Source organism: Cherax quadricarinatus, chromosome 87 (assembly GCF_038502225.1).
Source record: "Cherax quadricarinatus isolate ZL_2023a chromosome 87, ASM3850222v1, whole genome shotgun sequence".
Lineage (NCBI taxonomy): Eukaryota > Metazoa > Arthropoda > Malacostraca > Decapoda > Parastacidae > Cherax > Cherax quadricarinatus.
Genome location: NC_091378.1, coordinates 11149152 through 11293330, shown reverse-complemented (window position 1 = coordinate 11293330; position 144179 = coordinate 11149152). Strand labels below are relative to the sequence as shown.

The following is a 144179-nucleotide window of genomic DNA, read 5'->3' as shown; positions in this document are numbered from 1 at the left end:
TGTAGAAGCTGCCAGCAGTCACCAGCTGTAGAAGCTGCCAGCAGTCACCAGCTGTAGAAGCTGCCAGCAGTCACCAGCTGTAGAAGCTGCCAGCAGTCACCAGCTGTAGAAGCTGCCAGCAGTCACCAGCTGTAGAAGCTGCCAGCAGTCACCAGCTGTAGAAGCTGCCAGCAGTCACCAGCTGTAGAAGCTGCCAGCAGTCACCAGCTGTAGAAGCTGCCAGCAGTCACCAGCTGTAGAAGCTGCCAGCAGTCACCAGCTGTAGAAGCTGCCAGCAGTCACCAGCTGTAGAAGCTGTCAGCAGTCACCAGCTGTAGAAGCTGCCAGCAGTCACCAGCTGTAGAAGCTGCCAGCAGTCACCAGCTGTAGAAGCTGCCAGCAGTCACCAGCTGTAGAAGCTGCCAGCAGTCGCCAGCTGTAGAAGCTGCCAGCAGTCGCCAGCTGTAGAAGCTGCCAGCAGTCGCCAGCTGTAGAAGCTGCCAGCAGTCGCCAGCTGTAGAAGCTGCCAGCAGTCGCCAGCTGTAGAAGCTGCCAGCAGTCACCAGCTGTAGAAGCTGCCAGCAGTCACCAGCTGTAGAAGCTGCCAGCAGTCACCAGCTGTAGAAGCTGCCAGCAGTCACCAGCTGTAGAAGCTGCCAGCAGTCACCAGCTGTAGAAGCTGCCAGCAGTCACCAGCTGTAGAAGCTGCCAGCAGTCACCAGCTGTAGAAGCTGCCAGCAGTCACCAGCTGTAGAAGCTGCCAGCAGTCACCAGCTGTAGAAGCTGCCAGCAGTCACCAGCTGTAGAAGCTGCCAGCAGTCACCAGCTGTAGAAGCTGCCAGCAGTCACCAGCTGTAGAAGCTGCCAGCAGTCACCAGCTGTAGAAGCTGCCAGCAGTCACCAGCTGTAGAAGCTGCCAGCAGTCACCAGCTGTAGAAGCTGCCAGCAGTCACCAGCTGTAGAAGCTGCCAGCAGTCACCAGCTGTAGAAGCTGCCAGCAGTCACCAGCTGTAGAAGCTGCCAGCAGTCACCAGCTGTAGAAGCTGCCAGCAGTCACCAGCTGTAGAAGCTGCCAGCAGTCACCAGCTGTAGAAGCTGCCAGCAGTCACCAGCTGTAGAAGCTGCCAGCAATCACCAGCTGTAGAAGCTGCCAGCAGTCACCAGCTGTAGAAGCTGCCAGCAGTCACCAGCTGTAGAGGCTGCCAGCAGTCACCAGCTGTAGAGGCTGCCAGCAGTCACCAGCTGTAGAGGCTGCCAGCAGTCACCAGCTGTAGAGGCTGCCAGCAGTCACCAGCTGTAGAGGCTGCCAGCAGTCGCCAGCTGTAGAAGCTGCCAGCAGTCGCCAGCTGTAGAAGCTGCCAGCAGTCGCCAGCTGTAGAAGCTGCCAGCAGTCGCCAGCTGTAGAAGCTGCCAGCAGTCACCAGCTGTAGAAGCTGCCAGCAATCGCCAGCTGTAGAAGCTGCCAGCAGTCGCCAGCTGTAGAAGCTGCCAGCAGTCGCCAGCTATAGAAGCTGCCAGCAGTCACCAGCTGTAGAAGCTGCCAGCAGTCACCAGCTGTAGAAGCTGCCAGCAGTCACCAGCTGTAGAAGCTGCCAGCAGTCACCAGCTGTAGAAGCTGCCAGTAGTCACCAGCTGTAGAAGCTGCCAGCAGTCACCAGCTGTAGAAGCTGCCAGCAGTCACCAGCTGTAGAAGCTGCCAGCAGTCACCAGCTGTAGAAGCTGCCAGCAGTCACCAGCTGTAGAAGCTGCCAGCAGTCACCAGCTGTAGAAGCTGCCAGCAGTCACCAGCTGTAGAAGCTGCCAGCAGTCACCAGCTGTAGAAGCTGCCAGCAGTCACCAGCTGTAGAAGCTGCCAGCAGTCACCAGCTGTAGAAGCTGCCAGCAGTCACCAGCTGTAGAAGCTGCCAGCAGTCACCAGCTGTAGAAGCTGCCAGCAGTCACCAGCTGTAGAAGCTGCCAGCAGTCACCAGCTGTAGAAGCTGCCAGCAGTCACCAGCTGTAGAAGCTGCCAGCAGTCACCAGCTGTAGAAGCTGCCAGCAGTCACCAGCTGTAGAAGCTGCCAGCAGTCACCAGCTGTAGAAGCTGCCAGCAGTCACCAGCTGTAGAAGCTGCCAGCAGTCACCAGCTGTAGAAGCTGCCAGCAGTCACCAGCTGTAGAAGCTGCCAGCAGTCACCAGCTGTAGAAGCTGCCAGCAGTCACCAGCTGTAGAAGCTGCCAGCAGTCACCAGCTGTAGAAGCTGCCAGCAGTCACCAGCTGTAGAAGCTGCCAGCAGTCACCAGCTGTAGAAGCTGCCAGCAGTCACCAGCTGTAGAAGCTGCCAGCAGTCACCAGCTGTAGAAGCTGCCAGCAGTCACCAGCTGTAGAAGCTGCCAGCAGTCACCAGCTGTAGAAGCTGCCAGCAGTCACCAGCTGTAGAAGCTGCCAGCAGTCACCAGCTGTAGAAGCTGCCAGCAGTCACCAGCTGTAGAAGCTGCCAGCAGTCACCAGCTGTAGAAGCTGCCAGCAGTCACCAGCTGTAGAAGCTGCCAGCAGTCACCAGCTGTAGAAGCTGCCAGCAGTCACCAGCTGTAGAAGCTGCCAGCAGTCACCAGCTGTAGAAGATGCCAGCAGTCACCAGCTGTAGAAGCTGCCAGCAGTCACCAGCTGTAGAAGCTGCCAGCAGTCACCAGCTGTAGAAGCTGCCAGCAGTCACCAGCTGTAGAAGCTGCCAGCAGTCACCAGCTGTAGAAGCTGCCAGCAGTCACCAGCTGTAGAAGCTGCCAGCAGTCACCAGCTGTAGAAGCTGCTAGCAGTCACCAGCTGTAGAAGCTGCCAGCAGTCACCAGCTGTAGAAGCTGCCAGCAGTCACCAGCTGTAGAAGCTGCCAGCAGTCACCAGCTGTAGAAGCTGCCAGCAGTCACCAGCTGTAGAAGTTGCCAGCAGTCACCAGCTGTAGAAGCTGCCAGTAGTCACCAGCTGTAGAAGCTGCCAGCAGTCACCAGCTGTAGAAGCTGCCAGCAGTCACCAGCTGTAGAAGCTGCCAGCAGTCACCAGCTGTAGAAGCTGCCAGCAGTCACCAGCTGTAGAAGCTGCCAGCAGTCACCAGCTGTAGAAGCTGCCAGCAGTCACCAGCTGTAGAAGCTGCCAGCAGTCACCAGCTGTAGAAGCTGCCAGCAGTCACCAGCTGTAGAAGCTGCCAGCAGTCACCAGCTGTAGAAGCTGCCAGCAGTCACCAGCTGTAGAAGCTGCCAGCAGTCACCAGCTGTAGAAGCTGCCAGCAGTCACCAGCTGTAGAAGCTGCCAGCAGTCACCAGCTGTAGAAGCTGCCAGCAGTCACCAGCTGTAGAAGCTGCCAGCAGTCACCAGCTGTAGAAGCTGCCAGCAGTCACCAGCTGTAGAAGCTGCCAGCAGTCACCAGCTGTAGAAGCTGCCAGCAGTCACCAGCTGTAGAAGCTGCCAGCAGTCACCAGCTGTAGAGGCTGCCAGCAGTCACCAGCTGTAGAAGCTGCCAGCAGTCACCAGCTGTAGAAGCTGCCAGCAGTCACCAGCTGTAGAAGCTGCCAGCAGTCACCAGCTGTAGAAGCTGCCAGCAGTCACCAGCTGTAGAAGCTGCCAGCAGTCACCAGCTGTAGAAGCTGCCAGCAGTCACCAGCTGTAGAAGCTGCCAGCAGTCACCAGCTGTAGAAGCTGCCAGCAGTCACCAGCTGTAGAAGCTGTCAGCAGTCACCAGCTGTAGAAGCTGCCAGCAGTCACCAGCTGTAGAAGCTGCCAGCAGTCACCAGCTGTAGAAGCTGCCAGCAGTCACCAGCTGTAGAAGCTGCCAGCAGTCACCAGCTGTAGAAGCTGCCAGCAGTCACCAGCTGTAGAAGCTGCCAGCAGTCACCAGCTGTAGAAGCTGCCAGCAGTCACCAGCTGTAGAAGCTGCCAGCAGTCACCAGCTGTAGAAGCTGCCAGCAGTCACCAGCTCACCAAACACGCAAGTTGAACAATAATAATAAACAAATAACAATAATGATAATATATTATAGGTATAAACTGTATTATTACTAACATATACAAATAATACATAACTACAAAAAACTATACAGGTCACAGCAAAGTATTTATACCATCATCTAAAACAAAACAGTTATATAGCAAGAGAACTGTTAAGTGTGCCAGGAGCAAAGATTGTGATGGGATTGAAACTATAAATAATAAAAATCCATATATATCAAAGTAAAGTATATATAGCGTATATATCATACAGTGTATATACCAACATATTAAACACAATACTTTTATAATAGGCTTACTAACCAGCCTACTCAGAAGAACTGTTAATGAATTGTTAAACACTAACAACTAAATATTTTTAGTAGTCCTGTAGACTAGCTTGTTAGGAGAGTTGTAATGTGTCAGGAGTTGTAAATGACCACAACCATGAAAATTTGTGTAATCAACAGAAAGGGTAACAGATAAAGTCATGCCTGGATTGCATGCAATCTCTGTGGTAAATGGTCCCATGGGTTGTGCAGGAACTTGAAACCAGCGACCACCTTTGATATAAAATCAAAGAAATGTTTTTGGGCCTGGGAGAAAATTACATCTATATTAAAAGACAGAAACACCAATAAAATATGCTTGTTGAAAGATATGTCAGCCTGGTATGACAGCTGGAGAAATAAAATGGGTGGGTTGGATGGGGCCGTGTTGGAAGACAGTGCTCCAGAGGATGCTAGTGTTGTCCTAGAGGACAATGCACCAAATGGAGATAGTGGCCCTGATGAAACAGGTTAATCAAGGTTATACAATTTACATGGGTACAAAGTAGCAATACTGTTGGAGATGAAACAAAAGGGGGATGATGCCCCAGGGAATAGTGTTGACACATTACCAGTAAAAACTGGTGGGAGCATTTATGTCCATACAGGGGCAGAAGTTAGTGGGCAAACAGAAAAAAAAAATACACCAGAAGGGTATGCAGCCACAAAAATTCCTAGCAAACAAAATTCCAATCTATGCAAATTCTATGCCTTGGGTATCTGCAGGCATGGAAAAACAGGTGGACATGCACCTCTGACCATCCCAAAAAATGCTGCACCCACATGACAACAGTAGGGTGCGACTCCCCTTTCAGTAACTTATTTCACCCCGAAATGTGTCACTCGTCAGTCAGTCCACGAAAGAAAATGCTACAACAGATACTGCCAGGCACATCATCTAAAAGGGACAAGAAGACACAGACCAGCCGGACTATGGGAAACAAAAGAGGGAAGCCATAACCTCTCCAAAGAATGAGATTTTTAGTGCCAGGAAGGTAAAAAGACTGGCAAGAAATGACAGAAATTTTACTCCAACTGAAAACACTTCTGGAGCAGAGGCACAGCCATTTGCCTCCACTCCAGAACATATATTAATGCCAGCAAATAAAACCCCCTTAAATTCCATGAATATAATGACATTTATCTTTACAAACAACAAATAAACAACAAAATTCCTTACATCAAGGGACTGCTCACGTAGTCAAATGCAATGTTTGCAGCATTCACAGAGACCCACATAAAGGATCATTTTGACAACGAAATATGGATCCCAGGTTGTAACTTATTCAGATGAGACAAAATAGGCAACAATGGGGGGGAAGGGGGAATTGTGTTGTACGTCACTGAGTCCCTCATTTGCTCAGAACTACTAGTTAAGATTGAAAACCAAAACTTTGTCATTGTGGTAGTATACAAGCCTCCGGATGCAATTTCCCAGCAATTCCAGAAACAGCTTTTAAAAATTGACAACTGTCTGGATAATCTCCCAACTCCTGCCCCAAACATCTTGCTACTGGGAGACTGCAACTTGAGATCTAAAATGGAAGAGTGTAGCAAATACTATTTTAGCAAAGATCACCCCAGGAGGCAGCTTAGATGAAAATTCGCACACATACGAGCTATTAAATCTCTGCACTAAATTCACCCTTAAACCAGCAAATATTAGAGCCAACAAGACTAGAAAATACGCTGGATCTCATCTTCACTAACAACGACGATCTGATACGTGATATAATCATATCAAAGACAATTTACTCAGATCACAACATAATAGAGGTACAGACATGTATGCACAAGGCACCTGACCAGCAAAATGTGATTAGTTATGAGGGTGCCTTCACAAAATTCAACTTCAGTAACAAAAATATGCAATGGGAACAAGTCAACCATGTACTATATGAAACAGGCTGGGAAGATATCCTAAACAACACAGGTCTGCTCAAGGCATATACCATTATGAAAAAGGGATGATGTAAACTAGAAAGAGACGCTGTCTATGCAGGTGAAGGCGAAGAAGCACAGAGCTGCTGAGAGGGGCCAGTATATCACAAATACGAAAGGAGTCACTGGTCAGAGAAATAGCAAATATCGAACTTATGCTTTAGGAATCTTACGGGAGACAAGAATCTCTGGAAGAACTATAAGCCATAAAGGAAACTGAAAAAAAAATACTTCTCTTATGCCAAATCTAAGGGTAAAACAACATTCAGTATTGGGCCCCTGCTTAGGCGAGATGGGACCTACACAGATGACATCAAAGAAATGAGTAAGACACTGAAGTGTCAATACAACTCACTTTTCAGTGAGCTGTTAACCAGATTAAAGGTCGACAATCTAAATGACTTCTTTATGACTGAGACCCAAAATTGATTAATCTCAAAAATCTCTGATATTATCCTAATACCACATGACTCTGAAAAGGCAATATTTGACATGTCCATGAACTCTGCCCCAGGCCCGGAATCACGGAACTCCGTATTCATCAAGAATTGCAAGAAGCCCCTGTCACGTGCCTTCAGCATTCTATGGAGAGGAAGCATGGATACAGGGGTCATCCCACACGTTAAAGACAACAGACATAACCCCACTCTACAAAAGAGGCAATAAAACAAATGCAAAGAACTACAGACCCATAGCACCAACATCCCATATCATAAAAGTCTTTGAAAGGGTTCCAAGAAGCAAGATAGCCAACCACCTAGATACCCATCAGTTATATAACCCAGGGCAACACGGGTTTAGAGCAGGTCGCTCCTGCCTGTCCCAGCTACTAGACCACTATGACAAGGTTCTGGATGCTACAGAGGGTAAACGAAATGCACATGTAGTATACACAGATTTTGTGAAAGCCTTCTACAAATGCGACCATGGTGTAATAGCACACAAAATATGTGATAAAGGAATAACAGGAAATGTTGGTAAATGGATCTATAACTTCCTAACAAATTGAACACAAAGCATAATAGTAAACAGAGTAAAGTCTGAGGTAGCTACGGTGAAAAGTTCTGTTCCACAAGGCACAGTACTCGCTTCCATCCTATTCCTCATCCTCGTATCTGACATAGACAGAGATATAAGCCATAACTCTGTGTCTTTCTTTACAGATGACACCCGAATTGCCATAACAGTGTCTTCCGTCGAAGACACTGCAAGACTCCAAGCAGACATCAACCAAATCTTCAAATGGGCCTCTCAAAACAATATAAAGTTCAGTGAAGGGAAATTTCAACTACTCAGATATGCAAAACTTGAGGAAATTAAAACTATCAGGTTATACAACAAATTCTAATCATGCAATAGAGCGAAAAAGTAATGTGAAGGACCTGGGAGTGATAATGTCAGAGGATCTCATCTTCAAAGATCACAACAATACATCTACCCCATGTGCTAGAAAAATGATAGAATGGGTAATGACAACCTTCAAAACTCGGAACGCCAAGCCCATGATGATTCTCTTCAAATAGCTTGTTCTCTCTGTGCTGGAATACTGCTGTACACTAACTGCCCGCTTCAAAGCAGGAGAAATTGCTGACCTGGAGAGTGTACAAAGAACTTTCACGGCACATAAGTACGATATAGCACCTAAATTACTGGGAACGGTTGAAATACCTTGAGCTGTATTCCCTGGAACGCAGACGAGAAACATACATGATAATACACACTTGGAAAATCCTAGAGGGTTTGGTACCAAACATGCAAATAAAAACCACTCCATGTGAAAGGAAAAGACTCGGGAGGTGATGCAACATTCCCCCAGTGAATAGCAGGGGAGTCATGAGTACACTGTGAGACAACACAATAAGTGTCAGGGGCCCAAGACTGTTCAACTGCCCCCCATCATACATAAGGGGGATTATCAATAGACCCCTGGTTGTCTTCAAGAAGGCACTGGACAGGCGCCTAAAGTCAGTACCTGACTAGCCGGGCTGTGGTTTATACCTCAATTTGTGTGTGGCCAGCAGTAGCAGCCTGGTTGATCAGACCCTGATCCACCACGAGGCCTAGTCTCAGACCGGGCAGCGGGGGTGTTGGCCCTTGAAACCCTCTCCAGGTATACTCCAGATAAAGCAGCAGAAGAGAGGTTTATACCCAAGGGCAACATAAATACTGAGAAGACCAGAACAAGCCCTTGGTTCACCCAGAGGTGTAGTGAGGCCAAAACTATATGAGCTACAGAAGTGAAGAAGTATAGGACGCAAAGGACCCAGGAGAATGAGAGTAGGCGAAGAATCAGACGTGAATATGCAGAGGTAAAGAGTCCCAACAATTCGAAAATGACAAAGCAGCAAAAACCAAGGCCGACCCAAAGCTGTTGTAAAGTCACATCGGGAGAAAAACAACAGTCAATGACCAGGTTATCAGGCTGAGGAAGGAAGGAGGCGAGATCACAAGAAATGACCGAGAAGTATGTGAGGAGCTCAATGTGAGATTTAAAGAAGTATTCACAGTGGAGACAGAAAGGACTCCTGAAGTATGGAGTGGTGGGGTACACCACCATGTGCTAGATACAATACATACAACCAAGGAAGAGGTGAGGAGGCTGCTGAGTGAACTAGATAGCTCAAAGGCGATAACATCTCTCCATGGGTCCTAAAAGAGGGAGCAGAGGCACTCTGTGAATGTACCATTAACAACAATCTTCAACACATGTATCGAAACAGGGCAGCTCCCTGTGGTATGGACGACAGCAAATGTAGTCCCAATTTTTAAAAAAAGGAGACAGACACACAGCACTAAACTACAGGCCAGTATCACTGACATGACTAGTATGCAAAGTCATTAAGAAGATAATCAGGAGAAGAGTGGTAGAGCACCTAGAAAGGAAAGAGCTTATCAACAACCAGCACAGATTCAGGGATGGGAAACCCTGTGTCACACGCCTACTGGAGTTCTATGACAAGGTGACAGCAGGAAGACAAGAGAGGTGGGAAGATTGCATTTTCTTGGAGAGTAAGAAGGCTTTTTGACACAGTTCCACACAAGAGATTAGTGCAAAAGCTGGAGGGCCAGGCAGATGTAACCAGGAAAGCACTGCAATGGACCAGAGAATACCTGACAGGAAAGCAGCAGCGAGTCATGGTATGCAACGAGGTGTCGGAGTGGGCGCCTGTGATGAGCGGGGTTCCACAGGTGTCAGTCCTAGGGCTGGTGCTTTTTCTAGTATATATGAATGACATGACAGAAGGAATAGACTCACAAGTGTCCCTGTTTGCAGACTATGTCAAGTTAATGAGGAGAATTCGATTGGAGGAGGACCTGGCAGGACTAGAAAGGAATCTGGACAGGCTACAGGCCTGGTTCAGTAAATGGCTCCTAGAGTTCAACCCCGCCAAGCGCATAGTCATGAAGATTGGGGAAAGGCAAAGAAGACCACAGACAGAATACAGTCTAGGGGGCCAGAAACTATAAACCTCACCCAAGGAATAGGATATTGGGGTGAGTATAACACTGAACACATCTCCTGAGGCGCACATCAACCAAATAACTGCTGCAGCATATGGATGACTAACCTAAGAATATCATTCCGACATCTCAGTAAGGAGTCTGTACATCGTGTACATAAGGCTCATATTGGAGTACGAAGCAATAGTTTGGAACACACACTTGGCCAAGCAGGTCAAGAAATTAGAGAAAGTGCAAAGGTTTGCAACGAGGCTAGTCCCGGAGTTAATTGATATATCTTATGAGGAGAGGTTAAGGGAAATCGACCTGAGGAGATTAGAGGACATGAGTGACAGGGGGAACATGATAACAGCATATAAAATACTGAGAGGAATCGACAAGGTGGATAGGGACAGGATGTTTCAGAGAAGTGACACAACAAGGGGTCACAATTGGAATCTGAAGACTCAGAAGAGTCGCAGGGATGTCAGGAAGTATTTCTTCAGTCACAGAGTTGTCAGGAAGTGGAATAGTCTGGAAAGTGAGGTGGAGGCAGGATCCATACATAGATTTAAGAAAAGGTATGATAAAGCTCATGGAGCAGGGAGAGAGTGACCTAGTAGCGACCAGTGAAAAGGCGGGGCCAGGATCTGTGAGTCGACCCCTGCAACCACAATTACGTGAGTACACACACCATGCATCTTCTAGGACTGTAATATGGCTTTTGACTCAGCACCACACAAAAGACTTTATCAAAGGCCATGTATGTAGGTTGGAATAGCAGTGAGTCAGGAAATACATGCCAGGAAGGAAACAACGAGTGATGGTACGTGACAGTGTTAGTGGGCGCATGTGTCCAGTGGGGTTCTACATAGGTCAGTCCTAGGTCCGGTGCTGTTTCTTGTATATGTGAAAGACATGACGAAAGGAATAGATTCACAGGTATTCATATTTGTATATAATGATAAACCTAATGAGGAGAATACAAGTGGACTAGGATCAGGTAAGTCTACGATGGTACCTGGGTAGGCTGCAAGCCTGGTAAGAGAAATGGCTCCATCAGTTTAACACCAAGTGCAATGCCATAAAACTAGGAAAAGACAAAGAAGGCCGCAAACGGAGAACAAGTTAAAGGGTCAAAGTTTACAAACCTCTGTCAAAGAAAATGATCTCGGGGTGAGTATCATACCGAGTACATCTCTCAGGGCGCACATCAACCAAGTAACTGCTGCAGCATATGGAAGCCTGGCAAACCTAAGAATATCATTTCGACATCTAAGAAGTCATTTTCGTCACTGAACACCGGTACGTCAGGCCCGTATAGGAGAATGAAGTACCAGTATGAAACCTCGCACCTACTTAAACACGTCAAGAAATTAGAGAATGTGTGAAAGATTGCAACAAAACCAGTCCCAGAGCTAGTAGGTATGTTCTATAAGGAGAGGTTAAGGGAAGTCAAGCTGATGACACTGGATGACATGAGGGATATGAAGAACATGATAACGATGTATAAAATACTGAGAGCCCCGTGGCCTGGTGGCTAAAGCTCTCGCGTCACACGGTGAGGGTCCGGTTCGATTCACGTCGAAGGTAGAAACATTGGACGTGTTTCCTTACACCGGTTGATTATGTTCACCCATCAGTAAAATGGGTACCTAGGTGTTAGTGGACTGGTGTGGGTCGCATCTTGGGACAAAACTCACCTAATTTGCCTGAAATGCTCTGTATAACAAGCGGCTTTCTATATAGTAGTATGTCATTGATGTCAGCTATGGTCTGTATACCTTATACATGTACTTGTAGAAAAAAAATATATTATATAGAGAAATTGGCAATGTGGACTGGGTCAGAATGTTAGAGATGGGGATGGGACACAGGAACAAGGGGACTTAACTTCAAGTTTGAAACACAGATGAGTTATAGGGATGTTAGGAAGCATTTCTTCAGCCTTAGAGTTGTTAGGAAGTGGAACACTTCGGACAGACTCTTCCTAATCACAAACAAAATTCAGTGAAGCCGAGGATGATGAAACACTTTATAATTTCACCTCTAAGACAGAAAAGATGTTTTTGTTAAATATCGCAGTGACTGAAAAAAGGCATAAATGTTAAAATTAACAATGTGAATAACTTTTTCAATAACAGAACTTTGTTAATATTTTGTAGAATAAACAGGAATTTTAAGGAAAATGAAATTCTAAGTTTAGTGTTGTATTCCTTAAAATACATACCTGGAGTTTACCTTCAGAGAGTTCCGGGGGGTCAACGCCCCCGCGGCCCGGTTTGTGACCAGGCCTCATGGTGGAACAGGGCCTGATCAACCAGGCTGTTACTGCTTGCTTCACGCAATCCAACGTACGAGCCACAGCCCGGCTGGTCAGGTACCGACTTTAGGTGCTGTCCAGTGCCAGCTTGAAGACTGCCAGGGGTCTATCGGTACACTCGTTTAAAATACAAATTAAGACATAAACTACAATCATCAAATACATTAAGCCTGAAAAAGTTTTATCTTGTCTTTCTCATAGAAATTGATGAAACGTTTAAGGGTTTAAGTTTTAGGTGCAAATTTCTCAGATGACAAAGATACGAGAGTTAATAAGTCTATAATTATTGTTTTCTGAGTAATAACTAGAGAATATATCTTTTGGTCGTTTTTAAACATTAATTGTTGCCTGGAGTACATCTGGAGAGTGTTCTGCGGCTCTGTCCATGACCAAGCTTTGCTGCGTTGATCAGGGCCTGATCAACCAGCCTGTTACTGCCGGCCGTACTTAAACCGACTACGAACCACAGACCGGCTGGTCAACTACTGACTTCACCAGGTGCCTGTCTATCTCCTTCTCGAAGACAGCCAGGGGTCTATTGGTAATCCCTTTTATGTATGCTGAGAGGCAGTTGAACAGTCTTGGACTCCTGATACTTAATGTGTCGTCTCTTGGCATACTCATGGCGCCCCTGCTTTTCATTGGGGGGATGTTCCATCGCTTGCTGAGTGTTTTGCTTTCATAGGGAGTGATTTCAGTGGGCAGATTTTTGAGTAATCCCTCAAGGATGTCCCCAAGTGTATATTATCATGTATCTTTCTCGCTTGAGTTCTAAGGAGTACAGTTCAATGGATTTCAGCCATTCCCAGTAATTTAGGTGCCTTATCGTACTTATTTGTGCCGTGAAAGTTCTTTGCACACTCTCCAGGTCTGCAATGTCTCCAGCCTTGAAGAGGGCAGTTAGTATATAGCAGTATTCCAGCCTAGAGAGAACAAGCGATTTGAAGAGAATCATCATGGGCTTAGCATCCCTTGTTGAGAAGGTTCTCATTATCCATCCCATCATTTTCCTAGATGTGGTAAAGTAAGTTAATTCACGTACAGGCACACTACATACAGTACACACTAAATAGTTACATACACTATCATACATAGCAACATATGTGTAGATTATCTAGGATGACCCAAAAAGTCAAAGTGACTTATTTCCATTGGGGTCCTTTGTTGTGATCTTTGACAGTCAAATTCTCTAACATTGCCACTCCCAGGTCCTTCACATTAACTTTTCTCTCTATTGTGTGGCTGGAATTTATTTTATACTCGGATCCAGTTTTTATTTCATTGAGTTTTCCATAGAGGAAGAATTGAAATATGTCTTCATTGAACTTAATAATAATAATAATAATAATAATAATAATAATAATAATACCTAATATCTTTATTTCTACAAGTACATATACAAGGTATACAGTCCTAGGTGACATCAATGACATACTACTATACAGAAACCCTCTTGTTATGCTGAGCATTTCGGGCAAATTAGGTCTGTTTTTGTCCCAGGATGCGACTTACATCAGTCGACTAACACCCAGATACCCATTTTACTGATGTGTGAACATAGACAACCGGTGTAAAGAAATACGCCCAATGTTTCTACCTTCGCATCGTTTTCTAATGTCCATATAGACTTGGCTAATCCGCTTTGAGATTGCATTGTCCTACGTGGATGACACTGTCATGCAAATTCTGGTAGGTATCAGAAGACACCATTCCCACGAGTCCTCCTAGGGCGGGGAAGGTGCCAGAGCCAGACCTTGCTACCACCTGCAACTCACCAGACTGCCCTTGCCACGAGCCCCCCGTGGGTGGGGACGGTGGCAGACAAGAGGCCTATCCTCTCCCTACGAGCCCCGTGAGGGAGGGGAATGTGGATAGGCCTGGGGACCGCTGGTCCCAGAAGACGAAGAGGCACTTTTACCTCTTCCCATGGCAGACATAGGTCCCAGACACTCCCAAGCCAGGGAGCAAAGGCCGGGTCAGTATCTGGAAAAAAGCCAGCGAATCAAGAATAATAATTCTGGTATCATCACCAAAGGAAGACACTGTGGTGTAACTTTCATCTGTCTATGTCTGATATGATGAATAAAAGGATGAGAGCGAGTACAGTCTTTGTGGAACAGTTTTTCACTGTAGCCGCCACTGTTTTTACTCTGTTTACTATTACTTTGTGTTCTATTTGTTAGGAAATTATAGATCCACCTACTAACTTTTACTGTTATTCCTTTATCACTCAGTTTCTTTGCTATTGCAGATTGTTCTCATTTGTTGGAGGCTTTTTGCGAAGTCCGTGTATACTACATCCCAGACCATGTCATAGTGATCCAGTAGTTGTGAGAGGCAAGAGCGACCTACTCTAATTATATATAAAAAAAAGAGCTAAACCTACAAGGGTCATACAGCGACCTGCTCTAAACCTGGTTTGTGCAAATGATGGGTATCCAAGTGGTGATTTTGTTTCTTAGCTAAGAACCCTTTAAAAGATTTTTATGATGTGGGACGTTCGTGCTATTGCTTTACTGCCATCTTTGTGGAGGGGATTGTCTGTTGTTTTAAATGACTGTGGGATGACCCCTGTGTCCATGCTCCCTATACATAGAAAATTTAAGCCACGTGAAATGAGCTTCATGTAATTTCTGATAAACACGGAGTACCACGAATCTGGGCCTGGGACAAAGTGTGTGGGCATGTTATTGATTGATTTCTCATAGTCCCGTATGTTAGGATTGTATCAGAAATTCTTGAATTAACCAAATTTTGAATCTTGGTCATAAATAATAATTAGAGTGTCGACCCTTAGTCTGATTAACGGCTTACGTTGATTCCTGTTCCTGGATTCAGGGGTTGTGTTAATTATAATTTTCCGATAATTTCTGTGTTATTTATTTAATTTTTCTTCTCGTCCAATTTTCTTTATTTTTTGTTTGTTTGAATAAGCATAGATGTCTGATCATACAGGTATCATTAAGATCGGCCAATACACAACTACTGGTACTGCCAAAAGTGAGTTTGGCTCACATATTGGCACTGTTTGGCTCACATATTGGCACTGTTTGGCTCACATACTGGCAATGTTTGGCTCACATACTGACACTGGCTCACATACTGGCACTGTTTGACTCACATACTGGCACTGTTTGGCTCACATACCGGCACTGGCTCACATACTGGCACTGTTTGGCTCACATACTGGCACTGTTTGGCTAACATACTGGCACTGTTTGGCTCTCATACTGGCACTGTTTGGCTCACATACTGGCACTGTTTGGCTCGCATACTGGCACGGTTTGGCTCACATACTGGCACTGTTTGGCTCACATTCTGGCACTGTTTGGCTCACATACTGGCACTGTTTGGGTCACATACCGGCACTGTTTGGCTCACATACTGGCACTGTTTGGCTAACATACTGGCATTGTTCGGCTCTCATACTGGCACTGTTTGGCTCACATACTGGCACTGTTTGGCTAACACACTGGCACTGTTTGGCTCTCATACTGGCACTGTTTGGCTCACATACTAGCACTGTTTGGCTCGCATACTGGCACTGTTTGGCTCACATACTGGCACTGTTTGGCTCACATTCTGGCACTGTTTGGCTCACATACTGGCACTGTTTGGGTCACATACCGGCACTGTTTGGCTCACATACTGGCACTGTTTGGCTAACATACTGGCATTGTTCGGCTCTCATACTGGCACTGTTTGGCTCACATACTGGCACTGTTTGGCTCGCATACTGGCACTGGCTCACATACTGGCACTGTTTGGCTCACATTCTGGCACTGTTTGGCTCACATACTGGCACTGTTTGGGTCACATACCGGCACTGTTTGGCTCACATACTGGCACTGTTTGGCTAACATACTGGCACTGTTTGGCTCACATACTGGCACTGTTTGGCTCGCATACTGGCACTGTTTGGCTCACATACTGGCACTGTTTGGCTAACATACTGGCACTGTTCGGCTCACATACTGGCACTGTTTGGCTCACATACTGGCACTGTTTGGCTCACATACTGGCACTGTTTGGCTCACATACTGGCACTGTTTGGCTCACATTCTGGCACTGTTTGGCTCGCATACTGGCACTGTTTGGCTCACATACTGGCACTGTTTGGCTAACATACTGGCACTGTTCGGCTCTCATACTGGCACTGTTTGGCTAACATACTGGCACTGTTCGGCTCTCATACTGGCACTGTTTGGCTCACATACTGGCACTGTTTGGCTAACATACTGGCACTGTTCGGCTCTCATACTGGCACTGTTTGGCTCGCATACTGGCACTGTTTGGCTCATATACTGGCACTGTTTGGCTCACATACTGGCACTGTTTGGCTCACATACTGGCACTGTTTGGCTAACATACTGGCACTGTTTGGCTCATATACTGGCACTGTTTGGCTAACATACTGGCACTGTTCGGCTCTCATACTGGCACTGTTTGGCTCACATACTGGCACTGTTCGGCTCTCATACTGGCACTGTTTGGCTCGCATACTGGCACTGTTTAGCTCACATACTGGCACTGTTTGGCTCATATACTGGCACTGTTTGGCTAACATACTGGCACTGTTCGGCTCTCATACTGGCACTGTTTGGCTCACATACTGGCACTGTTTGGCTCACATACTGGCACTGTTTGGCTCACATACTGGCACTGTTTGGCTCATATACTGGCACTGTTTGGCTAACATACTGGCACTGTTTGGCTCACATACTGGCACTGTTTGGCTCACATACTGGCACTGTTTGGCTCACATACTGGCACTGTTTGGCTCACATACTGGCACTGTTTGGCTCACATTCTGGCACTGTTTGGCTCACATTCTGGCACTGTTTGGCTCACATACTGGCACTGTTTGGCTCACATACTGGCACTGTTTGGCTCACATTCTGGCACTGTTTGGCTCACATTCTGGCACTGTTTGGCTCACATACTGGCACTGTTTGGCTCACATACCGGCACTGTTTGGCTCACATTCTGGCACTGTTTGGCTCACATTCTGGCACTGTTTGGCTCACATACTGGCACTCACATACTGACACTGCCAAAACTGTTTCTCTCACCACTGAAAAAGCTAAACCGATTTTATCATGAAAATAATTATAGTAATAAACCCTATTGTCAAAATCCCAAAAAATAAAGTTAGTTTTTGAAATCAGCAAAATATCTGCCCTTTACCCACCTCCTCAGAAAAAAAATAATATAAAAATATGTGTTATTCCGAAAATATTTACACCAGTTTGTAAAACATCATTGTTGATGATAATAATAATAATAATAATAATAATAATAATAATAATAATAATAATAATAATGATATAAAATCTTTATTTCAGCAAGTACATTGTCGTAAATTTTGATGTAATTTTTCCAAATTTATATTGTATAAATTTTATAATGTAAATGCACATAATTGTATTGCTGTTGGTTTTAAAATTTAATTGGGATTAAAAAGGAGAACCAAGTGATAATATCTGCGTTTGTGTTTGGGTGGAGAGGGAGATGTGGGAGTGGAATTGAATGGTGTTTATCTGGACACCTGGAGTTTACCTGGACACCTGGAGTTTATCTGGACACCTGGAGTTTATCTGGACACCTGGAGTTTATCTGGACACCTGGAGTTTACCTGGACACCTGGAGTTTACCTGGACACCTGGAGTTTATCTGGACACCTGGAGTTTACCTGGACACCTGGTGTTTACCTGGACACCTGGTGTTTACCTGGACACCTGGAGTTTACCTGGACACCTGGAGTTTACCTGGACACCTGGAGTTTACCTGGACACCTGGAGTTTACCTGGACACCTGGAGTTTACCTGGACACCTGGAGTTTATCTGGACACCTGGAGTTTATCTGGAGAGAGTTCCGGGGGTGAACGCCCCCGCGGCCAGGTCTGTGACCAGGCCTCATTTGGCGACTGTTCAAAAATGGGACCAGGACTTTGGCATTCCCAGAGGCCTAATGGGTAATATTGGCCTCACTTCATAATAGGAAGTATTGTAACTGTCTCCGGTGTGGAATACGGGACAGGAAATTAACGAAACCTCCATATTAGAGTGATGAGAATAGAAAAGTGGAGAAAAGGTGACGCCACCGTGGAGTGTGTGCATCTGGGGGACAAGAACCCGTCGAATTAAATCAAATTTCATTGAGGACAAATTACAGTGAATCGACTTGAGATGAGCAGATAATATTGTGTTAACGTACTACACTGTAAGCTGTGAAGAAAATAGTGAAAATAACACTAAACTTCAATGATATTTGGTGAAATAAGGAGTTGGCAATGTTGAAATCCAAGTGTGCAACCACATGGTAATGTGGCGTCAAATTTCCGACGGTTCAGGAGGCTGAATGGGCACAACCTCCCAAGTGGAACAAAAAATGGAAATCACGTCCTGCTGAAGGTATCTACATTAACTTGGCAGGACTTTGAGATCGGATGGTGAAATAGGGAAGGAATGCTGTTGTCTTCGTACCCACATCTAAGTAACCCTTCTTGTTATTTCAAGTTATCTGGCCAGTTTAGTTTTGTTATAATGAGACAGGTATCGTGGGTGTTTCAGCTACATCAAGTGACCATCACAGAAAATTTGGTAAGTGGTATCATATACATGTATTTTTTTCATATGATTATATATATATATATATATATATATATATATATATATATATATATATATATATATAATTTATATAATATACATGTATATATAAATTATATATATGTATATATAATATTTATATATATACATGTATATTATATAAATTATATATATATATATATATATATATATATATATATATATATATATATATATATATATATATATATATATATATATATATATATATATGTACTCACCTAATTGTGGTTGCAGGGGTCGAGACCCCGCCTCTTCACCGACGGTTACTAGGTCCTCTCTCCCTCTGCTCCATGAGCTTTATCATACCTCGTCTTAAAACTATGTATAGTTCCTGCCTCCACTACATCGCTTGCCAGATAATTCCACTTCCTAACTACTCTATGACTGAAGAAATACTTCCTAACATCCCTTTGACTCATCTGAGTCTTCAGCTTCCAATTGTGATCCGTTGTTTCTGTGCCCCATCTCTGGAACATCCCGTCTCTGTCCACCTTGTCTATTCCACAGTATTTTGTATGTCGTTATCATGTCCCCCCTGACCCTCCTGTCCTCCAATGTTGTCAGACCGATTTCCCTTAACCTTTCTTCATAGGACATTCCCCTTAGCTCTGGAGCTAGCCTTGTTGCAAACCTTTTCACTTTCTCTAATTTCTTGACGAGTTTGACCAGATGTGGGTTCCAAACTGCGTACTCCAGTATGGGCCTGACGTACACAGTGTATAAAGTCTTGAACGATTCCTTACTGAGGTACTGGAACGCTATTCTCAGGTTTGCCAAGCGCCCATATGCCGTAGCAGTTATCTGGTTAATGTGTGCTTCTGACGATGTACTCGGTATTATACTCACTCCTAGGTCTTTCTCCTTGAGTGAGGTTTGCAGCCTTTGGCCTCCTGGCCTATACTCTGTCTGTGGTCTTCTTTGCCCTCCTCCGATCTTCATGACTTTGCATTTGGCGGGCTTAAATTCTAGGAGCCTGTTTCTGGACCACACATCCAGCCTGTCCAGGTCTCTTTGTAGACCTGTCTGGTCCGCGTCTGATTTAATTCTCCTCATTAACTTCACGTCATCTGCAAACAGGGACACTTCTGAGTCTATTCCTTCCGTCATGTCCTTCACATATATCAAGAAGAGCAATGGTCCCAGGACTGACCCCTGTGGGACCCCGCTCGTCACTGGCGCCCACCGTGATACTTCATCACGGACCATGACTCGCTGTTGCCTCCCTGTTAGGTATTCTCTGATCCACTGCAATGCCCTTCCTGTTATACGTGCTTCTGTACTAATCTCTTGTGAAGAACTCTGTTCAAGGCCTTCTTGCAGTCCAAGAAAATGCAATCAACCCACCATTTCTTACTTCAGTTACCTTGTCATAAAACTTTAATAGGTCTGTGACACAGGATTTGCCTTCCATGAATCCGTGCTGGCTGTCGTTTATAATCTTGTTCCGCTCCAGGTGCTCCACCACTCTCCTCCTGATAATCTTTTCCAAGACTTTGCATACTATAAATGTCATGACACTGGTCTATAATTTAGTGCTTCATTTCTGTCTCCCTTCTTAAAGATGGGGACTACATTTGCCTTCTTCCATACTTCAGGTAGTTGCCCAGTTTCAATGGAAGTGTTGAAGATTTTGGTTAATGGCATATGTAGTGTCCCTTCTCCCTCTCTAAGGACCCATGGAGAGATGTCCGGTCCCACTCCCTTTGAAGTATCAAGGTCACTTAGGAGCTTCTCCACCTCCTCCTCAGTTGTGTGTAATTCATCCAACACTTGTTGGTATAGTCATTGTTGCTGTACACCACTGTTTTGTCTTCCCGTTGTCCCTTCAGCCTCCATTGTAAATACTTCCTGAAATCTCATGTTGAGCTCCTCATATACCTCCTGGTCGTTTCTTGTGAGCTCCCCACCTTCCTTCCTCAGCCTGATTACCTGGTCCTTGACTGTTGTTTTCCTCCTGTTGTGGCTGTAGAGTTGTTTCGGATCAGACTTGACTTTCGATGCTATGTCATTTTCACACTGCCGCTGCACCTCCCTCCTTATATGTGCATACTCGTTTCTGGCTTGTCGACTAATCTCTTTATTCTCCTGAGTCCTTTGCCTTCTGTACTTTTTTCCATTCTCTAGAACATTTAGTTTTTGCCTCCCTGCACCAAGGGCTTGATAAATTAGACACATCCATCTACGCACCAAGGGCTTGTTCTGTCCTTCCCATTATTTATGTTACCCTTGGAAACAAACCTTTCCTCTGCCTCCTTGCATTTTGTTGTTACAAAGTCCATCATTTCGTTTACTGATTTTCCTACCAACTCCTGTTCCCACTGAACCTCCTGCAGGAAGATCCTTTTATAGTCTAGCTTTTCCCTTTCTACTCCTATTACCCTCTCCATTTTTAGTTCCACGATGTATTCAAAGCTCATAACTACTTGGTCACTAGCTCCAAGGGGCCTTTCATATGTGATGTGTTCAATGTCTGAGCTACTCAGGGTGAATATGAGATCCAGTCTTGCTGGCTCATCCTCCCCTCTCTCTCTGGTAGTATCCCTAATATGTTTGTGCATGAGATTTGCCAGCACCACATCCATCATCTTAACTCTCCATGTTTCGGGACCCACATGTGGTTCCAGGTTTTGCCAATCAATCTTCCTGTGATTGAAGTCGCCCATAACCTGTAACTTCGCTCTACTCGAGTGAGCCCTTCTTGCCACCTCAGCTAGAGTGTCCACCATTGCTCTGTTGCACTCATCATATTCCTCTCTTGGCCTCCTGCAGTTTTGTGGTGGGTTATACATCACTGTAATGACTTCCTTGTGTTCCCCTGACTGAACTGTACCTATGTAATCCATTTCTCCAATCTCGTCCATACCTTCCATTTCTTGATAACCCCATAGGTTTTTTATTAGTAGTGCAACCCCTCCTCCCCCCCTGCTCCTTCTATCCTTCCTCAGGATCTGATATCTGGGTGGGAAGATTTCATCTGTTATTATCCCAGTGAGTTTTGTTTCTGTAACCACTACGATGTCTGGGGACATCTCCTTGATTCTTTCATGCCACTCCTCACATTTATTCGTTATTCCATCTGCGTTCGTGTACCAAACCTTCAACTTCTTTTCAGTAACTGTGGTCTGGGGAGAGAGGTGGGTTAGGGGGAGCAGGCGCCCTGGCACGGGCCTTTAGGGGGTTGGTGTGGGGGTGAGGTCTGTGGTGTGGGGAGTGGGGGCAGAGGGCCTACCTGGGGTTTCAGTGGGGGTGGGGGTGAATGTGAGGGGGATGGGGAAGAGGGCCTATGGGGGGTTACAGTGGGGGAGGGGGTTGTGGTGAGGGGGATGGGGATAGAGGGTACAGTGTGTGAGTTGTTGTGGGTTACTGTGAGGGTGGGGTTTGAGCTGAGGGGGATGTGTGGGTTACTGTGGGTTTCTGTGGAGGTGGGGTTTGTGCTGAAGGGGACGGGGGCAGAGGGTACAGTGAGTGGGTTTTGGGTTAGGTCATTTGATTGCTTTGGGACTGCCATGGTTGTGTTCCTTCTGTGGGTGGTACTGGAGGGGGTTGTGTTTGTTCTTCCACATGGCCCTGATTTCTCCTGCTCTCCACCTTTCTTGACTCCCATTCCTTCTTGCGACATTGAACCCTCTCTTTCAGAGTCATCCTTTCTTCTTGTGTTCTGTCTCGGTCGAGGTACACACTCCGGAATGCCTAATTGTCCCTTAGGCATGCTTTCTCTTGCAGGATCCGGTTTCGAGCTGACTCTGCCTTGAAAATCACTTTGACTGGACGCTTTTTTCCCCTCACAAATCACCCAATTCTTCAAAAATTTGTCAGCTGGGTCATGTCGTCCTCTCCTATTGATTTCATGATGCTTTCAATCATTTTTTTCTCCTGTTTCCTTGCCTTGTAAGGTTCCCCATCTACTTCTTGGAGCCCAAAGACAAAAATGGCCCTCTCCCTTTCAACCTCCTACTGTGCTTCCCTGAGCATCCTCTGATTCAAATTATTTCTTGCCATTGAACCATTGCTTCTTTCTGTCTCTTCCCTATTCGGTGTCCCTCTGCTTATTTGTTCCTGAACATGGCAGTTGTCTGTTAGAGCCTCTGTGTATAGCTTAGCTCCTTCATTGACTTCAGTCCCCTCATTAGTTCTTGCTGTTCTCTCTGCCTTTTCCCAGGCCCCCCTTGGGTTGGATAAGTCATTGCGTACAGTATATCTCCTTTGTCCCCTACTGTCCCCTCATCGGTAACTGATGTAGTAGCTCTTGGTGTCATGGCTGTACTGTTCTTTGGTTCTTTAGGCTGTTTCAGACTCTTTAGTTCTTCTATTAAGCTCTGTATCTTAGCTTTAGCTGCTGGGATTTGTAATTCCGATTTCCTGCTCTCCTTAGCTATTTTCTCTTCTATTTTCTTGCTGATCTCTTCCAGCCTCCTCCTCCACTCTTCTCTCTTCACGTGAGCTCTGCCTCCCAGTCCTCTCTCCCATGTCCACCACTCACTTCATCCATCATTCCTCTGGTTCTCCATCCTGGTTTTTGGTGTCCCATGTTTCTTTTTCACAGAAGGAAGAGCTTATGCCAAGAGTGCTGTGGAGAGGGGTGTTTGTTGTGGGGAGGGAGGGGGTGTTTGTTATGGGGAGGGAAAGGGGTGTTTGTTGTGGGGAGAAGGGAGGAGGAGACAGGGAGGGGAAAAGGATAGTGAGCTGCAGGTGGGACAGCAGCAGGGGGAAGAGAGATGGGGGGAAGATTAAGGGGGACAGGGGGAAGAGCAATAGGGGAAGGGGAGTAGAAGGAGTAGGGAGGATGAGAAGGAAGATGAAGAGGGAGAGAAAGTGGGATAAAGAGAGACGGAGTGTGAGTTAGAGAGAGAGGGGAAAAGGGAGAGTCAGAGTGTGTGGAGAATGTGATTTGTGGAAGATCAGCCTTTAGTGTGCTTGCAGGCCTCGGAGGAGATGGGAGAGGGAGGAGGAGAGGGGAGAGGGAGGAGGAGAGGGGAGAGGGAGGAGGTGAGGGGAGAGATGGAGGAGGTATAGGAGGAGGATGATAAAGACAGAGGGTATGTCTGAGTGTGAGCTAGAGGGTTAGAGAAAGAGGAGGAGGATAGAGACAGTGTGGTTGAGTGTGAGTTAGAGAGAGAGGGAGAGAGAGAGGAAGGAGGGGAGTGTTAGAGTGTGTGGGGCATGTGGGTTGGGTAGTGTGCTTGCAGGCCTAGGAGGCGAGGGGAGAAGGAGAGGGGAGAGTGGAGGGTAGGTGGGGGGAAGATGGAGGAGGTATTGGAGGAGGGAGAGAGAGAGATAGGTAGGGGAGGTTGGTAGGGAGGAAGAGGGGGAGGTGGGGGGAAGATGGAGGAGGTATAGGAGGAGGAGGAGCAGGGGGAGGAATGGAGGGAAAGAGAGAGGGAGGGAGGGAATGGGGGAGGTAGGTAGGGAGTGGAGGTGGGGGAAGATGGAGGAGGTAGTGGAAGAGGAGGAGCAGGGAGGGAGGGAGGGAAAGAGAGGGGTAGGGGAGGTAGGGAGGGGAGGTGGGGGAAGATGGAGGAGGTATGGAAAATTTTATAGGGGGTTACCTGTATGTACAATATATGCATACAAGTAATCTCATTGGGAGACAACAGCCATATTGTTTACCGTAGTCACCCCGTGTAGACATGTGAGAAAACTTAACCACCCCTGGTCCCTGCAGGTGGTCCCTTCGACCTCACAATCTTATCCATATCTATCCAAGACTAGTATAAATTGGATAGCACCCACAAGTACGGCGCTACTAAATTGTGGGCTGTACAGATTATATTAGTTTAACTGAATGAAGGGTGGGGTAGGTTGTACATATATCCATCAAGGAAAAAACACTTGTATATAATACCAACACTTACCAGATATTCTCTGGTGGTCACTTGATGTAGCTGGATCACCCCCAACCTATCCAATTACAACATACCTAACTGGTCAGTATCAGTCTGCTAGAAGGGTTACTTAACTGTGGGTGATTGATGCTCCTTATTTCCTCCATTCACTCTCATTTCAATGTCCTGCTACACCGACACGGTTCTTATTCCAGCAGGACGAGGTGTCCATTGGTTTGTCCCAGTTTAGAAGTCGGGACTCCATAAAAACTTCACTATCCTCGGGACAGGAACCACGAGGTCTGTGTTCACTCGGAGCAGGGCAACTTATTTCACTTCAAGCATTCTCTTAACTTAGTGTTATCATCACTGATTACCCTACAATTCACAAGACGATTTAATGTCTCATAATTATTAAACACATTAGAGGTCACTCCATTAAGATCTGAGACCGATGAATGAGGATTAAATCATGGGTATTTTCCACTGGACACACTCCATGGTGGCACACCAGTCACCACCGGTCCCACCATTATTCACTAATTTTACCACTTTATTACGGTGGTCACGTAAATCACGTTCCCTCACTCTTCACCAGGAACAGTTACGACACTTCCTATTATGAAGTGAAGCCTATATTAATCCTTAGGCCGCCGTGAACGCCAATTTCCTGGTCCCATGCTTTCCCAGTTCTTTGTGGAGACAAAGAACTTTGTCCTTGGAGGCAAAGAGGGGAATGTATGAGAGTATAGTTTTACCAACGCTCTTATATGGGTGTGAAGCGTGGGTGATGAATGTTGCAGCGAGGAGAAGGCTGGAGGCAGTGGAGATGTCATGTCTGAGGGCAATGTGTGGTGTGAATATAATGCAGAGAATTCGTAGTTTGGAAGTTAGGAGGAGGTGCGGGATTACCAAAACTGTTGTCCAGAGGGCTGAGGAAGGGTTGTTGAGGTGGTTCGGACATGTAGAGAGAATGGAGCGAAACAGAATGACTTCAAGAGTGTATCAGTCTGTAGTGGAAGGAAGGCGGGGTAGGGGTCGGCCTAGGAAGGGTTGGAGGGAGGGGGTAAAGGAGGTTTTGTGTGCGAGGGGCTTGGACTTCCAGCAGGCATGCGTGAGCGTGTTTGATAGGAGTGAATGGAGACAAATGGTTTTTAATACTTGACGTGCTGTTGGAGTGTGAGCAAAGTAACATTTATGAAGGGATTCAGGGAAACCGGCAGGCCGGACTTGAGTCCTGGAGATGGGAAGTACAGTGCCTGCACTCTGAAGGAGGGGTGTTAATGTTGCAGTTTAAAAACTGTAGTGTAAAGCACCCTTCTGGCAAGACAGTGATGGAGTGAATGATGGTGAAAGTTTTTCTTTTTCGGGCCACCCTGCCTTGGTGGGAATCGGCCGGTGTGATAATAAAAAAAAAAAAATGCTTTCCCAGCCTCTTAACTCCATTCAAAACACTCCCGCTCCTGATGCCCCGTCTCGACCTCTCTCCCCGCACATCCGCGCAGGCGCAGAAGGAACCCTGTTGGTTCTATTCCATTTTCAAATACATTTTTTGACCCAAATCAACACATTAAACACCTATTAGGCACTATAGCTTTGGAAAATTAAAATATTTTCCACAGGAGGTATAGGAGCAGGAGGAGCAGGGGAAGGAATGGAGGGAAAGAGAAAGGGAGGGAATGGGAGAGGTAGGGGAGGTATGGAGGAAGGGAGGAGAGGTGGGGGAATATGGAGGTATAGGAGGAGGAGGAGCAGGAGGAGAAAGGGAGGGAAAGATAGAGGGAAAGAGAGAGGTATGGGAGGCAGGTAGGGAGGAAGGGAGGGGAGGTGGGGTAATGATGGAGGAGGTATAGGAGGATGAGGAGCAGGAGGAGGAAGGGGGGGAAAGAGAGAGGGAGGGAGGTAAAGAGAGAGGTAGGGGAGGTATGAGGAGAGTGTGAACTGTGGGTATGTGTGGGTATGAGAGACATGTCCGTTATGGTATGGTATGGTATGGTGTGTGTGTGTGTGTGTGTGTGTGTGTGTGTGTGTGTGTGTGTGTGTGTGTGTGTGTGTGTGTGTGTGTGTGTGCGCGCGCGCGCGTTACTGTCCTGCCACCTGAGTCAAGCGAGGGGAGAGGGAGGAGAGGGAGGGATAATCTCGCTGCCAGGCTTATGGGCCTATCCTAGACTCTCCACGTGCATGCTGCTATGTAGCGAGACAGCCTGTACCGGGAGCACCCTGCCTATGCCTTTGCACCTACTCGTGCATACCTGGATCTATACTTAATGAGTAAACACCTGTGCACCTACTCGTGCATACCTGGAGCTGTACTTACTGAGTAAACACCTGTGCACCTACTCGTGTATACCTGGAGCTGTACTTACTGAGTAAACACCTGTGCAACTACACATGTATACCTGGAGCTATACTTACTGAGTAAACACCTGTGCACCTACTCGTGTATACCTGGAGCTATACTTGCTGAATAAACGCCTGTGTACCTACACGTGTATACCTGGAGTTATACTTAATGAATAAACAATGTTAGTGTTAATTGTCCAACCTTACTGCCTGCACGTGCACTACAGTGCCTCTGGTCCCCACCTTTGTTCACCTTCCCCAGTTCTACTCCTTTGTCAGTGATTAGTGCCCTAAGTATGATATTCAGCTCTCCGGAGCAGGGTTTGTGACCCTCAGCTATCAGTAATATACAGGGCCAATACCCCAGCAACCACAAAAAGACTACGTTACGTCTGGCAGGTCTGCACTGCTTCACTCATGCGCTGTACGATGCTTCCCGTTCTGGCTCCTCTTCTATTTCCTCTTCGCTGTATTCACTAAACACTGTATTCACTAACTCCTCTATCACTGTATGCACTATACACTGGAGCCACTAACTCTACTACCCTTGTCTTTTATCTCCCTGGCTTGGGTCACACTTATTCTGTTTGAATTTGTATTGGGACGTGGCAATACCAACTACACCAACACTAGGCCTATGGCCATTCCACTCTCTCTTGGCACTGATTCAAATTTTCATGTGTCTATCCTTCACCTCCTTTTTCTGTGTGTGTGTGTGTGTGTGTGTGTGTGTGTGTGTGTGTGTGTGTGTGTGTGTGTGTGTGTGTACTCACCTATTTGTGGTTGCATGGGTCGAGTCATAGCTCCTGGCTCCGCCTCTTCACTGATTGCTACTAGGTCCTCTCTCTGCTCCATGAGCTTTATCAAACCTCATCTTAAAACTATGTATGGTTCCTGCCTCCACTACGTTGTAGGCTATTCCACTGCCTGACAACTCTATGACTGAAGAAATACTTCCTAACATCCCTTTGGTTCATCTGAGTCTTCAACTTCCAATTGTGACCTCTTGTTTCTGTGTCCCATCTCTGGAACATCCCATCTTTGTCCAACTTGTCTATTCTGCACAGTATTTTATATGTCGTTATCATGTCTCCCCTGACCCTCCTGCCCTCCAGTGTCGTCAGGCCGATTTCCCTTAACCTTTCTTCGCAGGACAATCCCCTTAGCTCTGGGACTAGTCTTGTTGCAAACCTTTGCACTTTCTCTAATTTCTTGACGTGCTTGACCAGGTGTGGATTCCAAACAGGTGCTGCATACTCCAGTATGGGCCTGACGTAAATGGTGTACAGAGTTTTGAACGATTCCTTACTGAGGTATTGGAACCCTATCCTTAGGTTTGCCAGACGCCCATACGCTGCAGCAGTTATCTGATTGATGTGCACCTCAAGAGATGTGCTCGGTGTTATACTCGCCCCAAGATCTTTTTCCTTGAGTGAGGTTTGCAGTCTTTGGCCACCTAGACTATATTGTGTCTGCGGTCTTCTTTGCCCTTCCCCAATCTTCATGACTTTGCATTTGGAAGGGTTAAATTCAAGGAGCCAGTTGCTGGAGCAGGCTTGTAGCCTGTCCAGGTCTCTTTGTAGTCCTGCCTGATCCTCGACCGATTTGATTCTCCTCATTAACTTCACATCATCTGCAAACAAGGACACTTCTGAGTCTATCCCTCCGTTATGTCATTCACATATGCTAAAAACAGCACAGGTCCTATGATTGACTCCTGTGGAACCCTGCTTGTCACAGGCACCCACTCTGACACTTCACATGCCAAGACTCGTTGCCTCCCTGCCAGGTATTCTCTGATCCATTGCAGTGCCTTTCCTGTTATGTGTGCCTGATCCTCTAGCTTTTGCAGTAACCTCTTTTGAGGAACTGTGTCAAAGGCCTTCTTGCAGTCCAAGAAAATGCAGTCTATCCACCCCTCTCTCTCTCTTGCCTTACTTCTGTCACCTTGTCATAAAAGTCCAGTAGGTTTGTGACACAGGATTTTCCTTCCCTGAAACCGTGCTGGTTGTCGATTATACACTTGTTTCTTTCCAGGTGCTCCACCACTCTCCTCCTGATGATCTTCTCCATGACCTTGCATACTATACACGTTAGTGATGCAGGTCTGTAATTTAATGCCTAATGCCTGTCTCCTTTTTAAAAAACTTGGGATTACATTTGCCATCTTCCATAACTAAGGGAGTTGCCCAGTTTCAATGGATGTGTTGAAGATTTTTATTAGTGGCACACACAGCATCTCTGCTCCCTCTCTAAGGACCCTTGGAGAGATGTTGTCTGGTCCCACTGCCTTTCAGGTGTCAAGTTCACATAGAAGCTTCTTCGCCTCCTCCTTGGTTATGTGTACCTCATCCAGCACTTGTTGGTGTACCTCCCTGTTCTGATTTCCTGGAGTCCTACCGGTTTCCACTGTAAATACTTCTTTAAATCTAGTGTTGAGCTCCTCACATACCTCTCGGTCGTTTCTTGTGAACTCCCCATGATCCCTCCTCAGTCTGATTACCTGGTCCTTGACTGTTATTTTCCTCCTGATGTGGCTATACAACAGCTTCGGGTCAGACTTGACTTTCGATGCTATGTCATTTTCATATTGTCGCTGAGCCTCCTTTCTGATCTGTGCATATCTGTTTCTGGCTCTTCGGCTAATCTCTCTATTTTCCTGAGTGCTTTGTCTTCTGTACCTTTTCCATTCTCTAGTACACCTAGTTTTTGCCTCCCTACACCTTTGGATGAACCAAAGACTCGTTTTGGTCTTTCCATTATTTCTGTTTCACTTGGGAACAAACCTCTCCTCTGCCTACTTGCATTTTGTCACATACCCCATCATTTCTTGTATTGGTTTTCTTGTCAGTTTTCTCTCCCACTGAATGTCGTGCAGGAAGTTCCTCATGCCTGAGTAGTCCCATCTTTTGTAGTTCATTTTTTCCCATACTATTCCTGTTGCTCTCTCCATTTGTAGCTCAGCTATGTAGTCAGAGCACAGAACCATATGATCACTAGCTCCTAGGGACCTTTCATACATGATATCCTCGATGTCTGAACTACTCAAGGTGAATGCAAGGTCCAGTCTTGCTGGATCATCCTCACCTCTCTCTCTGGTAGTGTCTCTAACATGTTGATGCATGAGGATTTCCAGTACCACATCCATCATCTTGGCTCTCCATGTTTCGAGACCCCCATGGAGCTCCAGGTTTTCCCAGTCAATCTCCTTGTGATTGAAATCACCCATAACTAGTAGCTTTGTTTCCCCCATGTGAGCCCTTCTGGCCACCTCGGCTAGTGTGTCGACCAATGCTCTGTTGCTCTTCTTGACCTCCTGCAGTTCTGTGGTGGGTTGTACATTACTTCAATTATCACCTTATGGCTCTCAGACTGGATTGTTCCTACTAAGTAGTCCCTTTCGCCCATGCCATCCATTCCTTCCATTTTCTCAAAACCCCACTGGTTTTTAATGAGCAGTGCAACTCCTACTCCCCTTATCCTCCCTCTGTCTTTCCTGTGGATTTGATATCTGGGTGGATAGATTGCATCTGTTATCCTGGTGAGTTTTGTTTCTTCGAGTGCTATTGTGTCAGGCGATGTCTCCTTAATTCTTTCATGCCACTGCTCACACTTATTTGTTATTCCATCTGCATTTGTATACTACATTTTCAACTTTTCCAAGACTGTGGTCTGGGGAGTACATTGGGGTTGGGGAAGTGGGAGACCTGATAAGGAACTATGGGTGGTTGCTGTGGGGGTGGAGTTTGTAATGAGGTGGGTGGGGGCATTGGATATAGCATGGGTGTTTTGGGTTAGAATGTTTGGTTGCATTGGGGTTGTCCTGGTTGGGGGCCTTCTGAGCCTGGGTTCTCCTGTCCGTCTCCATCTTCTTCTCTCTTCCTTTTTGCCTTTGTACCATCTCTCTCAGTTTCTGCCTTTCTTCTTGTGTTCTCTCATGGTCGAGATACACCTTCTGGTATGCCAGCATGTCCCTTAGTCTTGCTTTCTCCTGCAGGATCCTGGTCCGAGTCGATTCTGCCTTGAAAGTCACTTTCACTGGCCAGGTTCTTCTTCTTGCAAACCCCCCTATTCTCCGAAAAATTTTCCAGGGGTCATGTCATTTTCTCCTATTCCTTTTATGATGCTTTCGATTGCATTTTTTCCCCTTTTCTTACTTCACAAGTTTCCCCTTCAACTTCCTGGAGACCATACACAAAGACTGACCTCTTCCTTTCATTCTCCCACTGCATATCCTTATGTATCCACTGATTCGATTTAATTTCATCCATTGCAGTTTTCCTTTCTTCAGTTTCACTATCTGTTGTACTTGGGCTCAGTGGCATGTCATTTTCCCTTCTCAGCTTTCCTTGGGCTCTGCTGTACTCACCTAATTCTGGTTACAGGGGTCGAGACTCAGCTCCTGGCCCCGCCTCTTCACTGATCGCTACTAGGTCCTCTCTCTCTGCTTCCAGAGTTTTGTCATACATCGTCTTAAAGCTATGTATGGTTCCTGCTTCCGCTACATCACTTGTTAGGTTGTTCCACTTCCTGACGACTCTATCACTGAAGAAATACTTCCTAACATCCCTCTGACTCGTCTGAGTCTTCAGCTTCCAATTGTGAGCCCTTGTTTCTGTGTCCCCTCTCTGGAACAACCTGTCTCTATCTACCTTATCTATTCCACCCAGTATTTTGTATGTCGTTATCATGTCTTCCCTAACCCACCTGTCCTCCAGTGTCGTCAGTCTAATTTCCCTAAACCTTTCTTTGTAGGACATACCCCTGAGCTCCAGAACTAGCCTTGTTGCAAACCTTTGCACTTTCTCTAATTTCTTGATGTGTTTGACAAGGTGTGGCTTCCAAACTGGTGCTGCATGCTCCAGTTTGGTCCTGATGTACACAGGGTACAGTGTCTTGAACGATTCCTTAATAAGGTATTGGAACGCTATTCTCTGGTTTGCCAGGCGCCCGTATGCTGCAGCAGTTAGCTGGTTGATGTGTGCCTCCGGAGACATGTTTGGCATTATGGTCAACCCAAGATCTTTCTCCATGAGTGAGGTTTGCAGTTCTTGGCCACCTAGTCTATACTCTGTCTGCAGTCTTCTTTGCCCTTTTCCGATCTTCATGACTTTGCATTTGGCAGGGTTGAATTCAAGAACTAAGTTGCTGGACCACGTGTCCAGCCTGTCCAGGTCTCTCTGAAGTCCTGCCTGGTCCTCATCTGATTTAATTCTCCTCATTAACTTCACATCATCTGCAAACAGGGACACCTCTGATTCTATCCCTTCCATCATGTCATTCATATATGCCAGAAATAGCACTGGTCCTAGGACCGACCTTTGTGGGACCCTGCTCATCACAGGTGCCCACTGTGATACCTCATCCCATACCATGACTCGTTGTTGCTTCCCTGTCAGATATTCTCTGATCCATTGCAGTGCCCTTCCTGTTATACGCACCTGATTCTCTAGTTTCTGCACTATTCTCTTGTGAGGAACTGTGTCGAAGGCCTTCTTGCAGTCCAAGGAAATGCAATCAACCCACCTCTCTCTCTCGTGTCGCACTTCTGTAACTTTGTCATATAACTCCAGAAGTTTTGTGACACAGGATTTGCCTTCCATGAATCCGTGCTGGCTATCGTTTATAATCTTGTTCCGTTCCAGGTGCTCCACCACTTTCCTCCTGATAATCTTCTCCATAACTTTGCATACTATACAGGTCAGTGACACTGGTCTGTAATTTAGTGCCTCTTTTTTGTCTCCTTTTTTTAAAAATGGGAACTACATTTGTGGTCTTCCATACCTCAGGTAGTTGCCCAGTTTCAAGGGATGTGTTGAAGATTGTGGTTAATGGCACACACAGTATATCTGCTCCCTCCCTGAGGACCCACAGGGAGATGTCCGGTCCCATTGCCTTTGAGGTAACAAGGTCACTTAGCAGCTTCTTCACCTGTTAGGGCCTCCACATACAGCTTAGCTTTTTCATTTACTACAGTCCCCTCTGACAGGGCTTCTACATGTAGTTTCGCTCCTTCGTTCCCTACAGTCCCCTTGATTGTGACTGAGGTAGCGGTCTCTGGTGTCATTCTCAAATTTTTAGTTCTTTAGGCTGTTTCAGATTTTTCAGTTCCTCTTCTACTCTCTGTATCCTAGCCTCTGCTGCTATGACTTGCATCTCCCAATTCTTGCTTTCCATATCTATTCTCTCTTACATTCTCATGCTAAGTTCTTCTAGTTTCTTTCCCCATTTATGTCAGTGGTCATACCTGTCCTAAGCTCTGGGAGTTAGCATGGGGTGTTACCAAGCACCATGGCTTGTTGTAGTGTTTTAGAATCTCAGGTTTAAGTGTTGAAGAATGAGGTTCTACTTCTTCAGGAGGAAAATAGGAGGCTGAAGATTCGCCTAGATGAGTTTGGGAGCGAGTGGGAGAAGGATTTAGCTGGTAAGGATGAAATGGTCACTAGCAGTGATAGTGGCAGCCGCTTTAAGTGGCAAGTGGTACACAGTTCAGGAAGCTAAGAAGGGTTATCAGAGACTATTGTGAAGGTAGGAAATCGATTCTCTGTTCTCCAGGACGATTGCACTTCAGTGGTTAGTGAGGTTGAAGGTACCACTGATTCCCCTGCTAATCAAGGTAAGAATATTTTAATAGTAGGAGATTCTCAGGTATGATATATGAAATGTGCTTTTTGTAACAGAGACAGAAAGGTCAGACAAAGAATATGTGTTTGTGTTGGTAACATAGTCAGCAGGTTGGATAACATTATGTCAGGTAATTGGAACAAGCCCATTATCTGTCTTAGTGCTTGGGGCAATGACTTTGGGAAGGACAGGAGACAGGAGCTGCTAGATAAGTACAGGTCTGCCATAGAAGCAGTTAGGTCTAAGGGAGGCATCCCGGTCATATGTAGCATCTTGCCTAGAAAGGGAGTGGGCAATGAATGGATGTCTAGGGCAATTGGTATAAATTGCTGGCTAGACAGGTACTGCAAGGAATTTGCAATCCCATTCATTGATAACTGGGACCTATTCTTTGGCAAACTTAATATGTATGCAAGGGATGGGGTTCATCTCTCTGGGGATGCAGTGGTAGCATTAGCCAATTCGATTGAGAGGATAATTGATGACTTGTCTAAGAATTTAAACTGATAGATTATAGAGGTATGGGTGTTTGTGGGAAACAATCAGGCTGCAGCATTAGGGTTAAAAACAGCAGTTATTACTAGGATACCTCAGGGATATGTTTAAAAGACAATATTCAAAATAAAGTTGCTAGTAATGGCAAATCAATTGATCAACAAACAGAGGTAGCAGAGGGCAACGAGTGACTAGCTCCCTTAAGGTTTACTATACAAATAGTAGGAGTCTAAGAAATAAGATAGATGAGCTAAGATTACTTGAAAGTCTAGGTAATAGATATTATTGGTATAACAAGACCTGGTTCAACCTGAAAGATAGAGAAATGCCTTCTGAATGCAACATACAGGATTATAAACTATTCCACACTGATAGGGTCAACAGGAAGGGTGGTGGAGTGGCGATGTATGTCAGAGAAAATTTAAATTGTCATAGACATGATATAAGATTAGAAACATCGAACACAGAATCTGTTTGGCTACAGTTTCTCGAGGGTCGTGACAAATTAATTTTGGGTGTGATTTATAGGCCCCCAAACCTTGACAGGGAGTGCAGTAAGCTGTTATGGGACGAAATTCATAAGGCATCTAGATATAAAAATGTTGTGAAAATGGGAGATTTTAACTTTAGACAAATTGATTGGAACAATATGACAGGAAATCTTGAGTCTAGTGACTTTCTTGATACGGTTCAGGATTGTTTTTTAGAACAGGTTGTGACAGAATCAACTAGAGGGAACAATCTGCTTGACTTGGTTCTTGCCAACAAAGATTCACTAATTAATAATCTTGAGGTTAATGGTGAGCCTGGGGAAAGTGACCACAAATCACTTAGTTTCTATATATCATGGAATTACCCAGATAACTGCAATCAAATCTCTGTCCCAGATTTTCGCTTGGCCGACTTCATGGGACTGAAAAATTACCTGGGTGGGCTAAATTGGGATGTCCTGACTATGGGTCAGGTAGGTGATCTTGGTTGCCAATATGACGTTTTTCAGAGCATAGTTCTAGCTGCTCAGACAACTTTTGTTCCGAGTAGGGAAATTAGATCTAACAAAAATGATCTCAAATGGATGAACAAAAGATTAAAACATCTCGTTGGTCAAAAGAGAGGCATATATAGGCGTATCAAAAGAGGGGATGGGAAGTTAAGAAATCAATTTCAGTTAGAGAGAGAAATAAAGAAAGGAATAAGAAAAGCTAAAAGAGATTATGAGGCTAAGGTCGCAAGGGATTCAAAGACTAACCCAAAGGGGTCCTTTCAGGTATACAGAAGTAAGATTAGGGACAAGATTGACTCACTTAAGAATAACTCTGGTCAGATCACTGACAGTGATAAGGATATGTGTAAAATTCTCAATACCTACTTCCTCTCAGTTTTCACCCAGGAAAATACTAGCGATATTCCTGAATAGATTATGTAGAACAGGATGATAATAAACTATGTACAATTGCGGTAACTAGTGACATGGTCCTCAGACAAACAGAGAAACTAAAACCTAACAAATTCCCAGGTCCTGATGAACTGTTTGCAAGGGTGTTAAAGGAATGTAAAGAGGAACTTAGCATACTTTGGCTAATCTTTTTAACATATCACTACAAACTGGCATAGTGCCTGATAAGTGGAAAATGGCAAATGTAATACCTATTTACAAGGCAGGTGACAGGTCCTTGGCTTCCAACTATAGACCAATAAGCCTTACCTCCATAGTGCGAAAATTTATGGAATCAATAATTGCCGAAGCAATTCGTAGCCATCTTGACAGGCACAGATTGATTAATGAATCTCAACACGGTTTTACAAAGGGGCGTTCCTGTCTTACGAATTTACTAACTTTTTTCACTAAGGTGTTTGAGGAGGTAGATCATGTTAATGAATATGATATTGTGTATATAGACTTAAGTAAGGCTTTCGATAGTTCCACACCAGAGGCAATTGAGGAAACTTAAGGAACACGGAATAGGAGGAGAAATTTTTTCCTGGGTAGAGGCATGGCTGACAAATAGACAGCAGAGAGTTTGCATAAATAGGGAGAAATCAGAATGGGGGCACGTCACAAGCGGTGTTCCTCAGGGGTCAGTGTTGGGCCTGTTGTTCACAATTTACATAAACGACATAGATTAGGGAATAAATAGAGACATAAGCAAATTTGCTGATGACACCAAAATAGACCGTCCAATTCATTCTAATGAGGACACTAGAGCACTCTAGGATGATTTGAATAGACTGATGCAATGGTCGGAGAAGTGGCAGATGCACTTTATATTGACAAATGCAAAGTTCTAAATGTTGGACAGTTAAATAACCATGCCACATATAAACTAAATAATGTAGATCTTAATACTACTGATTGCGAAAAGGATTTAGGAGTTCTGGACATTAGTGTATTAGTGTTCGCAATAAAGCTAACAGAATTCTTGGCTTCATATCTAGAAGTATAAATAATAGAAGTCCTCAGGTTGTTCTTCAACTCTATATACCCTTGGTTAGGCCTCATTTAGACTATGCTGCTCAGTTCTGGTCACCGTATTACAGAATGGATATAAATGCTCTGTAAAACGTACAGAGGAGGATGACAAAGATGATCCCATGTATCAGAAATCTTCCCTATGAGGATAGACTGAGGGCCCTGAATCTGCACTCTCTCGAAAGGCCTAGAATTAGGGAAGATATGATCGAGGTGTATAAATGGAAAACAGGAATAAATAAAGGGGATGTAAATAGCGTGCTGAAAATTTCCAGCCAAGACAGGACTCGCAGCAATGGTTTCAAGTTAGAAAAATTCAGATTCAGGAAAGATATAGGAAAGCACTGGTTTGGTAATAGAGTTGTGGATGAATGGAACAAACTCCCAAGTACAGTTACAGAGGCTAAAACGTTGTGTAGTTTTAAAAATAGGTTAGATAAATATATGAGTGGGTGTGGGTGGGTGTGAGTTGAACCTGACTAGCTTGTGCTGCTGGGTCTGGTGCAGTTCTCCATCCTAAAGTGGAGGTGACCAGACTGGGTGGGTCATTGGGCTAATCCGGAGGGGGTTGGTCATTGGTCTTATCCGGGGGGGGGGGTACATGGACCTGCTCCGCATGGACCAGTAGGCCTGTTGCTGTGTTCCTTCTTTCTTATGTTCTTATGTACAAGGTAAACAGGCCTAGCTGACGTCAATGACATTTCTGAGAAATTAGGTCAGTTTTGTCCCAGGATGCGACCCACACCAGTAGACTAACACCCAGGTACCCATTATACTAATGGGTGAACATGGACAACCGATGTAAAGAAACACGCCCAATGCTTCTTCCCTCGCATTGAATCGAACCCAAACCCTCGCCGTGTGAAGCGAGAGCTTTAGTCACTAGGCCACGGGTCACCAGGACAAGAATTTATTACATTTCTTTACGAAAACAGAGTTGTTTACAATGTGCATCTGAGTGTTAATTTATCCATGGTTTTACTTGGTTAGTTTGATAAAAGTAGCAAAAACGAGACACTTATGCATCATTTGATGCACAGGTGTCTCAGCCAGTGGCTTCTTCAGTCCAGTACAGAGAAGAACGGTGTAAGATGAAGAGTTTGAGGTAAATCAGTCCCTCAGCCTGGAGTAGATTTTTTTTTCTCTCAAGATTGATGGACTGAACACATCGACTCCAGCCTGAAAGACTGACGGCCTCAAACTCCTTATCTCTCACCGTTCTTATCTGTGCTGGACTGAAGAAACCACTGCTGGCGAGAAGTTTCCACATAAAGATTCCCAAACATTACTCAAGTGTCTCATTCTTCAACCAGTCGGTTTTCTGGACCATTTACATTATAGCAAAAATTAGCTTCTTAATTCGTTTTCCTTAATCTATTCATTCCTCACATTTCACGACCAGCTCTTAAAACATCCAGTTTACATTCTGTCTCCCTGTTACACTGGTATTATTGTACAAGAATGATATACAATACCGTAGTCGTGTAGATTCTGGAATCTACACGACCAGTGCTCTTCACACCAACTCCAAGGGATTGATCATCTCATCTTTTGCATGTAGTTCTGTCTTCAAATTATGTCCTAGAATTTATATCGATAAAGCCACTGATGGCGAAACGTCTATAATAAACTACCCAGATGTTGCATGTGTGTCTAAATCTTCAGTGGTAGTGTTGCTTACTATGTACATGTCTGTGATTTTTGTACTTGTGACAGAACACGGAGGTGCAAACTGACCAACCTCCCGGGACTTCCTTCTCGCAGACCGTCAGCTTCAGCAGTGTTTATGATGCCTACGAGAAAGATCACAGTCTGACGCTGCTTGAAAAACAGAAGGAAGTGGATAAGGAACAAGGTCACGACATCATGGTGGGAATCATACAAAGACGTATTGTAAGTATACTGGTACACTGATGTTGGTGAAGGATTCTTGGGAGAAGGAACTGGAGCCTACCTTCCTCTTTCTCATATCAAAATGAATTACCTTCCATTTTCCCGGTGTTGCATGACATTGATGAGTAAAAGTAATAAATCTCTGGCTGATACAAATCACAAAGAACAACCGCAATTTGGAGAGCAAAGTTCAACGACGTTTGCGTCCGTTCTTGACCATTATCAACGACGTTTGCGTCCGTTCCTGTCCATTATCAAACTCAGGTTTTTTTTTCAGGCTGGAAGCCTGGAGCTATACCACTGAGTTAAATGTGTTGAGGCTAAACGATCATGATTTTGTAAATACCTCAGTGAGTTCTACAAAACAGAAGATAGTTAAAATGTAATACGAATAAAATAATGATAATTGGATCCATACGGCATAACACCATCAATAGTGAGATCATATTTTATTTGGGACTTTGTTACTCTTTGTATAATGTTATGACTTGGTAAAAACGTAATTTGGTAAAATCTCGACCCGAAAAAAGCTGAGCACAGCAAAACTCAGCTCCTACAAAGGTTCTATACGTCTTTCTTCACTTGATTGTCTATGATGCATATGTCCTTCAACTGAGGGGCCTTGATGCTGGAGGGCTCTTGATCCAAACAACATAATTTTATCTTATACTTCTGGAGCTGCACAACTCTTACAGGTTTTGTACTTCCCAATGAACGTCATAGTAACGTAATATTTTTTCTATATTTTATTTAAAACTATGTACAAAAAATATATATAGGTATGAACGTATAGAAATATGGTATAATAATAGCGGTTGTGAATAAGAATCTTCACTGGTACAACTCCAGTCCATTAAATAAATACAATACACATAATGGCGCTATTACACCTCACAACAAACGTGCTACACAAGAAAGGTGCTACACAACAGTACTACACAACAAAGGTGCTACACAACAGTGCTACACAACATAGGTGCTACACAACTGTGCTACACAACAAAGGTGCTACACAATGTTTAATGAGATTATTTGGTGAACTGAAAGCGGGTGTGTGAATGATAGACGTCTTCGGAGGCTCCTTTACTTTATTTATTTATGGCTCAGGAGGGCCATCCCACGAGAGGAGAGAGCTAGTAGGCCTTGTGTCTTCCTGCTAGGCCGCTGTTTGAGTGTGGGACCAGCTTCCCACAGACCTGGACAGGCCCAGAGGGCAGCACTTTAGTGGCGCGAAATATGAACTGAGCTGGCAGACAGCATAGGCTGTCTGTGCAGACAGTACAGGCTGTCTACATATGCTCGGCCACCTACCGCGGGTCGTCCCGACGCGACAATACTGGTGGTAAAAAAAATATCGGTCTCTCGTAGGAACAGGGCACAGAACACAAAATAAAACATGTATATACATATGGACATGGAAAAAAAAACTTCCTACAGCGAGGGAAGAAAAAAAAATGTGGGTGTGCTAAACATCGTGGTCATAGGCAGTGAGTGCCGAAGGGCATCACTGCACGCCTTCCTGCGTCTGGACAGATACTGCAACACAGGAGACATCGCTGCGGCTGAGCTGTGACGTAACAGGTTACAGTCTCCTCTGGAATGGTGAGTCATCGTAGGAGTAGCTGCAGGTTTTCACTCAACCTGGGGCACAACCTGCTGGTGCCCTCGAGTGAGGCGTCGCAAAACTCGGCAACTGGGCAGGACTTCTGGCAAGCAACTCAGGAGGACACTTCTCGACTGGTACTGTCGCTGGGCTGTCACTGCCGGCGAGTGAGGAGCGAGTTGTGGAGCAAGTCCTGGCAGAGACGACTGGGCAAAACATCTGGGAGTCGTAACATCATACACCAGACTGCAGTTAAAGTGACATCTTCGTGCAGGCTGCTCACTGAAGCTTGTGACACGAGGCTGACACAGTGCCTGCTGACAGGGCTAACTGTGGCTTGACGAGTGCCATTCTCTCAGCAGTTGGAGTTATAGCAGAGGTTAGTCTAAGCATCCCCAGACTTGTTTGTCTACATATAACTGCATTCTGAAGGTGAAGTGAAACAAATCTCGATGGGAATCATAGCAGGTACGATTCTGCAGAACATCACGAGCGACGAGTATAAGAGCTTTCTGTACAAGTGGGCTGGGGCTCAGAGCTGACTGATATCAGCTGTCAAACGCACTGATCACACCAGGTGACTTAGCACAGTGGTGCTACTCAGGTCTGGCCGCAGACCTCACTGGACACACGGAAACTACACACACCCGCAGTACATGTGGTACAACATGGCTTAAACTTGCAAATGATGCTTTTCTGTGCACAAAACTGACACTAAGCCATACACTAACATGTGAGAACACTGACTGAGAGGAATTAACACACGACATATCTTCTCTCAATTTTCTTGACAATACTGAAATTACTAGAAACACTCGATGTGACATGTGTGATGTCAGGCGTGATGTTGCGAGGTGACATCAGCAGCACTGACGTCAGCAGACATCTCGAGGTGACGTCAGGTAGACATCGTGACATCATGAAGTCAGGCAGCATCGTCGGTGACGTCTATGTGATGCGGGCAGCAGACCACAGCATGTGGCCTGGGACATCTGGCTTGGTAACCCACGTGGCTTGTAGATCCACGTGACATCGCCCACACCCCACGTGGCGTCGGGATCCACGTGGTGTCGTGATCTACGTGGCATGCTGATCCGCATGGCTTGCTGATCCATGTGGCTTGCTGATCTACGTGGCATGCTGATCCACGTAGCTTCGAGTGGCCTCGGGCACTCGGATACACAGCTCTGGCAATGAATTCCCACGGAAAACAGCATAAAACACAGCAGAGGGAGTGAGTAGTGGCGAGTGTATTGTAGAGTGGTGGCAAGGAGCATGGGTGAGTGTATGGCGAGGAAGGATCTGGCCACTTCCTCCTCTCAAACCCACAACACGGCGAAACGCACACTGGACGCAGAAATCACCACAAAACTCACCTCTGGCTTGCTGAAACAGCTGTGCTGAGCTGAACAACAACAGCAACATACAAGTGATGCTGAACACGTGACTTGAGAAACAGCGTGGGACGCTGTAAATTTCGGTAAATTTCGGCTGGATCCTGCTTGTACCTGTGTCTGGATGCTGAAACATGCACACACAACATCAGGATAACTCGTTGAGAGACGGATGCTTCTTGCATGGGGTGATGAAGTGAAGATGACTTCATCCCTTCCTCTCTCTCCAGGCAAACAACTGCTGCGACCACTGCTTCCCACCAATTATATCGAAATTATTTGGTAGAGCTGAAAGCGGGTGGTTAATGATAGACATCTTCGGAGGCTTCTTACTTTATTGTTAAGTAGTGGTGGGTACACAGGCTTGTGAGTTATGCCCATGGCCCGGGAGGGCCATCCCACGAGAGAGAGCTACTAGTAGGCCTTGTGTCTTCCTGCTAGGCCGCTGTGTGAGTGAGTGTGGGACCAGCTTCCCACAGACCTGGACAGGCCCATAGGGCAGCACTTTAGTGGCGCAAAATGTGAACTGAGCTGGCAGACAGCATAGGCTGTCTGTGCAGACAGTACAGGCTGTCTACAAGAACAGTGCTACACAACAAAGGTGCTACACAACAGTGCTACACAACAAAGGTGCTACACAACAAAGGTGCTACACAACAGTGCTACACTAAGGTGCTACATAACAAAGGTGCTACACAACAGAGGTGCTACACAACAGTGCTACACTAAGGTGCTACATAACAAAGGTGCTACACAACAGAGGTGCTACACAACAAAGGTACTACACAACAAAGGCGCTACACAACAAAGGCGCTACACAACAAAGATACTACACAACAAAGGCGCTACACAACAAAGGCGCTACACAACAAAGGTGCTACACAACAGTGCTACACAAAGGTGCTACACAACAAAGGTGCTACACAACAGAGGTGCTACACAACAAAGGTACTACACAACAAAGGCGCTACACAACAAAGGCGCTACACAACAAAGGCGCTACACAACAAAGGTGCTGACACTCCCCCCCCCACCACCACACAAGGGAAAAGTCTGGCAACTTCCACCAGCCTGAACACACAATCAAAACAATAATTAAACATTATTCCAGAAGCGTATCCTGAATACCTTAGTAATTTAAGTTATTAATATAAACAAACACGGGTATTATATAAACACTATAGTCACAAGTATACATAATGTAGATATTTCATACATATACACATCTACACCTGTATCAGGTAAATTAATATACACCTGTAAGTTATAAACTACATCAATAATAACTTTACCAGGTAAGTGAAGGTTATATAACAATATTGTTAAAGTTCAGTTAATAAACAGGTTTTTATTTTATTTAAGACTTTGTATACAAAATTTATAAGTAGTTCAAACGTACCTAAAACCTCGAAGATATTATCCATAAACAAAACATATACACCTCAACACCTCAAAAATTAAATATATGCACCCAAATTAACTCAATATATACAGAGGATATTCATTACAAACATGAGAGAGGAACGTATATTCGTATATTCCTTATCGCGGGTCTAGCTCAGTGGTAAAGTACTGTGGACTCTGATACAGAGTTAGCAGGTTCGAGTCCTGCTGTGGACGTAGAGACAATGTTTGTAAATAATTTCGCCTGTTTGCGAATTGTTAAGCAATACAACACTTTGTAATGAAGCATTGAATATATAATAACCATGTACACTCACGTGCGGTTGTGGCTAGTTGGTCCAGTGGCTAACTCGACGGTCTGGAGTTTTGAGACTCATCGATCGCGGGTTCTAACCCCACCCATGGTATGGTTTGTTTGTAATCATGTCATTACGATTTCTTGAGTCATACTCAACAATAACATTCGCTGCAGTATCAGTAACCCCACTCACGTCCACACTCAACACTCTCAATATTAAAACATTCCTAATATCTAGGAACAGAAATGGTTATAACTATGATCATAACTTTTAAAGGGGGTGGACCGGTAAGCCAGCTAAAGGTCTCTGTCAGATAACCAAAAGCAGGAAGCTTTTGGTTATCTGCCAATCTGCCAATCAGTCTTACTATCTGTAACCAAAATTAACACACGAACGAGCCATTCCCACGACCCTTCAAAACACCTCATCTTCCCCACATACTCCACATGATCCATCCCCCACCATCTTCCGATACAATAACACTAGCAGGGAGAATTCCATGTAAAACCTTAGACATAACCACAGGTTACCTCGGAGGGATACATAATTTCGCAAACCTACTCCAAATGTTCCACCAATCATACATAAGATACAATGATATTACAGGAGCCCTTATATCTGCCATCAACACGTTGTACAACACCTCAATCTTAAGCTGTCCCGGCTCCCTCACCGACATCATCACCCTCACCAGCCGCAAAATTATCTCTAAGATCAGTGCCTCTAAAAGTATTAATTAACACACCATACACTCGCTCAAGACATCTCTTTATAAAGAACCCTACATGCAGCACTTCCCTTTGAGCATAAACACACAAAACACGTTTCCGGAGATCGAATAACGTCAATCCTCCTCTTCTCAGTGTTAACGTGATCACTTCCCTCCTCAACCACAAGAACCGAAAAATTCTCCCTTGAATCCTTCGTATCATAACACTAGTTAAAGGGTAAACTTTGGCGGCATGATATGCCTTACTATACATGAGGGAATTTACAGTAATGGCTCTCTGCAATAGTGTTAAGTGATAAGGTTGGATTCCCTGTAATCGATTAAAAATACTTTTCTCCACTTCGATTTACTGTTTTCGCCTTCTCTGTATCATCTGCACACACAATCCCACATATCTTTAAAGACCTTACCACATTCGTTATTATTGAGCATTCCCAATCCCTACGGTGAATCCACTCACCAAAACCTAAGATTTTTAGATTTATCTAAATTCACGTTCATACCCATATGCAACATATGGGAATCTTTATTCAGGAAACGTTTCGCCACACAGTGGCTTCATCAGTCCAATACAAAGCAGAAGGTGTAAGGAGGAGGAGGAGTTTGAGATAATCAGTCCCTCAGCCATATGTTGCATAAGTGTCTCAGTCTTCAACTTGTCGGTTTTTCAAACCATTCATCACAACGTTCATGCCCGACGCCTTCCCCAACGTCCCAACTACCCTTTCTAGAGCTTGAAGTGTATGCTCGTTCACTAATAACGTCGTTTCATCAACATATCCCACAGTTACTTGCATAACTCTCCTACCCACACTCATTATCCTACCATCCTTCACCATCCTATAGAACGGGTCCTGCAGATATGCGAAGAGCATATGAGACGGTGGACAACACTGCCTTAAACCTCTAGAGTTTACCTGGGGTAAACCAGAGGTCAAAGCCCCCGCGGCCCGGTCTGTGACCAGGGCTCATGGTGGATCAGGGCCTGATCAACCAGGCTGTTACTGTTGGCCGCACACAAACCGACGTACGAACTGCAGCCCGGCTGGTCAGGTACTGACTTTAGGTGAATGTTCGGTGCCTGCTTGAAGACAACCAGGGAACAATTGGTAATCCCCCTTATGTATGCTGGAAGACAGTTGAACAGTCTTGGGCCTCTGACACAATAAGTGTCAGGGGCCCGGTAGTATCTTCTAAGTGTATATAATCATGCATCTCTCCCGCCTGCGTTCTAGCGAGTACAGGTTGAGGAACTTCAAGCGTTCCCAGTAATTCAGGCGTTTTATCGCAGTTATGAATGCCGTGAAGGTTCTCTCTACATTTTCTAGGACAGCAATCTCGCCTGCCTTGAAAAGTGCTATTAGTGTGCAGCAATATTCCAAACTAAATAGAACAAGCGACCTGAAAAGTGTCATCATGGGCTTGGTATCCCTAGTTTTTAAAGTTCTCATTATCCATCCTGTCATTTTTCTGTCAGATGCGATTGATACAATGTTATGGCCTTTGAAGGTGAGATCTTCTGACATGATCACTCCCAGGTCTTTTACATTAGTTTTTCGCTCTACTGTATGGTTGGAATTTGTTTTATACTCCGACGTAGTTTTGATTTCCTCACATTTTCCATATCGGAGTAATTGAAATTTCTCATCATTGAACTTCACATTGTTTTCTGCAGCCCATTTAAAGATTTGGTTGATGTCCGCCTGGAGTCTTGCAGTGTCTTCAATGGAAGACACTGTCATGCAAATTCGGGTGTCATCTGCAAAGGAAGACACGACGCTGTGGCTAATATTCCTGTCTATGTCCGATATGAGGATGAGGAACGAGATGGGAGCGAGCACTGTGCCTTGTGGAACAGAGCTTTTCACCGTAGCTGCCTCAGACTTTACTCTGTTTACTACTATCCTTTGTGTTCTACCTTCGGGTGCATCCCACATAATCTACCGTTTACTTGAACTCTAGCAATTGGTCTACAATACTAAGTATACACCCACCTTACTATTTCCTCCTTAAACTTCTACTTACGTAGGATATGATGCCTCGTTTCCCTTTCCACCGAAACATGCACTCCTCTCTAGTCAAGGGCAAATAATGCCTCTTTCCTTCCCTTCTCTTGTAGTGCACTCACAAAATCAACAAGAATTGAAGTCCCGCTAACATGGACCAACCTGGAATACCATTCTGTCCGGGTGTAACGACACGACCCACTACACACTTTATGCGATTACCCAACACCTTGCTAAAGAGTTTATAATCCACGCATAAAAATGAACTACCACGATAATCACAAATACCTACCTGCTTCTTGCCCTTTGTGACCACCACCACGACCACCGTCGACTGCACAGATCCCAATCTTCCCCCGTCTTTTATTGCATTAATCATACACACCAAAAACCCTCGCAATAATTCCCAATTCTTGACATAAAATTCAACCAGAATACCATCAGTTCCCTGGGGTTTACCCGATGCCATTGCATACAGAGCCCTAAAAATTTCCTTCTCTTCAATATCTGCCCCCAACGCGATATTCACTATATTCTCTCATGAACGTCGATGTTTTTTCTTAATCACACAATTCCAGTCCAACCCCATAAATGATTAGTCGGGCAATGACGTAAAGAAAAATACTAAATCAGCCCTAATAAAAGTATTTTTAATGCTCATATTCCCATCCACTGGCACATACACACATGTAAGAGCCAGGGAATGTCTGCCAAGCTCCATCCACACGTATAACATGACCAGCTCCTCCATTTTCACTACGATGATACACATACGGGCATGATTTACTAAGACGGCCACATCCCCTTTCAAACGAACAGTAGGCAACACATGACTGCATAACTTGGATGACTGTGATCTCTGACATGACAAAAAAGCATTGTTAGTGTCGGCAAGCCTAACACTACTTTTGTGCTCCCTAAGTCTGTCAGAAAGAGATCGGTCAGTTTCTCCAAAGTATTGAAGAGGACAGGAGGAACAAGAAATAAAGTAGACACCAGGAGCATCTGTAGAGGGAAGAGAGGTATGAACGAGATTAGCGTGAAGAGTGTTAGTCTGGCAGAAAGTAAGTTTGATGTCTAAGGAGCGGTAGAGTTGTTGAGATTAGAAAGACCGGAAATGTAGGGAAGACAGAGGACAGAAGAGTTCCCAGGAGTAGAGAACTCTTACTTTCTGCCAGACTAACACTCTTCGCACTAATCTCGTTCGTACCACTTTTCCCTCTATTGAGGCTCCTGGTGTCTTCTCTATTTCTTGTTCCTCCTGTCCTTCTCAGTACTTTGGAGAAACTGGCCGATCAATTTCTGACAGACTTAGGGAGCACAAAAGTAGTGTTAGGCTGGCCGACACTAACAACGCTCTTTCCTGTCATGTCAGAGATCACAGTCATCCTGTTGACTGGTCTTCTGCTAAAACGATCTTCCCTACTTCCAACTTTAACAGTCGCCGTCTGGTTGAATCCTCCCTAATACACAACTTTCCATGTATGAATCTTAGCCCTGGCTTCGTCTCTGTAGATGCCTTCTTTTCCCACTACATTGTAAAATACTCCAGACTTCAGAACACCCGAGACTTAACCTGATTCATTTTTCTTCTTCTCCCTCTTCCCTTACCTCTTTCTCCTTTGGGGTGTCTTTCTTCTGCCTTGGGTATTTGTTCCTTCATTATCTATTCCCCTCCCTTCCCTATGTGCTCTTGCTCTTACCCTCTGTTGGCCCCTAGCTTCCTTGCAGTGCTCCTCTTTTTTAGCATTTGACTGGCTCCACCTCCACCATACTACCTTCCCCACTGCTACCTTCTACCTCCACTACTACTACTACTACCACCTCCTGGCCTATATATACTTCCTCCTATCCTATCCAAGGCGAACCGAAACGTCGTCGTAAGCTCCTCTCTTCTATGTGCAGGTTGTGTGTGTATCGTTCCAGTCACGGTATTGTGCCTTTTTTTGTTAACAAATAGCCGCATGGGAAATGCAGTATTTTCCACATGAAGTAACAGCCTTGATACGAAGGGATATTAACTCCATTTATTTGGATCAAGAGCCCTCAGCATCATTATGAATACCTACTATTAGGTGAGTCGATGTGAATAATAATTTCAGATGATAAGAATCATTCACGAAATATATGTTAAGGTAATAGGTTGGTAGACAGCAACCACCCAGGGAGGTACTACCGTCCTGCCAATTGAGTGTAAAATGGAAACCTGTAATCGTTTTACATGATGGTAGGATTGCTGGTGTCTTTTTTCTGTCTCATAAACATGCAAGATTTCAGGTACGTCTTGCTTCTTCTACTTACACTTAGGTCACACTACACATACATGTACAAGCATATATATACACACCCCTCTGGGTTTTCTATTTTCTTTCTAGTTCTTGTTCTTGTTTATTTCCTCTTATCTCCATGGGTAAGTGGAACAGAATTCTTCCTCCGTAAGCCATGCGCGTCGTAAGAGGCGACTAAAATGCCGGGAGCAAGGGGCTAGTAACCCCTTCTCCGGTATAAATTACTAAATTTAAAAAGAAAACTTTCGTTTTTCTTTTTGGGCCACCCTGCCTTGGTGGGATACGGCCGGTGTGTTGAAAGAAAGAAAAGTAACAATTTAATTTATCCCAATAGTGAATGTACTTTAATATTCATGTTAAGATGAGGATTATCTTGCAGAGTCTCACTCTTGCAACAACAATGACACCGCCACTTGCCGAAGACCCAGACAAACCTTCCTTCAACCTGCCAGGGCTTCATCAGGCTGCCATGATACTGGAGAGGATGGTCAACCAAAATATCTACGATGATATAATCCAAGGTAGAATATGACTGGGTAAGAATTATATGGATGTGAAGAATTGACCATCTGGACTTGGAACAGTGAAACTGTCTGTAGAGCACTGACATTAAAGGAATTAACATAGAACTGTACATAATCTCTCAGTCCACAGCAGAATTCGAACTTGCACACACTGTATCAAAGAAAACCGAGTGGCGAAATTACTGTGTACTTTGATACAGTGTCGAGGTTCGAATCCTGCTGTGGAATGAGAGATAATGTTTGTTAAAAGTTCGCCCGTTTGCGAATTCTTAAACAGAACTGTACATGTAATAGCAAGTAGGAAGGTTCGGTCTCTAGTGTTCCTTACACAACTTTTCGGATACAGTTAGACCTTTTTTTTTCATATTAATTCCAATGTAGCTGCAGGTCATGTGGGGTCTATCACATTCCTGTGGATTCAGAATGAATTCTCAGTTAAAATTTACTATTTTTTGGTCTAGGGATAATATTTTTTAGTCTAGGGGTAATATTTTTTAATCTAGGGGTAATATTTTTTAGTCTAGGGGTAATATTTTTCAATCTAGGGATAATATTTTTTTCACGTCCAGTAGTTTTCCAGTCGAATCCAACAACATGTGAACTTTTTCATAATGTTATTTTAACTATACTAAAAGAACATTTAAATTTTACTTAATGACGGGATCAAAAATAATACCAAACGCTAACTAGTTTTTAATTACCATGTAGTCAGAAACTGTAAGGTTGGAGGTGATGTCCTAGTAGACAGTAATGGTGAAGCTGGAGGTGATGTCCTAGTAGACAGTAATGGTGAAGCTGGAGGTGATGTCCTAGTAGACAGTAATGGTGAAGCTGGAGGTGCTGTCCTGGTAGACAGTAATGGTGAAGCTGGAGGTGCTGTCCTGGGAGACAGTAATGGTGAAGCTGGAGGTGCTGTCCTGGTAGACAGTAATGGTGAAGCAGGAGGTGCTCTCCTGGGAGACAGTAATGGTGAAGCTGGAGGTGCTCTCCTGGGAGACAGTAATGGTGAAGCTGGAGGTGCTGTCCTGGGAGACAGTAATGGTGAAGCTGGAGGTGCTGTCCTGGGAGACAGTAATGGTGAAGCTGGAGGTGCTGTCCTGGGAGACAGTAATGGTGAAGCTGGAGGTGCTGTCCTGGGAGACAGTAATGGTGAAGCTGGAGGTGATGTCCTGGGAGACAGTAATGGTGAAGCTGGAGGTGCTGTCCTGGGAGACAGTAATGGTGAAGCTGGAGGTGCTGTCCTGGTAGACAGTAATGGTGAAGCTGGAGGTGATGTCCTGGGAGACAGTGATAGTGAAGCTGGAGGTGATGTCCTGGGAGACAGTAATGGTGAAGCTGGAGGTGATGTCCTGGGAGACAGTAATGGTGAAGCTGGAGGTGATGTCCTGGGAGACAGTAATGGTGAAGCTGGAGGTGCTGTCCTGGTAGACAGTAATGGTGAAGCTGGAGGTGATGTCCTGGTAGACAGTAATGGTGAAGCTGGAGGTGTTGTCCTGGGAGACAGTAATGGTGAAGCTGGAGGTGCTGTCCTGGGAGACAGTAATGGTGAAGCTGGAGGTGCTGTCCTGGTAGACAGTAATGGTGAAGCTGGAGGTGCTGTCCTGGTAGACAGTAATGGTGAAGCTGGAGGTGATGTCCTGGTAGACAGTAATGGTGAAGCTGGAGGTGCTGTCCTGGGAGACAGTAATGAAGCTGGAGGTGCTGTCCTGGTAGACAGTAATGGTGAAGCTGGAGGTGCTGTCCTGGGAGACAGTAATGGTGAAGCTGGAGGTGATGTCCTGGTAGACAGTAATGGTGAAGCTGGAGGTGCTGTCCTGGTAGAAAGTAATGGTGAAGCTGGAGGTGCTGTCCTGGTAGACAGTAATGGTGAAGCTGGAGGTGATGTCCTGGGAGACAGTAATGGTGAGGATGGAGGTGCTGTCCTGAGAGACAGTAATGGTGAAGCTGGAGGTGCTGTCCTGGGAGACAGTAATGGTGAAGCTGGAGGTGCTGTTCTGAGAGACAGTAATGGTGAGGATGGAGGTGCTGTCCTGAGAGACAGTAATGGTGAGGATGGAGGTGCTGTCCTGGGAGACAGTAATGGTGAAGCTGGAGGTGCTGTCCTGGGAGACAGTAATGGTGAAGCTGGAGGTGCTGTCCTGGGAGACAGTAATGGTGAAGCTGGAGGTGCTGTCCTGGGAGACAGTAATGGTGAAGCTGGAGGTGCTGTCCTGGGAGACAGTAATGGTGAGGATGGAGGTGCTGTCCTGGGAGACAGTAATGGTGAAGCTGGAGGTGCTGTCCTGGTAGTCAGTAAATGTACGCATGAGGGAAGGCATATTAATGGCCTCGAGGGAGACAGGAGCTGTAGTGGGGAAACAAGTGTAGTCAAGGACAAGATAAAACCAATATTACAAACTAGTAATACCACAGGAGACAGCAAACAAGGGGAATCCACTAGCAATAGTGAGGATATATTACCAGAAACAACTGGTGAGAGCTCCATTGTTAGTACTAGTGAGGACAGGAATGAGACAGGTAAACATGCACCAACAGGGAATACATCTGAGTTCTTACCTCTCCTAGTGGCCTACGTCTCACCTCTTGGCGCTATAAAAAGCTCCATCCTGTCACTTCATCTCCATACTGTTTCATACTATGGAACAATGCTCTTCTCCAGACTGAGGGACTGACCACCTCAAAACTTTAAGGGTGATGGACTGATTACATCGTCTTCAAGTATCTTCTGCTTCTATCAACTTTTCTGTACTTGACTGAAGAAGCCTACTGTGTAGGCGAAACGTTTCATAATAATGATACCTAACTGTTGCATATGTGTCTTACCTAACAACCTGTCGGTATTTTATACCATTTTAATGTTCAATCTGTCAGACACTGCAACACAAGGGTATCTTGGTACAGACCTGCAATCAACTTCGACAACTTCCACTAGTGAGAGCGGCTGGATTTGAGAGGGACCTGACCTCTCAGCATCTGAGTTCTTACCTCTCCTAGTGGCCTACGTCTCACCTCTTGGCGCTATAAAAAGCTCCATCCTGTCACTTCATCTCCATATTGTTTCATACTATGGAACAATGCTCTTCTCCAGACTGAGGGACTGACCACCTCAAAACTTTAAGGGTGATGGACTGATTACATCGTCTTCAAGTATCTTCTGCTTCTATCAACTTTTTTGTACTTGACTGAAGAAGCCTACTGTGTAGGCGAAACGTTTCATAATAAAGATACCTAACTGTTGCATATGTGTCTTACCTCACAACATCTCGTATTGGGCCCCTACTTAAACAAGATGGGTCCTACACAGATGACAGCAAGGAAATGAGTGAGCTACTCAAGTCCCAATATGACTCAGTTTTTAGCAAGCCGCTAACCAGACTGAGAGTCGAGGATCAAAATGAATTTTTAATGAGACAGCCACAGAATTTGGTTAACACAAGCCTATTTGATATTATCCCGATGCCAAATGACTTCGAACAGGCGATAAATGACATGCCCATGCACTCTGCCCCAGGGCCAGACTCATGGAACTCCGTGTTCATCAAGAACTGCAAGAAGGGGACCCATATCACGAGTTTTTACCATCCTATGGATTGGGAGCATGGACACAGGGGTCGTCCCACAGTTACTAAAAACAACAGACATAGCCCCACTCCACAAAGGGGGCAGTAAAGCAATAGCAAAGAACTGCAGACCAATAGCACTAACATCCCATATCATAAATTTTTTTTAAAGGGTCCTAAGAAGCAAGATGGCGACCCATCTAGATACCCATCAATTACACATCCCAGGGCAACATGGGTTTAAAGCAGGTCGCTCCTGTCTGTCTCAGCTACTGGATCAATACGACAAGGTCCTAGATGCACTAGAAGACAAAAAGAATGCAGATGTAATATATACAGACTTTGCAAAAGCCTTCGACAAGTGTAACCATGGTGTAATAACGCACAAAATGCGTGCTAAAGGAATAACAGGAAAAGTTGATAGATGGATCTATAATTTCCTCACAAACAGAACACAAAGAGTAGTAGTCAACAGAGAAAAGTCTGAGGTGGCTACGGTGAAAATCTCTGTTCCACAAGGCACAGTACTCGCTTCCATCTTGTTTCTCATCCTCATATCCGACATAAACAAGGATGTCAGCCACAGCACCGTGTCTTCCTTTGCAGATGACACCCGAATCTGCATGACAGTGTCTTCCATTGCAGACACTGCAAGGCTCCAGGCGGACATCAACCAAATCTTTCAGTGGGCAGCAGAAAACAATATGAAGTTCAATGATGAGAAATTTCAATTACTCAGATATGGTAAACATGAGGAAATTAAAACTTCATCAGAGTACAAAACAAATTCCTTCCACAAAATAGAGCGAAACACCAACGTCAAAGACCTGGGAGTGATCATGTTGGAGGATCTCACCTTCAAGGACCATAACATTGTATCAACCGCATCTGCTAGAAAAATGACAGGATGGATAATGAGAACCTTCAAAACTAGGGAGGCCAAGCCCATGATGACACTCTTCAGGTCACTTGTTCTATCTAGGCTGGAATATTGCTGCACACTAACAGCACCTTTCAAGGCAGGTGAAATTGCTGACCTAGAAAATGTACAGAGAACCTTCACGGCGCGCATAACGGAGATAAAACACCTCAATTACTGGGAGCGCTTGAAGTTCCTGAACCTGTATTCCCTGGAACGCAGGCGGGAGAGATACATGATTATATACACCTGGAAAATCCTAGAGGGACTAGTACCGAACTTGCACACGAAACTCAATCAAAACGAAAGCAAAAGACTTGGCAGACGATGCAACATATCCCCAATGAAAAGCAGGGGTGTCACTAGCACGTTAAGAGACCATGCAATAAGTGTCAGGGGCCCGAGACTGTTCAACTGCCTCCCAGCACACATAAGGGGGATTACCAATAGACCCCCGGCAGTCTTCAAGCTGGCACTGGACAAGCACCTAAAGTCGGTACCTGACCAGCCGGGCTGTGGCTCGTACGTTGGATTGCGTGCAGCCAGCAGTAACAGCCTGGTTGATCAGGCTCTGATCCACCAGGAGGCCTGGTCACAGACCGGGCCGCGGGGGCGTTGACCCCCGGAACTCTCTCCAGGTAAACTCCAGGTAAGTGAATCAGATATAGATTGTTTTAGCCACGTTACTGTGACTTTTATTATTTAAAGAATAATTATACTGGTCTGCATGATTTTTTTTGACTTTATGGTATCTTTTTCTGTACATATATGGAAAATATTGATTCATTGTGTTTTTTATTTATCCCGGTCACATCAGGTTGTCAAGTTATACGGAAAGTGGTATATTACCAATTAAAATACCTTAGACTTAGATGTTAAATTTAATATATTTTTCTTTATTTTCAGATTATTAATATTTCTAGAGGCTGAATAAATTCACCAGACATATTTTGTTATGTCTGTGGGCAATTCACACCTTCAGATTCCCGGAGCAACATTACTCCTTTATTGAAGCGCTGCTGCTTTGCTTATTTTGGCTGCAAACTTGGAGACCAGGACAAACCATCTGCACCACACAAAGCTTGCAAGAGTTGCACCAGTAAGCTCCAAATGTGGTCAGTTGGAAACCTTAAATGTAAGCCCTTTGGAGTACCAATGGTATGGCGGGAGCAGATGTACCACCATGATGACTGCTACTTTTGTATGACTAAAGTAGCTGTATTCAACAAGAAGACTAAAGATCGCATATATCCAAATATTCCTTCAGCAATAAGGCGTGTTCCACACTCTGAAGATAATCCTGTACCTGTGCCACCTGAGACATGGCAAATTTCATCAAAGTCTGATACCAATGATTCTAACGAGATGGAAGTAGACTATGAACCACCAACAAATGACGATCCCAAACCCTTCAACCAAGTCAAGCTCAATGACTTGGTGAGAGACCTTAACCTTTCAAAAGAAAGAGCAGAGTTACTTGGCTCTAGACTGAAGGAACACATGCTTCTAGCTACTGGAACAACATTCGCTTGGTACCGTCATCGTCAAGTGGAATTCACTCAGTTCTTTGACAAAGAGGAATCTATAGCTTTCTGTTCAAATATTTCTGGCCTTATTGAACACATGGGGATGTTATACAAAGCAGATGAATGGAGACTCTTCATTGATTCTTCTAAAAGAAGTTTTAAGGCTGTACTTGTCTACAATGGCAACACAGCTGCATCTATGTCAGTTGGCCATAGTGTCCAAATGTTAGAAACTTACCCAAATATGAAGACACTAATATCTGCAATCAAATACCAGAATTACAATTTTCTCATTTGTGGTGACTTCAAAGTTGTTGCTCTCCTACTTGGTCTTCAAGGCGGACACACCAAGTCTCCTTATTTTCTCTGTCTTTTGGATAGTAGGACAGACAACCAGCACTATGAACAAAAACACTGGCCACCAAGAACCAGCTTCTTACCCGGAAATCACAACGTGAAAATTGTGCCACTAGTTGACCCTAAGAAAATTCTGCTGCCACAACTCCACATCAAATTAGGGCAGATGAAAACTTTTGAGAAGGCCTTGAACAAGAATGGAACGGCTTTCATGTACCTGAAGTCAAAGTTTCCTCAGATTAGGGAATTGATGAAGGACAAACATTTTGATGAAGCATTAGCAGGTGTCGCGGTGAATGTCTGGTTTTCATTCAAGTAGATTGTCAACAACATCCTGGGAAACAAGCACTCTCCTGTATATGAAAAAATTGATCCAAGACCAACAATGATCCAAGAACAAATGATCCAATTCCAACAACTTGGGTCTAGAATGACTGAAGATGCACTTTTTGCACTCACATCTTGACTATTTTCCCAATAATTGTGAGGACTACAGTGAGGAACAAGGAGAGCGGTTCCACCAGGATATTTGCACCATGGAAACATGGAAACTCGATACCAGAGCAAATGGAATGTCAGCATGATGGCGGATTACTGCTGGTCATTGAAATGTAATGGTCTCGATGCACAGCACAAGCAAAACTCAAAGCGGTCGTCCTTCCTTTGATTCAACATGCAGGCTAACCATTAGGATCACATTTTTTTAATGAAATCTTTTGATTTGATTCATGTAGATTTGAAATTCATAAGTTCTTAAAACAGAATGTGCCTTTCCATGATTACGTGCCTAATTTTAATAAATTAACAATTTATTAGAAATTCACATTTTTTATCATTAATTTGTATTTTATTCAAAATCCTTTTGCAACAGAGCAAAATGGTTTAGATATTTACAATAAGCAGCCCAAGAATATGTAAGATCGCAACCATGAAGAAAAATAAAAATTAAAAACATTCCAAATGCAGACCATAATTATTTAATGAAAAGAAAAAATGAAATTCCCAGAACAAGATGTAAACATGAATCCAAATACGTGAAGCACTTGGAAGCTTGGAGACTCCACCGAAAATTATACGTTATAGATTACTGCATAATAAGTATAACTAACCATAGGAATAGTTCATCACACATCTCTTTCAATGTGGCGCCATGATGCTGCTGAAGGAGTGTTGATCCAAGGAAATAAACCTGAAATAAATCATACTTGAATAAATGTTTGATTTAAACTAGTTTATACATTATTCATCTTTATTATTATTACATATTATTAATTTTATTTATTATAATTGCTCCTATTATAATTATGTATCATTATTTTATTAGTAGTAGTAGTAGTGGTAGAAGTAGTGGTAGTGGTAGTAGTGGTAGTAGCAGTAGTGGTAGTAGTGGTGGTAGTAGTAGTAGTGGTAGTAGTAGTAGTAGTGGTGGTAGTAGTAGTGGTGGTAGTAGTAGTAGTAGTGGTGGTAGTAGTAGTGGTGGTGGTAGTAGTGGTAGTAGTAGTAGTAGTGGTAGTAGTAGTGGTAGTAGTAGTGGTAGTAGTAGTAGTGGTGGTAGTGGTAGTAGTGGTAGTGGTAGTAGTAGTGGTAGTGGTAGTAGTGGTAGTAGAAGTGGTGGTAGTGGTAGTAGTAGTGGTAGTAGTAGTGGTAGTAGTAGTGGTAGTAGTAGTAGTGGTGGTAGTGGTGGTAGTGGTGGTAGTAGTGGTAGTAGTGGTAGTAGTGGTAGTGGTAGCAGTGGTAGAAGTGGTAGCAGTGGTAGTAGTAGTAGTAGTGGTAGTAGTAGTGGTGGTAGTGGTGGTAGTGGTAGTAGTGGTGGTAGTGGTAGTGGTAGTGGTAGTAATAGTCGTAGTAGTGGTAGTAGTGGTGGTAGTAGTAGTGGTAGTAGTAGTAGTAGTGGTAGTAATAGTAGTGGTAGTAGTAGTAGTGTTAGTAGTGTTAGTAGTAGTGGTAGTAATAGTAGTGGTAGTAGTAGTGGTAGTAATAGTAGTGGTAGTAATAGTAGTGGTGGTAGTGGTAGTAGTAGTGGTGGTAGGTAGTATAGTAGTAGTGGTAGTAATAGTAGTAGTGGTAGTAATAGTAGTGGTAGTAATAGTAGTAGCAGTAGTGGTAGTAATAGTGTAGTAGTAGTAATAGTAGTGTAGTAGTAGTAATAGTAGTGTAGTAGTAGTAATAGTAGTGTAGTAATAGTAATAGTAGTGTAGTAGTAGTAATAGTAGTGTAGTAGTAATAGTGTAGTAATAGTAATAGTAGTGTAGTAGTAGTAATAGTAGTGTAGTAGTAGTAATAGTAGTGTAGTAGTAGTAATAGTAGTGTAGTAGTAGTAATAGTAGTGTAGTAGTAGTAATAGTAGTGTAGTAGTAATAGTAGTGTAGTAGTAGTAATAGTAGTGTAGTAGTAGTAGTAATAGTGTAGTAGTAGTAGTAATAGTAGTGTAGTAGTAGTAATAGTAGTGTAGTAGTAGTAATAGTAGTGTAGTAGTAGTAATAGTATAGTAGTAGTAATAGTATAGTAGTAGTAATAGTATAGTAGTAGTAATAGTATAGTAGTAGTAATAGTATAGTAGTAGTAATAGTATAGTAGTAGTAATAGTATAGTAGTAGTAATAGTGTAGTAGTAGTAATAGTAGTGTAGTAGTAGTAATAGTGTTGTTTTCTTGATTGATATTTTTTAATACAACTAAATCACAGACCTTCAAGACGTGACATGTTAATTATTATTTCAGTTACTTTGAATTATTTTGTATTTATTTAGATGCTGATTCCAAATATAATATTTGGTTTAATCAGTCACGTAAAGTTTTTTCACAACATATTATAGAACTTTACTTAAACTGTCTGCATAATATAGTATATTATCAAATAAAAAAATAATTTTTGTGGTGTGTGTGTGTGTGTGTGTGTGTGTGTGTGTGTGTGTGTGTGTGTGTGTGTGTGTGTATGTGTGTGTGTGTGTGTGTGTAACATTCAGCAGTAGTCAGCCATCAAGTTGACACTCCATTTGCCTTAGTATCTTCTCTTCGTCTTCTTTCTGTCCTGGTAAATCCTTCTACCTTCTTCGTTACTCAAAATCCTCTAGATTTTTCGGAAAGCAGTCCAGATGAGCATCCAGGAAATGTACTTTTAGTCTCATATTACATCCTAAGACCTTGAACTTACCCAGCTTCCAGTTTATGATTTCTTTGTAGCTTGGATCATATGAACTGTTTGTGACATCTTTGAAGGTAGTCTGTCTCTCTTTTTCAACATCATGGAGAGAGAGTTTTGAAAATTTTCATCCTGATGGAGTTTCTTTAATTCTGGGCCTGTAATATTTTTTTTGAGTTTGTCATGCCACAGACTGGATGCTTTTTTCCCCTTCAGATCAGTGAACACCAAAACGAAATAATTCCTACGTACCTTTTGTCCACTTCATTAATTCTATGACACAAGCTGAGCAGACATTACGGAGAGTCCATGATTTGTCCTGGTTTCCAGCTTTCTCTACATAATATCCGTAGTAAGCTTCTCTTTTTTTGACAAATTGTGTAATATTTGTCTGTTTCTTAATTATAAATTTACCACAACGAAAATAAGTCACTTAGACTTTTTTGGGTTATCCCAGGTTCTCTACACATATGCTGCTCTGTATGATAATCTACCTAACTGTATTTGTGTGTACCCGAATAAACTTACTTATTCCTAGAGTTAACACAGCCTTGTGTAGCCATCGTCGTAAGTATCACAGCTCCACTCAGAAACTAAAGTACAGTATATACATGTACTAAACCAAATCACAAATACAATACACGTTCACACACTGCAGACACTTAGTCTACAGACAGCTCTCAGCCTCGTCGAGTGCCCTTCACCCTCTCTCCCTCATAACCTCTCTCCCTCAACCCACATTCATGTTAACACCTCTTACTGATAAGTAACAGTGGTAACACTACACTGTCTGCTTCTGGACAACAACTGTACGCGATACATAATTCTGAGCATTGTTTATTGAAGTGAGAGCATCGAAACTAGCAATAAATCTTATGTAGAGATATTTCATTTATTTAATTTAATCATGGAGGAAGCCATCAACACGTAGGTGTCATATGGTGCCTGGGGAATGGAAGTACTCATATTCCATCCAAAGAACAGGAGCGGAACCCCAGTTCCTTGGATCAAGAGCACCTCACCAGCATTAAGGCATCAATCTCTCCTGAGAGGAAGCAAATAAAATTGTCGTAGGCTTCTGTTATCAACATTATCCTCTTGATCTGCCTCATTATCGGTATTATTGCTATCATTTTTTCCGTTATTCATATTTTTATAATTGGAATTGATAAACCCCTAAGTGACGTGGGGAATGGAGGACAGTGTGGGTAGCTTCAATTTTGTGGATCAAGAGCCCGTCATTAGATACAGCATCCCTCGTCTCCTTACAAGGATATTATTCATTAGTGTGAGTCTTGTCTGCTGTGGGTCTTTGAGCATTCAGTTACTGGTACAAGGCTGATGTTGCAGACTTGTAATGTTATCTTATGTTGTAGTTATATGTTGTATTAGGATGCTACATCCTAAGATAAGATAAGATAAGATTTCGTTCGGATTTTTAACCCCGGAGGGTTAGCCACCCAGGATAACCCAAGAAAGTCAGTGCGTCATCGAGGACTGTCTAACTTATTTCCATTGGGGTCCTTAATCTTGTCCCCCAGGATGCGACCCACACCAGTCGACTAACACCCAGGTACCTATTTGCTGCTAGGTGAACAGGACAACAGGTGTAAGGAAACGTGTCGAAATGTTTCCACCCGCCGGGAATCGAACCCGGGACCTCCGTGTGTGAAGCGGGAGCTTTAGCCACCAGGCCACCGGTGTTCAAGAACTATGTATTAGTCTTAGGGTGTAGTCGTATTTTGAAGCTTTATGTTATAGGCTTATTGTTATATATTGTAGCCTGATGTCGTAGATTTGTTTTCTACTTATATTGCTAACGTCTGTATTGACTTATGGTTTTGTCGTATACTGCAGTCTTGTGTTGTAAACTTATGTTGTAGCCTTAGCCTGAGGACTTGCACTCTATAATTATGTTGTAATTTAAAAATGTTAAAAATATCTTATAAATTTACGTTGTATTCTTAAGCTGTAGAATTGCGTTAAAAACATAATGTTGAGGTTTTATATTGTAGATATAAGAATGCAATTGAATTTTTCCTGGAGGCCTTATATTCTGCTCTTTTGATGCAGACTTCATGTACTGGGAAGACGGAGGTGATGACTACCATCCCCTGGAAGGTTCACTGCTGCCACTCTGGAAGTTTGCCACAGACACCAGCAGATCTCTGGTCGTCTCTGATGTCTGCTGGAGCCCTGTTTACCGTGACCTCTTTGCTGCCTCTTACACTACTGGTAGGTAGCTGTCCTGTACAACATTGAATGTATGGATATTAAGAAGCTTGTTCATAACTACTTTCTCTTCCGGCTACACATGCCAGTGAGAGGCTGGCAAAGCAGCCTCTGTTGTGACAATAGCACCGTCTTGCTTCTTTGATGGAGCTTCCCCCGGTCTCATGGCTTCTTCCTTGTCGAGGGCTATTTTTCTTAAGGAACGGTGACTCAAAAAAGGATAGCATTAGTCATTCACATATTGTCTTGCCAGTTTTTAAAAGCTTTTAAATTCATAAGTAGAAAAAGTATATCAATAAAGTTTTCACGGTAGGGGAAAACAAAGATATTCTTGGTTGAATATGATTATCCTTTATTGGATTGTAAAATGCATTTCAATGTATTATCAATTAAATATTTTGAGTATTTTAGATCATTAGATATTTCATAAATATTTCTAATGATCTAAAATACCCAATATACTTAATTGATAAATCCTTTAAAAATGCTAGAAATATATTTTACAATTCAATAAATGACAATCCTATTTAACCCAGAATATGTTGGTTCTCCCTTACCAAGAAAACTTTCCTGATATACCGTCTCTACTTATGAATTTGATTTCCCAGCCCTGTTTACCAAAGTCCTTGTCCCTGACTTGTTTACGTACCTTGAAGAGGAAATGGAAAACTGTTTGAACTACCCCATTTGATTATTGAACCGATTAAAGTGTGTTCCTGATTTCAAGTTGGTGTTTGAAGATAAGCATTATGCTCAAAAACAAGGCATGGCCATGGGAAATCCCCTCAGCACGTTACTCAGCGACCTGTATGTGGAATTCAATGAGACTAGACTCTTGAAAGATATTTTAATAAATATTGCTAGGTGATTTAGATGTGTAGATAATGTTCTTTGTCTTTGGTCTAGTGATCACAACACAGACGAGTTCCTGCCTAGACTCAGTGGTCTGGTACCTTCCATTAAGTTCACAACACAGCATGAAATAGACAACACTACCATTCCTAGATGTTTTAATCTATCGTATCGACAGAAAAATCAAATTTACTGGTCAAATTAGCAAGAACTCATTTAAAATTAAGTCCTTTCTAAAATTTTCTCATATACATTTAAAAATATATTTTTCATGTTAATATAAAAAAAATGATTTTGTACCAAAAGAATCTTAGGAAACTTACCCAACCTAAATATATTTTACAATAATTTAATAATAAACGAACACATCTTGTTCCTCATCCTCATATCTGATATAGACAAGGATGTCAGCCACAGCACGGTGTCTTTCTTTCCAGATGACACCCGAATCTGCATGAGAGTGTCTTCCATTGCAGACACTGCAAGGCTCCAGGCGGACATAAACCAAATCTTTCAGTGGGCTGCAGAAAACAATATGAAATTCAACGATGAGAAATTTCAATTACTCAGATATGGTAAACACGAGGAAATTAAATCTTCATCAGAGTACAAAACAAATTCTGGCCACAAAATAGAGCGAAACACCAACGTCAAAGACCTGGGAGTGATCATGTCGGAGGATCTCACCTTCAGGACCATAACATTGTATCAATCACATCTGCTAGAAAAATGACAGGATGGATATTGAGAACCTTCAAAACTAGGGATGCCAAGCCCCTGATGACACTCTTCATGTCACTTGTTTTATCTAGGCTGGAATATTGCTGCACACTAACAGCACCTTTCAAGGCAGGTGAAATTGCTGACCTAGAAAATGTACAGAGAACCTTCATGGCGCGCATAACGGAGATAAAACACCTCAATTATTGGGAGCGCTTGAGGTTCCTAAACCTGTATTCCCTGGAACGCAGGCGGGAGAGATACATGATTATATACACCTGGAAAATCCTAGAGGGACTAGTACCGAACTCGCACACGAAAATCACTCACTACGAAAGCAAAAGACTTGGCAGACGATGCAACATGAAAAGCAGGGGTGTCACTAACACGTTAAGAGGCCATACAATAAGTGTCAGGGGCCCGAGACTGTTCAACTGCCTCCCAGCATACATAAGGGGGATTACCAACAGACCCCTGGCAGTCTTCAAGCTGGCACTGGACAAGCACCTAAAGTCAGTTCCTGACCAGCCGGGCTGTGGCTCGTACGTTGGTTTGCGTGCAGCCAGCAGTAACAGGCTGGTTGATCAGGCTCTGATCCACCAGGAGGCCTGGTCACAGACCGGGCCGCGGGGGCGTTGACCCCCGGAACTCTCTCCAGGTAAACTTCAGGTAAACACAATGAAATATATTTTTCTTGTAAGATTCAGAATGATTTTTACAAAATTATTGCATACACAAATTTTCGCCTACCCTATCAGGCATAAAGAGTGTTGCTATTTAAGCGAAAATCGAAAGTTTTGCCTATTCAGCACAACGCGCGCGCGCACACACACACACACACACACACACACACACACACTAGTCCCAGACCAGTCCCAGAGCTAAGAGGCATGTCCTACGAGGAGAGGTTAAGGGAAATCAACCTGACGACACTGGAGGACAGGAGAGATAGGGAGGACATGATAGCAACATACATATTACAACCCAGGATTCCAAATGGCCTGTTATCCTGGGTGTAAAGGGAGCAAAATAAACACAGCAGAAAAAGTTTAGACTTATATTATCCTTCACCAATTTAGAACAGCAATATGTACACTATGTACAGTGATAAGTATAGTGCACTCCACGGTAAGCAAGGCAGAAATAGAAGCCAAAAGATAGCAGACCGTGCTTCAACCAGCTCTAGAATGGAAATGACAAGGGCAGACAGGCGAGTGGTACCCACATAACCTCTGCGATTGCCAAAACCATCATCTTATTGGCTGGAACCTGGTCACTAGTTGAACGACGGGGCCCCATCAACTCTCAGCAACCTGGTTCGCTGGTTGGGGGAGATAGCCTGTAAATGAGGGTGTGTACATGCGCCGAATAAACATTACGTACTTTTTGCATGCCACAATACAAAATACTGAGAGGAATTGACAAGGTGGACAAAGACAGGAGGTTCCAGAGACTGGACACAGTAACAAGGGGACACAGTTGGAAGTTGAAGACACAGATGAATCACAGGGATGTTAGGAAGTATTTCTTCAGCCACAGAGTAGTCAGTAAGTGGAATAGTTTGGGAAACGATGTAGTGGAGGCAGGATCCATACATAGCTTTAAGCAGAGGTATGATAAAGCTCACGGTTCAGGGAGAGTGACCTAGTAGCGATCAGTGAAGAGGCGGGGCCAGGAGCTCGGACTCGACCCCTGCAACCTCAACTAGGTGGCAGGCCAAGATACGATCCCACGACACATTGTCCCCCCTCAAAAAGTCGCACGATGTACATGTCACCTTAACAACTAAGCCTTCAACCATACAAACACGAGCCTAGCCAACTAGGCTTGTTTCATGTTGTGAGGATTCTCGTGGCAGGGGTCGTCCTATGAAAGGTTGATAAATTAGACATGTGTAACTCTTAGGTATCTTTATTGAGGAAACGTTTCGCCACACAGTGGCTTCATCAGTCCATACAAAGGAGAATCTTGAAGAACAGGAGGAGAATGAGGTAATCAGTCCCTCAACCTTGAGTCGATGTGGTCAGTCCAATTTTGAATAGAATACGGCATACGTGCGGAGAACGAGCTTATAAACCGTTGGCAGGAGAGGTGCAGCTGTCATAGGTGGTGTCACATTTGTTCAATGTTGACGTAGGTCGTGCTCAAGAATTAGGCAAGCGAAGAATTCCCAAGTATTAAGATCCCAAGAAGTTGCAGTCTGACAGGTTTGTAGATGAATGGTTCAGAGAACCGGCATGTTGATAAATTAGACATGTGCAACTCTTGGGTATCTTTATTGAGGAAACGTTTCGCCACACAGTGGCTTCATCAGTCCATACAAAGGAGAATCTTGAAGAACTTCCACATTGAACAAATGTGACACCACCTATGACTGCTGCACCTCTCCTGCCAACGGTTTATAAGCTCGTTCTCCGCACGTATGCCGTATTCTATTCAAGATTGATGGACTGACCACATAAGAACATAAGGAGGAACACTGCAGCAGGCCTGTTGGCCCATACTAGGCAGGTCCTTTACAATTCATCCCACTAACAAACATTTGACCAACCCAATTTTCAATGCTACCCAAGAAATAAGCTCTGATGTGCAAGTCCCACTCAAATCCAACCCCTCCCACTCATGTACTTATCCAACCTAAATTTGAAACTACCCAAAGTCCTAGCCTCAATAACCCAACTAGGTGGAAATAAATGGTATAAAATACCGACACAATGGAAATATAAACACAAATGCAGTATAATGTGATCCTTTATTGACTACGTTTCGCCCACACAGTGGGCTTTTTCAAGTCACAAAACGGAACTGAGGAAATGGTATGGTGATACCGACAAGATGTGGAAAAAGACACTTATGTACAGTTCAGGACATTTATTAAAGGAAACGTTTCGCCACGAGTGGCTTCTTCAGTCACTCGTGGCGAAACGTGTCTTTTTCCACACAAAACGGAACTACCTGGGGTGGAAGGAACGCGAGTATTTATAGTCAGGTTCAGAGTGCTGAGGTCAGGTGGAGAATGCTGCATCTGATGATGTACCGAGTGGGGTTCTAGAGTCTAAAATCATGGGTAGCATGGAAAGGAGATTGGACAAGTTTGTGAGCAGACCTTCTACAGTGTTCTTATGTGGGATAGCGATGAAGAAGCTTCTTGGCAAGTGGTTCAACTATTCTGGTTGAAGTTGTCGGATATAGAAATAAGTGATGATTCCAGGATTCTTCGGTATTGAGTGTTGCCTTCTGTGGCGATAAGTCTTGAGTTTCTGTAGTTTATCAAGTGGTTGTGTGAATTACGGTGTTGTACGCAGGCATTCCTTGTGTCGTCAGACCTGCTTGCGTATTGGTGTTCTGAAATACGTGTTTGGAGGTCCCTTGATGTTTCGCCAACGTATAACTTGTTGCAGTCATTACAAGGGATTATGTATACCCCTGCAGAGGGTGGAAGCTTGTCCTGTCTATCATAAGAACATAAGAATGTAGGAACACTGCAGAAGGCCTACTGGCCCATACGAGGCAGGTCCTTATCAAAACGACATCTACCTAAAGCTACTCAAGAAACAACTCCCGCACCCCCCAACACCAATCAAACCCAGCCCCTCCCACTCATATATTTGTCCAGTCTCTTCTTAAAGCTACCCAAGGTCCTAGCCTCTATCACCCCACTGGGAAGACTGTTCCACGCATCTACAACTCTGTTAGAAAACCAGTACTTACCTATGTCCTTTCTAAATCTAAATTTATCCAACTTAAATCCATTATTCCTGGTTCTTACCTGGTTCGACACCCTCAGTACTTTATTAATGTCTCCCTTGTTTATGCCCGTCATCCACTTATACACTTCAATGATATCACCCCTCATTCTACGCCTCTCCAGAGAGTGGAGATTTAAGGCTTTAAGTCTATCTTCATACGGGAGGTTCCTTACACAGTAAATCATTCTAGTCATTCTTCTCTGTATGTTCTCTAATGAGTCTATGTCCATCCTGTAGTAAGGGGACCAAAACTGAGCAGCATAATCTAAATGAGGCCTCACTAGTGATGTATAGAGCTGTAAAATAACTTTTGGACTTCTGTTACTTCTGGACTCAAGTACACGTGGTGACGTGTACTTGAGTGGTGACGTGTACTTAGCTTTGTGAAGACCTGTTTGTGTGCTCTCTGTGAATCTGAACCAGGATGCCCTCTCTTGAGCAGCTTTACCAGCAGCTGAGAGAAGAACTCAGAGTTGCTAAACTGGAGATACGGCGATTAACGGAGGAGAACAAGAGGATTCGTAGTAATCCTCCTGTTGTGAGTCCCCAGGTTAAGAGGGGAGCTTGGTCAGTGGTCGGGCAACATGGAACCAAGCTGAAGATTAAGAAAACGGTTGGAGAGGCAGAAACAACGAGAAACCAGCCAGAAGACTGCCGTGGAAACTTCCAACTCATTCTCGGTGCTACCAGACGAATGTGAGTGTTCTACTGGGAATGCCACAACGAGCACCAAGGAAGCATTGGCAGACGTGAGTGAGACATCCCTAGAAACCCCAACGAAGACCATAGAGAACGTCATGACGAATTCTACAAGTGGTGTAATGCTACCTGGCGAATGTGAGTCGACTACTCGGAGCATCACTACGGACGACGCCAAGGAAGGTAAAAACATTGTTGTTGTTGGGGATAGTCAGATTAGGTACATGGATAGGGCATTCTGTTTGAAGGATAGGAGTAGGAGGCAGAGAGTGTGTTTTCCTGGGGCTGGGATGAAGGATATTGTTAGCCGTCTGGATGACATCATGAGAGGTAATGGGAGCAATCCTATTATCTGTCTCAGTGCTGGAGGCAACGATGTTGGCAGACGTAGGAGTGAGGACCTGATTAGCAGGTATAGGTCAGCAATAGAGATAATTAGGAAGAAGGGTGGGAAACCTGTCATATGTGGCATTTTGCCAAGGAGAGGAGTTGGAAATGAATGGTTGTCCAGAGCAATTGGTGTCAATTGCTGGCTGGACAAATACTGTAAGGAAAATGCGGTAACATTCATTGACAACTGGGACCTCTTCTATGGCAGAAATGACATGTATGCCAGGGATGGGGTTCACTTGTCTAGGTGTGGGGTGGGAGCACTGGCCAACGCAGTGGAGGGAGCTGTTAGGTCTTTAAACTAGGAATAGTTAGTGGTATGGGTTTCTGCGGGAAAACTGTGAAGTCTCAGGGTAGTAATATGAGTACTAGGAGAACTAGTAATAGGCAAAATGAGGTGGATATCGGAAGGCCAGTGGCACTAATTGACAAGGACAGTAATAGGTTTAGTGGAATAACAGAAAGGAGCAGGAATGATAAAGAGAAAGGAGGGTCCTTAAGTATATATTACACAAATAGTCGCAGTGCTAGGAATAAGATGGACGAGTTGAGACTGGTTGCTAGTGCAGGTAACATAGATGTATTTGCCATTACTGAGACGTGGTTTAATTCAAAAAGTCGGGACATGCCTGCAGAATGTCACATTCAGGGTTTCAAATTGTTCCAAGTAGATAGAAGTATCGGGAAGGGGGGTGGGGTGGCATTGTATGTCCGAGATCGCTTGAACTGTTGCATTAAAACGGGTATTAAGTCTGAAGTAACACATACAGAGTCTGTTTGGATAGAATTTTCAGAGGGGCATGAAAAATTAACTTTAGGTGTGATATACCGTCCCCCAAATTTAGATAGGGACCAGGGAAGACTACTATGGGAGGAAATTGTTAGGGCCACAAGGCACGATAATGTAGTAATTCTAGGAGACTTTAACTTTAGTCATATTGATTGGAATTTCTTGACTGGGAATTTAGAATCATACGACTTCTTAGAAGTAGTTCAGGATTGTTTTCTGAAGCAGTTTGTGACAGAACCTACAAGGGGTAATAACCTGCTTGACTTAGTTCTGGCAAACAATGAATCCCTTGTTAATAATTTAGAAGTCTCAGAGGAACTGGGTGCTAGCGACCACAAATCAATTACATTTAGAATTGAATGGAAGTATGATAGTAGGGATAACTCAGTAACAGTCCCAGATTTTCGCTTAGCAGATTACGATGGGCTTAGAGAACACTTATCATCTGTTGACTGGGGTAACGAAGAGAGCTATCAATATGACAGTTTTCTGAACACAATACATGCTGCTCAAACAACGTTTATCCCTTATAAGGAAATTAGATCAAATAGAAATGACCCAAAATGGATGAACAATAGGCTGAAATATCTACTAGGGCATAAGAAAGGAATTTATAGGCGTATCAAAAGAGGCGAGGGTCATCTTATGAATCAGTATATTGACACTAAGAGGGACATTAAAAACGGGATAAGAAAAGCTAAAAGGGACTATGAAATTAAAGTTGCTAGGGATTCTAAAACTAACCCAAAAAGTTTTTTCCAGGTATATAGAACAAAAGTCAGAGATAAGATAGGTCCCCTTAAAAATAACTATGGGCATCTTACTGACAAAGAGAATGAAATGTGCTCGATTTTAAATAATTATTTTCTCTCGGTTTTTACACAGGAAGACACTAGTAGTGTTCCGGTAATTAATTTTTATAGTGGGCCAGAAGAAGATAAATTATGTAACATCATAGTCACTAGTGAAATGGTTGTGAAGCAGATAGACCGACTGAAGCAAAATAAGTCACCGGGTCCTGATGAGGTTTTTTCAAGGGTTCTAAAGGAATGCAAAATGGAAGTCTGTGAACCATTAACTAATATTTTTAATTTATCTCTTCAAACAGGTGTAGTGTCTGATATGTGGAAGATGGCTAATGTAATTCCTATTTTTAAAACAGGGGACAAGTCGTTACCGTCAAATTACCGCCCAATAAGCCTGACCTCAATTGTAGGCAAATTACTAGAGTCAATTATAGCTCAAATTATAAGAAGCCATCTCGATAAGCATAGCTTGATTAATGATACTCAGCATGGATTCACAAGAGGCTGGTCTTGTCTAACTAATTTATTAACTTTTTTCAGTAAAGCTTTTGAGGCTGTTGACCACGATAAAGAATTTGATATTATTTACTTAGATTTTAGTAAGGCATTTGATAGAGTTCCGCACCAAAGACTGTTGAAGAAAGTAGCAGCTCATGGCATTGGGGGACGGGTGCTCTCGTGGATCGAATCATGGCTCACAGACAGGAAGCAGAGAGTGTCCATAAATGGGATTAAATCCGAGTGGGGATCAGTAACAAGTGGCGTTCCACAGGGATCAGTCTTGGGCCCGTTGTTGTTTATAATATATATCAATGATCTTGATGAAGGAATTACTAGTGATATGAGCAAATTCGCCGATGACACGAAGATAGGTAGGATAATTGATTCAAACGTAGATGTTAGGGAACTTCAGGAGGATTTAGACAAACTCTACTCTTGGTCAGAAAAGTGGCAGATGCAGTTCAATGTAGATAAATGCAAGGTTCTGAAGCTCGGAAGTGTCCATAACCCTAGCACTTATAAGTTAAATAATGTAGAACTTAGCCATACAGATTGCGAAAAGGACTTGGGGGTTATGGTGAGCAGCAACCTTAAACCAAGACAGCAATGCCTAAGCGTACGTAATAAGGCAAATAGATTACTGGGATTTATATCAAGAAGTGTAAGCAACAGAAGTCCAGAGGTCATACTGCAGCTTTATACATCATTAGTAAGGCCTCACCTAGATTATGCAGCTCAATTCTGGTCTCCATATTACAGAATGGACATAAATTCGTTAGAAAACATTCAGCGTAGGATGACTAAATTAATACATAGCATTAGAAATCTTCCTTATGAAGAAAGATTGAAGACTCTTAAGTTACATTCACTTGTTAGACGAAGAATGAGGGGAGACCTGATCGAAGTGTATAAGTGGAAGATGAGTACTAATAAAGGGGGGATATTAACAAGGTCTTGAGGATATCTCTCAGAGAAACCCGCAGTAATGGATTTAAATTAGATAAGTTTAGATTTAGAAAGGACATAGGGAAAGTATTGGTTTGGAAATAGGGTAGTTGATGAGTGGAACAGTCTACCTAGTTGGGTTATTGAGGCTAGGACTTTGGGTAGTTTCAAATTTAGAGTTGGATAAGTACATGAGTGGGAGGGTTGGATTTGGTGGGACTTGCATCAGGCTTATTTCTTGGGTAGCATTGAAAATTGGGTTGGTCAAATGTTTGTTAGTGGGATGAATTGCCAAGGACCTTGCCTGGTATGGGCCAACAGACCTGCTCAGTGTTCCTCCTTTCTTGTATTCTTATGTTCTGTGTATTAATTTAGTCATGGTACGCTGAATGTTTCTAACGAATTTATGTCCATTCTGTAATATGTGACCAGAGGTGAGCTGCATAATCTGGGTGAGGCCTTTACTAATGATATGTCACTTTGCAAATATGTTTCTCTGAACACTCTGTTAACTTACACTAACTGATATAAATCAGTAATCTATTTGCATGTGCAGCTGCGCTTGGGCGTACTGTACCCAGTTTAACATTGCTTACCACTAACCCCAATCTCACTACTGTCATAACATGGTCAAGTTCTACATTATTAACTTATAAGTGCTGAGATTGGACACTCCCAGCTTCAGAGGCTGCGACTATCTGATGAAACTGCATCTCCTAAACCAAGCTAGAGACTGTCTAAATCTCTGAGATTCCAACATCGTTTGAATCAATTATCTGCCTATCTTTCGTGTCATCGGCAGCGTGCTCGTCACTAGTAGAAATTCGCTCATCCAGATCATTGATATATTATAAACAACAACGGGCCCAAGACGTCCCCTGTGAGCACCACTTGTTACTGAATACACTCGAATTTAACCCATTTGTAGACGCTTTCTTTGCTTCCTGATACCGTGATGAATTCGATCGCAGTACCGGTCTGGCTGCGTATTCGCGGCAGTCTTTGATCTTGGTACTCAAATGCTTTTTAAATACAAGTAAACAATATCAGAATTATTCTTCATCGTGGTCAACGGCTCGCTTTACTGAAGTTCAACCAAATTAGTTGAACAAGACAAACCTCTTGTGAATCATGTAGTATCGTGTCAAGCTTTATGCTTAGCTCGATGACTCTTACTAATCTCGTATAATTGACTCTGGCTCAATTTGCCTACGGTAGTCAGGCTGACAGACGACAATTGACTTGGCCTTGTTTTGTCCCCCTGTTTAAAAATAGGAATTGCGATGGCCATGCTGCATATCGACGCTGCACCTGGGCTGAAGAGATAAATTAAAAATGATGGTGTCTTCACGAACTAAATTTTTGCCGCTGAACGCGAAAAACTCATCAGACTTCCCATTATTCTTTTGCTTTCGGTTTAATCTGTCGCTGCCTTTCATTTCACTAGTGACAACAGATATTGCATAATTTGTAACTAAATCCATATAAAAATTAATTACCGAATATTATGGTGTAACATAATGTAAAAACCGAGGAAAATAATTATTTAAAATGGAGACACATTTCATTCTCTTTTGTCGGTAAAGATGCCCATGAATTATTTTAAAGGACATATCTTGTCTCTGACTGTTCTGAACCTGGAAAAGGCCACGGGGTGAACTGAATGCCTGCAGCTGTTCATAGTCACCCCCTTTTCTTATCCTTTGTGTCTCTTATAATAATATGCTGATTCATAGATGACCTGCTCTTTTGTGCACTATAATTACTTTTCTTGCCCTAATGGGCTCAGCTCGCTATGTCTTCATTTTTGGGTCGGCTACAGTCTGAGCCTCATATGAGAGATAAGCTTGATTGTTTTGAAACTTTGGCATGCCATTGTGTTCAGAAAACTTTAATGTAATGATAGCTCTCTTCGTGCCCCGTCAACAGATGATAAGTGTTGCTAAGCAGTAACTCTGCTGGGCAAAATCTGGGGACTGTTCTGAGTTGTCCCCTACATCATGCTTCCATTCAGTCTACATGTGTTTAATGATGCATGCACCAATTCTCTGGTACTAGGTATTAACAAGGATCGTGTTTGCCAGAACTAATCAGCAGGCTAATGCCCAGCAGCCAAATTCTGTCTGCTCTTTCAATAGGCAATCCCCTGAGACTGCTTCTGAAAATCATTAGCAATTCTAAAATTCCCAGTCAGAAAATTCCAATCATGTGACTTCGTGAAGTCTCCTAGAATTACCATTATCGTGCTTGTAATAAACTAACATTTACTCATATCCCTGGTCCTATCTAGAACTTGAGACGACTTATGTCACACCTGAAATAATTTTCATGTGCATCTGAATTCTATCAGCACGAGCTCTGTATGTGTTACTTCGAATACCCGTTTTTACTCTGAAGTTCAACGATCTCAGCATGCAATGCCACGCTACTGCCTCTGCTCTGCTGAACAATTTAAGGTAACAGATGTGGGCAATTCTGCTCTGACTTTGAGAATAAACCGTCTCAATAACAAATCATCTATGTTACCTGCACTAACTAGTCTCAACTCGTCCCATCTTATTCTAGCACTCAAATGCTATATAAATAAATATTTAATGACCTCCTGTCTCTTACTTTCTGCTCTTTCTGTTCATATTCTGTACTATCATTGTCAGTGACTGCTGGCTCAATATCTCACTGTTTTGCCTATTACTAGTTCTCCTAATATTTACCTAGACTCACAGTTTTCATGCTGTACTAACTATTCTAGTTTAAAAAAATTCTTCAGCCCACTACTGACAGCTTGGCTCTTTCCCACCTCCTAGGCTGAAGTGAACATCCCCTGACGCCCATGTCATTTCTGCCATGAAAGGTCCCCCGGTGTCAATAAATGTTACGCATTTTCGCTGCAATGTTGTCGGCCGACAATTGACACCAGTGTACTGGTTAATAGTGTTTGACCTCTGCAGAAATGCCACATGTTTACCTTCTTCTGGGCCTTACTAATGATGTATAAAGCTGCAGTATGACCTCTGGACTTCTGTTGCTTACAATTCTTGATATAAATCCCAGTAATCTATTTGCCTTATTACGTACGTTTAGGCATTGCTGTCTTGGTTTAAGGTTGCTGCTTACCATAACCCCCAAGTCCTTTTCGCAATCTGTATGGCTAAGTTCTACATTATTTAACTTATAAGTGCTAGGGTTATGGACACTCCCGAGCTTCAGAACCTTGCATTTATCTACATTGAACTGCATCTGCCACTTTTCTGACCAGGAGTAGAGTTTGTCTAAATCCTCCTGAAGTTCCCTAACATCTACGTTTGAATCAATTATCCTACCTATCTTCGTTTCATCGGCGAATTTGCTCATATCACTAGCAATTCCTTCATCAAGATCATTGATATATATTATAAACAACAACGGGCCCAAGACTGATCCCTGTGGAACGCCACTTGTTACTGATCCCCACTCGGACTTAACCCCATTTATGGACACTGCTTCCTGTCTGTGAGCCATGATTCGATCCACGAGAGCACCCTTCCCCCAATGCCATGAGCTGCTACTTTCTTCAACAGTCTTTGGTGCGGAACTCTATCAAATGCCTTACTAAAATCTAAGTAAACAATATCAAATTCTTTATCGTGGTCAACAGCCTCAAAAGCTTTACTGAAGAAAGTTAATAAATTAGTTAGACAAGACCGGCCTCTTGTGAATCCATGCTGAGTATCATTAATCAAGCTATGCTTATCGAGATGGCTTCTTATAATCTCAGCTATAATTGACTCTAGCAACTTGCCTACAATTGAGGTCAGGCTTGCCTACAATTGAGGTCAGGCTTGCCTACAATTGAGGTCTTAACAACCATCCTGTCGGTATTGCATACCATTTGATATTCACTCTGTCAGACACTGCAAACACAATGGCATCTTGGTACAGAACAGAAAACACCTTGGACAACTTCTTCAAGTGAGAACCGTTTGTTCTGAGAGGGACATGACCTCTCAATGGCTGCAATCTCACTACTACTACTCTGCACCTCTCTTTCCGACAGTATTTAAGTCTCAACAGTGTCGCTTGATCTTCAGTTAGTTCCAGACTTTGGAACAGAACTTCTCCAGGCTGAGGGACTGACAACCTCAAATCTACGACTTTAAGGGTGATGGACTGATTACATCGTCTTCACATCTCTACTGCTCCTGCCTACTTTCTGTACTCGACTGAGGAAGCCTACTGTGTAGGCGAAACGTTTCGGAATAAAGTTGACTAAATGTTGCCTATGTGTCTTATCTACCAACCAGATGATAAGTGTTCTCTAAGCCCATTGTAATCTGCTAAGCGAAAATCTGGGACTGTTACTGAGTTATCCCTACTATCAAACTTCCATTCAATGCTAAAGGTAATTGATTTGTGGTCACTTATGCCAAGTTCCTCTGAAATTTCTAAATTAACAAGTGATTCCTTGTTTGCCAGAACCAAGTCAAGCAGGTTATTACCCCTTGTAGGTTCTGTCACAAACTGCTTCAAAAAACAATCGTGCACTACTTCTAAAAAATTTTTAGATTATAAATTCCCTGTCAAAAAATTCCAGTCAATCTGAGTAAAGTTAAAGGCTCCTAGAATTACCTTGTCGTGCCTTGTGGCCTTAACAATTTCCTCCCACAGTAGTCTTCCTTGGTCTCTATCCAAGTTTGGGGGACGGTATATCACACCTAAAATAATTTTTTTATGCCCCTTTGAAAATTCTACCCAAACAGACTCAGTATGTGTTTCGGACTTTATACCAGTTTTTATGCAACAATTTAAATGATCTCGGATATAGAGTGCTACCCCACCCCCCTTTCCGATATTTCTGTCTACTTGGAACAATTTAAAACCCTGAATGTGACATTCAGCAGGCATGTACCTATTTTTCATATTAAACCACGTCTCAGTTATGGCAAAAACATCAATGTTACCCGCACTTGCAACTAATCTCAATTCGTGTAATAAAGTTGGTAGAATTACCGACAATATGTAAAGTAAAAGGACACAAGTGCAACTAATGTGACATTTATTGTGGCAACGTTTCGCTCTCCAGGAGCTTTATCAAGCCATTACAAACAATACATGGACACAGAGGGTATATAAAGGCTCAGAGTGAGGTGAATACTAGTGAGGTACCATTCCGATGTTCACTAGTGGTAGTGGTAGTAGTAGTAGTAGTAGTAGTAGTGGTAGTGACAAAAGCAATTAATTCGTACATGAGTAAAAGGATATAAAAGCTATTACTTGGGTAACATAAAAATAGGTTGGACAAATATAAACTGGAATGAGGCAGGTTGTTTCAGTGTTCACTCTCTGTGCTTTGTGTAGTATAACAGGAGAGACTATGTGATGGCAGGGTTTACTGTTTTCAGGAGGATTCTTGCTAAGACTTCGGAGATGGTGAAGCTGCCGTTGTTTTGTTTAATTGTATTCGAAACAGCGATCAGTGCTGATTCAAGGCATTTGCGTGTGCGGAAATTAGTTTCTTTTATCACTAATTGGGCGTCTCTGAATTTCATAAGATGATTGGTGGAATTTCGGTGTTGTACACAGGCGTTGTTTAAGTTGTCGTTCCTACATGCGTATATGTGTTCATTGAGGCGGGTGTCGAGGTTTCTTGCTGTTTCACCTACGTAGATCTTGTCACAGCCTCCACAGGGTATAGTGTAAACTCCTGCATTGACTGGTTCGTGGTGCTTGGGTTTTGTCCTGGTTAGATCCTTTATTGAAGTGGTAGAAGCGATGGCGACTCTGGTGTTAGCTTGTGAAAGTACTTTTGAGACGTTTAGTGCAACCTGGCTGTTGGGAAGAATTATAACTTTGTTGGGAGCGGTGTTGATGCGTGGAGAATTGATGATCTGAAGAGCTCTTTTCTTGCAGTCTTTGATGAAAAAAGAAGGAAATTGTAACTCAGTGAATGTTTGGTGAATGTAAGTACATTCCTCGTCAAGAAACTCAGGACTACAAATTCGGTATGCTCTTAGGAAAAACCCGATGATGATGCCTCTTTTGGTCTTGGTATCTTGACTGGAATAGAAGTGTTTCGAATACAATTAAACAAAAAAACGGCAGCTTCACCATCTCCGAAGTCTTAGCAAGAATCCTCCTGAAAACAGTAAACCCTGCCATCACATAGTCTCTCCTGTTATACTACACAAAGCACAGAGAGTGAACACTGAAACAACCTGCCTCATTCCAGTTTATATTTGTCCAACCTATTTTTATGTTACCCAAGTAATAGCTTTTATATCCTTTTACTCATGTACGAATTAATTGCTTTTGTCACTACCACTACTACTACTACTACTACCACTAGTGAACATCGGAATGGTACCTCACTAGTATTCACCTCACTCTGAGCCTTTATATACCCTCTGTGTCCATGTATTGTTTGTAATGGCTTGATAAAGCTCCTGGAGAGCGAAACGTTGCCACAATAAATGTCACATTAGTTGCACTTGTGTCCTTTTACTTTACATAATCTCAATTCGTCCATCTTATTTCTCGCAATACGACTGTTAGTATAATACATTTTCAGAAACCCTCCCTTCTCTTTTTTCTTCCTGCTGATTGCTGTTCCTCCACTTTGCCTGTTACTCTCCTTACCACCTAATGCCACTGGCTTTCCTATGTTCACCAATAATTCTTCATTCTTCCTATAACTGGTATCCTTAAAACTCACACTGTCGGTACACTCAGAATACCTTGATTTTCCACAAATACCCATACCACTATCTATTTCTGATTAAAAGACCTAACAGCTCCCTCCACTGCGTTGGCCAGTGCTCCTACCCCAGACCTAGATAAGTGAACCCCATCCCTGGCATACATGTCATTTCTGCCATAGAAGAGGTCCCAGTTGTCTATGAATGTCACTGTATTTTCCTTACAGTGTTTGTCCAGCCAGCAGTTGACACCAATTTCCCTGGAGAACCATTCATTTCCAGCTCCTCTCCTGGGCAAAATGCCACAGATCACAGGGTTCCCACCTTTCTTCCTAATTATCTCTATTGCTGTCCTATACCTGCTAATCAGGTCTTCACTCCTACGTCCGGCAACATCGTTGCCTCCCGAACTGAGGCAGATAATAGGATTGCTCCCATTACCTTTCTTGATGTCGTCCAGACGGCTAACAATATCCCTCATCCCAGCCTCAGGAAAACATACCCTCTGCCTCCTCTTCCTGTCTCTAAGACAAAATGCCCCAAAATGACTGTCCCCAACTAAAACAATGTTCGTAGAGACGTTTTCGATGGTCTTCGTTGGTGTTTTAAGGGATGTCGACTCACTCTCCTCTACCAATGATTCCTAGGTACTCATAGCGACGTTTCCAGTAGACAACACACATTCGTCTGGTAACACCGAAAATGGGTTGGAAGTCTCCACAGCAGTCTTCTGGATCTTCGTTGTTTCCGCCACTCTAACAGTCTTCTTGATTTTGAGCTTCGTTCCATGTTGGCCGGCCACTGACCAGGTTCCTCTCTTGACCTGAGGACTCACAACAGGAGGACTAGTTCGAATCCTCTTGTTTTCCTCCGTCAGTCGCCGTATTTCAAGCTTAGCAATCCTAAGCTCCTCTTTTAGCTGCTGGCAGAGTTGCTCAAGAGAGGACATCTTGTGCAGATTCACGGAGAACACACTGGACAGATCTTCACAGAGCTAAGTACAGGTCATCACTGAGTGAGTGAGAGAGAGAGAGAGAGAGAGAGAGAGAGAGAGAGAGAGAGAGAGAGAGAGAGAGAGAGAGAGAGAGAGAGAGAGAGAGAGATATTTTCGGAGATGTCAAGTGAGAGAGTAATTGTGGTAGTGGACCTAAATGATAAGTGGGAGAAACCGTTGTCAGCGGTGTAGTATTCAAGTTTATTCTCTATAAGGGTTATACTGTGGGGTTTACAGGTTTTGGGTTTTGTGTGGTTTACATGTTATAAAATACTAATTACAGAGGGGGCCACTAGGACACCTAGCATGGCTAGGCATTTCGAGCAGACTTAGATTAATTCTTAACATTAAATCCTTACAGATTATGGTATTAAGGCTAACTGACTACAACATAATTTGTGAGTTTAGCAATGTGAATGCTTTTGTTTTGGCACAATACAAAGTGTCTGTATTGGAGTATCATAGGCAAACTTATGACTAGTTAGGATTTATTATTTTAAGATTAAGATTAGTATTTCTGGGTTTATAGTCAGTGGGTGAGTGAGTGTAATTGTCAACCACCAGGTGGTTATCGTGTAGTTAGTTGTCGGGGTGTATCAGGGAGTTAAGATGTTTTCTAATTGTAGTTTTGAAAGTGATGAATGAGTCTGCAGTTCTAGAGTTTTCAGGTAGGGTGTTCCAGATTTTAGGTCCTTTGAAATACATTGAATTTTTGTAAAGGTTTAATCTAACACAGGGAATACCATAGAGATGTTTTTGTCTGGTGTTATGCCTGTGGATCCTGTCACAACTATCAAGAAAGCGTTTTGGGTCAAGGTTAATATTGAAATTTAAGGTCCTGTAGATATAGATTGCACAGTAGTAAGTGTGGATGTACTGAACAGGGAGTAAGTTTAGATCTTTGAAGAGTGGGGGGGGGGTGTTGCCAGGGATGGGATTTAGTGATTATTCTTACTGCAGCTTTTTGTTGGGTTATTATTGGCTTTAGGTGTGTTGCTGCAGTTGAACCCCAAGCACAGATAGCATAGGTGAGGTATGGATATACAAGTGAATGATATAGTGTGAGAAGTGCAGTTTGCAGCACGTCGTATCGTATCTTGGAGAGGATCCCCACCGTTTTGGATACTTTTTTTTTGTTATGTGTTGGATATGGGTGCTGAAATTTAGGTTGTTGTCGAGGTATAGGCCAAGGAATTTGCCCTCATTATGTCTGGCAATTAGAGTGTTGTCGATCTTAATGTTAAGTTGCGCAACACCTGCTCTGCTACCAAACATAATATAGTAGGTTTTGCCAGTGTTAAGTGTAAGTTTATTGGCTGTCATCCAAGTCGATATTTTGAGCAGCTCCTCGTTAACAATGGTGTTGAGGGTGGCAAGATTAGGGTGGGAGATGACATAAGCCGTGTCGTCAGCAAAGAGAATGGGTTTTAGGTGTTGGGATATGTTTGGAAGATCATTGATGTAAATGAGGAAGAGCAGGGGTCCAAGGACACTTCCCTGCGGAACTCCAGTATCAAGTGGCCGTATTGATGAGGCTGTGTCTTTAATGGTGACATACTGATACCTATTAGAAAGGTAGGATTTAAAATATGCAAGCGCATGGCCTCTTATACCATAGTGGTCAAGTTTGTGAAGTAGGATGCCGTGGTCTGTGTCAAACGCTTTTCTTAGGTAAATAAAAATTCCTAGCGGATATTCCTTATTTTCCAATGCTGTGTAAAGCAGGTCTAGCATTTTTATAATTGCATCATCAGTGCTTTTATTTTTCCTGAATCCAAATTGGCAAGGGTTGAGTATGTTTTGTGACGTTATAAATGAATATAGTCTCCTGTGCACGAGTTTCTCGAAGATATTGGATAGCAATGGTAAGTTTGATATTGGCCTATAGTTGTTTACGTCTGTAGGGTCACCACCTTTATGTATTGGTGTAACCCTTGCTGTCTTGAGTAGTGTCGGGAAAGTGCTAGTTTCTAGTGACTTGTTAAAAAGTAATGTAATAGCATGCGAAAGGACATGGGCCGCTCGCTTGTACAATAATGGTGGGACGTGAGACAGATTCCCCCGAGTTATTTTTAAGTGACTTTATGATCGCTGTGACTTCCGTGGACTCAGTTGGTACAAGATAGAAGGAATTTGGGAAATTCCCATCAAGGTAGTCCCCAGCACGGGCATTGGTATGTGGGATTTTACTGGCGGGATTAGATCCTATGTTTGAGAAGTCGTCGTTTATCTTGTTAGCTGTATCAGTGAGATTCAGTGGCGTTTCATGAGGTTCAGTTAGAACAATATTCTTGTTTTTTTCAGTTTGTGGGTCCCCAGAATCTGGTAAAGTGTTTTTCAGGTCTTTTTTATATCTCCTCTTGTGTCAGTGAATCTGCTGGAGTAGTACAGTTGTTTGGCTTTCTTTATTAATTTGGTGAGAACTGATGAATATTGTTTAAGAATATCTTTGTGTATTAAGCCCTGTCTATATTGCTTCTCATATTGGTGTTTCTTATCAATGGATTTCAGAATGCTGCTGGTTAGCAATGGGCAACCGAGCCGTTTAATCGTGAAATGTTTCGTTTTTATAGGACAATGTTTGTTGTGTAGTCCAAGTATTTTGTTAAGAAAAATGTCTGTCCAATCGTCAATACCATTGGCATTGGAGAATTCTGTAGGCCAGTCAACAGTCTCTAGGTCTGCTGTGAAATTCCTTATTGAGGCCTCGTCATGGGTGCCTGGGGTAGATGATAAAAGGGAAGCCTGTAAGTTTAGTCAGGTATACATAAATACAGTTACATAGATTCTCATACATTGCAGCATGTGTGTAGAGAACCTGGGATAACCCAAAAAAGTCAGAGTGACTTATTTCCATTGGGGGTCCTATGACTGACATACGTATGGAAAGAGGTTTGGTAATAGGTAATGCACATTTTTAAGTAAAAGAGGATAAATAAGTATATGCGATATGACACAGGGCGTAGTGACGCTAGTTTGTTGGATTATGTAGTAGTTTATGAACAATTGACGGATAGACTTACGGATATGAATGTTTATGGAGGGGCAAGAGATGTATCAAAAGAATGCCATCAATGATTAAGAGACCGGTGAAAATTTAGTAACTAAAGGAGGTGGCGGCTAAGGTAAGATATGAGAGTGGGTGCGGAGGAGGGGGGGGGGAAGAGTGAGTTTTGGAATAATGAAGTAAAAAGTGATAAAAAGAAAGTGATATAAGGAGGTAGGAGTATATGGAGAGAGAAAGCAGTAGTAACAGAATATAAAGATAGAGCAAATGAGAGAGTGGGTGAAGTGTTGTCAACAAATTTTGCTGAGAATAAGAAAATGTTTGGAGTGCAATTAATAAGCTGAGAGAGCCTAGGGAACAAATATATCTGACAACTAAAAACAGAAGAGGAGAGTTTTGAGATGGGCAGTTGGAGGTATTGGGAAGATGGAGGGAATATTTTGAGGAACTGTTGAATGTTAATGAAGAAGGAGAAGCTGTGATTTCGAGCATTGGGTAGGGAGGTATAACATCCTTTAGGAGCGAGGAAGAGCTAGATGTGAGTGTGCGGGAAGTGAGTGAGGCTGTGGGTAAGATGAAATGGAATGAAACAGTTGGGATTGATGGGATCAAAACAAAAATGTTAAAAGCAGGTGGGGGGGAGATATACTTTTGGAGTGGTTGGTGCTTTTATTCAATAATTTGGCAGAGAGCATGTATAGTTCCTTTATATAAAGGCAAGGGGACATAAGATAGTGTAATAATTATAAGGTAATAAGCCTTTTGAGTATGCCTGGTGAGGTGTATAGGTGTAGAGTTGTGTAGGGTAGGTGATGTGTAAACATTGAAGCATTAAAGTAAACAGTATTTAGATAAACATCAAAATAGTATACAATACCGACAGGTTGGTAGGTAAGACACATAGGCAACAGTTAGGCAACTTTATTCCGAAACGTTTCGCCTACAGAGTAGGCTTCTTCAGTCGAATACAGAAAGTAGGCAGGAACAGTAGAGATGTGAAGACGATGTAATCAGTCCATCACCCTTGAAGTCGTAGAATTTGAGGTTGTCAGTCCCTCAGCCTGGAGAAGTTCAGTTCCATAGTCAGGAACTATCTGAAGATCAAGCGACAGTGCGGAGACTTAAATACTGTCGGAAGGAGAGGTGCAGAGTAGTAGTAGTAGTGAGAATGTAGCCACTGAGAGGTCAGGTCCCTCTCAGATCCAACAGTTCTCACTTGAAAGGGTTGTCTAAGGCGTTTTCTGTACCAAGAGGCCATGTGTTGCAGTGTCTGACAAGATGAACATCAAAATGGTATACAATACCGACAGGTTGTTAGGTATGACACATATGCAACAGTTAGACATCTTTATTCCGAAACGTTTCGCCTACACAGTAGGCTTCTTCAGTCGAATACAGAAAGTAGGCAGGAACAGTAGAGATGTGAAGACGATGTAATCAGTCCATCACCCTTGAAGTCGTAGAATTTGAGGTTGTCAGTCCCTCGGCCTGGAGAAGTTCAGTTCCATAGTCATAGAAGTCATAGTCATAGTCATAGAAGTTAGTTCCTGACTATGGAACTGAACTTCTCCAGGCCGAGGGACTGACAACCTCAAATTCTACGACTTCAAGGGTGATGGACTGATTACATCGTCTTCACATCTCTACTGTTCCTGCCTACTTTCTGTATTCGACTGAAGAAGCCTACTGTGTAGGCGAAACGTTTCGGAATAAAGTATTTAGATAAGGGTAAAGAAGTCTTTGTTACATTTATGGATTTGGAAAAGTCATATGATAGGGTGGATAGGGAAGTAATGTGGTAGATGTTGCAAGTGTGTGGAATAGATGGTAGGTTAATGAAAGCAGTTAAGAGTTTTAACTTAGTGAGGCTCAGGTTAGAGTATGTAGGCGAGAGGGAGAGTATTTCTCAGGAAAAGTAGACCTTAGACAAGGATGTGTGATGTCACCATGGTTGTTTAATGTATTTATAGGAGTGTTGGGCAGAGGTGTGGGATTGGAAGATAAAGAATCCAACACAAAGTGAGAGTTGTCACAAATGGTTTTTTGCTGATGACAGTGCTTTTGGGAATTTCTGAAAAGAAATTGCAAATCTTGGTGGACGAATCTGAAAGGGTGTGTAAGAGGAGGAAAGGAAAAGTGAATACAAGAGGAAAGTGATTAGGGTAACAAAAAAAATAGGCAATGAAAGATTGGGTATCAGATTGCAAATGCAAGTAATGTTTCCAAATATTCCTTCTTTCCTTAAAATTTTGGAGATTTTATTAAAAACATTACATAACTGTTTGTTAGAATACACTCGATGCCTGACGCGCCTGGCCAGTCCTTGTTAGTATTCAGCCATGTTACTTGCCTGGAGTTTACCTGGAGAGAGTTCCGGGGGTCAACGCCCCCACGGCCCGGTCTGTGACCAGGCCTCCTGGTGGATCAGAGCCTGATCAACCAGGCTGTTACTGCTGGCTGCACGCAAACCAACGTACAAGCCACAGCCCGGCTGGTCAGGTACCGACTTTAGGTGCTTGTCCAGTGATAGCTTGAAGACTGCCAGGGGTCTATTGGTAATCTCCCTTATGTATGCTGGGAGGCAGTCGAACAGTCTCGGGCCCCTTACACTTATTTTATGGTCTCTTAACGTGCTAGTGACACCCCTGCTTTTCATTGGGGGGATGTTGCATCGTCTGCCGAGTCTTTTGCTTTCGTTGTGAGTGATTTTCCTGTGCAAGTTTGGTACTAGTCCCTCTAGGATTTTCCAGGTGTATATAATCATGTATCTCCCTCCTGCGTTCCAGGAAGTACAGGTTCAGGAACTTCAAGCGCTCCCAGTAATTGAGGTGTTTTATCTCCGTTATGCGCGCCATGAAGGTTCTCTGTACATTTTCTAGGTCAGCAATTTCACCTGCCTTGAAAGGTGCTGTTAGTGTGCAGCAATATTCCAGCCTAGATAGAACAAGTGACCTGAAGAGTGTCATCATGGGCTTGGCATCCCTAGTTTTGAAGGTTCTCATTATCCATCCTGTCATTTTTCTAGCAGCTGCGATTGATACAATGTTATGGTCCTTGAAGGTGAGATCCTCCGACATGATCACTCCCAGGTCTTTGACGTTGGTGTTTCGCTCTATTTTGTGGCCAGAATTTGTTTTGTACTCTGATGAAGATTTAATTTCCTCGTGTTTACCATATCAGAGTAATTGAAATTTCTCATCGTTGAACTTCATATTGTTTTCTGCAGCCCACTCAAAGATTTGGTTGATGTCCGCCTGGAGCCTTGCAGTGTCTGCAATGGAAGACACTGTCATGCAGATTCGGGTGTCATCTGCAAAGGAAGACACGGTGCTGTGGCTGACATCCTTGTCTATGTCAGATATGAGGATGAGAAACAAGATGGGAGCGAGTACTGTGCCTTGTGGAACAGAGCTTTTCACCGTAGCTGCCTCGGACTTGATTCTGCTGACTACTACTCTTTGTGTTCTGTTTGTGAGGAAATTATAGATCCATCTACCAACTTTTCCTGTTATTCCTTTAGCACGCATTTTGTGCGCTATTACGCCATGGTCACTTGTCGAAGGCTTTTGCAAAGTCTGTATATATTACATCTGCATTCTTTTTGTCTTTAGTGCATCTAGGACCTTGTCGTAGTGATCCAATAGTTGAGACAGACAGGAGCGACCTGTTCTAAACCCATGTTGCCTGGGTTGTGTAACTGATGGGTTTCTAGATGGGTTGCTATCTTGCTTCTTAGGATCCTTTCAAAGATTTTTATGATATGGGATGTTAGTGCTATCGGTCTGTAGTTCTTTGCTGTTGCTTTACTGCCCCCTTTGTGGAGTGGGGATATGTCTGTTGTTTTTAATAACTGTGGGACGACTCCCGTGTCCATGGTCCCTCTCCATAGGATGGTAAAAGCTCGTGATAGGGGCTTCTTGCAGTTCTTGATGAACACGGAGTTCCACGAGTCTGGCACTGGGGCAGAGTGCATGGGCATGTCATTTATCGCCTTTTCAAAGTCATTTGGCGTCAAACTACAGCATCGCTAATACATTTCATAAACAAACTTACCATAAGTAATGTTTTCCCAGTTTATTTCAAGAGCTTTATTTTCTTTGAGATAATTCGAAAATTTAGTTGACGAAAACCTGAGAAACATCAGTAGCACTGTTGGATAAATTGAAGCACCAGGTTAGGTAACGTTGGATTAGATGGGATAGGAAAAATTTCCGCTCATTTGCACTAAATAAAGTTTTTTTTCTTTATAGAAATAACTTACTATTTGACGTGTTTAATCATTAATTAATTCCAAACTTACACGAGGGTGTAATGGTAAATATTTACCAAGGATATTTTTGTGTTTATCAGGTGAGGTGGATGGGGCTGAGGAGGGAGGAATGGTTTGTTTATTTACACTGAAGAATCCCAGCACCCCTGAGAGAACGTTTCGCTCTCAGTGTGGAGTGACTTGTGTCCACTTTCATCCTAAGGTAATTTTATGAGAATGTCGTTCATATAATGTCACTGTTTTATGCAAAATTTAATAATTTAAAAATTCGTAGGTGAGCATGATGTTAAAATAAAGGTTTGATGTTTCCTCAATGTATACTGATATATTGTTATATTTTGTGATGGTGGAGTCAGTACGGCAGCATGGTTGGTGCTGGGTGGAGTGATGGTACTGTGGTTGTCTATGATGTTAGTTCTCTACAGTCTCCTCTTACCATCTACTCCTCTCCCGTCAACGGCAAGCATCTCCTTCCTGTTACTCGGGTAAGTGATGACTTTTAGGGTAGACAACCTCATTCTCATTTTTGGAAATTATAGTTAATGAAGAATCAATGAAAGCAAACATCTCTGATCCAAGATTGATCCGGAGGGAAGGAGGAAGGGTTTAACTTTTCTTGGGATCTTCCACACCAACACCCTCAAAAGTCACACCAACGTTATTAACAACTTGCAAGGATCCTCATTAAGTATGTTATTCAGAGCATTCAGGATCTGTTGCAATTACATTATAGAAGTTATATCCCCGTAAGACCTCTCCTATATTGGGACACCTCCCTTGATTAGCCCCCATGAGAATTGTCTTTAATATTTGCATGAGTTCCAGGTGGAGTTTATGGGTGGTAAACGCACTTACAAAGCAACATGTGGGATGGTTGATGTGAATGCATGTGGTTTTGGCTACTACAGTGATCCGTGAATGATTTGTTTTCTATTCTTATCGTAATGTTACCACACTATAGTGTGTTTTGATAAAACAGATCATTTTAGAAGTTTGGAAGTAAAAATTAATGCTCGTAGTCTGGTAAACATAACGTTTCTTAGGAACAACTAAAAAGCGAGATCCATTCCTTATATAAACTAGGAGGAGAATAACGCCTGAAGACGCCAGAACCCTAAGAATGTGACATCATTCGTTATGTACTGCATATCAGAGTCTATGGATTATCTCACTTATTTTACTGTAATGACTATTGATTTTTTTTGTGTTCTTAGCTAGTCAGGTTTTCTTTGACTTTATTTTCATGACAAATAATTAATCTTAGGATTCTATCAAATATGACTGAAAATGAAGCTAGCGTATCGAGATCCTTTTAAATGACAAATATGACATCCTCAGCTCATAAAATGACAAATATGACATCCTCAGCTCATAAAATGACAAATATGACATCCTCAACTCATAAAAATCATAATATCATTAGTCGGAGATGTCTGTCATCACCCTATCAATAATAGACACATAATAATTTAAGGTCTAAGTTCGTAAAGTATTTCTTGAGTTTCTGGTGTAAGTTTCTTAAAGTCTATATCTAAAGTCTATATCTTCCAAGTGAATTAACTTATTTAGAGTTCACAAACTAGTGTTTCCGGTTGTTTATCAATTTGGCTGTTCGAATTACTCATTACCACTCAGGTCCAACTTACAATATATTGACGAACTGCCACTGTGTTGGGAGACATTGGTTATCAATTGAAACAATGTCGTCAGGGGATATTATTTATCTTTTACAAAGTTTACACATGCCATAACACAACCTGTCTCCTAAGTGGGGGTTGTTTGTATATTGTTCGAGTCCTTGTACTGTGTCTGTTATTCTTCAAACTTCATAATGTCTTTCACAAAGAGAGACCAGATGCTCGTCATGCCTGTTTTTGACCCAACGATCAATAACTTTGTTAACTCATTTCAAAATTTCTCTAATGATATTTCTGTCATTATATTCTGGTCATACTGATCAGGTGCCACTCTATACATAGGGACTGGTTCAAGGTTTCTGGTCATACTGATCAGATGGCACTCTATAAATAGGGACTGGTTCTAGGCTTCTGGTCATACTGATCAGGTGCCACTCTATATATAGGGACTGGTTCTAGGCTTCTGGTCATACTGATCAGGTGCCACTCTATATATAGGGACTGGTTCTAGGTTTCTGGTCATACTGATCAGATGCCACTCTATAAACAGGGACTGGTTCTAGCCTTTCGATCATACTGATCAGGTGCCACACTATACATAGGGACTGGTTCTAGCCTTCTGGTCATACTGATCAGGTGCCACTCTATACATAGGGACTGGTTCTAGCCTTCTGGTCATACTGATCAGGTGCCACTCTATATATAGGGACTGGTTCTAGGTTTCTGGTCATACTGATCAGATGCCACTCTATAAACAGGGACTGGTTCTAGCCTTCCGATCATACTGATCAGGTGCCACTCTATACATAGGGACTGGTTCTAGCCTTCTGGTCATACTGATCAGGTGCCACTCTATACATAGGGACTGGTTCTAGCCTTCTGGTCATACTGATCAGGTGCCACTTCATACATAGGGACTGGTTCTAGCCTTCTGGTCATACTGATCAGGTGCCTCTCTATACATGGGGACTGGTTCTAACCTTAATCCTCTCAGTAAATGTGATGGTGTGAGGACTTTCAGGTTCGCTGTTTACCTTATGTAGATTAGAGATCGGTTGCTGATTCTCATTCCAATCTCGAGACCGATTTTTTTTGTCGGTGTTCCGTTTTCCCGACGCAGCGTTTAACCATACCTATAATCCAACCCCAAGTGGTAAGGAGATTCTGCACCTGTTGATGGTGGCGTAACTCCGTGATGCAGTTAGAGCTTGCCACGAAGATGGTCCCATGGTCCGAGATTAACATCTGTGGACAGATATAACCGTCGAAAATCTTCGGAATATCCTCATGAAGTTCCACCCGTTTTTATGGTAATGGTGGTGTTTCCTTCTGTCAAGTTTTCCCTGATGCAAGAACATACGTAACCGTGGAGCCTTAGAAACTAATTTGAGCCTCATCCCTCATTAGCGGTCTATATATTAATGAAATCACGAAATAAGTGATTTTAAATCATTAACAGAACTATGGCTAGCCAGGATTCGATCCTGCGTCACCCTGTCCAGCCCCGTGAGAACAGGACAATGTACACATCACTCTATTCACTGAGCCAACAATTCTCAAACACCATGCGCCCAGTGGAACTGGGCGTGTTTACTCTGATATGAGAACATACGTGGCCGTGGAGCCTCGCAGATTAATTTCAACCTTATCCTGTTTAGGTACCAGCCTTCAGTCTATATGTTAATGAAATCACGAAACAAGTGATTTTAAATCATAAACAGAACTGCAGCTGACCAGGATTCGATCCTACATCACCATGTTTAGTTTTTTAGCAAACAATATTCCGTTTCATTATTCTCAACCCGAAGTTCTATTAACCTGTCGAGTGTTGAACTTACCCGTGACCAACAGACCTAGGATATGAGTTAAATTTCACGCCTACTAGTGGTGACACTAATTATATTGACCATGCCAAATCTTTTTGCAGTCTGGAGAAACAAGGGGATCTGTCCCCTGAAACGTTCACCATTTGTAAAGGCATGGTATATGTGACTTTGCTCGCACCTGTGGAACCGACATGCTCTCGTAGATTTGTTAAGTCATACCATGAATGAAAGATCCTAGATTTTACCTTGCAAAAGCAGACATAGCAAATGCGATAATAATTATGTAAATTATTTAGCATATGTGATAATTATGGTAGATTGTAACAAATAATTAACATTTTATTAGAAGACAAGGAAGCTTATGTGCCCCTTAATAATAACCCATTGGACCAGGTTATTAGTAAGTTTGATAAACAGTTTAGGACCTTACTGAGTGGTAATGAACAATTAATTAATCAGGTTATCGGCTAGGTAGGCGACACTTCCTTATATGTACGGTTTAAGACCCACAAGCCCGGTTTCCATGGAGACCTATTATTAGCCTTGTACGATCGGTGACATATGCCCTGTCAGAATTATTGGTAAAAGTATTAACTCCAATGCTGGGCAACATTTCTGAATCCCACATAAAGAACAATGTTGATCTCATTGACAATTTGCATAATGTTAACATGTCTAATGATTTTGCACCAGTAAGTTTTGATGTCAAGGCGCTGTTCACCCGAGTGACTTTTTCCTATTTGCTCTCTATTTGGAAGAAGAATTAGATATGTTCTCCATACCTTTCATGACGAAAACCATTACTAAGCTGATTAAGGTGTGTGTAGCTGACTGCAGGCTCGAGTTTGAGGGAAAATACTGCGAGCAAAGGCAGGGAATAGCTATGGGAAATCTATTATTATTATTATAATCAAAAAGAAGCGCTAAGCCACAAGGGCTATACAGCGCTGCAGGGTAGGGAAGGAAGCGAGGGTATTGGATGGCAGAAGGGAGGTGGGATGATCAGTAGGTTACAGAAAACAGCAGGGCAGGGGATAGTACGGGGGTAGAGGGTAGCAAGAGATTGAAGTAGAAAGGGCTGAAGGTATCAGAATTTGTGAAGTCAGTTGTTGTCAAAAAGTCAATGAGAGAGTCTGGATGAAAGGCGAGTCCATCAGCAAGAAGGGAAGGTAAAGAGAGAGCAGCAGAGCAAAGCCGACGACGGAGGTAAATTCTGCGTGCTCGTTGATAAAGTGGGCAGTCCAACAGAATGTGACTGACTGATAATGGAGCTTGGCAATTCTCACAGAGAGGAGCAGGGCGCCTCTCCATGAGATACCCATGAGTGAGACGAGTATGGCCAATGCGAAGACGGGAGAGAGTAGTCTCCCAACCTCGACACTGGTGATAAGACGGCCAGTAACCTATACTCGGTTTAATAGATTGAAGTTTGTTGCCGAGCATAGTAGACCAACGTTGTTGCCAACGGGTGTGAAGGTGGGAAGATATTGCAGCAAAATAGTCCGTAAATGGAATACCTCTATATGAAACTGGTAGGTCATGTACTGCTGACCGCGCAGCACTGTCTGCCTGTTCATTGCCCTGTATGTCAACATGACCAAGGACCCAACAAAAAACAATATCTTTATGCTTGGTGAAGATGCGGCATAGCCAAAGTTGGATATGGAGGACTAAGGGGTGAGGTGTATCAAATTTCTGTATAGCCTGTAAAGCACTAAGGGAGTCTGAGACAACCACAAATGATGACACTGGCATAGATGCAATACGGATAAGTGCTGTAAGGATGGCATACATTTCAGCAGTAAAAATACTAGCCAAACATAGTAAATGCCCTTGTACGACGCTGTCCGGTAACACTGCTGCGAATCCTACGCCTTCAGAAGACTTAGAGCCATCTGTGTACACAGCAATGGCATGAGAATGAGAGTGAAAGTGGTCAAGAAAAAGAGAGCGGGAAGCGACCATAGACAGTTGGGCTTTCGAGCAAGGGAGGGAGAAAGAACAGACTCGAACAGCTGGAACTTCCCAGGGGGGTAGGGAAAAGTGAGATGCTACATGTACATAGAAAGGTGGTAATTGAAGAGAAGACAAGAGCGCATGAAGGCGAAGAGAGAAGGGACGGAGTAAACAGGGGCGGCGAACAAATAAAGAATGTCTACTAATATCAGTTACCATTCTATATATGGAAGGATTGCAGAGATCATGAGAGCGTACATAGTAGTGAAGGCAATGGGCATCACGGCGATCGGATAAGGATGGAACGTTCGCCTCTGCATAGAGGCTCTCGACAGGGAAAGAGCGAAAAGCACCAAGGCATAAACGTAATCCTTGGTGATGAATGGGGTTAAGGCTAGAGAGAGTAGCAGGAGATGCTGCTGAATAGATCTGGTCGCCATAATCAAGTTTCGATAAAATGAGGGTGGAATGTAGGCGAAGGAGGGTTCGACGATCAGCTCACCATGAAAAATGAGCAAGGGTTCTAAGAAGGTTCAGCCGGCTGTGACAAGTTGTCTTCAGAGAGGTAATGTGAGGTTTCCAGGATAACCTACGGTCAAAGAGGAGGCCCAGAAACTTGACTGTATCACGTTCAGGGATACGGGAGCCATAGAGGTACAAAGGATGATCGGAGATGACAGAGCGTCTAGTGAAAGTAATTTGGTGGGTTTTGGTGCTGGAAAATTTAAACCCATGTGTGGTGGCCCAATTGGAAACACGGTCGACTGCATGCTGGAGAGAAACTGTAATGAGGTGACAGTCAGCGCCTGCACAGGCAATAGCGAAGTCATCAACATAGAGTGATGACCAAATATTTGATGGAAGAGTAGAGGCCAAATTAATAGCAAGGAGAAAAAGTGTTGTGCTCAGAACACCTTCAGCTTGGATAAAGTCCGGGGAGAGCACATTATTAACCCGAACACGGAAATGCTTGTCAGTTAAAAAGTTCTTAAGGAAGGATGGTAGATTGCCTCGAAGGCCTAAGGAGTGGGCTTGGGCTAAAATATTATACCTCCAAGTTGTGTCATATGCCTTCTCAAGGTCAAAAAATATGGCAATAACTGAGTGGTTATTCGCAAAGGCATTACGAACATACGTATCCAAGCGTAGTAAAGGGTCTATGGTAGAACATCCCTTACGAAAGCCATATTGACAAGTGGAGAGACTGTTATGTGTCTCTAAATACCACACTAAACGTCTATTTACTAGTCGTTCCATCACTTTGCAAACTGCACTGGTAAGTGCAATGGGACGATAGTGGAAGGCTTCATGTCCCGTAGTGCCTGGTTTGCAGAAAGGGAGAACAATGGCGGATTTCCACAGCTGTGGAACAACTCCTTGTGACCAAATAAGATTGTAAAGGCATAATAGGACTGCAAGGGCTGACTGATGTAAATGTTGTAGCATACGAATATGAATGTCGTCAGGCCCAGCTGCCAATGATTGGCAAGCTGAGAGTGTTGCCTCCAGTTCTTGAAGTGTAAAAGGCACATTATACTGTTCTTCTCTGAGAGAAGAAAAGTCCAAGGGTGCTAACTCTCTGGCAGACTTTGAGGAAAGAAATGAGGGGCATAGATGGAGTCCCTGAGAAATACGGACCAGATGATTGCCAATTTCATTGGCAACATCTAGTGGGTTTGCTATATCAACACCGGCAACCCGCAGAACAGGAGCCGGGTCAGGAGAATATTTACCACTCAGTTTTCGGACTTTTTTTCCAGACTGCACTCATAGAGGAAGCAGAGGTGATGGTGGAGACAATCTCACCAGCAAGTGCGTTTAGCGTCACGGATGACACAGCGAGTGATCGCACGCTTCTGCTTAAAATCAATAAGTCTCTCCGTGGTTCTATTGTACCGGTACCTGCCCCATGCAGTGTGTTTCAAACGTACTGCACGAGCACAAGCAGGAGACCACCAAGGCACGCATTTCTGAGAATGCCTGCCCGAAGTTTGGGGTATACAATTAGAAGCTGCAGTTAAAACGGAGATGAGAAGAGGTGTAAAAGCTCATTGATGGAGGACGACGAAGGAACCTCTCTAAAAACAGTTAGGTGTGAGTAAAGGTTCCAATTTGCCTGATCAAATTGCCAGCGTGGGAAGCGAAGAGGTGGTGAAAATGAAGGGGAAGTAAGAATGATTGGAAAATGATCGCTGTCATGTAAGTCCGGGAGAACAGACCAAGTGAAGTCTAATGTGGCGGAGGAAGAGCAGACTGAGAGATCGATGCAAAAGAGAGTGAGAGTCCGAGGATCAAAATGGGTGTGAGTACCCGTATTTAAAACATGGAGGGGGTGAGAGGCGAGAAAAGCCTCCAACTGGATGCCACGAGAATCACAGTGAGACCCCCCCCCAGAGGAAGTGGTGGGCATTAAAATCACCAAGTAACAGAATCGGTGGTGGTAATGACGAAACAAGAAAGGCAATATCTGGAAAAGATAATGCCCCAAGAAGGAGAGAGATATAAAGAACAGAGCGTATACCACCTATGCAAGTTGATACGGACTGCTGCGTAATGTAGCGAAGTACGAACAAATAGCTGATGGTACGGAATATCAGTGCGTAGAAGAAGGGCACTTTCATTAAAGATCCCATCAGGAAAAGGATCTGAAGAATACAATAAATTATAGCCTGAGATGGGAGAGATAACAGCAGAGTGTAATTCTGGTTCCTGTAAGCAAACACCGACAGGAGAAAACTGGGAGAGTAACATCTGAAGCTCACCCCAATTACCCGAGGCCGCGTATATTCCACTGTAAATAGGCCATGATTGGCAATGATAAAGATACCTGAAATCCGTAGGTAAGGGTTCCTACGGACTAGAGGGGTTAGAAAAGTCCACATGTGGAGGCAGTGGAAAACGTTCAAGCAGCGAAGGAACAGTGTGCTGTGAAGAAAGGAGTTGCGCAGATGGAGTAGAGGAGAGAGAAGGAGTGGAGGGTGGATCAGTGTCCATTGATGGTTTGGTCTCTGCAATATATTCAGAGATTGCTTCAAGTGTTTCAGAATTCAGAGACGTCGTATGGGAGACAATATTGGAAATGGTAGGGGGGGGGATGAGTAAAGATTGGAACTGTAATGGACTGTACCAAGGTAGGGGGGGGGCAAAAGGTGGAAGGAAGTGGAGAAGAGTGGAAGGGGACAGAAGAGGTAGAAACCTGGGAGATGCCAGAAGAGGAAGAAACTTGGGAGGGAACAGGGGATGAAGGTACAGTATGAGGAGGAGGGTGAACCTCTACACTTGCAACAGAGCCAGTGAGAGGGAAAGAACCAGGTACAGAGACAGGAAAGGTAAAATGAGGAGGTGGATGATGGGTAGGAGGTGTTAACGGACCTTTTTTTAACTTTTGAGAAGTAGAGGGACGATTGGGAGGAGGTGTTATACGAGATCTCGTCACTACTGAGGCTTGTGAGGGAGAACACGAAGAAGCGAGATAAGACTGAGGCATTGAAGTAGGGATGTCTGAGCCTAGGACAGCAAAAGCATTAGATACAGGAGTGACTTTGGGAGAGGTAACTACAGAGGTGGTTGTAGAAGATGGGATCCCAGAAGTGGGGGGACGTTTTGAAACACGGGAATAAGAAACACGAGGTAGTCTCCCTTGGAGGCGGAGATGAGAAACTGCCATGGCATAAGGGAGACCTTCTGCCATTTGAGGTAACGGATTTCCCGCTCGTTTAAATAGACTTGACAATGGCGAGAGTACGAAGGGTGAGCCTCATGACAATTAAGGCAAGAGGGAGGTCGATTGCAAGATGGATTAGAATGGTCATCGGCACCACAGACTGGGCATTCGGCGATAGATCTGCAATATTTCGCTGGATGGCCAAATCGCCAGCAATTTCTACATTGTTGCGGTGTAGGGATCACCTTTCGAACTTGTAACAAATGTCCTGCTACATAGACTGAGGATGGGAGTTCACGGCAGTCAAAAGTTAAACGAGCCACATTGCTAGGGTATCGTCTCTGTTCGCGGGCAGGAAGAACATAAGCGTCTACCTTGAGGATTGGGAGATCTTGGAGTTCCAGCTGTTCAAGAATGTCAGTGCCACATGTCTGGAAATTTTGTTGAACTATGGTATGGGGCAGAATGACGGTACCACTACAAGAATTGAGGGAATGATGTTTTTCAATAGTGACAGGAACAGTATCGATATGGGAAAGACGAGAAAGCTCATGAGCCTGGGTAGCATTCTGTACAGTGATGATGCGTGTACCGCTCTTAAGAGCATGAAAAGAAATATCTTTACCAACATGGCATAGGAGTGCCTTGCCAATACTGTGGTCAGAAAGATAGGTAGTAGAGGAAGTTGGTCGTAAAGTGAAGAATTTAGTCCATTGTGCAGTCTGAAATTGAGCGTGGAAAGGTAGGGAAGGACGTGTCGATCCTTTCTGAGAAGAATGAGAAGGTGGAGAAGTATCATCAGCAGGTAATTGTCATTGGCGTTTAGGCGTAGGACCAGAGTTGGTCCGACGTGGAACGGGCCGGCGATTCGAAAATTGCTGCACCGTAGAGGGAGAGGCCGGAAGCATAGTCAGAGGAGAGCAAAGGTCAGTTAAATCAAAGGAGTCAGTTGAGGCCTCAGTACCTGAAGCGGGGGAGGAAACAGCACCGGCAAGAAGTACAGAGGCATGAGGAGTGTCTGAAGAGTGGTCCAAAGATGAGGTGGGGTCAGAACGGGGTGCGGTATCAAGAAGGGGCCCGGGGGGTAGCAGGTTCATGGACTAGGGCTGCCATGGTTAGGTTACTTCTTTCTTTTTGTTTTTAAGAAAAAAAAGAAAGAAGAAAAGGAAATAAAATTAAAAAAAAAGAATAAAAAAAGGGGGGACCGGGGAGGGATAGTACCTAGGAGGAATGAAAGGGGCAGAAATCTCCCTCTGCACCCAAGAGGACCTCAGCACCGCAAGTAGCGCAGATGCAGCATGGAACCCGTGCCATACCCTACCCATCATGCCAGTAAATCGGAAATCCGGGATAGCAACCTCACATCTGCCGAGCTACCTCGGTGGACAAAAGAGAGGGCAGCCAGAAATCCGCCACAAAGCATACCTCCTTCGGCCACCACCCCTGGAATCCAAAAGGTGGCTTCCAGAGATACACCCATCGCCCGAGAGACACCCAAAGCCACCCACCGGGATACCAGAGAGGGATCAGGACATCCCCAGGCAATCCAGATTCCACGGCAAATTACGCCACTGCCAAGAACCTCAACGGAATGGGATGGACCCCGGTACCCTTTCCCCTACCTAGGAACTAGCGTGCTTGTGGGGGGAAAAAAAAAAAAACAAAGGTCAAAAAGGAAGGGCAAAAGGGAGGGGTAGGGAGGAGGAGGAGGAAAGGAAAAAGGGGAGGATGGGGAGGATGGGATAGGGAATGGGGGATTGGGGGGTAATTAGGTTCAGTCTGAGGAAGGAGACCGACAGGTCTAATTCCTCAGACCAAGAGCCTCTTCATCACGCCAAGGAGCCCCCCTTGAAGAGGGGGAAATCCATTGTCTTCCCTATTGAGCAATCTTTATATGGAGTTTTTCGAGGTTAGGCTGTTGAAAAACTTAATACCTTGTAAAGCTAACTGGTTCAGACATGTGGATGTCATCTTGTATTTTTGGCCATATGATGTGACCCTGGATATATTTCTACCTTAACTCTCGGGACCCGTCTTTAAAATCACTCTGGATAAAGAAGTGGAATCTAACCTTCAAATCTTAGATGTGTTGATACATTGGGTTGAAAGAAAGTTCAAGTTCACAGTATATAGGAAGGCCACTAATATGTGATCATACATTTATTCCAACCATGAGGCAAGAGTAAAAAGGAGTGTCTTTCTCACTATGTTTATGAGAGGTTATCCAGTGTGCAGCCCAGAGTTTCTCGATGAAAAAATTAGGAAAATATTTCATATTGTCATGAAACTGTAGTACCCTAAGGAGTTTGTGGAATCAGCATTGCTGACTGCTAGGAAAACTTATTATAGGGCTGAATCTAGAATGAGAAACTATCTGTCCTGCCGAATGTCCTTAAAATATTTAACATAAAAGTAGTTTTTAAAAATTCATGGACTGTTAAAAGCATTTTGATGAGGAATTCTCCTCAACATTGTGTTGGGGCGTTCACAGAATTGGATGCAATGGTTGCAACTTATTTTATGTGGGACAGACTGGAAAACCTGTAAATGTCAGGATATCACAACACCAATATTCAATATGAACTGTGCAGGAGTTAAATGCAATTTTCAGGCATATTAGAGTATGCAATAACTCTGCAAATTAGTCAGAAACCAGAGTCATTGTTCCTTGCTTCACTTGTCTTCAATGAAATATTCTGGAATTGGCAATTATAAAACATGATAAATGTTCATTATACATTAACATTGGCATCTTATTCAAACTTGATTTATTTATAATTGAGCCTAGAACCAGACTCCTATAAGAATGCTTAGGAATGTCTTAAGTGTTGTAGTTCTACACTAATGAATTAGAGTCCAATTTCCTGCTTGTTTTTGATGGTTAAACTTGAATCTGCCACGAGTCTTGTGGGACTGATAAATTATGGCCTTCTCCCTGTGGATAAATTACAGATGTTTTAGCTTATTTTAAGTTAGTTGGTCATAGACCTGCTTTATAATTGAACTGAAATTCCTAAGACAGTTGCCGGATTGATCTATATTCAGAATATAAAGTCTTTTACATCATATCGAAGTCTAACAGAATTTTTGATTACTGTTATGTCACTAATGTTATGTTCATTAAGTCCTTTCTATAGTAGGCTGACTGTCTTCTAATGCTTTAATATTCAGTTGTTCTGGTACTGGGCACTGGTGTACTTGGGTCAATTACCATATCCTGCCACCTTACTTCACTGGAGCAAAATACGTTCCCCCTGAACAAATTTCCTCTGAATTCTTCCTCTTTTCTGCAGCATTGCAAGCTCCTGATGATGTATTGATTGCAACACGAAAGGCCTAGAACTATCATTCAACTCCCCTGTGGAGGTAAATGATAGATCTAGCTTGTTCACGATTATTGCACAATATATATATATATATATATATATATATATATATATATCTTCTTTCAACAAACTGGCCATATCCCATCAAGGCAGGGTGGCCCAAAAAGAAAACGAAAGTTTCTCTTTTTAAATTTAGTAATATATGCAGGAGAAGGGGTTAGTAACCCCTTCCTCCCGGGATTTTAGTCGCCTCTTACGACACACATGGCATACCGAGGAAAAATTGTTCCAGTTCCCCATGGAGATAAGAGGAAATAAACAAGAACAAGAGCTAGTAAGAAAATAGAAGAAAACCTGGTGGGGTGTGTATATATATGTCTGCACATGCATGTGTAGTGTGACCTAAGTGTAAGTAGAAGTAGCAAGACACACTTATAATCTCGCATGTTTGTGATACAAAAAAAAGACACCAGCAATCCTGCCATCACGTAAAACAATTACAGATTTCTGTTTCACACTCACATGGCAGGATGGTAGTATGTCTCTGGGTGGTTCCTGTCTACCAACCTACTACCAAAGCACCACCTCTATAGCTGGACTGGGGACCCTCATCCTCAGAGAAGACAATAAACGTACCTCAGGAAAAACTCAAGGTTCTCCCCGGAGCTGTTTGAATATTTTCTTCTCCTACCACCCCTTATATTTTATATTCTACGTGAACATTTATTAATAAACAGAATGCATTTACAGAGAACACAAACATGAATACAATTGTACAATGTATTAAAGATCATGAATTTCCTCCAGTTCCTCCGAAGCCAGATGTGAGCCAAGTATGCATCAAGCATTTCCCCTCTTGATGGCCATGCTGAGGTGCTGGAACATGAAAGTGACTGCCCTTGGGTCCCTGGTGGTGTCGATGAGTCTGGAACCCAATTCTTGAAGGAAACGAGTGGCATTTTTTCCCCATGATCCTAAGGTCTCTGATCCCACTGGGACAAATTGATACTGTTGGCTTAGGTCCCTGTACTTGCCAATCTTGTACTCCTCCCTGTGGTCAGCAGCTCCTCCCTGTCGCCCGACACTGTGATGGATATAGGTGTCAGCCAGTGTGGACACACAGGTATAGTCCCATGCTAAAAGCTTGCCATTCTTCTGAGGATAGATGATCCCGTCGGGGCAGTTTGCTGGGTTGTGGGTATTGTTGGCTGCTAGTGATCGGGGCTCCCTCTTGGCTGGGTATCCAGCTGTAGCAAGGGTTCTCTTCATGATGTCGTTGACCTCATTGTGTCTTGTATGCCAGCCCTTGGTTTTGGAACAGTTAAGACCATGTAGACCATATTGGTCTGCTTGCGCTTCGCTGCAAATACACATATATTCTGTATGAATTGGGGAAGCAAGGCGCAGAGCCACTGCAATATGGAGGGTCTTAGGGTCGAGTCGTGTTCCCATTGCAAATATGGAAACTGGAGGAAATCCCTGGAGTGAGATGCGCTCACAGCCTGGAGACAGGCAGTCTCCCTATCTGATGTTGCAGACATGAGCATGTTGGCAAGCACCTTTTCAGCGATCAAGACATCCCAACTTGACTGTTTGTGAGCCATTGCTGCACTAGGGTTTGGTGCTGGAGCAGCAAGCGTCTCCTATTCGGTGATGGCACTGGCATAGCTAGGGTTCTGCATTCCTGCTGAGTCACTGAGGTTGTTAGGAAGAATTTGTCTTATCAGCTCGTTTGATGCTATGGAAGAGGATAGGAAAGCTGGTAGAGCAATCTGGAAGGATCTGCATACTCCCAGCCCCCCAAGCCTGACCGTAAGTGAGGCTTGCAACCACTGTCCATCTTCAAGAGAAAGATTCAATGCACTCTCTAGCATGGTCTTAAGGAGAGTCATATTCCTTGAGGGGCCCATAATCTTTAGCACCTGAACTTCTTTATTTTTTCTTCTTTTTCGTTCATTTTTTTGTACATAAAGAAGCACCTTTCTATTTTAATGTGACCAAGTTTCAATAAGACAGCTCAAAAAACAACTGAGAAAAAAATTATTTACTTATTTTTCATACATATTGCAAGTTATTGCACGGTACTGTCGAGGTGGGACTTGGAGAAGCTGTTTTGACATTATCTACGCATAAAACAATGCTAAACTGTAATTATCCGGGTTAACTTTACTGTAATTTATCCCGTCTTCATTCTTAAAAAAAAATAAAGTTTGTATGGTTTTGACATTCAGCCAAATATCTGACTTTTGCCCTCATAAAAATAAAAAACAAATTATATCTCAAAATAATAATCTGCAGTTTGTAAAACAATCTTTCCTTTATTTTGTTTGCGAATTTCATTGCATTCCTGCTATTATTAACGACAGTATGGCAATATATATGTGAATAACTTACTTCCGAGATAATCCGTGAAACAGCCGGACAACCGAATTTTTTTGTTTTTCGAGAAAATAGCATTTTTCTCAGGTTTATACTATATTACGAGTGTATATCATAGTTACCCATGTCCGTTTTCTTTAATATGAGGACCATGGAGGTGAAAGAAGGAGAATGGAAGCCATCCCTATCTATTGGAATCTTATATTCCCGAAGGAACGCTCTAGGAATATGCCATATATTATTCATTCTGGAGAATTTACCATATTTCTTTGTTATTTATATTGTTTATTATGTCATATTAGATCAATTGTGATAGATAAATAAGCCCTAGAAGCGATTATAGCGTTTATATTGAAGCATATTCCCCGGCCATCCCGAGACTGGAATTTTCAATGACGTCAGCAATATGTTCCAAGAAGGTTCCTGATTGGCTGTAAGTCTACGTATAACTCCCACCCACTTTATTACGATGCCAAATCGTCAATTATTATCTTAGAAAGAATAATACAATAAATACACCAAAGAAAATAGGAGAAAAACATGAAAATTGAGGACATGTGAGCAGACCTCCCGCGGGTGGTGAGGTCACCCTAGGTGTTTTAAATGACTAATTCCTTGTAGGAATGTCGTAGAACAATGATTCTTGTACCAGTGCTCTAGTGGCCTGGTGGTTAACGCTCTCGCTTCACACGGCGAGGGCCTGGGTTCGATTCCCAGCCAGAGTAGAAACATTGGACGTGTTTCTTTCCACCTGTTGTCTATGTTACCATCAGTAAAATGGGTACCTGGGTGTTAGTCGACTGGTGTGGGTCGCATCCTGGGACACTGACCTAATTTGCCCGAAATACGGAGCATAACAAGGGACTTTCTATATAGTAGTATGTCATTGTTGTCAGCTAGGACTGTATATCCTGTACATGTACTTGTAGAAAAATAAAGATATTATTATTAACTATTTTTCTATATGATTAACTAAATTTGTGATTTTTTTCGAATATTTCTGTCAGTCGCGCTGAGTAATCTCTAAGGGCCCCTTGAGTTTTGGAGTGCTGAAGGCTGGTTAGCATCTCAGGAGGTAAGTTTTGGGATTGACAGGCACCTGGTGAGTAAGTATAAGGCATCATGTGCGTCAATGTCTTTCATCCTGCTTTCCATCGTCTGGAGGTCTAAGACTTTTTTTTCTAGGATCAGATCAATGGCATTGGACCCAAGAGGAGCACCAAGGAGAGTGCTGTTGGCTGGATCAATGGCTCGTGCTCCTGGTAAAACGGCGCTAATATTCTGGATCATCTGTCGATTGGTAGAAACTATTTCACATTTGGTGAGGTTTAAAGATAGGCTCAGGCTCTCTCCCATGTTTTTAATTTTACTGATGTCCTCTAGGAGAGATTCTGTTGTGCCAGCTAGGGTACCGTCATCCAGGAACCAGATATTGACCTCACTGGAGAGTGCTTCTGTGACTTCCTTGATGAACAAACAGAATAGAAATGGGGCGAGATTCCCCTGTTGCACATCCTCACATGAGTCAGTTTCATTGTCCCCAAACAATAGTTTGGAAGTCACACTATAACATAATTCTATGAAGGGATAAAGGGAAGGGAAGTTTCTATAAACTGCTTGGAGAGCAGCATCCCTTCTGACTGAGTTGAAAGCGTTGGCAAAGTCCAATTTGACCAAGGCTTTTTCATCCGACATATTGTTGATGTACACTCGTGCTGTGTGGGCCGTTGCTTCACAGCCCTGTTGAACGCCAAAACCGAGCTGAGGTGGTTTCAACATTGCAGCAGCCTCTCGACTCACCCTTCTTACTGCAGCCTTGGCGACTAAGTGCCGAAGGGTGTTGCCCACTGCAATAGGCCTGATTCTGCCATCCTTTTTCCGGAGGGCACAAAATGAGGCACCAAAGGGGTCTGATGGCCTCTGGGACACTGCCAGCCAGGCACAGGTTGGAAAATTTGGTGAGTTCAGACAGCAGCCTCTCTGAAACAACACCAAGTACTGGACTGAGTATTTGTTTTAAGTGTTGAGGCCTTAAACTGGTGAAACCTCCTGCTGAGCCCTGTGGAAATGACATAGCAGCTTTATACACATCAGCATCCTGTAAAGTTAGATGTTCTTCGCCTGCTGCAATGTCAGGGAGGTCAGTGTTGGTACTAGGAACCCTAGGTAGATGTTTGTCCTTCAGAGCTTGCGCCGTGCTGACGTCCTTGGGAGCGATGGTATCCTCACTGGTTATAAGCCTCAGAGCTCCAATAGTATTACCCTCTTCTATTTTTTTGCTAATTTGGGCTCTTATTTTTGAGGCGTCGGGTGTCTTGTTGTTGGCATTTGCCCAGTGGGTGTTTGTCGCCCAAGGGGGGAAACGGACGAGGTTGTCATCCCTTGGGAATGCATTTATTGCCCTAATAACATGTGTTGCTAGTGACTTGTCCCTCCTTGGTGGGACAGCCAAACAGGCATTGTCAAAAAGCAGCAGGTTTTGCCAGGATCTGTTATTTGAAGGAGCATCGTTGACTTTCTTCAGAAGGTCAGTGAATTTGCTAGCAGCTTGAGGGCGAGCTGCTTTGGGGATGTGTGCCAGAGTCCTGGTGGATGTTAATTTGATTGCAGATTTGAGGTCCTCTGTAGAGGTGAAGTCACGGTAGCTGTCAGCACTGTCTGCTGGGAGGGGCTGTTGGTTGTTCTCATTTGGAGCTCTCCTGGAGCCTAGACATCCATTGTGTGCACGGATGTTGCCAGTTGAGGGATTGAGTGCACATTCCCTGTAGCACACCCGGCAGATGCCTCGTGAATGACAGCTTTGGCTCTGTCGTGAAGATTCCTGGGAACCTGCGACTACTTGTGACATTGCTGATATTGTGGGGGTGGGAGGGCACCAGTTGTGAGGTGACAGGTGAAGGACCGCATGGATGCATGGAGGATGAGGGTGGGGGAGTAGCGAGCGGCAGAACTTGTAATTGGTGGGACACTAAACGGCAACAACCTTGGTCAGGAAGGCAGTGGGCCTAGGCTTGGATGACGGGAGGGGATCAGCGATGGGAGGCAGAGGGAGTGGCCCTGTGTGTTCACTAAAGATGCACATCACTAACTTTTGCTGTTATACATTTATTATTCCATTTAGGAAAAACCCTTGCCATTTGGCACACTAATCACCATTCTCTCACTATTAACCGAGGTGTTCTTCTGTTCAGTATCCGATGATGATGTCGTGAGCGACCACTTCCTCCCCCAACCCCCGACCCCAGCTGGACACAGAGGTAAACAAATCCTCCTCCACATCACCCCTGGCAGGATCCCCTCACCACCGCTACTCCCCAAATCCCAACATGCACACTTCACTTTAACTGATACAGAAGCAACGGTCTGATGCAGAGGATTGTCACAACTCTGTAATCTTCGGTGGATACTCACGATGATGTCTACCGAAACTGGCTCATGTAAACCATGTTGGTTCTTGGTTTACACACAAAATGAATGGAGCACCATAAACTGGCTCCCTCCCTCCACGCCGGCAAGCGTGTGTGTGTGTGTGTGTGTGTGTGTGTGTGTGTATATATATATATATATATATATATATATATATATATATATATATATATATATATATATGTACAGGAAGGTATCACCTCTAGAACTAGACTGGGGACCCTCATCCTCAGAGAAAACAATAAACATACATCAGGGAAAACTCAAGGTTCTCCCCGGAGCTGTTTAAATATTTTCTTCTCCTACCATCCCCTATATTTTTAAGCTACGTATGAACTTTATTAATAGACAGAATACATTGATAAAAAACACAAGCATGAATACATTGGTACAATATATCAAAGGTTCTGAATCTCCTCCAGCTCCTCCGAAGCTGGACGCGAGCCCAGTATGCAGCATGCATTTCCCCTCTGGAGGGCCATGCTGAGGTGCTGGAACATGAAAGTGGCTGCCCTTGGGTCCCTGGTGGTGTCGATGAGTCTGGAACCCAGTTCTTTAAGGAAACGTATGGCATGTTTTCACCATGATCCCAAGGTCTCTGATCCCACTGGGACAAATTGATATTTTTGGCTTATGTCCCGGTACTTGCCAATCTTGTACTCCTCCCTGTGGTCAGCAGCTCCTCTCTGTCGCTCGACACTGTGATGGATATAGGTGTCCGCTAGTGTGGACACATAGATATAGTCCCATGCTAAGAGCTTTCCATTCTTCCAAGGATAGATGGTGATCCCATTGGAGCAGTTTGCTGAGTTGTGGGTATTGTTGGCTGCTAGTGATCGTGGCTCCCTCTTGGCTGGGCATCCAGCTGTAGCTGGATGATATCGTTGACCTTATTGTGTCTTGCATGCCAGCCCTTGGTTTCGGAACAGATGAGACCATGTAGACCATATTGGTCGGCAAGTGCATCGCTGCAAATACACGTATATTCAGAGTATAAAACAAATTCCAGCCACACAATAGAGCGAAAAACTAACGTCAAAGACCTGGGAGTGATCATGTCGGAGGATCTCACTTTCAAGGACCATAATATTGTATCAATCGCACCTGCTAGAAAAATGACAGGATGGATAATAAGAACCTTCAAAACTAGGGATGCCAAGCCCATGATGACACTCTTCAGGTCGCTTGTTCTATCTAGGCTGGAATGTTGCTGCACACTAACAGCACCTTTCAAGGCAGGTGAAATTGCTGACCTAGAAAATGTACAGAGAACCTTCACGGCATGCATAACAGAGATAAAACACCTCAATTACTGGGAGCACTTAAAGTTCCTGAACCTGTACTCCCTGGAACACAGGCGGGAGAGATACATGATTATATACACCTGGAAAATCCTAGAGGGACTTACCGAACTTGCACACGAAAAATCACTCCCTCCGAAAGCAAAAGACTCGGCAGACGATGCAACATCCCCCCAATGAAAAGCAGGGATGTTCTAGCACGCTAAGAGACAACACAGTAAGTGTCAGGGGCCCGAGACTGTTCAACTGCCTCCCAGCATACACAAGGGGGATTACCAATAGACTCCTGGCTGTCTTCAAGCAGGCACTGGACAGGCACCTAAAGTCGGTACCTGACCAGCCGGGCTGTGGTTAGTACATTGGATTGCATGCAGCCAGCAGTAACAGCCTGGTTGATCAGGCCCTGTTCCACCATGAGGCCTGGTCACAGACCGGGCCGCGGGGGCGTTGACCCCCCGGAACTCTCTCCAGGTAACTCTCCAGAGTGAGGTGCGCTCACATCTAGGAGACGGGCAATCTCCTTTTTAGCGATGGGGCCATCCCAGTTTGACTGTAAGCCAGTGCTGCACTAGGGTTTTGTGTCGGAGCAGTAAGAGTCTCCTATTCAGTGATGGCACGGGCATAGTTAGGGCCCTGTATTCCTGCTGAGTCACTGATGTGGTTAGAAAGCATTTGTCTAAACTCACTTGATGCTATGGAAGAAGATAGGAAAGCTAGTAGGGCAATCTGGGAGGATCTGTATATTCCCAGATTGCCTACCAAGCCTGACCGGAAGCGAGGCTTGCGACCATTGCCCATCTTCAAGGGAAAGATTCAATACACTCTCTAGCATGGTCTTAAGGAGAGAGTCACATTCTTAGAGTTTTGGACTGCTGAAGGCTGGGGAGCATCTCAGGAAGTAGGTAAGTTTTGGGATTGACAGGCACCTGGTGAGTAGGTAGAAGGCATCATGTGTATCAGTGTCTTTCATCCTGCCTTCCGTAGTCCGGGGGTCTGAGATTTTTTTTTTTCTAGGATCAGATCGATAGCACTGGACCCAAGAGGAGCGCCAAGGAGAGTGCTATTGGCTGGATCAATGGCAGAGGAAAGGTTTATTCCCAAGGTCAACAGAAATAATGGGAAGACGAGAACGAGCCTCTGGTTTACCCGACGGTGTAAGGAGGCAAAAACTAAGCGCAATAGATAATGGAAAAAATACAGAAGACATAAAAGACATGAAAATAGGGAGATTAGTCGCAAAGCCAGGAACGAGTATGCACAGTTAAGGGGGGAGGCCCAGCTACAGTATGAAAATAACATAGCATCGAAAGTCAAGTCTGACCTGAAACTGTTGTATAGCCAAATCAGGAGGAAGACAACAGTCAAAGACCAGGTGATCAGGCTGAGAACAGAAGGTAGGGAACTCACAAGAAACGATCAGGAGGAATGTGAGGAGCTAAACAGGAGATTTAAGGAAGTATTTACAGTAGAGACAGAAAGGGCTCTGGGAAGACAACACAGATGGGAACATCAACAGGAAATATACCAACAAGTGTTGGATGACATACGAACAACTGAGGAGGAAGTGCAGAAGCTGCTAAGTGACCTTGATACCTCAAAGGCAATGGGACCGGACATCTCCCCGTGGGTCCTTAGAGAAAGAGCAGAGATGCTGTGCGTGCCCCTAACCACAATCTTCAATACATCCCTTCAAACTGAGCAACTACCTGAGATATGGAAGAAGGCAAATGTAGTCCCCATTTTTAAGAAAGGAGACAGAAACGAGACACTAAACTACAGACCAGCGTCTCTGATAGTATGCAAAGTCATGGAGAAGATTATCAGGAGAGTGGTGGAGCACCTGCAATGGAACAAGATCATAAATGACAACCAACCTGTGTCACAAACCTTCTGGAGTTTTATGATAAGGTAACAGAAGAAACGAGAGAGAGGAGTGGGCGGATTCCATTTCCCTGGACTGCAGGAAGGCCTTCGACACAGTTCCTCACAAGAGATTAGTGCAGAAGCTGGAGGATCAGGCACGTATAAAAGGGAAGGCACTGCAATGGATCAAAGAATATCTGACAGGGAGGCAACAACGAGTCATGACTCATGAAGAGGTATCACAGTGGGCGCCTGTGACGAGCGGGGTCCCACAGGGGTCAGTTCTAGGACAAGTGCTATTTTTTATATTTGTGAATGACATGATGGAAGGGATAGACTCTGAAGTGTCCCTGTTCGCAGACGATGTGAAGTCGATGAAAATGATTAAATCAGATGAGGATCAGGCAGGATTACAAAGAGACCTGGACAGACTGGACATGTGGTCCAGAAAATGGCTACTCGAATTCAACCCTGTCAAATGCAAAGTCATGAAGATTGGGGAAGGGCAAAGAAGACCACAGACAGAGTATAGGCTAGTTGGACAAAGACTGCAAACCTCACTCAAGGAGAAAGATTTTGGGGTGACCATAACACCGAGCACGTCTCCGGAGGCACACATCAAGCTGCAGCACATGGGCGCCTGGCAAACTTGAGAATAGCGTTCCGATACCTTAGTAAGGAATCGTTCAAGACACTGTACACTGTGTACGTCAGGCCCATACTGGAGTATGCAGCACCAGTTTGGAACCCACACCTTGTCAAGCACGTCAAGAAGTTAGAGAAAGTACAAAGGTTTGCAACAAGGCTAGTTCCAGAGCTCAGGGGAATGTCCTACGATGAAAGGTTGAGGGAAATCGGACTGACGACACTGGAGGACAGAAGGATCAGGGGAGACATGATATCGACATGCAAGATACTGCGTGGAATAGGTGGAATAAATAAGGTGGACAGAGACAGGATGTTCCAGAGAGGGAACACAGAAACAAGGGGTCACAATTGGAAGCTGAAGACTCAGACGAGTCACAAGGATGTTAGGAAGTATTTCTCCATAGTCGTCAGGAAGTGGAATAGCCTAGCAAGTGATGTAGTGGAGGCAGGAACCATACATAGCTTTAAGACGAGGTATGACAAAGCTCAAGAAGCAGCAAGAGAGAGGACCTAGTAGCTATCAGTGAAGAGGCGGGGCCAGGAGCTTAGTCTCTACCCTTGCAACCACAATTAGGTGACTGCACAATATAGGGAGTGTGTGTACTCACCTAGTTGAGGTTGCAGGGGTCGAGTCCTAGCTCCTGGCCCCGCCTCTTCACTGGTCTCTACTAGGTCACTCTCCCTGAACCGTGAGCTTTATCATACCTCCGCTTAAAGCTATGTATGGATCCTGCCTCCACTACATCGCTTCCCAAACTATTCCAGTTCCTGACTACTCTGTGACTGAAGAAATACTTCCTAACATCCTGTGATTCATCTGTGTCTTCAACTTCCAACTGTGTCCCCTTGTTGCTGTGTCCCATCTCTGGAACATCCTGTCTTTGTCCACCTTGTCAATTCTTCTCAGTATTTTGTATCTCGTTATCATGTCCCCTCTCTCTCTCCTGTCCTCCAGTGTCGTCAGGTCGATTTCCCTTAACCTCTCCTCGTAGGACATACCTCTTAGCTCTGGGACTAGTCTTGTTGCAAACCTTTGCACATTCTCTAGTTACTTTACATGCTTGGCTAGGTGTGGGTTCCAAACTGGTGCCGCATACTCCAATATGGGCCTAACGTACACGGTGTACAGGGTCCTGAACGATTCCTTATTAAGATGTCGGAATGCTGTTCTGAGGTTTGCTAGGCGCCCATATGCTGCAGCAGTTATTTGGTTGATGTGCGCTTCAGGAGATGTGCCTGGTGTTATACTGTGTGTGTGTGTGTGTGTGTGTATGTGTGTGTGTGTGTGTGTGTGTGTGTGTGTGTGTGTGTGTGTGTGTGTGTGTGTAGTCACCTAGTTGTACTCACCTAGTTGAGGTTGCAGGGGTCGAGTCCAATCTCCTGGCCCCGCCTCTTCACTGGTCGCCACTAGGTCACTCTCCTTGAACCATGAGCTTTATCGTACCTCTGCTTAAAGCTATGTATGGATCCTGCCTCCACTATATCTCTTCCCAAACTATTCCACTTCCTGACTACTCTGTGGCTGAAGAAATACTTCCTAACATCCCTGTGATGCATCTGTGTCTTCAGCTTCCAACTGTGTCCCCTTGTTGCTGTGTCCAGTCTCTGGAACATCCTGTCTTTGTCCACCTTGTCAATTCCTCTCAGTATTTTGTAAGTCGTTATCATGTCCCCCCTATCTCTCCTGTCCTCCAGTGTCGTCAGGTTGATTTCCCTTAACCTCTCCTCGTAGGACATACCTCTTAGCTCTGGGACTAGTCTTGTGGCAAACCTTTGCACATTCTCTAGTTTCTTTACATGCTTGGCTAGGTGTGGGTTCCAAACTGGTGCCGCATACTCCAAAATGGGCCTAACGTACACGGTGTACAGGGTCCTGAACGACTCCTTATTAAGATGTCGGAATGCTGTTCTGAGGTTTGCAAGGCGCCCATGTGCTGCAGCAGCTATTTGGTTGATGTGCGCTTCAGGAGATGTGCCTGGTATTATACTCACCCCAAGATCTTTTTCCTTGAGTGAGGTTTGTAGTCTCTGGCCCCCTAGACTGTACTCCGTCTGCAGTCTTCTTTGCCCTTCCCCAATCTTCATGACTTTGCACTTGGTGGGATTGAACTCCAGGAGCCAATTGCTGGACCAGGTCTGCAGCCTGTCCAGATCCCTTTGTAGTTCTGGCTGGTCTTCGATCGAATGAATTCTTCTCATCAACTTCACGTCATCTGCAAACAGCGACACCTCAGAGTTTATTCCTTCTGTCGTGTCGTTCCCAAATACCAGAAACAGCACTGGTCCTAGGACTGACCCCTGTGGGACCCCGCTGGTCACAGGTGCCCACTCTGACACCTCGCCACTTACCATTACTCGCTGCTGTCTTCCTGACAAGTATTCCCTGATCCATTGTAGTCCCTTCCCTGTTATCCCTGCTTGGTCCTCCAGTTTTTGTACTAATCTCTTGTGTGGTACTGTGTCAAACGCCTTCTTACAGTCCAAGAAAATGCAATCCACCCACCCCTATTTCTCTTGTCTTACTGGTGTTACCTTGTCATAGAACTCCAGTAGGTTTGTGACACAGGATTTCCCGTCCCTGAAACCATGTTGGGTGCTGTTGATAAGATCATTCCTTTCTAGGTGTTCCACCACTCTTCTCCTGACAATCTTCTCCATGACTTTGCATACTATACATGTCAGTGACACTAGTCTGTAGTTTACTGCTTCATGTCTGTCTCCTTTTTTAAAGATTGGGACTACATTTGCTGTCTTCCATGCCTCAGGCAATCTCCCTGTTTCGATAGATGTATTGAATATTGTTGTTAAGGGTACACATAGCGCCTCTGCTCCCTCTCTCAGGACCCATGGAGAGATGTTATCTGGCCCCATTGCCTTTGAGGTATTTAGCTCACTCAGAAGCCTCTTCACTTCTTCCTCGGTTGTGTGTACCGTGTCCAGCACCTGGTGATGTGCCACACCTCTTCGTCCCTCTGAACATAAGAACATAAGAAAGGAGGAACACTGCAGGAGGCCTGCTGGCCCATACTAGGCAGGTCCTTTACAATTCATCCCACTAACAAAACATTTGCCCAAGCCAATTTTCAATGCCACCCAAGAAATAAGCTCTGATGTGAAAGTCCCACTCAAATCCAACCCCTCCCACTCATATACTTATCCAACCTAGATTTGAAACTACCCAAAGTCCCAGCCTCAATAACCCAACTAGGTAGACTGTTCCACTCATCAACTACCCTATTTCCAAACCAATACTTTCCTATGTCCTTTCTAAATCTAAACTTATCTAATTTAAATCCATTACTGCGGGTTCTCTCATGGAGAGACATCCTCAAGACCTTATTAATATCCCCTTTATTAATACCTATCTTCAACTTTAACACTTCGATCAGGTCTTCCCTCATTCTTCGTCTAACAAGTGAATGTAACTTAAGAGTCTTCAATCTTTCTTCATAAGGAAGATTTCTAATGCTATGTATTAATTTAGTCATCCTACGCTGAATGTTTTCTAACGAATTTATGTCCATTTTGTAATACGGAGACCAGAACTGAGCTGCATAATCTAGGTGAGGCCTTACTAATGATGTATAAAGCTGCAGTATGACCTCTGGACTTCTGTTGCTTACACTTCTTGATATAAATCCCAGTAATCTATTTGCCTTATTACGTACGCTTAGGCATTGCTGTCTTGGTTTAAGGTTGCTGCTCACCATAACCCCCAAGTCCTTTTCGCAATCTGTATGGCTAAGTTCTACATCATTTAACTTATAAGTACTAGGGTTATGGGCACTCCCAAGCTTCAGAACCTTGCATTTATCTACATTGAACTGCATCTGCCACTTTTCTGACCAAGAATAGAGTTTGTTTAAATCCTCTTGAAGTTCCATAACATCTACGTTTGAATCAATTATCCTACCTATCTTTGTGTCATCGGCGAATTTGCTCATATCACTAGTAATTCCCTCATCAAGATCATTGATATATATTATAAACAACAACGGGCCCAAGACTGATCCCTGTGGAACGCCACTTGTTACAGATCCCCACTCGGATTTAACCCCATTTATGGACACACACTGCTTCCTGTCAGTGAGCCATGACTCGATCCACGAGAGCACTTTTCCCCCAATGCCATGAGCTGCCACTTTCTTTAACAGTCTATGGTGCGGAACTCTATCAAAAGCCTTACTAAAATCTAAGTAAATAATATCAAATTCTTTATTGTGGTCAACAGCCTCAAAAGCTTTACTGAAGAAAGTTAATAAATTAGTTAGACAAGACCGGCCTCTTGTGAATCCATGCTGAGTATCATTAATCAAGCTATGCTTATCGAGATGGCTTCTTATAATCTCGGCTATAATTGACTCTAGTAATTTGCCTACAATTGAGGTCAGGCTTACTGGGCGGTAATTTGACGGTAACGACTTGTCCCCTGTTTTAAAAATAGGAGTTACATTAGCCATCTTCCACATATCAGACACTACACCTGTTTGAAGAGATAAATTAAAAATATTAGTTAATGGTTCACAGAGTTCCATTTTGCATTCCTTAAGAACCCTTGAAAAAACCTCATCAGGACCCGGCGACTTATTTTGCTTCAGTCTGTCTATCTGCTTCACAACCATCTCACTAGTGACTGTGATGTTACATAATTTATCTTCTTCTAGCCCACTGTAAAAATTAATTACTCGAATATTGTTAGTGTCTTCCTGTGTAAAAACTGAGAGAAAATAATTATTTAAAATCAAGCACATTTCATTCTTTGTCAGTAAGGTGCCCATAGTTATTTTTAAGGGGACCTATCTTATCTCTAACTTTTGTTCTATAGACCTGGAAAAAACTTTTTGGGTTAGTTTTAGAATCCCTAGCAACTTTAATTTCTGTCTCCTCTGTGAACACTTCTTTGAATCTCTTGTCGAGTTCCTCACATACTTCACGGTCATTTCTTGTTGTCTCTCCTCCTTCCTTCCTTAGCCTGATTACCTGGTCTTTGACTGTTGTTTTCCTCCTGATGTGGCTGTATAACAGCTTCGGTTCAGATTTGGCTTTCGCTGCTATGTCGTTTTCATATTGTCGTTGGGCCTCCCTTCTTATCTGTGCATATTCGTTTCTGGCTCTACGACTGCTCTCCTTATTCGCCTTCTATATTTCTTCCATTCCCTAGCACACTTGGTTTTTGCCTCCTTGCACCTTTGGGTGAACCATTGGCTCATCCTGGCTTTTTCATTATTCCTGTTTCCCTTGGGTACAAATCTCTCTTCAGCCTCCTTGCACATTGTTGCTACATATTCCATCATCTCATTAACTGGCTTCCCTGCCAGTTCTCTGTTCCACTGAACCTCATTCAGGAAGTTCCTCATTCCCGTGTAGTCCCCTTTCCTGTAGTTTGGTTTCATTTGTCCTGGCCTTCCTGCTTCCCTCTCCACTTGTAGCTCTACTGTGTATTCGAAGCTCAAAACCACATGATCGCTGGCCCCAAGGGGTCTTTCATATGTGATGTCCTCAATATCTGCACTGCTCAAGGTGAATACGAAGTCCAGTCTTGCTGGCTCATCCTCTCCTCTCTCTCTTGTAGTGTCCCTTACATGTTGGTACATGAAGTTTTCCAGTACCACCTCCATCATCTTAGCCCTCCATGTCTCTTGGCCCCCATGTGGCTCCAAGTTCTCCCAGTCGATCTCCTTGTGGTTAAAGTCTCCCATGATCAGGAGCTTTGCCCTGCATGCATGAGCTCTTCTGGCCACTGCAGCCAGTGTGTCAACCATCGCTCTATTGCTCTCGTCATACTCATGCCCTGGTCTTCTGCTGTTCTGTGGTGGGTTATACATCACTGCTATTACCACCTTGGGACCTCCAGATTGAAGCGTTCCAGCTATGTAATCACTTTCTTCTCCACTGTCTCCTCTCTCCAGCTCATCAAAATTCCATCGGTGTTTGATCAGCAGTGCCACTCCTCCACCCCCCCCCTGTTCCTTCTGTCTTTCCTCAGGATCTGGTATCCCGTTGGAAAGATGGCATCTTTTATCATACCTATAAGCTTGGCTTCTGTGAGCACTATGATGTCCGGTGATGTCTTTGACTCTTTCGTGCCACTCCTCCCGCTTGTTTGTTATTCCATCAGCCTTTGTGTACCATACCTTCAGTTTCCTTTCCAATACTGTGGTTTGGGGGGCCTGTGGGGGTGGGAGACCTGGTAGCATACTGTGGGATTCTATGATTGGGGGTTGGGTGGAAACTGTGGGTATGGATTGTAGTTTGTGTTGGGATGGTGTGATAGGTTGTGGGGTTCTGAGGATAGTTGTGTGTGTGCTTGCCCTTGCTTCTATTTTCTGCTCTGACTGACCTCTGCTGGTTCCATCCTTGTTTCCTTTCCTATCTCCTTTCGCTTTTTTGTCCTCTCCCTCAGCTGTTGTCTCTCTGTGTTCTGTCTCTGTCTAGGAACACCTTGTACTCTTCCGAGTTTTTCAACCTTGGTTTCTCTTGGAGGATCCTGTTCCTCACTGTTTCTGTCCTGAGAATCAGCTTGATCAGTCGGTTTCTCCCCTTCATGTACCCCCCTATTCTCTGAAAATTTACAATCTCGTCCATGTCTTCTCCCCCTATTTCCGTGATGATTTTCCCAATCTCCTTTCTTTCTTCCTGCCGTCTTTCAGTGTGTGTCTTTTCCTCTCTCTCCCGAAGCCCATGGATAAACACTGATTTTGCCATTTCCTCCTCCCACTGCCTCTCCCTCTGTGACTCTGGTCCCTGTCTGTATATGGTCATTTTCTCCCTTGATTTTTCCAGTGGCTCTTGGTAGCATGGTTGTGCCTCAGCATTCGACTTATCTCCCTCTCTATCTGCACCCAGCTGGTTCTTTCCTTTTACTCCCTGACCCTTCTTTGCAGGCTGATATGACCTTAGCATAATTCATATCTCCTTCCTTCCTGTTCATCCTCTCAGCTTCATATGCTGTGTCTTCTCTGGTCACTGCCCCTGAGACTTGCTTCAGCCTGTTTACCTCAAACTCTAGGACCCTTACACTGTCTACTGCAGTTTCGACTTGTGCCTCCCATTTCTTCATCTCCTCCTCCAACCTCTTTTCCCTTTTCGCAGAGAGCTCTTTCTCCATTTTTTCAGAAAGCTCTCCTAATTTTCTCTCCCATTCTTGCTCCATCCTTCTCCACTGCTCCTCCATCCATTCCTCCCTACCAATACCTTTGTCATCTGATCCCTGATTCCTATGAGTCCCAACCATTTTTTTTTAAAGGAAAGAGAGAGAGAAAGAGAGAGAGAGAAAGAGAGAGAGGGGAAAGGTAGAAGGAGAGATAGGGGGAGAGTGAAAAGGAAAAGGGAGAGTGAAAGGAGAGAAGGGAAAAATAGGAGAGAGGGGAGAGAGAAGGGAAAAGAGAGAGAGAAGGGAAAGGAGAGAGAGAGAGAGAGAGAGAGAGAGAGAGAGAGAGAGAGAGAGAGAGAGAGAGAGAGAGAGAGAGGAAGAGAGAGGAAGAGAGAGGAAGAGAGAGGAAGAGTAGAGAACAGAGCAAGACGTCTCATCTCTCGCCTGGACCCATCCTGGATAGATCTGTCATTTCAGCAGAGCCTTCAACACAGGAGGGATGTGGGTGGCCTTACTGTTATGTACAAGGCCAATATTGTCAAAGTACTACACTTGGATCCACTTCGAGGACATCGTGAAACAAGCTTTTATGTCACAAGACGGGCAGAAAGCAGCAACTTCACTCTGGCTGTACCCTTCTCCAGAACATCACTCCATCTGAGATCCTATATACCCAGGATGACTCGAGTATGGAACACATTCGTACAGCATAATGATGTCAACGAGATAAAGTCAGTTGATCAAATGAAAATGCTGGCCCACAGATGGCTCCAACTTCATCCTGTTCCCTACTTATATGTCTCATAACAATAAAAATGCTTTCACATGAGCTGATGTAGGTAACAGCTCTTAGCTTGCCAATAAAGTTAGGAATCCTTAACCTGTAAATAGCTTGTCAATAAAGCTAGGGATCCTTAACCTAACCTTCAAACCCTGTGTAAAAATAAAAAAAAGAGAGAGGAAAAGAGAGAGGAAGAGAGAGGAAGAGAGAGAAAAAGAGAGAGGAAGAGAGAGAGGAATAGAGAGGAAGGGAGAGAAAGATTAAGAGAGAGGGGAAGAGACAGAGTAAGAGTGAGAGAAGAATAGAGATGAATAGAGAGAGGAAGAGAGGAAAAGAGACAAAGAGACAGAGAGAGAAGGAAGGGTTAGAGGGTCAATTCACATAAAGGTGTGAAATCCTGTATATGTGTGTGTGTGTGTGTGTGTGTGTGTGTGCGTGCTACAGCTATTCAAGTGCCTAACAGCAGATCCTGTTTTCACCTAGTGTGTGTGTATGTGTGTGTGTATGCGTGCTTTTATGTAAGCAGTCCTTATTTCCCTTGTATGTACTACATATATTTTGCATATGTACCCTATCTCTTGGTTTCCACTGTACTGTCTTGTGTGCCTAAAATTACGTAAATTCACATAAAGGTGTGAAATCCCGTATATATGTGCATGTGTGTATGTATGTGTGTGTGTGTGTGTGTGTGTGTGTGTGTGTGTGTGTGTGTGTGTATGTGTGTGTGTGTGTGTGTGTGTATATATATGTGTGTGTGTATATATGTGTGTGTGTATATATGTGTGTGTGTATATGTGTGTGTGTGTGTGTGTGTGTGTGTGTGTGTGTGTGTGTTTATGTAAGCAGTCCTTATTTCCCTCGTATGTACTACATATGTTTTGCATATATACCCAATCTCTTGGTTCCCACTGTACTATCTTGTGCCTAAAATTACGTTCAGTTCTGTATGCTAGGCTTCGCTAGGCTACCTCTCATACTAGACTATCATTAACTGCTTAACTCTCCTAAACCTCAATAAATTCTATTAAATGCCAGTAAATGCTGCTTATTCTAATTCTGATAGCTCGAGGAGAGTGACCCCCAATTTCCAGCTAAAGACTGGTGCTGACCCCATGCAACTCAAACTAGGTGAATATTACTTGCGGCTGGTAGTGGAGTAATGTTGTCGTCGTCCTGGGTCCCAGTATGAAAATGCTTGATGCATCTCGGTAATTTTTCCACTAACTTCCTGTAGGCACTGTGGTCTCTAGCTCATCTAATATTTTCACTCACTGTATTTACTGACATCTATACATCTCTCTTATCTCCCTGGTCTTGAGTCGCACTTATTCTTCAAAATACCCCACTGCGTTATTATGGCAACACTATTTAGGCCTGACAACCGTTCACCCTTCCAACGGCCCCCACTAAACACTTAGTCACTATTTCCTTTGTTTTCTTTTCTGTGATCACTTATATTTCTTTTTTTCGGGGCTTAAGTGATTATATGCACTCTTATGCGTGCACACGCCTATATCCCACACTCTATTCTTTATGGCACAGTCAGAAATTACCACCAAAACACGAGCTCAAACTGCATGACTCCTCCACGAGTGTGTGTGTGTGTGTGTGTGTGTGTGTGTGTGTGTGTGTGTGTGTGTGTGTGTGTGTGTGTGTGTGTGCGCGCGCGCGCGCGCAAGACAAATCACGGGTGGTGTAAATCTTCAGCTCAAGTACTTTCACACTTCTGAGTGCGTCATCAGGAGCTGTGCAATGTTGCACAATGAAATCATGAAACAAGTGATTTTGAATCATTACCAGAACTGCGGCTTGGCTAGGACTCTATCCTGCATTCCCATGCCAAACCCTGGAGCACCATCCTTAAACACCAGGCACTCAATAGTACTGAGCATGTTGGTTATGGAGACTCAGACCTAATTTCATGGATGCATACTTTGTTCAGTCCACACAGGGCTGGGCATGTGAATGCAAGTTCAAGTCATGGCCATGCCACAGTTCTGTTAATGATTCGTGATTTCATTGATATATATACTAGTGAAGGCTGGTACACCAAACAGGATGAGGTTGAAATTAGTCTCTGAGGCTACATAACCACGAATATCCTAGCACCAAGATACCACGCTAAGTACTGCTGAGCACCTGGTGTTTAAGGATGGTGGTCCAGTGGATAGAGGGATGCATACTTTGTTCACTTCACACAGAGCTAATCCTCAGTTTATATATATATATATATATATATATATATATATATATATATATATATATATATATATATATATATATATATATATATTATATAATATATAATATATATATATAAGTAAAACTTGCGATTTTGGCTTAAGTAACAAAGCACTTCTTACCAAATAAGGCAAGTGAAATTTTGTGTATGCAATAATTTCGCAAAAATCAAGGTGTCCCCTTGTTGCTGTGTCCCATCTCTGGAACATCCTGTCTGTCCACCTTGTCGATTCCTCTTAGTATTTTATATCTCGTTATTGTATCTCCCACTATCTCTCCTGTCTTCCAGTGTCGCCAGGTCGAGTTCTCTTAACCTCTCCTCGCAAGACATGCCCCTTAGCTCCGGGACTAGTCTCGTTGCAAACCTTTGCACTTTCTCTAATTTCCAGATGTGCATGACCAGGCGAGGGCTCCAAATTGGAGCTGCATATTCCAATATGGGCCTGACTTACACGGCGTACAGGGTCCGGAACGACTCCTTACTGAGATGTCGGAATGATATTCTTAGATTCCCTAGTTGCCCATGTGCTGCAGCAGTTATTTGGTTGATGGCTGTCTCAAGAGATGTGCTCGGTATTGTACACGCTCCAAGATCCCTTTCCTTGAGTGTGGTTTGTAGTCTTTCACTCCCTACACTGGACTTTGTGTGCGGTCTTCTTTGCCCTTCCCCGATTTTCATAGCTTTGCACATGGTGGGGTTGAACTCCAGAAGCCAGTTGCTGGACCAGGCTTGCAACACCTCTCCAGATCCCTCTGTATTCCTGCCTTATCCTCCTCCGACTGAATTCTCATTAACTTCACATCGTCTGCAAGCAGGGACACTACTGAGTCTATACCGTCCGTCATGTCATTCACGTATACCAGGAACAGCATTGGTCTTAGGACTGACCCCTGTGGAACCCCTGCTCATCACAGGCGCCCACTCTGACACTTCGTCACGTACCATGATTTGCTGCTGCATTCCTGTCAGGTATTCTCTGATCTATTGCAGTGCCTTCCCTGTTATACCTGACTGGTCCTCCAGCTTTTGCACTAATCTTTTGTGTGGAACTGTGTCAAAAGTCTTCTGTACAACAGATTCGGGTCAGACTTAGCTTTCGCTGCAAATGTCATTTTCATATTGTCGTTGGGCCTTCCTCCTTCCCTATGGATATTCATTTCTTGCTCTTCTACTACTCTCCTTATTCGGCCGAGTCCTTTACCTTCTATACTTCTGTGTACTTAAGTATTTGTGGTTGCAAGGGTCGAGACTCAGCTGTGTGTGTGTGTGTGTGTGTGTGTGTGTGTGTGTGTGTGTGTGTGTGTGTGTGTGTATTGCAACTATTAAGGGTTAAAATCAGACTGTATCTCCATGTGGGTTGCTTCCTGTAATTTGTGTCCCATATACAGTAAGATGTTGATTTTTTGTGGCAGGTGCGGTGGGTAGAGACAGATGTGGAGGCTGGACTGAGTCTGTTCTCTGTATCATTGGATGGTCGAGTGACGCAGTGGCAAGTGACAACGTCGGCTCTCCTGCCCTCTGGTGTCCTTGACTTCTCCTCGGATGGTCTACCTACCTTCAACCGACGCCACTCTGCGGCTGCCCGCGCCCGATTTCATGGTACTATAGTTGTGTTTCATCACACGTATTTAGAACAATAAATCCCACACAGAAGGAACACAAATTGCAATGAATTTCTGCAAATTTCAGGACAATCAGAAACCATCTTTATCTGCTAAAGAGGAAATATACAAGGGGTTTCCATTCTTTGTTTAACTTTACGCCATTGTGAGAGTACTTTTTCAGTAATCAATTTTTTATGACTCAGGAAACACATACACGAACATCAAAGCTTATGAACATTACATAGAAAACATTCGTAGAACTAAATAAAAGGAGGAAACTGAGACAAGCACGCATACTGTATCTGGACTCTAAAAATGCAAACTAGTCACTGAAATTTTAAGACATTCTTCCAGTGTGTAAATAAATTAGACGAGGAACAAATTTTCTATAGAAGTTTACAGATCCTAAGACGCTTCTCAGGATCTTTTTAGATGTAGTTAACTTGAAATTTCGCAAGGCATCAATGTTTTCTAGCGAGGAGATAAGGAATTGTTGGAGATAATAAACATTAAGTACTGAATCTTACTATAACCAAGAAAAAATTTCTTGGGTTTCGCAGTGAGGCCATGATCTCGAAGACTATGTAATAGTCTTCGAGATCATGGCCTGCTGCAGTGTTCCTTCTTTCTTATGTTCTAATACAACAGGCCGTGTATAAAGATGCTTCTCCCACATAGATGCTACCAAAAGACTAAAACGTTAGGAAACTCACCTACAACTTTCCTGATCAAGCGTACATACGTGGCACTCGCCGTAACTAACCTGAAAGGCATGGTCCGGTATTGCATTAAACCTATAGGTGTCGGGAAGTCTGTATATTGTTTTGAGTCTGGATGGAGTAAGACGTGGTGATAGGCCTGTGTGATGTCTGTTTCCGAAAATAATCACAGTTTGAGAACTTGTGTAAATCTTCTATAATTGGCACTCCTTTTGCATCCCATTTGGATACAGCATTCAGACCTCTAAAGTCCTGTGCCAGTCTGCAACTCGGGTGATAAGGAATTGTAAATAATGGTTTAATACCCACAAGTTCGTAAAGTTGGGCTAACAGCTTCAAGGCAAACTCAGTACCTTGATCAGAGAGGACTGCTCCTGGTATACCCACTCATAAAAATATTGATAAGAGGGCTTCTGCTACCTCTGAAGCAGAGATGGATTTAAGAGTTACTGTTTCTTGGAAACTAGTAGTATAGTCTGCTAACGTTAAAATGTATTTGTCCCCCCAGAAGAGGGTGGAGTCAGAAGGCCTACTATGTCGACTGCTACTCTCTCGAATGGAACCGCGAATATCGGCATCTTTACCATGGGTACTCTTCTAGCATCTCTTAAAGAAGAAAGCTGACATTGCTTACAGGACCTGTAATAATTAGTTATGTCGCTTGACATTCCTTGCCCAAAATAAAAACTTGAATCTTTAACCAGGTTTTTCTTTTTGAGAAATAACCAGATATAGGGAAGACATGCACTGTTTTGATCACTGTCTCATGGCACTGCCTAGGTATAACTAGAGCATAACTGCGTAGGTTATCTACAGTGGGACTTTAAATAGATTTTTGGAGAAAAGCGTCCGGATAGCAATATTTTAAGGCAACCTTTTTGTGGTATATGACTTTTTTCCACTAGAGGCTAAAGAAAGTCCCTCTTAGGAAGTTCAAGAAATTTAAAATCAAGGAAAACTAGAGGAAGAGTATTTTTCACCTTAGCTTGAGGTCTACTTAGAACATTAACGGTGTCAGAAAAATGCTCAGATTCACTTGGTCGTGGCTGAAAACTTTGGGTAGTAACATCCCCATCGGAGTTATTTTCTTCCACATCAGAGTCTTGAGATCTTTGATCCAAGGAGTTGAGAGTTGTAGATCTTATTAAAGATCCATTTGAAATAAAACAATTGGTCTTTAAAGGGAAGGTTGCACCTTAAACATTTCCAATTAACATGACTTGAGAGGCGAAACAACAGCGTTTACCTGGAGGGGCTCTCAGGGGTCAACGCCCAAGAGGCCTGGTCCGTGACCAGGCCTCACGGTGGATCAGGGCCTGATTAGGCATATAAAGTGCCGGAAGTCATTTTCTATGCCTGAAAGAGCAACCTTGGTAGCAGTGTTATGATGGAAGTTAGTAGGTTCCCCTTTTCCCCGATACTATCAAAGGCTGAAAAGTTACTACGTAATTCTTTATTGCGCATTATTAACTAACATCTTTTGCTTACAGGTATTTCTAAGCCATTTTCTGCTGTTCCAAAAGTCTAAAACCATAGGAGAAAATGAAAAAAAAACGACAATACAACGTACTCAATATGCTCACCATTGGAAATAAGTCACTCTGTCTGACTTTTTTGGGTTATCCTAGGTTCTCTACACATATGCTGGTATGTATGATAAGTCTATGTAACTGTATTTGTGTATACCTGAATAAACTTACTTACTTACTTATTATTGTTGCATGAACGCTGATAAGATATCCAGGCAACAAGAACGCAGCGAATAGTATTAGGAGTGATTATGTTACATGTGTTGATGCGCTCTCGCAAATGTGCAACACCGAAATTTCTTTGCGCAAACTAACGCCTCTAAGTGAGCGAGATCGTGGCTCCTCGCCGGTCTCTCCACAGGCAACACCGCTATACAAGGGAGTGAGATCGTGGCTCCTCGCCGGCCTCTCCACAGGCAACACCGCTATACAAGGGAGTGAGATCGTGGCTCCTCGCCGGTCTCTCCCCAGGCAACACCGCTATACAAAGGAGTGAGATCGTGGCTCCTCGCCGGTCTCTCCACAGGCAACACCGCTATACAAGGGAGTGAGATCGTGGCTCCTCGCCGGTCTCCACACAGGCAACACCGCTATACAAGGGAGTGAGATCGTAGCTCCTCGCCGGTCTCTACACAGGCAACACCGCTATACAATGGAGTGTGATCGTGGCTCCTCGCCGGTCTCTCCCCAGGCAACACCGCTATACAAAGGAGTGAGATCGTGGCTCCTCGCCGGTCTCTCCACAGGCAACACCGCTATACAAGGGAGTGAGATCGTAGCTCCTCGCCGGTCTCTACACAGGCAACACCGCTATACAATGGAGTGAGATCGTAGCTCGTCGCCGGTCTCTCCCCAGGCAACACGACTCTGCCCTCTACTGCGCACCCTATATTTGTTGTGTGTATATGTTAGTAATTAACATTTTCCACTCGTATAACAACAGTCAACATGGTTTATAATATATATCAATGACCTTGACGAGGGAATTACTAGTGATATGAGCAAATTGGTTGACAGCAACCACCCAGGGAAGTACTACCGTCCTGCCAGATGACTGTGAAACAGAAACCTGTAACTGTTTTGCATGATGGTAGGATTGCTGGTGTCTTTTTCTGTCTCATAAACACGCTAGATAACAGGGATATCTTGCTACTCCAATTTACACTTTGGTCACACTTCACAGACATGCACATGCATATATATATACATACATCTAGGTTTTTCTCCTTTTTCTACATAGCTCTTGTTCTTCCTTATTTCTTCTATTGTCCATGGGGAAGTGGAAAAGAATCTTTCCTCCGTAAGCCATGCGTGTCGTATGAGGCGACTAAAATGCCGGGAGCAATGGGCTAGTAACCCCTTCTCCTGTAGACATTTACTAAAAAAGAGAAGAAGAAAAACTTTATAAAATTGGGATGCTTGAATGTGCGTGGATGTAGTGCAGATAACAAGAAACAGATGATTGCTGATGTTATGAATGAAAAGAAGTTGGATGTCCTGGCCCTAAGGGAAACAAAGCTGAAGGAGGTAGGGGAGTTTCGGTGGGGGGAAATAAATGGGATTAAATCTGGAGTATCAGAGAGTTAGAGCAAAGGAAGGGGTAGCAGTAATGTTGAATGATCAGTTATGGAAGGAGAAAAGAGAATATGAATGTGTAAATTCAAGAATTATGTGGATTAAAGTAAAGGTTGGATGCGAAAAGTGGGTCATAATAAGCGTGTATGCACCTGGAGAAGAGAGGAATGCAGAGGAGAGAGAGAGATTTTGGGAGATGTTTAGTGAATGTATAGGAGCCTTTGAACCAAGTGAGAGAGTAATTGTGGTAGGGGATCTGAATGCTAAAGTAGGAGAAACTTTTAGAGAGGGTGTGGTAGGTAAGTTTGGGGTGCCAGGTGTAAATGATAATGGGAGCCCTTTGATTGAACTTTGTATAGAAAGGGGTTTAGTTATAGGTAATACATATTTTAAGAAAAAGAGGATAAATAAGTACACAAGATATGATGTAGGGCGAAATGACAGTAGTTTGTTGGATTATGTATTGGTAGATAAAAGACTTGAGTAGACTTCAGGATGTACATGTTTATAGAGGGGCCACAGATATATCAGATCACTTTCTAGTTGTAGCTACACAGAGTAAAAGGTAGATGGGATACAAGGAGAATAGAAGCATCAGGGAAGAGAGAGGTGAAGGTTTATAAACTAAAAGAGGAGGCAGTTAGGGAAAGATATAAACAGCTATTGGAGGATAGATGGGCTAATGAGAGCATAGGCAATGGGGTCGAAGAGGTATGGGGTACGTTTAAAAATGTAGTGTTAGAGTGTTCAGCAGAAGTTTGTGGTTACAGGAAAGTGGGTGCAGGAGGGAAGAGGAGCGATTGGTGGAATGATGATGTAAAGAGAGTAGTAAGGGAGAAAAAGTTAGCATATGAGAAATTTTTACAAAGTAGAAGTGATGCAAGGAGGGAAGAGTATATGGAGAAAAAGAGAGAGGTTAAGAGAGTGGTGAAGCAATGTAAAAAGAGAGCAAATGAGAGAGTGGGTGAGATGTTATCAACAAATTTTGTTGAAAATAAGAAAAAGTTTTGGAGTGAGATTAACAAGTTAAGGAAGCCGAGAGAACAAATGGATTTGTCAGTTAAAAATAGGAGAGGAGAGTTATTAAATGGAGAGTTAGACGTATTGGGAAGATGGAGGAAATATTTTGAGGAATTGTTAAATGTTGATGAAGATAGGGAAGCTGTGATTTCGTGTATAGGGCAAGGAGGAATAACATCTTGTAGGAGTGAGGAAGAGCCAGTTGTGAGTGTGGGGGAAGTTCGTGAGGCAGTAGGTAAAATGAAAGGGGGTAAGGCAGCCGGGATTGATGGGATAAAGATAGAAATGTTAAAAGCAGGTGGGGATATTGTTTTGGAGTGGTTGGTGCAATTATTTAATAAATGTATGGAAGAGGGTAAGGTACCTAGGGATTGGCAGAGAGCATGCATAGTTCCTTTGTATAAAGGCAAAGGGGACAAAAGAGAGTGCAATTTTTTTTTTTTTTTTTTTTTTTATCACACTGGCCGATTCCCACCAAGGCAGGGTGGCCCGAAAAAGAAAAACTTTCACCATCATTCACTCCATCACTGTCTTGCCAGAAGGGTGCTTTACACTACAGTTTTTAAACTGCAACATTAACACCCCTCCTTCAGAGTGCAGGCACTGTACTTCCCATCTCCAGGACTCAAGTCCGGCCTGCCGGTTTCCCTGAATCCCTTCATAAATGTTACTTTGCTCACACTCCAACAGCACGTCAAGTATTAAAAACCATTTGTCTCCATTCACTCCTATCAAACACGCTCATGCATGCCTCCTGGAAGTCCAAGCCCCTCGCACACAAAACCTCCTTTACCCCCTCCCTCCAACCTTTCCTAGGCCGACCCCTACCCCGCCTTCCTTCCACTACAGACTGATACACTCTTGAAGTCATTCTGTTTCGCTCCATTCTCTCTACATGTCCGAACCACCTCAACAACCCTTCCTCAGCCCTCTGGACAACAGTTTTGGTAATCCCGCACCTCCTCCTAACTTCCAAACTACGAATTCTCTGCATTATATTCACACCATACATTGCCCTCAGACATGACATCTCCACTGCCTCCAGTCTTCTCCTCGCTGCAACATTCATCACCCACGCTTCACACCCATATAAGAGCGTTGGTAAAACTATACTCTCATACATTCCCCTCTTTGCCTCCAAGGACAAAGTTCTTTGTCTCCACAGACTCCTAAGTGCACCACTCACTCTTTTTCCCTCATCAATTCTATGATTCACCTCATCTTTCATAGACCCATCCGCTGACACGTCCACTCCCAAATATCTGAATACGTTCACCTCCTCCATACTCTCTCCCTCCAATCTGATATTCAATCTTTCATCACCTAATCTTTTTGTTATCCTCATAACCTTACTCTTTCCTGTATTCACCTTTAATTTTCTTCTTTTGCACACCCTACCAAATTCATCCACCAATCTCTGCAACTTCTCTTCAGAATCTCCCAAGAGCACAGTGTCATCAGCAAAGAGCAGCTGTTACAACTCCCACTTTGTGTGTGATTCTTTATCTTTTAACTCCACGCCTCTTGCCAAGACCCTCGCATTTACTTCTCTTACAACCCCATCTATAAATATATTAAACAACCACGGTGACATCACACATCCTTGTCTAAGGCCTACTTTTACTGGGAAAAAATTTCCCTCTTTCCTACATACTCTAACTTGAGCCTCACTATCCTCGTAAAAACTCTTCACTGCTTTCAGTAACCTACCTCCTACACCATACACTTGCAACATCTGCCACATTGCCCCCCTATCCACCCTGTCATACGCCTTTTCCAAATCCATAAATGCCACAAAGACCTCTTTAGCCTTATCTAAATACTGTTCACTTATATGTTTCACTGTAAACACCTGGACCACACACCCCCTACCTTTCCTAAAGCCTCCTTGTTCATCTGCTATCCTATTCTCCGTCTTACTCTTAATTCTTTCAATTATAACTCTACCATACACTTTACCAGGTACACTCAACAGACTTATCCCCCTATAATTTTTGCACTCTCTTTTATCCCCTTTGCCTTTATACAAAGGAACTATGCATGCTCTCTGCCAATCCCTAGGTACCTTACCCTCTTCCATACATTTATTAAATAATTGCACCAACCACTCCAAAACTATATCCCCACCTGCTTTTAACATTTCTATCTTTATCCCATCAATCCCGGCTGCCTTACCCCCTTTCATTTTGCCTACTGCCTCACGAACTTCCCCCACACTCACAACTGGCTCTTCTTCACTCCTACAAGATGCTATTCCTCCTTGCCCTATACACGAAATCACAGCTTCCCTATCTTCATCAACATTTAACAATTCTTCAAAATATTCCCTCCATCTTCCCAATACCTCTAACTCTCCATTTAATAACTCTCCTCTCCTATTTTTAACTGACAAATCCATTTGTTCTCTAGGCTTTCTTAACTTGTTAATCTCACTCCAAAACTTTTTCTTATTTTCAACAAAATTTGTTGATAACATCTCACCTGGTAAAGTGTATGGTAGAGTTATTATTGAAAGAATTAAAAGTAAGACGGAGAATAGGATAGCAGATGAACAAGGAGGCTTTAGGAAAGGTAGGGGGTGTGTGGACCAGGTGTTTACAGTGAAACATATAAGTGAACAGTATTTAGATAAGGCTAAAGAGGTCTTTGTGGCATTTATGGATTTGGAAAAGGCGTATGACAGGGTGGATAGGGGATCAATGTGGCAGATGTTGCAGGTGTATTGTGTAGGAGGTAGGTTACTGAAAGCAGTGAAGAGTTTTTACGAGGATAGTGAGGCTCAAGTTAGAGTACATAGGAAAGAGGGAAATTATTTCCCAGTAAAAGTAGGCCTTAGACAAGGATGTGTCATGTCACCGTGGTTGTTTAATATATTTATAGATGGGGTTGTAAGAGAAGTAAATGCGAGGGTCTTGACAAAAGGCGTGGAGTTAAAAGATAAAGAATCACACAAAGTGGGAGTTGTCACAGTTGCTCTTTGCTGATGACACTGTGCTCATGGGAGATTCTGAAGAGAAGTTGCAGAGATTGGTGGATGAATTTGGTAGGGTGTGCAAAAGAAGAAAATTAAAAGTGAATACAGGAAAGAGTAAGGTTATGAGGATAACAAAAATATTAGGTGATGAAAGATTGGATATCACATTGGAGGGAGAGTGTATGGAGGAGGTGAATGTATTCAGATATTTGGGAGTGGACGTGTCAGCGGATGGGTCTATGAAGGATGAGGTGAATCATAGAATTGATGAGGGGAAAAGGGTGAGTGGTGCACTTAGGAGTCTGTGGAGACAAAGAACTTTGTCCTTGGAGGCAAAGAGGGGAATGTATGAGAGTATAGTTTTACCAACACTCTTATATGGGTGTGAAGCATGGGTGATGAATGTTGCAGCGAGAAGGCTGGAGGCAGTGGAGATGTCATGTCTGAGGGCAATGTGTGGTGTGAATATAATGCAGAGAATTCGTAGTTTGGAAGTTAGGAGGAGGTGCGGGATTACCAAAACTGTTGTCCAGAGGGCTGAGGAAGGGTTGTTGAGGTGGTTCGGACATGTAGAGAGAATGGAGCGAAACAGAATGACTTCAAGAGTGTATCAGTCTGTAGTGGAAGGAAGGCGGGGTAGGGGTCGGCCTAGGAAAGGTTGGAGGGAGGGGGTAAAGGAGGTTTTGTGTGCAAGGGGCTTGAACTTCCAGCAGGCGTGCGTGAGCGTGTTTGATAGGAGTGAATGGAGACGAATGGTTTTTAATACTTGACGTGCTGTTGGAGTGTGAGCAAAGTAACATTTATGAAGGGGTTCAGGGAAACCGGCAGGCCGGACTTGAGTCCTGGAGATGGGAAGTACAGTGCCTGCACTCTGAAGGAGGGGTGTTAATGTTGCAGTTTAAAAACTGTAGTGTAAAGCACCCTTCTGGCAAGACAGTGATGGAGTGAATGATGGTGAAAGTTTTTCTTTTTCGGGCCACCCTGCCTTGGTGGGAATCGGCCAGTGTGATAAAAAAAAAAATGAGCAAATTCGCCGATGACACAAAGATAGGTAGGATAATTGATTCAAACGTAGATGTCACAGAACTTCAGGAGGATTTAGACAAACTCAATACCTGGTCAGAAAAGTGGCAGATGCAGTTCAATGTAGATAAATGCAAGGTTCTGAAGCTCGGGAGTGTCCATAACCCTAGCGCTTATAAGTTAAATAATGTAGAACTTAGCCATACAGGTTGCAAAAAGGATTTGGGGGTTATGGTGAGCAGCAACCCTTAAACCAAGACAGCAATGCCTAACCGTACGTAACAAAGCAAACAGATTACTGGGATTTATATCTAGAAGTGTAAGCAACAGAGGTCTAGCGGTTATTTTACAGCTTTATACATCATTAGTAAGGTCTCACCTAGATTACGCAGCTCAGTTCTGGTCTCCACATTACAGAATGGATATAAATTCTCTAGAAAATATCCAGCGTAGAATGACCAAATTAATACATAGCATTAGCAATCTTCCGTACGAAGAACGATTGAAGACTCTCAAACTACATTCACTTGTAAGACGAAGAATGAGGGGAGACATGATCGAAGTGTATAAGTGGAAGATGGGTATTAACAAAGGGGATATAAATAAGGTTTTGAGGATATCACTTCAAGAAAGAACCAGCAATAATGGATTCAAATTAGATAAGTTTAGATTTCGAAAGAATATAGGAAAGTATTGGTTTGGAAATAGGGTAGTTGATGAGTGGGACAGTCTACCTAGTAGGGTTACTGAAGCTAAAACGTTGGGTAGTTTCAAATTTAGGTTAGATAAATACATGAGTGAGAGGGGTTGGATTTGAGTGAGACTTGCATAATGAGTAAATAGAATCATCAAAACTTATTTCTTGAGCGGCATTGAAAATTGGGTTTGGTAAATGTTTTGTTAGTGAGAAAGATTGTAAAGGACTTGCCTAGTATGGGCCAACAGGCCTGCTGCAGTGTTCCTCCTTTCTTATGTTATGTAAAAAAAAAATCGACAAATATTTCAAATCCTAAACTAACTTAACTGTAACAGGCACATGCGATAGAGGAGCTGACCACGACGTTTCGGTCCGACTTAGACCATTTACAAAGTCACACTAACAAAAAGGAGAGGAGGGAATTCATATAGGCCAGCATATAGGGACTATATATACCCCTTCCTCTCCTTTTTGTTAGTGCGACTTTGTAAATGGTCCATGCCGGACCGAAACGTCGTCTTTAGCTCCTCTCTCGTATGTGCGGGTTTTTTGTGCATTGTTCGAGTCACGGTATTGTGCATTTTTTTATTAACTTAACTAATTTTATTGAATATAGATGCCAAGGAAGAAAATGCGCTAGGTCACTTTTAAGAGAAAAAAATCATAGGCTAATTAACATCATATTTATTTACATATGTATTATGGAACAAGATTATTAAAAAAGGAATATATTACTACACGGGTTAATCACATTGAAAGAGCTGGATCGACACCATGCCTAACCCTTCTAGGGTAGGGTAGGTGCCTGAGCCCGAGCCTTTAGCTCATAAGACTGTCATTCCCATTTGCCCCCTTGGGGCGGGGATGGCAGACCAGAGAGGCCTAGCTTGTGGCTAGGCCTGGGGACAGTTGGTCCCAAAGATGAGGAGGTACTTGTGCCTCCTCCCATGGGAGACTTAGGTCTCAGACACTCCCTAAAGAGGGAGCCAAGGCCGGGCCACCACTTGGAAAAGGCCCGGGCCGGGAGGATACCGGCTAATCTTTAACTAACTAACTAATTGAAAGAGCTAATCAAATTTAAAAAATCCTCAAAGAACAGAATGTGTGTTTGGAATTTTAAATCCCAATCATTCCAAATTCCATTTGGATATTGATGTGTAATATATCCTCTCAATAATATGTTTATTACACCATGCTCATCCTTATTACTTAACAAATAAGTGTGTTTAATACCACACTTGTAAATCTTTCAGGAAAAACATATTTGTAAAAACTACAAGTAAAATTTAATATTGCAGTAGTGAATTTTACTTCAGTATTGCAATATTTGGAATCTCAGTGACACATAAATACACAATATACAGTAATTTGTGTTGAACAGCATCACGGAGTATTGGTCAAAATACTGTATTGTCAAAACGTGGTTTTATAAGTGAGTGCAACCTGTGAGTGCAACCTGTGAGTGGAACCTGTGAGTGCAACCTGTGAGTGCAACCTGTGAGTGCAACCTGTGAGTGCAACCTGTGAGTGCAACCTGTGAGGGCAACCTGTGAGTGCAACCTGTGAGTGCAACCTGTGAGTGCAACCTGTGAGTGCAACCTGTGAGTGCAACCTGTGTTTGCAACCTGTGAGTGCAACCTGTGAGTGCAACCTATGAGTGCAACCTGTGAGTGCAACCTATGAGTGCAACCTGTGAGTGCAACCTGTGAGTGCAACCTGTGAGTGCAACCTGTGTTTGCAACCTGTGAGTGCAACCTGAGAGTGCAACTTGCTTTCAAGGTTCCTGGATGCTGGTGAAGGACTCTTGGCTCTGAGATTTATAACGACTCACCCTTTACCTAGATTAAATCTGATTACCACTTGTTACAAAAATGTATTATAACCCCTGCGGGTTTGGCACTGCCCCATTAATATAACATATTACCTGTCATAATACACAGGTAAGGGGACTTGCATAGCCTTTAAACCAGATGATGTGTCGGAGGTATTGGTGGGTGTGGATAATGGATGTGTCTACCAGATGTCTACCTCATGTCCCACCTACACCCTGACCCGCTACCCCGCCCATACTGCCTCCGTCAGGGCCATCGCCTGGAACAACCACCACCACCAGGTCTTCATCTCCTGTTCATTAGACTGGACAGTCAAAATCTGGCTTCAGTATTACCTGTGAGTGTTCATCGTGCTGTACAACATTTGTTGAGGTAAAAATGATCACTGCAGAACAAGCTTTTAAAGGAACAATATTTCGCACTATCAGATCTCTGAAGGGAATGAAACGTCTCAATAAATACTTGTTCTTCACCATGTTTCTTTCTTCACTGTTGTCGGTGCTTAACAATTTGGATTCATTTATTCTCTTATTCCCTTCACATGAGGTGTCATCAGGCTTGCGAAGGTGTCCTGGATCAAACCTGAATATTTTCTATTTCCTATGTGCTGTTGAATTAGACACATGTGAAACTCTTGGGTATCTTTATTGAGGAAACGTTTCGCCACACAGTGGCTTCATCAGTCCATACAAAGAAGAAACTAGATACCCTAGAGTTGCACGTGTGTCTAATTCAACAACATGTCGGTTCTCTGAGCCATTCATCTACATTCCTATTTGATATTTGGCTCTTATTGTATTAATACTTATGAAAACAATAAGTTCCTCCTGTTCCATACTTGACAATGTTGTGCCTATAATAATAAAACAAACCTGATCATGTGTTGGAGGTTCACATTTGTCTCACAAAGTTACTAATCGCTTGTGGAAATTTATTACATAATTTCTTAAATGCAGAACATATAAATGAATAATATAATAAGTGTGTATTAAAATGTGTTGCGATTTGGACTCTTCGAGAAATTTTGAGAGCCGGGAGGGGGGGGGAATGACGCCCCAGAGGGGGGAGTGACCCCGCAGAGGGGGGAAGCCATATTGTGGACACTTGATTGAATTGTGCAATGTAATCAGGCGTTTTCGAAGGTAAATTGATGTATATCAACCTCAATTCGTAATTTAGAAATTGCCGACACGTTTCTACTGAAAAATTGGGATAAATCGTGTGAAAAACCTTTACTATTCGGCAACAAAGACGGAAAAATAGAGGACACCGATCCTTCCCTGCAACATACCTTAGCTAAGTGGCGCTTACCCATAATGTACAGTAGTTTTTTCATTGGCCATCGTAAATCCTAGCTGTAATTGTAGTGTTAGGGTGTGTTTCAAAAAAATAATTATGATCCACTAATTAAATGGTAAGTGGTATTACGAATATCCTTTTTAATAACACTATTGTAATTTATGTCCAATAATTATATTCTGTGTACCCAGCAATCCTTATCATATACAGTCCACAACTTTAATTTACCAGAGTAGCTGGTTTTAGTATTGTGATTATTAATTTAATGTCTAAGTCTAGCTTTTCGTGAGTGATAGGAAGCGGGCATTGAGGGAGTTACAGTTCGGCGAACTGCTGTGATTAAGTCCCACTTACCTCACCCAAATTACTTGCGGATAATAATGCAGGTAATGTCCTGTAAGCCTCCTGCAGGTGATTTGCTCCCATAATAACATTGATTCAAAATATCGTTGTCATTTTACCTAATTAATATCAAGAAATACTAATTCAAGGAAGATGCATATACGATCCAGGCCCGGTGGCCTGGTGGCTAAAGCTCCCGCTTCACACACGGAGGGCCCGGGTTCGATTCCCGGCGGGTGGAAACATTTCGACACGTTTCCTTACACCTGTTGTCCTGTTCACCTAGCAGCAAATAGGTACCTGGGTGTTAGTCGACTGGTGTGGGTCGCATCCTGGGGGACAAGATTAAGGACCCCAATGGAAATAAGTTAGACAGTCCTCGATGACGCACTGACTTTCTTGGGTTATCCTGGGTGGCTAACCCTCCGGGGTTAAAAATCCGAACGAAATCTTATCTTATCTTATCTTAGGACCTTACAGGTCCTCTCATTTTGGTCTTCCCGTTTTCTTTGAATTGTCGTTCACTAAGCAACAGGTTTACCAGACATCTTGTATAAACTTCCTTCTAGTTATCCAGTTTCTTCCCTTTACCAACATTTTCAATCTTTCCCCTCCATTTATTTTTCAATTAATTGAAAAGGTACATTTTATACTCTCGTAATTATTTTAACTTATTGTATATAGACGAAGAAATTTAATATAACTGACCTCATTTGCATAACGACTTATCTGGCTGGTAACCTTCCCATTAAAATCCCCTCCAGGCATAATTAAATATAAGTAAAATAAAAATGTAATAGGAACAGAAACATAGTAATTAAAACTTTCCTTCCAAAATGATATTTTCTTTATTAAATATTTATTATGATTAAGCATATATATATGAATACCGTAAAGCGAAAATCTCTATCAGCGCGTCGAGTCACAAACTCCACTTGTCTTCAGTAGCTCCTAACACTTTCAGACATGCTTGCTTTACCCTCCTTTACTCACTCCCTCCAAACTTTTCTAGGACGACCTCTACCCTGCCTTCCTTCCACTAAAGATTTATATGCCCTCCAAGTTATTATATTTTATTCCATCCTCTCTAAATTTCCGACCCACCTCATAAAACCCTCTTCAGCCCTCTGGATAATACTTCTAATCTCCAAGCTCAAGATTCTCTTCATAATATTCACACCACACTGCCCTCAGAGACATCTACCCTTCCTCCAGCCTTCCTGTTGCAACATTCACCACCCATGTTTCACACCCATATAAGAGCGGTGGTACGACTATACTCTCATACATTCCCCTCTTTGCATCAATGGATAACGTTGTCTCCACAAACTCCTCATTGCTCCACTAACGTTTTTCCCCTCATGAATTCTTTAATTCACATCTTTCATAGACCCATCAGCTGACAAGTCCACTCCCAAATATCGGAATACATTCATTCCTCCATATTCCCTCCCTCCATTCTGATATCCAATCTTTCATAACCTACATTCTTTGTTATCCTCATCACATTGCATGACATTGTATAATATTTATATATATATATATATATATATATATATATATATATATATATATATATATATATATATATATATATATATATATATATTGGAAAATTTCCCAAAATTATGCTGTATATTTTTTATAATGTAAATATACCTGATTAATACATTATTATTGCTCTAAAGTGTATTTTAAAGAAGAGAACCGACAGGGAAGCTCTGCGCCTGCGCTGATGAGCATGGGGGAGACGCCATTGTTTTGAATGTGGTACAAGCACGTTAGCGAAATGTGCATAAATTTGTCAATCTAGGGGTTATATTGGGCTTAAAACCTCTCAAATAGGAGCCGAAATTGTTGGATTTGCAGTCCTACATAACGTAAGCTATAAGCAGATGGACAGGACCGCTTGGAACCCCAGCTAAGTCGTCTATTCTGTGTTGAAATTCTGGCCAGTATTTTTTTCATAATTTAGGCAAGGGGGTTTTGGGTATGACACACCGTAATCTCCAGACTAATTGGTGAGTCTTATTGCTATAAATTCTCCTTCAATGTATATGTATTCACATTTTAAATTTAATATACAGTCCACATATTTATATTAATGTTTTTACCAGAATTCCTGATGTATATTTCATTTGAAATTAATATAGGTCCAGAGTGACTTGTGGATAGATTATCGTAGGTATCTGAGGACATTTTTTGCGACCTAGGTTTCATAAAATTCCTACTTGTCTCTGTAACCTTAATAAAGAATAATTATCTTTGTTACCATTTACTGGTATGTATCTTATGAGTTACATCCAGGTAAATTTAATTTTCCACACACACACACACACACACACACACAATTTTTATATATTTAATATATATATATATATATATATATATATATATATATATATATATATATATATATATATATATATATATATATATATACACACATACATCGTGCCGAATAGGCAGAACTTGCGATCTTGGCTTAAATAGCAATGCTCATCTTGCCATATAGGAGGCCTGGTCACAGACCGGGCCGCGGGGGCGTTGACCCCCGGAACTCTCCAGGTAAATACGACAAGTGAAAATTTGTGTATGCAATAATTTCGCCAAAATCATCCTGAACCTAACGACAAAAAATGTGTTTTATTGTGTTTGTTTAGAAGTAAATTATTGTAAACGTATTTAAAATATATTTAGTTGGGTTAGGCTAAAATAAATTGTTCTTGTTATAATAAGGTTAGGTAAGCTTTCTAAGATTCTTTTGGTGCAAAATTAAAAAAAATTTACATCAACATTAATGAAAGAATATATCTTTAAACTTATAAGAGAAAATTTCAGAAAGGACTTAATTTTAAATGAATTCTTGCTAATTAACCAGTTTTACATATTCGGCACGACATACATTATATATATATATATATATATATATATATATATATATATATATATATATATATATATATATGTGCACGTGTGTGCGTGTGTGCGTGTGTGCGTGTGTGCGTGCGTGCGTGCGCGCGCGCGGGGGGGAGGGGAGAGAGGTAGGTATCACATCTAATGCTAAATGTGATCCTACAGCCTCGAAGAAGTCTCATATTTCTTGCTTCCATTCTGTCCTTATTTTGTAATCTATACTTTCATCAGTTTTTCTTAAACTTTTTTTATACACTGCACTCAATCCCTTATCTTCACTTATTAATAATAATATCATTTTTTCTATATGTGTGATTGCAGTTGCAACCTTAAGCTTACGTAAGATTTACAAATATCTCCAAATTGTGTTGCAGAGCTCCCTTGATGACACTGGATCTTGGTGGTGCTGTGGCTGGGGTACAGTGGGCTACCTACAGTAGCAGCGTCTTCGTTGCTGTCACTGATGATGGCTGTGTACATGTGTACGACCTCTTCATCCGCACAACACAGCCTATGTGCACGCAGAGGCTTCTCCACCGTCGCCAGTTGACGGTGTCTAGTGTAGCACTCAGCCCCCGCTATCCCCTCGTCTTGGTGGGTGGGGAGAGGTAATGTTGAAATTGTATTCAATAATTCGGATTGTATAAAAGGGAATTATGAAGACTGTCCATCTACTTCTTGTTGTTGGATGATGGTTTAATTAGATTTAAAGTCTGTTGAGTATCCATAAAATATGGATATATATATATATATATATATATATATATATATATATATATATATATATATATATATAAGTAAACTATCAGGATATATTCACTGACAGTTATATAACTTTGTGTTTATAACTATTTTTGTTGCTGTTACTGCTGCTGTTAATGTTGCTTCTTTCGTTGTTGCTGCTGCTGTTGCCGTTGCTGCCTGTCCTGTTGCTGTTATATTGATGCTGCATTTGCTGCAGTTGAAAATATAACACGTGCAGTATAATGTGATCCTTCATTGACAACGTTTCGCCCACACAACGGGCTTTTTCAAGTCACAAACAGATCTACCTGGGTATGCGAGTATTTATAGTCAGGTTCAGAATGTTGAGGCCAGGTGGAGAATGCTGCATCTGATGATTTACCGAGTGGATAAGTTTGTGAGCAGACCTTCTGCAGTGTTCCTCCACTGCGTACCTAGTTCCAAGGTTAGAGTCTCCTTCGGCCAGAGATATATTATATATTTATTATGTCGTGTCGAATAGGAACTTTTAAAATTTAGTCGTTTCTAAAATTTTCTCTTAAACGTTTAAAGATAGTATATTTTTTCATTTATGTTAACGTAAAAATTACAGGCTGATCCATCTTTCCACCACAGTACACTCATTACCTTTAACCAAAATGTTTGCGTCCATATGCAGCGTGTTCTGTGTTCCTTTCTGGGCGCCAGAGCAGGATCCTCACTTTATATAAATATATATATAACCGTATTGTAACCACGAACGAGTGGTATTTAATCAGTAACAACACCGCGACTAGCAGGGAGATCGAACCCGTGCTCTTTTAACACGCCTCATGGTCAGCGATAAATCCAAGGCGCTCTAACCCACAGGACTATACATGCCCCGGCTAGTCACAGCGTTATTGGTTAAATACCACTCGTTCGTGGTTATAATAATATAAAATACTGCTCGTGGAGGCTAGTACACCAAACGGGAGTAGAATGAAATTAGCTCAGAGGCATCCACACCACTTAGCTCTGCTAGGCGTTTTACCGTGGACACAGACGGGATGTTCCAGAGAGGGGACACAGAAACAAGGGGTCACAATTGGAAGTTGAAGACCCAGATGAGCGAAAGGGATGTTAGGAAGTATTTCTTCAGTCATAGTCAGCAAGTGGAATAGCCTAGGAAGTGAGGTAGTGGAGGCAGGAACCATATATATAACTTTAAGATATGATAAACCTCATGGAGCAGGGAGAGAGGACCTAGTAGCACTCAGTGAAGAGGCGGGGCCAAAAGTTGAGTCTCGACCTCTGCAACCACAATTAGGTGAGGGCACACACACACACACACATATATGCAAAACAACCACTGTGAAAGAATAGAGAAATTCCAAGCGCTTTCGCGACAACTCACATTATCAAGGAACATTGTTCTGAACATATTCTGAAATCACCTGTTTACTGTGATCTTATTGCAAATATATAGGTATCGGAACGCTATTCTCATGTTTTCCAAACGCCTATATGCTGCATGTTACACCATGGGTTGTAACCACTCAGTTTCCTTCTGGTTAGAGCATAACAACAATCGTCAGAGAGGTTGGGGCAATAATAGTAATCCTCTGGAAATCTTATTTTAATGAAGTATATTTATAATACAACATAAAGCCAATAATAATACTATACGAATTATCGTATATAAGTTAAGAATGCTTGTTTGTTCTATATCGTCCGAAATATATACATAAGGCTTTGATAACACATGATTTGGATGAGATCCTAGATATAACATATATATACAGAGATTACTTTAGTGTATAATGTCTTATTTGCCATTAGGAAGCAGTCAGAATACAACAGAATAAGTCCAGGCCGGATAATCAACTTCGGCCAGTTACCAGAGACGAGCAGGAATGTTATCGTTGGCTGCTACTACTTCACTGTCCGTCCCTCAACCTTGGGCATACAGGTCAGGTGGGTCAGGTGACTCACCAACACTCAGTAGAGTAGTTGACCAAAAGGAAGTGGGAAAGGGGGGGGGGTATAACCATCGAACACCACAGCTAGCCATACACCGGTACACAGAGTGGCAGGCATGTTGCTATACCTTCAATTTAACTTATGGCCATGTTACATAAATAATAATAATTGTTAATAAGAATAAGCCTTATTAATACAAGGACGTTCATTCCCAATTTAGCTATTAAAGGAAATGACCGCAATGTAATAAAGAAATAGGGGCATAACACTGCAGCAGTTATCTGGTTGATGTGTGCTTCCGGAGACATGCTCGGTGTTATACTCACCAAAAGATTTTTCTCCTTGAGCAAGGTTTGCAGTCTTTGGACACCTAGTCTACGGTCTTCTTTGCCCTTCCCCGATCTTCATGACTTTGCATTTGGCGGGGTTAAATTCGAGAAGTTGCTGGACCAGGTGTCCAGTCTGTCCAGGTCTATTTGAAGTTCTGCCTGATCCTCATCTGATTTAATTCTCATTATCTTTACAACATCTGCGAACAGGGACACTTCTTAGTATAACCCTTCCATCATGTGATTCACATATACCATAAATAGCACTGGTCCTAGGACCGACCCCTGTGGGAACCCGATCATCACAGGTGCCCACTGTGATACCTCATCACGTACCATGACTCGTTGTTGCCTCCCTGTCAGGTATTCTCTGATCCACTGCAGTGCCCTTCCTGTTATATGCGTCTCATCCTCTAGCTTCTGCACCAATTTCCTGTAAGGAACTGTGTCGAAGGCCTTCTTACAGTCCAAGATGATGCAATCAACACACCCCTCTCTCTCGTCTTACTACTCTTACTTTATCATAAAACTCCAGTAGGTTTGTGACACAGGATTTGCCTTCCATAAATCCGTGCTGGTTGGCGTTTATACTCTTGTTCCATTCCAGATGCTCCACCACTCTCCTCCTGATAATCTTCTCCGTGACTTTGCATACTATACACGTCAGTGACACTGGTCCTTTTTTAAATATGGGTACTACATTTGCCGTTTTCCATACCTCAGGTAGTTGCCCAGTTTCAAGGGATGTGCTGAAGATTGTGGTTAGTGGCACACACAGCATTGCTGCTCCCTCTCTAAGGACCCATGGGGAGATGTCTGGTCCCATTACCTTTGAGATATCAAGGTCCCTTAGCAGCTTCACCTCCTCAATTGTGTGTATGTCATCCAACACTTGTTGGCATATTCCTTATTGGCGTCCCCCCTCTGTGTCCACTCAGAGGCCTTCATGTCTCCACTGTAAATACTTCCTTAAATCTCTTGTTGAGCTCCTCGCATACCTCTTGATTGCTTCTGGTGAGTTCCCCACCTTCTTTCCTCAGCCTAATCACCTGGTCTTTGACTGTTGTCTTCCTACTAATGTGGCTATACAGCAGTTTCGGGTCAGACTTGGCTTTCGATGCTATGTCGTTTTCGTACTGTCGCTGGGCCTCCCTCCTAATCTGTTCATACTCGTTTCTGGCTCTTCAACTAGTCTATTTTCCTGGGTCCTTTGCCTCCTGTACCTTTTCCATTCTCTGGTGCACTTAGTTTTTGCCTCAGTACACCTTCTGGTAAACCAAGGACTTGCTTTGGTCTTCACATTATTTCTATTGCCCTTGTGAACAAACGTTTCCTCTGCCTCCCTGCATTTTGTTGCTACGTATTCCATTTCATTTACTGACTTTCCTGCCAATTCCCTGTCCCACTGAACCTCCTGCAGGAAGTTCCTCATGCCTGTGTAGTTCCCTCTTTTATAGTTTGGTTTTTCCCATCCAACTCGTTATCCTTTCTACTTGTAACTCTACTAAGTATTCAAAGCACAGAACCATGAGATCACTAGCTCCAAGGGGCCTCTCATAAGTGATGTCCTCAATGTCTGAACTGCTCAGGGTGAACAAAGTTCAGTCTTACTGGTTCATCCTTCCCTCTCTCTCTGGTAGTGTCCTTAACATGTTGATGCATAAGGTTTCAAGTACCACATCCATCATAATAGCTCTCCATGTTTCAGGACCCCCGTGTGGCTCCAGGTTTTCCCAGTCGATCTCCCTGTGGTTGAAATAGCCGTTTGTGTGTACTCATTTGTACTCGCCTATTTGTGGTTGCAGGGGTCGATTCATAGCTCCTGGCCCCGCCTCTTCGCTGATTGCTACTAGGTCATCTCTCTCCCTGCCCCATGAGCTTTATCATACCTCGCCTTAAAACTATGTATGGTTCCCGCCTCCACTACGTCACTTTCTAGGCTATTCCACTGCCTGACAACTCTATGACTGATGAAATACTTCCTAACATCCCTTTGATTCATCTGAGTCTTCAGCTTCCAATTGTGACCTCTTGTGTCCGTGTCCCTTCTCTGGAACATGCCGTCTTTGTCCACCTTGTCTATTTCTCGCAGTATTTTATGTCTTTATCATGTCTCCGCTGACCCACCCGTCCTCCAATGTCGTCAGGCCGATTTCCCCCAACCTTTTTTCGTAGGACAATCCCCGTAGCTCTGGGACTAGTCTTGTTGCAAACCTTTGCACTTTCTCTAATTTCTTGACGTGCTTGACTAGGTGTGGATTCCAAACTGGTGCTGCATACTCCAGTATGGGCCTGACGTAAATGGCATACAGTCTTGAACGAATCCTTACTGAGGTATCGGAACGCTATCCGTAGGATTGCCAGGCGCCCGTATGCTTCAGCAGTTATCTGATTGATGTGCGCCTCAGGAGATATGCTCGGTGTTATACTCACCCCCAGATCTTTTTCCCTTGAGTGAGGTTTGCAGTCTTTGGCCATCTAAACTATATTGTGTCTGCGGTCTTCTTTGCCCTTCCCAATCTTCATGACTTTGCATTTGGCAGGGTTAAACTCAATGAGCAAGTTACTGGACCAGGCTTGTAGCCTGTCCAGGTCTCCTTGTAGTCCTGCCTGATCCTCATCCGATTTGATTCTTCTCATTAACTTCACATCATCTGCAAACAAGGACACTTCTGAGTCGATCCTTTCCGTTATGTCGTTCACATATACCAAGAACAGCACAGGTCCTAGGACTGACCCCTGTGGAACCCCGCTTGTCACAGGCGCCCACTCTGACACCTCGTCACGTACCATGACTCGTTGTTGCCTCCCTGTCAGGTATTCTCTGATCCATTGCAGTGCCTTTCCTGTTATGTGTGCCTGATCCTCTAGCTTTTGCAGTAATCTCTTGCGAGGAATTGTGTTGAAGGCCTTCTTGCAGTCCAAAAAAATGCAGTCGATCCACCCCTCTCTTGTCTTACTTCTGTCACCTTGTCATAAAACTCTAGTAGGTTTGTGACACAGAATTTTCCTTCCCTGAAACTGTGCTGGTTGTCAATTATACACTTGTTTCTTTCCAGGTGCTCCACCACTCTCCTCCTGATGATCTTCTCCATGACCTTGCATACTATATACGTTAGCGATACAGGTCTGTAGTTTAGTGCCTCATGTCTGTCTCCCTTTTTAAAAATTGGGACTACATTTGCCATCTTCCATACCTCAGGGAGTTGCCCAGTTTCAAATGATGTGTTGAAGATCTTTGTTAATGGCACACACAATATCTCTGCTCCCTCTTTAAGGACCCACAGAGAGATATTGTCTGGTCCCACCGCCTTTGAGGTGTCAAGTTCGCATAGCAGCTTCTTCACCTCCTCCTTGGTTAAATGTACCTCATCCAGCACTTGCTGGTGTACCCCCCTGTTCTGATTTCCTGGAGTCCTACTGGTTTCCACTGTAAATACTTCTTTAAATCTCGTGTTGAGCTCCTGACATACCTCTCGGTCGTTGCTTGTGAGTGTGTGTGTGTGTGTGTGTGTGTGTGTGTGTGTGTGTGTGTGTGTGTGTGTGTGTGTGTGTGTGTGTGTGTGTGTGTGTGTGTGTCGTGCCGTAGAGATAAAGTTGGTCAATTAGCAAGAACTCATTTAAAATTAAGTCCGTTCTAAAACTTTCTCCTATACGTTTAAATATATATTTTCTTTTTAATTTATGTTAATGTAAAAATTAATAATTTTGTACCAAAAGAACCTTAGAAAACTTAACCTTGTTATAACAAGGGCAATTTAATTTAGCCTAATCAAACTAAAATATTTTAATTAAGTTTACAGTAATTAATAATTAACGAACACAATGAAATATATATTTTTCGTTAGGTTCAGAATGATTTTTGCGAAATTATTGCATACATAAACTTTCGCTTACATTATTCGGCAAGAAGAGCATAGTCAAAATAGCAAGTTTTACCTATTCGGCACGACACATACTTATTATTCCGTTGCAAGAATACTAATTTATATTTTTGCTTTCCAGAGGATATTTGTTGATACTGAAGCTGTCTCCTAACCTCAGGAAGATCTGTACCAATCCAAAAAATGTCGAAGAAGTTCCCATCAAAGATCTAGAACTGTCTAAAATAGAAAGACTCATATCAGTCAACAAAGAAGTTGTAATGGATTCTTTTAATATCCAAAATAATGGAAAAGTAGATGAAAAGCTAAAGAAAGATGTCAGTTCTGCCATGTTAAGTGATAATAAGAACTGGAGGAACTGTTAGTAGTGAAAAGTAAACAAGTCTTCAGCTAAGAAACGTTCTAACAAACTGGACGTTTAGAAGTAAATAACGTTTTACAATTGGTGATCCTCGTACTCATAAATAACGTTTTACAATTACTGATCCTCGTACTCATAAATAACGTTTTACAATTACTGATCCTCGTACTCATAAATAACGTTTTACAATTACTGATCCTCGTACTCATAAATAACGTTTCACAATTGGTGATCCTCGTACTCGTAAATAACGTTTTACACTTACTGATCCTCGTACTCATAAATAACGTTTTACACTTACTGATCCTCGTACTCATAAATAACGTTTTACACTTACTGATCCTCGTACTCATAAATAACGTTTTACAATTACTGATCCTCGTACTCATAAATAACGTTTTACACTTACTGATCCTCGTACTCATAAATAACGTTTTACACTTACTGATCCTCGTACTCATAAATAACGTTTTACAATTACTGATCCTCGTACTCATAAATAACGTTTTACAATTACTGATCCTCGTACTCATAAATAACGTTTTACAATTACTGATCCTCGTACTCATAAATAGGAAACATTCTTTATACTGTTTTTTGTTATGGAAGCATCTTGTTTGTAGACTGAAAAATAAACAATATAAGTTGTTTGTAATGTAGGATCCTCCTGTTATATATTGTTATTCTTAAGAAGAGAAACTGGATAATCTCCGAGGACCATATTTTTGTAGTTGAAAAGTTCTTTGATAAAACATTTATGACATTACCTTTAAATAAATACTTTTGTAAATATCAGGGTGACTTTTCAGTAAACTAACAAGATTTTATCTATAAACATTTTATCTATGAATTTCACATAACTTATTTTGTCATTACATAATCACTTTAGCCTCTCTTCATACTTCCAGCTCTTCAACATTACCACCTTTCAGGAGAATAATTGTTGTATTAATGAGTTGAGAAACAGATAACAAATACCTCGCAAATGAAATCTTTTAGCGAATTTGCTATCGTATGCACAACACCTTTGTTCAATTAGTGTTTAATGTCAGTTATATTTTGTTGTTGTGAATGAGTAGCATGAACACAGGGGTCATCCCACAGTCACTAAAAACAATGGATATAGCCCCACTCTTCAATGGCGGCAGTAAAGCAATTGCAGAGAATTACAGACCGAGAGTGTAAATGTCCCACATCATAAATCACGTTATGAAGCTTTGTGTAGTCTGCAGTAAATCAAACAAACGGGCTTCCACATGGATTACTTGCCATTTTTGTGAAAATTGGTGTCATGCCCCTTGTTCAGGTATCCAAGAACTATCTACAAGCAGTATTAAATCAGGGAAGTGTTTTTGGGTATGCCCAAATGAGATAAATCTGTGGATTAAAATCACATTGGTATTAAAAGAGGATAACATCAAAGCAGCCTTCATAGAAAACCTGGAAGAATTCTATAACAGATGGCAAAATAAAAAGTCTGGGCTGGATGGTATTGCCCTTGATACTGGCCATGTAGTCAGAAACTGTAAGACTGGAGGTGCTGCCCTGGTAGACAGTAATGGTGAAGCTGGAGGTGCTGTCCTGGGAGTCAGTAATGGTGAGGATGGAGATGCTGTCCTGGGAGACAGTAATGGTGAGGATGGAGGTGCTGTCGTGAGAGTCAGTAATGTGAGGATGGAGGTGCTGTCCTGGGAGTCAGTAATGATGAGGATGGAGGTGCTGTCCTGGGAGTCAGTAAATGTACGCATGAGGGAAGGCATATTAATGGCCTCGAGGGAGACAGGAGCTGTAGTGGGGAAACAAGTGTAGTCAAGGACAAGATAAAACCAATATTACAAACTGGTAATACCACAGGAGATAGCAAACAAGGGGACTCCACTAGCAATAGTGAGGCTATATTACCAGAAACAACTGGTGAAAGCTCCATTATTAGTACTAGTGAGGATAGGAATGAGACAGGTAAACATGCACCAACAGGGAATACAGTCACAGAAACCAAGGCAAACGGAAATCAAGCCTGTGCACATACTATGCACTTGGTATCTGCAGGCATGGGAAATCTAGAAAAACAGATGGGACGTGCAACTATGACCACCCTAGAAAATGCCGTGCCCATATGACAACAGGAAAATGCAAACTCATTTCCTGTAAGCTCTCACCCTGAAATGTGTCCCTCTTCAGTACAGGAAAGACTGTGCTATAACTTAAATTGCCAGGTACACCATCTAAAGGGGACAAAAAGATACAAAACATCCAGGCCATGGAAAAACCTGGGTAGCCACAGCCACTCAAGAGGGAGAGGTTTTTAGTGCCAGGAAGGAAAAAAAAATTGCAGGAAATGGCAGAAATCGTACGCCAAATCCAGTCATTTCTGGAGTGGATCCACAGTCGATGGCCTCCACTCCAAACCAACAGATACAGATACTAGTGCCGGAAAAAAAAGTCCCCTCCCCAGTACCACCAATACCACCAGTCCGATGACATTCTTCTTTGCAAATATACAGAGTCTAAAGCCAGCAACGAACAACAAAATACCTTTCATCCGTGGACAGCTTGCATAAGCAAATGCAATGTTCGCGGCTTTCACAGAGACCCACATAA

The 144179-nt window shown here is 43.2% G+C and overlaps 1 protein-coding gene across 1 annotated transcript; it reads left to right on the top strand.

Annotated features, from left to right (window-relative positions):
- The first annotated feature begins 31784 nt into the window (after positions 1-31784).
- On the top strand, positions 31785-142181 carry LOC128703824 (dynein axonemal intermediate chain 1-like). The gene is made up of 11 exons (XM_070103778.1): positions 31785-31829; positions 33147-33269; positions 38095-38271; positions 48375-48516; positions 60095-60256; positions 84728-84849; positions 85004-85132; positions 118202-118388; positions 129871-130099; positions 134694-134927; positions 141339-142181. Exons 1-11 carry the CDS (start codon positions 31785-31787, stop codon positions 141580-141582), a joined length of 1794 nt encoding a protein of 597 aa, XP_069959879.1. The 3' UTR covers positions 141583-142181.
- The last annotated feature ends 1998 nt before the right edge of the window (positions 142182-144179 follow it).

Excerpts from the sequence above, each read along its gene's own strand:
- LOC128703824 (XM_070103778.1), top strand. The coding sequence starts at position 31,785 with ATGTTTGGCATTATGGTCAACCCAAGATCTTTCTCCATGAGTGAG. Across the intron at positions 31,830-33,146 it reads GATCTTTCTCCATGAGTGAG|GAGGAAAATAGGAGGCTGAA; the intron begins GTTTGCAGTTCT and ends CTACTTCTTCAG. Across the intron at positions 84,850-85,003 it reads GTGTCCACTTTCATCCTAAG|TACGGCAGCATGGTTGGTGC; the intron begins GTAATTTTATGA and ends TGGTGGAGTCAG.